Source organism: Brienomyrus brachyistius, unplaced genomic scaffold (genome assembly GCF_023856365.1).
Source record: "Brienomyrus brachyistius isolate T26 unplaced genomic scaffold, BBRACH_0.4 scaffold46, whole genome shotgun sequence".
NCBI lineage: Eukaryota > Metazoa > Chordata > Actinopteri > Osteoglossiformes > Mormyridae > Brienomyrus > Brienomyrus brachyistius.
The window spans coordinates 755,850-900,028 of NW_026042321.1; the positions used below are offsets into that span (position 1 = coordinate 755,850).

Genomic DNA, 144,179 nt, shown 5'->3' on the forward strand with positions numbered 1-144,179 from the left:
GGCCGACCGAGAGAGCCCGTGTGGGTGACGGGAGGCAGCCAGAGGGGCTGCAGGCGACCGGAAGGCCGGAGCCGGAGGGGACCCTGGAGCGGCCGAGGAGCCAGGGCGAGGGACCGACAAAGGGGCAGAGGAGGGAGACGAAGGGGACACCAGGGAAGGGGAGACGGGAGCAGGAGGGGACCCTGGTGGGGGCAAGGAGAAGGGGGGAGCCGCAACAGGCGGCGACGTCTGCCGACGCGCCTGAGCGGGAGGACCCGCAGGCGACCGGGGCGCCGCCGTCGGGGGACCCGCAGGCGACCACCAAGGACCCGGCGGAGGGAGCGAGGCAGGGCGATGAGGGTGAGGAGGGGGACCCGCAGGCGACCACCGACCCGGGGGCCAGGACCTGCAGGAGCCGACCAAGCCCCAGCACAGGCGAGGGAGGGCGAGCCAGGGGGCAGGGCGGGCGGGACCCCAGCCCTGCGTCTGTGTCCCCGCCCCTTCCGGGACACAGACATTACGACCCTTGGTTGGGGTCGAGTTCGCCGGGGTGAGGGCATAGGAGTCACAAGACAGGTCCCCGAGGGGTCCCATTCTAGCTCCTCTATCTCCAAAGAGGGAGGAGCAACGGTGGGGTCCTCTGGGACCTCCTCGGGGACGAAGGCTGACGGGATAGGAGGAGGGTCAGGGACAAGAACAAGTCCAGAAACACGGACCCCGGGGGGCCCAGTCCTTGGAGGCGGGGACACCTCAGGCATGGGTGCTGGAGCTGCTGCAGGTACAGGGAGCGCCTCGGGCGTGGGCGCGGGAGCTGTAGGAGATGGGAGGCTGACAGGATACCTGCATGGAGCTTGCAGGCGGGCAGAACGACTCGACAGAGGCAGTCCGAAGCACTGGCATGTGCTCCACCGCTGGAGTCGGTGGCCCCGGCAGTCGTGCAGGCAGCGGAGGTGGCTGCCCCGGCGCGTGAGATGTGGATCCAGATGACCGCTCCAGCACGGGAGCTGCAGGAGCTGGCGGCTGCACCGGTGCGCGTGTCGCCAGCAGAGGAAGCTGCACTGTTCTCTCCGGAAGTTGTGGGGACTGTTCCGGCAGCGCAGATTGCAGGGGGACGGGCGCCGCGAGTAGTGCAGGCGGCGGCGGTCGCCCTGAAGCGGGGTCCGCCGGCTTAGGCGGTGATCCTGGTACGGGACCCGCCAGCAAAGGCTATTGTTCCGGCGCAGGACCCGCGGGCAGAGGTGGCTGCTCCGGTTCTGGCTCCCGGGGTAGAGGCGGATGCTCCGGTGCGGGGTCCTCCGGCTTCCGGAGCTCGAGAAGCCTCTGTAAACCCTCGGCTAGGCTGACGAGGGCTGCCGGTTCCGAGGCGGGGTTAAAAGCCTCGATTTCTCAGGGGAGCAGGAACGAGAGGTGTTCCACCTCTGGGTCCCGAGGAGTCGGGAAACTGTCCATCACCCTCCAATATAACCCCTGGAGGGTAAAGAACTTATGCGCCAGCCGCTCTCTGTCTTCGGACAGAGGCGAGGATGGCGCCTTCGGGGCTTTTGCCTCTACAGGCAAGGCTGGCCAGTCTGGCATAGGAGGGACGATCCCTGCCCCCTTTGGGAAGCGGGGCACCCGCGGGATCGAGTCTCTAATTGTGCTTATACCTCCCCGATGACGCAGTCCTTCGGGGCGGTATCAGTGCCGATCAAGGGGTGGCTGCTGATCCTCGGCAAAATAATTAAAAGACAATGTCAAATAGACAGAGTAATATTTTTTATCTGTTTCTGAAAACCTTACAAAACACACCGCGAAAGCAAATATTATGCATTTAAGCTTAACACACGTCTATGAGTCTAAGAGTCACTCAGTCTGCAGCCTGCAACACCCATCTGAAAACAGCATTGATAACATTCATTCACAGCTACTTACAATGCACTTACACGGCACAAATTTTAATGAACAGGAATCTGACTTCATAAATCTGGGAAAATGGAAAAAATGTACATTACAATATTCATCTATTATATTTTAATGTCAGGTGAAAAGTGCATATATCCACTTTTTAGAATCGATGGAATATGCCCATTTTCCTCTGTCTGCTGATAAGGACTGATGGAGCTAATTGACCAATGGAAAGATATTTCATGAATCCATTTATTTTACTAATATTTATGTTTGTACTAGTTAACATTTGTATTCATGGTGGTTGTTTGAAGGGGTGGTTAGTACTGTTCCCTCACACCACTGGGACCAGGGTTCAAGCCTCCACTGTGGCTTCATGATTGGAGTTTGCATGTCCTCTCTGTGTTCTTGTGGTCTTTTCTCCGGGTACTCCAGTTTCCCCCCACAGTCCAAAAACATGCTGCGGCTAATTGGAGTTACTAAATTGCCCGTAGGTGTGCATGTGTGAGTGAATGGTGTGTGAGTGTGCCCTGCGATGGGCTGGCCCCCCATCCTGGGTTGTTCCCTGCCTCGTGCCCATTGCTTCCGGGATAGGCTCCGGACCCCCCGCGACCCAGTAGGATAAGCGGTTTGGAAAATGGATGGATGGATATATATATATATATATGAAATAAATTGGTAGGCGCATTTCTTAAAGGAGCGATAAAATGTGGAATGTCACTTGGTTCCAATACCTTAAATAAAGGATGAGTGAAGATTTTGGAAATGATTACTATGGTAACACCTAAATGAATCACTCTCCAAAAACAAAAAAGCAGGTATATCGCCGGTCATGTGCCAGATGCTGCCTGTACAGTGTTGCGTGAAATATTTAATAGCTATAATCAGAAGACATGCATTCTTTGTTAACAATTTTTTCAGTCATCACCACTGTGCAAGTCTGAAGTAAAACTAGTAGCAGCTGCATACTGTAATTACCAATATTGTAAGTCCAGTGCTTCCACCACAATGACGAGCAAGAAACATGCCTGCCCATTGTTAACCATGCAATACAAGTATTTAATTGTTGCTCTCTAGCTCTCCTTGACCTGTATCTCATCCATTCCACACAAAGAAAAACTACAGGCAACAGGATATTGGGCAAACCAGTTTTCTGCCTGCAGCGTGTCAGCATCTGAATGCCACTAGAAGGGCAGGCATCACATTTTCACAGATTTTCAGTTTCACACTGCTTTGTTTATGGGAGACACAAGTATTATCATGGCTGAGGACAGGGGAAACAGGATTCATTAATTTCTGCTTCCAAACCTGATGAGTTGCATGCCAATCACAATTCTGAGACATGGCTGGTGTCACATAATCAATTTGAAGCCATTCACAGCTTAAAACTACAAACTTTCCTGAATATTTTATTGCAATCACAATAATTCATGAATCAGCAATGGTCTGCTAAGATGTGAGACTCCTCACTGGGTTGAATTTAAAAAAAGTGCCAAATTTCTTCAGAATTTGAATATACTGTATAAGAGGGGTGAGCAGTCTTATCCACAAAGGGTTGGTGTGTATATAGCTTTTTGGGATAACCTTTAGGTCAGCTGTTCAGACCCAGGTGTGAGGACTCTTCAGCCAATCAGTCCTCTAATTAGTAATCTATTTAAGGGATTGCAGCAAAAACCTGCATATACAGCAGCCCTATCCGGATAAGATTGCCTACCTCTGATATATAAAAAATGATCAAGCAATTTTCTATGTAAGGAATAGAAGATTATTCATCTTTGAACAAGCTTGATTTTAGTGATATATATTCAAGCATGAGGTAGTAAACCTGTATAAAGTAGGAGATTTAGATCAGTGTTTGTCACTCTCAGACTCCCTGAGAGTCCATGTTTTTGCTCCCCCCAGCTCTACACCAGAGTGTGCAAAAATGTGGACTGCCTGGGGATCCCCAAGGAGTGGTTTAACAAACACTCATCTAGACCGTTATTATGAAGTAGATATACAGCTAGATTAGCAAAACAGAGTAGTACTATAGCTAGACTCTACTAGTCACCTCCCAGGCTGATGGTTGGTCAGATGACCACAGATCTGATCAAACGCAAGGAATGAAGTGCTGGATTGCTGAGTAACGTTGATCAAAAACAGTACTCACCGCAATTCCAGGATAATATGGCCAAACTGAGGATTTATTTCTCTCCTTTGTTAATTTTTCACAAAATCTTTCCTCCTGTTTGCTGGGCTCAGTCACTAGGCGCATTCGATTGTCTATTTAATCTAACAAGTAGCAGGGCTGTAAGAGATCAAAGACGGAGACCGATTTGGAAGTGAATATAAATGTTAATCGCATTATAAGAAAACAAGCAGGTTTAAATGGTATTTTTTTGATCCAGCACCTGATTCTTCTTATTAAAGAGGTTGTATGTGCACGTCATGGGGAGACCGGGCACTAAATTAAGATCGGAAAGTGTGGACCTGCATTTGTAATTAATGCTCAGTTTGAACAAAGCATTAAAGCATCAGGATAATTCACAAACATCAGTCTCGTAGTCTGTAAAATTGCCACACACAGACACATAGGTTTGTATGAAATGCTGTGGATGTATTTATACACACCCACACACACACAGGTTTGTAATTATATCTTTGTGGGGACTCTCCATTCATTTTTATGGGGAAAACTCTAATCCCAACATGATGACCTTAACGCCTACCCAGCCCTAACCTTACCCATAAGTAACCAAACTAAATATGAGATTTTTACTTTTTTCATTGCATTCATAGATCTTTGTGAGGACCTGAAAAATGGTTCCCCCAGCACAAACACACAGACACATACTGTACACACACGCACACACACAGAGACACAGACACACTATATGCACAAAATACTGTGACAAACCTCTCATGTACCAACCCATTGCCACAGGTGTATGAAATCAAGTACCTAGCCATGCAGTTAGGTTTACAAACATTTGTGAAAGAATGGGTCATTCTCTTCTGAAGAGCTCAGTGAATTGAAGTGTGGTACTGTTGTAGGATGCTACCTTTGCTATAAGTCAGTTTGTGAAATTTCTTCCCTACTAGCTACTCCACAGTCAACTAGAAGTGGTATTATTGCACAGTGAAAGTGTATAGGAACAATAGGAACAACAAAAACCAGCTAAAGCAACAGAACGGGGTCACCCAGTGCTAAAGTACATTGTGCGTAAAACTTGCCAACGCCTTAGTGAAGGGAAATCTCAATGCTGCAGCCTACCAAGACATTTTAGAAAATTTTATGCTTCCAACTTTATGGGGACAGTTTGGGGATGGCCCTTTTCTGTTCCAGCATGTATGTGCCCCAGTGCACAAAGCAAAGTCCATAAAGACATGATTGACTAGTTTCCTGAGGTGGCCTCCTGGGATGCTTTTCCAGCTGTCCTGAAGGAAGTCCCACAAATGCTAAGTTCTCATTGGATGTTTTTCCTTCACTTTTTGGTCAAACTCTTCAAAACCTATTTTTTAGGGTTTAGGTATGGTGGCCAGGTCATGTGATGCAACATTATCAAACTCACAGTTAGATTGTGGGTCTTGTTTGTTTACAGTTATTAATTGCTGACACACAGGAACAAAATGTGTCATCTGCATTTAACCCATATGTGACAGGTGGGCAGCACCTTACTCACTACACCTCAGCAGTACTCTGCTGGTCAGGGATTCAAACCAGCAACCTTTCAAACACAATCACACTTCCTTAATCATTAGGCCACTTCTGCTCCTGTTGCTGTATCACCCAGCTGTCAGTATGTTTGCCAGTAAGTATATATACCTCTAAGAATTTTTCACTGAACACTGGTAGTAGTTATTTGAGGCGTCAGTGTTCTCTTTAGTTAAAATGACTGGTGACACTTTACTTAAAGCACTCATGTATAGTGCATTATGGATACCTTCATAATGCATTATAATAGCTTATACTGACCATTATAATGCATTACGAAAGCATCTACAGTGCATTACAGGCGAGAGCTTCATAGAGCATTAATAATGTATAAGAAACATGGCTATAATGTATAAATGGTTAGAGCCATGTTTATAATACTTTATGAAAGCATTATGAAGGTGTCTATAACGCATCATGATGACTGCTTTAAGTAAAGTGTTACCCTTAATCATTTTGCTATCATACCTGGACTAGTAGATGCTAGGACCCAACACTATAATTAAAAATCAACCTAGGTGTGGTCGCAAAAATATGTGTAGCTACAAAATATGCAACTGTTTCAGTTTGTTTGTCCAGAACCGCAATCTCAGCCAAACAGAGTCTTTGGAATTATGTGGGATTGACGTTTGTGAGAAGGCAGGATACCTGTGGATTGGACATATTATATAGATGCATGAGGTTGTGCTGTCTCGACAGCATAAATTCTCCTGCACCACTCGGCACCAGATCAGCACAAAGTACACCTTCTGCTCCAGAAGAAGTCATATATCTACTGTGAACGAGCTGCAAAGTGTCAGATTTCTGCCAGCTCATTGTGATAATGTAGGTGGCTCAGCAAATACATATTAAAAGCAAAAAAAAAAAAAATCTCTTAAGATACTTTTTCATTGTAGTATCTTGTAAACAGTATACTGTCTAAATCCTACCATAAGGAGTGCAAATGTGTTGTTTATTACTGTAGTTAAATATACAGATTAACAGAATCAGAATCTTTATTGCCACATGCCCAAGACTGGTGGCAATTCATATTGGCAATAGACAGCTAACAATTAGGGTGAAACACAGATACAGAATAAGTGTAAAACACAACAGAGAGAAGTAAGTGCAAGGTGTGTGATACATACAGCATTTTTGCACATATTCAAGTGGTGCAAAAGAGAACATTGATACAGGCACAATATAGATTGGTTACTGTACATGCAATTATATATGTGCAAACAGATTATCAGGGGTCTGTGGCGATGTAAATGTAAACATTCAAGTGACATTGTTTTATATGATTACAAGCAGGAGGTACTGCTGAGAAGTATGATGGCACTGGGAAAGAAGCTCTTCTTGAAGCATGTTGTTTATGTGATGAATGATCTAAGTTGTCTACCTGAGGGAAGCAGCCGAATCAGATCCTACCATTATCCTGTCAACACATGTAGTGATGTGCGATCAAAGGAGAAGCCTTTGGTATTATATGGATTTCTGCGTGTATGGCTCCAGAAAATGTGATTAGATCCTTGTCTAAATCATAATAAAAATTAATGACAAAATCATTGACTTAACAAAATATACAACATTTCACATGACTATCATCATTAAACGAAGTTTTTAAACGTCCAAGGTCATTGATGGGGAAAGTATTCAGAACTCATGTTTACTTACTAGTGGAACCTCTTTTATTACCGATATACTCAATCAAATGCTTTCTTTAGCTAGCAGACCCATGCAGCTTTTAGGAAGCATTATTGCCCAGGACTCAATACAAAGTTTCAGGTCATGATTTTTTGGGATATTTTGCTGGAAAGGATTGCTTTAAATCAGCATTTCAGAGGTCAAAGACTCTGACTTGTTCATTTACTCCTATGTTATACATCACTCTGAGGTTGCATGACCCAACTTCTTTGGAGTTGTAGATCACAGACAGATGACCTAGCATTCTACTGTAGAATTTCCTGACACAACTTAGAATTCACTGGTACATTTATTATAAGGCTTATAAGCCATTTAGAATCCCACATGATTATAGTCCCCCTCCTGCTTCTCAAATGGGATGAGGTTTTGTTATGCAGTGTTTTGTTTCCTGCAGATATAATCCTGTGTACATTTACTAATGTTTCTTACTATTGCATTAACTGCCTCAAGAGTTTAAGTTCTCACACCTTCCTATTACTTCAGACGCTAAATGGACAAAAAAATTAGATATTTTGGATTTTATCTCTTGAACAGAAATGAAAATTATTTTCTTTTATGCTTTTAGATTTTTTTTTCTTATTTAAATACTTATACATCTTTTAATATCTGTAAATAGATTGACTTGTGCTGTAACATGTTACATAATGTATAGACGAATGCCAGTGAAAAGGAACCGCAATAATCTGGACCTCAATTGGAGATACTGTAACAGGCTGCTGAATCTAAGATAGAAAGCCTGGAGGAGCTGAGTGTGGACATGGCCATCATGAAGAGGTATGATCTCCTTGGATAGATACGGCATGCTGATATCAGGCAGCCATATGAACCCCTTGGTATGGCAGCGTGGGTGAGCCGCTTCAGATGTGACTGCAGGCAACCTGGCTGCTAAGCCGGGGATGGCCGTCTGTAGCTGTCACTGTCTTCTCAGCATGCAAACATCCCCACCTCGCTATGATCCATCAGCCAGTCCCAGCATGCAATTCACGGCCCAGTATGGTAACATCTTACATCTCCACACTTAAACAGAATAATGACGAAAAATCCCTTTTAATAAGTGTAAGTAAATAGACTTTCTGGCAAACATGGTTCATATATTAATGGAATTAATCTGACTTCACATCAACTGGTTCATTATTTATTGTGAAATACTTGTTTGGTATTTATGTATTTTCCCTCTTTTATCTGCTACATGTGGCTGGATTACCCTCTGGGTGCAGAGGGTAATCCAGCCATCAAATGTCCTGTGGGAGGTAACACATTTCTATATTATGACATTAATCAGAAAAGCACAGAAATCGCCCTAAAAAAGTAAACAGTTTCCATATGGCGCTTAATTGAATTATTTTCAAGTTCAAGAAATGTATAAAAAATAAATCTAGAAAGACATTTTGATGAGGTCAGTGTTTGTATATTCTGTTCACTCAGGTATTTCCCAAAATTCAGAAACCACCCTTCTGCCTGAATCCAGGTATATAGTATTTTTTTATGATTATGGCATTCACACTTCACACTACATGTCAGTATTTCCCCTTAAGCAATACTCAAAGTTATTTAATCCCCTTTAAGAGGATGTGTGTTGCATGCATTTTTCATAGCTGTCAAAAACACTAAACCGTGTGCAGAGAGATTTCTTTTTACACATGAGGGAAGTAGCTGAAAGCCAGTTATAGCCATTTACTGAAACTCCCAAATCCTGCCAATAAACTTGTAAGGGCTGAAGCAAGATGAGTTGACGTAAGATTTTATTTGTGAGCTACAGCTTCAAGGGTAGAGAATTGCAGCCCAATATACATGAGTTTCTGAATGTTTGAAATTGTTCATTTGTCCATAAACAATTGAATTACTTTCAAACTGCAGAAATGTATAAACAAATTTAATCTGATCACTAAGGCGGTCATAATATTTGGGTGCAGTGATTAAATATTGTAATGTTCATTTTGGCATGCCTTTCAGAACAACATGTCAGTAGTATTCCTTTTGCTTTTTGTATGAAGCAAAAGGAATCTGAGTTATGCTGGCTTCCCCCCCTCGGACGAACGTGAAGCCCCAGGGTGCCGGCTACTTCCACTCAGCTAGCTCCACTGTATTGTTAGCTGCAGCAGCTACACACCCCCCCCCCCCCCCCCCCCCCGCCCCCCCTGCCTCCTGGGCAGCCAACAGCTCCAGGGCTGCGCTTCACTTGAAACACAGCAGACAGCAGACAACCAGCAAAAACTGAGCGATTTTAGGGGCTCTCTGCTCATCTTCATGTCAGGATGAATATTACACTGAAAACGAGAATTGCAAGAACGACTAGTGTTCTGAAAGCTCAGTCTGGCTGAGGTGGCGGTGGAGACCCTCCCCTAAAGACGTAATTTCCCAGTTCTGGGGGCTGCTTTTTGTATTATAGCCTGCAGTCAGATCCAACTCCGAGCTCCTTCTCTTGTTTGGCTGGATGTGTCTGCAGCTGGAGCTGAATGGTGGCCGTTTGAGTTAATGGATGGAGCAAGGTTACCACCATACAAAAAATGTAATGCTGTCCAGAAAAAAAGCCATGCAAATAGCAGCATTTGTTTGACCAGAATAAGCAGTTGCAAGATGGATGGATGGATGGATGGATGGATGGATGGATGGATGGGTGGGTGGACAGACGGAAAATGGGAAAAGAGCATTCATACTTCTAAAATTAGTATTAGCTGAAGGGTCTGTGTGAATGGAAGAATTACATAAATAAATATAATATTCCTATTCGGATGCAATGCTCCTGAGTGCTCTTTGAAGGGAAAATAATCTGGTAAATGAGAAATATACTGCTTATTGCATGTCTGCAATTTACAAAGCTAAAAACAAAAACAAAACAACATCCCAACTAAAAATGTCTTCTGATTGCACTGAATGGGTCTCATTACGGCTCTTTTAAGGCTCAATAGATGAAATATTCCAGGCTGTAAATCCCATTTATGTATTTTTTAACTAAGTGAAATTTATAGTGTACAGGCAATATTTTATCATTCCAAATTGCAATATTCATCCATTTATGCATCCATCCATCCATCTATCCATTCATCTATCCATCCATCTTCCAACCACTTACTCATAGGAATATTCAAAAACGTCATGCTGCGATGAATGTAACTATTTATTTGTATGTCTGTTTGCTTGCTTGTTCTACTTACTGTAGATGCTGCAAATTTCACAGAGTATCTAGACGGCAAGTGCATTACGCACAAGTGCATAACAGGGAGTTATAATTGTAACCGGCCATAAGCAGATCATTCTTCTTCCTGTTCCCATAACAATGCAATTAGAGCAGCAGAAATGCTCAGCAGGGCACCATACATTTGGCAGCGCTTCCTGCTTAGTAAATTTACAGTCATGTGAGCATGACGAGATTAACCGCATGTCCCTGGAATCGCTGTGATCATGCACCCTAAGTTATGCCCATCACGTGGAAGCCTACGTCACATCTCACTATTTTTGGAGAATGGAAATCAGTTTTATCACACAAATACAAGTAAAAAAATAAACTGAGTAAATTCCACCATCTTCTAATATATACTGTATGGATTAATTTGCTATAACCACACTGGCAGTTCTGGCCTGAAGAATCACAGCAGTAGTATCTTTAATTCTAATGTTACTTAAAAGAAACTAGCAGCAAAGAAAGAAATTGCTACAAGTCACTTAGACAACAACAGTGCTTCAGACTGAGGGCCAGGACCTATGGTTAGTGATTAAATGTGATTTACTGATGTCATGCACTTGTAGTGCAGTCATACTTTACAGTCCTATTTAACCTGCTTAAGCAGGATGGTACGTAAGTCCGGGTCTAATAATCGGTAAACACTAAATCAGTCAGGATTTACGCATAAAGCACAGCAATACCAGCAGGTTCCTACACCCATCAGCCATAACATTAAAACCACTGACAGGTGAGATGAAAGACATTGATTTTCTTGTTGCAACGACCTCTGTCAAGGGTGCCATTATACTGTACGTATATTAGGCAAGTGAATAGACAGTTCAAGAAGTTGATATGTTGGAAGCAGGAGAAAATGGACAAGTGTATGGATCTACCTCAGCATTGAAGCTGTACACCCCTTCATAGCAACAGAATTAAGTGATCAGTGTGGACACACCACAGCACACAACAAAGAAATGTGTCCTCTGCATTTAACCCATATGTGACATAGCAGGGGGTAGCTAATTCAGCCCCACGGAGCAGAGCTTGGGGGTCGTACTTTGCTCAGGGTACCTCAGCGGTGGCTTTGAACCAGCAATCTTTGAATTACAAGTGTTCTTCCCAAACCATTAGGCCACCAATGCCTATCAGTATTCCCTGATGGCAGTGGCCTCCTTCAGCAGGATAATGCGCCCTTCCGCACTACAAAAATAGTTCAGGAATGGTTTGAGGAACATGAAAAAAATTTTTTAAGTTTTAACTTGGCCTCCAAATTCCCCAGATTGTAACCCAGTCAAGCATCTGTGGAATGTGCTGGACAAACAAGTCCGATCCATGGAGGCTCCACCTTGAACCTTACAGGACATAAAGGATCTGCTGTTAATATCTTGATGCCAGGTACCACAGGACACTTTCAGAGGTCTCTGGAGTCTCGAGGGGTCAGAGCTGTTTGAGTGGTACCGGGCAGCGCAGCAGATTGGACTGGTGCCAACCTTGTAAATAGTCCTTCATGATTGACATGCATTGTGATGTCTTGTGCTGTATTGTAATGTCATGAGCAGAGTGTAAAATAGCAGTTGATGTGCATAGTAGTGGCCTAATGGTTAGGGATGCAATTGAAAGATTGCTGATTCAAATCCCCAACCAGCCAGCTAGCACTGAGGTACACAGTACTGAAATTATTTAAATTTTTATTTAGCACTGAGGTACTGCTCCCCAGGTGCTGAATTGGCTGCTCCGTGCATGTCTTGATATCACATATGGGTTAAATGCAGAGGACGCATTTGCCGTGTGCTGTGGTGTGTCAACAATGACTAATCACTTCACTTCACTGTGTGTGTGTGTGTGTGTGTGTGCGTGTGTGTGTGTGTGTGTGTGTGTGTGTGCCCACGATACGTGTTATGAGTAAGCAGGGCGATGGGCACGATAGGTCGAGCAGGTGCCTTATCAGAGTGACAGGTACGGGCACACTACTGTAAATGCCTCCTTCAGGCTAACTCCTATTGCCTCTTGCCGTTTACTGTGCCCACCCATACCATGGCTGGTCGGCTTGCTACAATACATACATAAAGACCAGTTTTGCGCTTAGAAGCCGGTCATTTCAAACTAAAGACTGGTATATGATTTTAGCAACGGAGTACTTTAGAATGAAAAATGGTGGCTTGTGACGTATATAAACAAAAAATTTAGGAGTATGGATCCCCCAAGATGCAGTTTCACCCAAAGGAAATAGCACAGTATGCTTTGTTACTGTTAAACAATGTCCTTAAGTACAAACATGTGGTAAGTATGGAATAAGTGGGCTAATGCACTCCAAGCCATGCATTATAAGTTTTTATACACACTCATGTGGAAGCATTCATATTATATCATTATCAATAAAGAAATATTAGCCTATAACTACTTCATTCCTGTTTTGCAGCAGAAGTGTGAAATAAATAGTTGGAAAAGTGCAAATGGTAATTGGATTCATGAACTCCCCCAGTTTAAAAAAAGTTTGTAATTAACAGTAGAGCATTATGTTACATAATTAGAGAATTATGTAAACTAATTATGGTTTACGTTTTTCAAGTCATGGGATCGACAGATAAAAAGTGTTGTATTGCCTTATACTGTACATTTAATGTTAAGATATTCACAAGTGACAACAGTGAGAAAATGTGAAAAAAAGTATAAGCTGTACGGGGAAAGTATGTAATAAATAAAAATTTAAATAATGTCTTTGTTCATGGTATGCTGTTGATAGCAATCTTTTTGATATCTGTTGCATATATTTGAAATTTAATTTTCTTATCACTGTGTAGGATCATCATTTACAGGTCCTCTCCAGGTTTTTGAGAAATGCTGATTTTCTGGTTCGCCTGTGACAATGATCCATTAATGTGCTTCATGGAGAAAAATGACCTCTCCAAAACTGGATATCAGCGTCTCTCATCAGTGACTCTTACTGCAATTCAGAGAGCATGCACAATTAGCATGCTAATGTAGCCTGATGCTCTCATGTCAGCCATGTGATATTTTTCCCATCAGTTAAACTCATATGAGCTCTGAAACTGATACAAACAAGTAATTGCATAATGGTGTATATCAGTTATGTACATTCAGTTTTATTATGTCACACAATTACTAAAGCAAGCTTAGAATGTTTCAAGGGCTGCAGAGCATGTAATGCGTTGCTGCTCGATGGGGGCTGGAGGGTTGGGACTCCTAAGGAAGGGTGAAGTTGGGTTACAAGCCCATTCATTCATTACTTTTGTGCCTTTTCATGAACTGTATAAGATAAGGGGTGAACGGAAAGTCCTGCAGCAGATCCTCAAGTCAGATAAACAGATAACGGGCCTAGAATTGCCCAGCCTCAAGGATTTATAAAACAACAGAAATCTCTGTTGCTGCCCTCAAGATGGTCAGAAACCCAACTCACTCTGGATATAGTATGATCACTCTACATCTGATAAAAGATACAGAATGATATCTGCCCACCTAATGCGGCTCATCCACTGCTTCTTCTTCAGAGCCAAACTGAAGACTACCAGCCGTTGGTAGTTTCCGCTGACCACTGGTAGCACCGCTTACTCATTCTTCCATGTACCCAAGCAATACTCCAGGATCTGTTCAGCAGCTTTAATTTGCTGATAGTATTTTTTTGTTTTTTTGTGTAGTATTATTTTTGTCCTGTATTTGTATTGTGCACTTTGCATTATCCTGACATTTTTTCCATTTTACTTAGTAAGTACTTTTTTTGCATGCTCTTAATACATGTATACACTATATTTGTAATATTGGGACACCCCTCCAAATCATTGAATTCAGGTGTTTCCAATAACTTCAATAGACACAGGTGTATAAAATCAAGCACCTAGGCATACAGACTGCTTCTACAAACATTTGTGAAACAATGGGTCACTCTCAGGAGCTCAGTGAATTCAAGAGTGGTACTGTACAATGACAGGATGGCACCTATGCAATAAGTCCATTCGTGAAATTTCCTCACTACTAAGTATTCCATGGTCAACTGTTAGTAGTATAATAACAAAGTGAAAGCAATTGAGAACAACAGAAACTCAGCCACGAAGTGGTAGGCCACGTAAAATCAGAGAGCGAGGACAACATATGCTGAGGCACACAGTGTACAGAAGTCACCAACTGTCTGCAGAGTCAATAGCTACAGACCTCCAAATGTCCTGTGGCCTTCAGATTAGCTCAAGAACAGTGTGTAAAGAACTTCATGGAATGGGTTTCCATGGCCGAGCAGCTGCATCCAAAGCTTACATCACCAAGTGCAATGCAAAGCATCAAATGCAGTGGTGTAAAGCACACTGCCACTGGACTCTAGAGCAGTGGAGACATGTTCTCTGAAGTGACGAATCATGCGTCTCTGTCTGGAAATCCAATGGACAAGTCTGGGTTTGGAAGTTGCCAGAAGAATGGTACTTGCCTAACTGCATTGTGCCAAGTGTAAAGTTTGGTGGAGAGGGGATTATGGTGTGGGGTTGTTTTTCAGGGGTTGGGCTTGGCCCCTTATTTCCAGTGAAAGGAACTCTTAATTAATGATGCAGCATTTAAAGCCCTTTTGGACAATTTCATGCTCCCAATTTTGTGGGAACAGTTTGGGGAAGGCCCCTTCCTGTTCCAACATGACTGCACACCAGTACACAAAGCAAGGTTCATTAGGACATGGATGAGAGGAACTTCACTAGCCGGCACAGAGTCCTGACCTCAACCCCATAAACACACTCCTAAACCTTGTGGACACCCTTCCCAGAAGAGTTGAAGCTTCAACTGTACTACAAAGGGTGGGCCAACTCCATATTAAAGCCAATGTATTAAGAATGGTATGTCATTAAAGTTTATGTGTAAAAGCAGGTGTTCCAATACTTTTGGCAATATAGTCTGTATATATATCCATCCATCCATCCATCCATTTTCCAAACCGCTTATCCCATCGGGTCGCGGGGGGTCCGGAGCCTATCCCGGAATCAATGGGCACGAGGCAGGGAACAACCCAGGATGGGGGGCCAGCCCATCGCAGGGCGTCTGTATATATATCCATCCATCCATCCATTTTCCAAACCGCTTATCCTATTGGGTCGCGGGGGGTCCGGAGCCTATCCCGGAATCAATGGGCACGAGGCAGGGAACAACCCAGGATGGGGGGCCAGCCCATCGCAGGGCACACTCACACACCATTCACTCACACATGCACACCTATGGGCAATTCAGCAACTCCAATTAGCCTCAGCATGTTTTTGGACTGTGGGGGGAAACCGGTGTACCCGGAGGAAACCCCACGACGACACGGGGAGAACATGCAAACTCCACACACATGTAACCCAGGCGGAGACTCGAACCCGGGTCCCAGAGGTGGGAGGCAACAGTGCTAACCACTGCACCACCATGCCGCCCCCTGTATATATATATATATATATAAAAAAAAAAAAGGACCCACTCGCCCTCCTTGTGGGTGGTCTTTGTCCTTCAAGCTCGGGTCCTCTACCAGAGGCCTGGGAGCTTGAGGGTCCTGCGCAGTATCTTAGCTGTTCCTAGGATTGCGCTCTTCTGGACAGAGATCTCAGATGTCATTCCTGGAATCTGTTGGAGCCACTCTCCCAGTTTGGGCGTTACTGCCCCGAGTGTTCCAATTACCACTGGGACCACTGTTACCTTCACCTTCCACATCTTTTCTAGCTCTTCTCTCAGCCCTTGGTATTTCTCGAGCTTCTCATGTTCCTTCTTCCTGATGTTACCATCGCTTGGGATTGCTACGTCTATCACTATGGCCTTCTTCCTCTGCTTGTCCACCACTACTATGTCCGGTTGGTTAGCCATTACCAGTTTATCAGTCTGTATCTGGAAGTCCCACAGGATCTTAGCCTTATCATTCTCAGCCACCTTTGGAGGTGTCTCCCATCTTGACCCTGGGACTTCCAGCCCATACTCCCCGCAGATGTTCCTGTACACTATGCCAGCCACTTGGTTATGGCGTTCCATGTACGCCTTGCCTGCTAGCATCTTGCACCCTGCTGTTATGTGCTGGATCGTCTCGGGGGCATCTTTGCACAGCCTGCACCTGGGGTCCTGCCTGGTGTGGTAGACCCCAGCCTCTATTGATCTTGTACTTAGAGCTTGTTCCTGTGCTGCCATGATTAATGCCTCTGTGCTGTCTTTCAGTCCAGCTTTGTCCAGCCACTGGTAGGATTTTTCAATGTCAGCCACTTCCTCTATCTGCCGGTGGTACATGCCGTGCAGGGGTTTATCTTTCCATGATGGTTCCTGTTCTTGCTCCTCTTCCTTCTTGGGTTTCTGTTGCCTGAGGTATTCACTGAGCACGTCATCAGTCGGGGCCATCTTCCTGATGTAATCATGGATCTTCGATGTTTCATCCTGGATAGTGGCTTTGACGCTCACTAGTCCTCTGCCTCCTTCTTTCCGCTTAGTGTATAGTCTCAGTGTGCTGGATTTGGGGTGAAACCCGCCATGCATTGTGAGGAGCTTCCTTGTCTTGATGTCAGTGGCTTCCATCTCCTCCTTTGGCCAGCTTATAACGCCAGCGGGGTATCTGATGACTGGTAGGGCGTAGGTATTGATTGCCCGGATCTTGTTCCTCCCATTCAGCTGACTTCTCAGGACTTGCCTTACTCGTTGCAGGTATTTGGTTGTTGCTGCTTTCCTTGTGGCCTCTTCATGGTTCCCGTTTGCCTGCGGGATTCCAAGGTACTTGTAGCTATCCTCAATGTCTGCTATGTTGCCCTCTGGCAGTACGATCCCCTCGGTTCTGACTACTTTCCCCCTCTTTGTTACCATTCGACTACACTTATCCAGCCCGAATGACATTCCGATGTCATTGCTGTAGATCCAGTGGTAGATGCTGTAGATATATATATATATATATATATATATATATATATATATATATATATATATATATATACACACACACACACACAACACACACACATGCACATGTCTAGTATACCTATCCTTATGGGGCCTGCTCATTCACTTCTATGGGAAAAATGCTAACGCTAACTATGACAACCTTAACCCCCACCCTGCCCTAACCATAACCATAAGTAACCAAGCAAAATACAACAGTTTTTGCATTTTTGGGTTTTTCATAGCAGTCACTGATTTTTATAAAATAGAGTTTTCCCTTATGGAGACCAGGAAACCGGAGGTGTGTGCATACACACACACACACACACACACACTACCAGTCAAAGGTTTTTGCACACCAGAGGTTTTTAGCACTTTTCCACTGTTCCTGTTTAGAATGGGAAAGTTAAGTGAACAAGTTTCCTTTATAATATGGAAGGAGTTTGTAACAGTGCATGTCTGACATCCTATTAACTGGTAGTGTAGTGATGACTTAGTCAAATTCTAGGCTGTCCTTAACTTTAAATGCACTAGTTAACTGTTTCACCCGATGAAACAGAGCAGAATTTAATGCCCCTTGCAGAAAGCATGCCTCAAACTAGCTCTGCTGTTATAACTGCTAGAGGTTACTTTGGTGATTCAAAGATATGACATTCTCTTGCTAATAAAGGTACTGAAATGATGAACATACTGTAAATTTATTTGTCAGCAAAGAATTTCGAGTCTATTGTAAGTAAATGTTACATGCAAATGTAGAAAATCTCATTGTGTGCAAAAACGTTCGACTAGTAGTGTACATATACATATTACAGTATATATATATATATATATATATATATATATATATATATATATATATATATATATATATATCAAAAACTACATTTAATTATATATATATATATAATAACTGTAGTTTTTAATTTCATTCACTTTGTTTCTATTTCCTTTCACATACTTCAGATCGATGTGTATAGAAACTGCATTGTTCTTGATGAACCACACCTGCCCAATGACAATGAAAATCCTTGGCATTTGTCCCAGCATTTTTCTCTCGGCTTGTGAAGACGTGCACAGACATGATACCTCAGTCCTGTCCAAAGGCTGACATGCCTTTTAATCTCCCCACGTTTCCCTTGTTCTGACATTGAACTCCTCTCTATTTGCATACCTCCTCCCACCCCTGTCGCACGGTCCTGTTCACCCTCCCCACCAAAGGAAGTCTTTCATTAATACATTACTATTTAAAAGTAACAGGAAAGATATAACTCTTTAAAGGATTTACACTGCCACTAATAAGATACAGTGGTACATTAAGCAGAACCATAACATCAAGGTCTTCTGTCAGCGGGAATGTATCATGTTAAGATAGAATAAAAAAGCCGCAGGGTTATACTAGTTTGTGCAAAATGTTGGAATTACTGTCAATAGTCTCATCCACAGATGTTTCCTGTCAACCATGACAAATAAATCAATATAAGCTGCACTATAGCAACGCCATCAGAAAAAGGGCACAGCCTTGGTAAAGATTTGTTAGGTACAAACAACATTAATGGTGCAAAAATATTCTTCAGAGTCCAATTCGGTACCCAAAGTTACAATAAAAGGTAAATTTATCTGCAGCTAGGGTACAATTGGTAGACCCTTGAGGGTACAGCCCCAGTGACAAATAATTATACCCTCAAAGGTACAAATTGGTACTTTTTTCTGACAGTAAAGATACTACAAAGAAATACGGAAGCTGTTTTAAACCACAAGGGGAAACATTGTTTTGCTTCTCAAGTGAAATCAACACTGGAAAAACTTTCATTTCATTGATTAAGTGCATTTCCTGATTAGGTAGAAGAACTTGGAGGTTTTACAAGCAGCCATAAACCCACAGTTAAATCAAGTTCTAGTTGGAAAAATCAGCATCTGGGGGGGGGTAGGGAGGCGAGGGGGAGGGGGGGGCATGGACTCTGAGTCACCGAAGGCTTAATGAAAGTGAAATAAAAATCAAAACCCCCTAGCTAGAACTGTTTTTTAATAAGTTTCCGTTTGCAACTGGAAGTTAGAATCTATCTGGGTCTTTGCATCTGTCAGCCCAAAGTTCACATATAGATGATGTCGCAGATATATGAGTTTTTACATTGTGTCCCAATAGAGACACTATAAGCAAATAATGTTGGCCGATACACAAAAGGAACGTGAGAAAAAACTTGAAAATGCACATATAGAGCATGTCGGTGGAATATGCCGATCCAAGACACAGCACAGGGCTAGTTGGATAACAGCTAATTACCAGATTTCATTAGTGCTGCAAAATGATCAGGAACCGAAGCTGTCAAGCTGATGTACAGCATTCAAACAGACCCTCACTGAGGGCACTGTATGGGTATCTGAGTCGCCGTTCACTTTCAACCACATGCCATATAGGACTGTGTGAGTAAATCACAGCACCTCGGGAAAACTCAATAAAAATGACATAAGCAGAATATGAAAGATACTCCATGCACTCAAAAGCAGAACTTCGCTGTCTCATGATCTTTAAAAACATCACACATTGGGCACACCATCCCTGAGCGCAAAATATCTCCATCAACAAACTCCAGCTCTAATCAATGAGCCCATTTATTTACAAAGTGTCCTCAAATGCACCTATTTATATGTCATTACATATATTTATGGTTATTTATTCCTATGCCTGTCATAAATCTGAATAGAACATGGTCTATTTGTTATCTCTGCACAGCCAAAAGACAGGATTGTGCTGGTTTCTGTTGACAGCCAGCTGTCTTCTCAGTCTTTTTGGATCCTTAATAAGAAGCCGTGGAAAGAATTACAGTTGATTATCTTAGCCGTGCAGTCAGTGGAGGAGCTCCGCTCAACAGCTGACAAGCTGAACGGCGTTCGATGGCTGACAATATGCTGCGATTACACGCCTCTTGCAGAGAAGTGCCTCTCTTCATCAGCAGCCCTGACTGCATTGCAGATTAATGTCTGCGTGCAGCTGCATGCTAACCGGGTAACACTACCGTAAACTTCATGCTCCATCTAACAGATGTTCTGTCATGTGAGATAGAAAACTTCACCGCTTGCTAAAAGTAATTATAGGCAGAAGGAACTCTTTGGAAAAGCACATGAGATACCTTTGCAAGCGCTTGCTAATCATTACTTATCTCCGGATGGCTCAACCTAATATGAAAATAATCCTGTGGACTAAGCATAAGGTCACGTTAATTTATTCGATGCTGAAGTGCTGATACCGAATGATCTCCATGTTTCTCCACAATTAAAATACACCCTGATCTTCATCCCTGTCTTAATGGAGCTACAAGACAGAAAAGCTCTTGATAGGTGTAGCAACCTCCGTCTGAGGCACGTAATTTGCTTGCTTAAACAGATTACAATGGTCAGCTCATCACATCCTCCGTGGTTCATTTACTGCATTATCTCATCTAGAGCAAACTCTGCGAGAAATTCGACAGCGATTCATTGTTTTAACAGTGGGCCAGCCGGCGTCACGTTTAATTAATCTGCATTGTCATCTTAATGACCAGTATCATGAAAGGGAGGATGCCACAGATAAATCACCAGAGCAACGCCAGTGGGTGTGAAGGACAGGGGACCAGCAAAGGTGACATCAGAATACGGGCGTCACACGTCTGACTTTCATATCGATAATCTTTTTAGTCATTTAACGTTCATCATTAATAGCTATCAGTATAATAAATCCTGAACGATCATGAAGAAATACACAATAACAAAATCATTTTTAATAGATGTGCAGCTGGTGTTAAGAACATCACCAGCCTACATACTGCATGAAGTAACGCTGATATTGACATTTTATTGATACGTGTGAAATGTGTGTATACTGAACTTTGATATGACTAAAATGCCATAAACCATGCACGTCAGGGGGTGGGGGGTGTTCTGGGAGGTGGTCTGGGAGGTGCCTGAGAAGTTGCCCCTTTTGGCTGAACTATTAAAAGTACTTCCTTACATTTTTGTGATTCTAAGTTTTGATTGCCAGCAGCCACAATCTTAGCAATCCCCCCTCCCCCAGGGCTGATAATTTCCTGTCGAGCTCCTGCCCATCAGAAACTCTCTGCACGGCCCTGGGGCTAATTCCCCTGAGTCATTCAGACATAGCTACTATGGGTTTAATCTGGAGGGGGCTGGATCAATGCAGGTGTCCCTTAAATTAAATAAATAAAACCCCTTGCGATTAAGTCCAGTCATAGTTAATTTTTACATTAGGAGTGTATGAAAGGTCTCTTTCATTTACGGAATATAACAGAGGTTGTGTATGCAAATGTAGTACAGCCTTTACATATTTACATCCTGTTTAATGGAATTATTTGCCTGCTTATGTCCAGGATTCACACATCCATTCTATGTATAGGTCTGGAGTAAAAGCTCTGCTTCTTCAGTCTGTTTTTGAGCCAGAAAGCCTCACATTACATTCGATCAGCAATATTCACTCTTCCGCACTTTGTTTTGCATTTGATCTTCTAAGGTCTCCCTCCTTCTTGCATATGTATCTTCCAGCTTCAATATTTTTCATCATTCTAACAGAGTTAATTTAACCGGGGCTTTCATATATCATGCCTGGTTAAGTCTACACCGGTATAACTATCAGCACTGCACACGGCCCCTTTTTTGAGCTCTCATTACTCTACTTCCACCTAATCTGGGTTCCTTGCTTTTAGATCACCATCTGGATCCAGAGAGCTGGCCTGCAGCAGTGAGCAGTGAATCCATGTGTGGAATCATTAATTGTACTGATGCAATTGATTGCTTTGGCTTTCTGTCATAGTAAGATCACTGTACCCTGGGTTCTCTCCGCCATCATCAATATATTGTCTGACATCAGACAAAACATGGAGCGAGGCAGAGGATTATCCTGTACAGGATGCCAGTCCATCACGAGGGACACATACTATGAGCATTTTAGAGTTACCAGTTTATCTAAGAGCATGTCTTTGGACTGCAGGAGCAAACCAGCATTCCCAGAGGAATCTGGCACAACATGCGGAGATCATCCAAAGTCCACGCACAGAGAAATTAAACCCTCAGTACTGGAGGTGTTAGTTAACAGTGCTACTCAGAGAGTCACCACGGCCCCCAGAAGTACTACGCACTCACCTTCTTTGAAGATTTCAGGGAGGAATGTTTAGTTGTCCAAACCTTAGCAGAATTCTATGTTTTTTTCCCCCTTCAATTCTTTTTCGGAAATTGTCTTGGAGGAGATTGAAGGTGAAAATCAAGTAACACGCACATTCTTTCACTTTATCTCTACCGATTTCCCTAGTCGTTCCTTGGCTGAGTTTTATTTCTCTCATCAGTAAACAAGCCTGATGTCCTGCAACCAGCTGTAGCCCGTCTGCATCCAGACCCCCTATTCTAAGTGTGTGTCTGTGTGTTGTTTGCATGTGTGTGTCTGTCTGTGTGTACATTATCTATGTGGTGCTTGTATAGTATGTGTGTGTCTATGTGGTGTTTGTGTGGGTTATGTGATTAAAAACCTGTTATTTTGCCATTGTGGGGACATTTTTTCCCCATGATAGTACGTTGACTATCTCATAAAAACGGTGCATGTCGAGGTCTGGGATATATTAAACGTACATTCTGTACTTGTAGTCGCATGTTGAATGCAGCACTCCAGAAGTCTTGCCCTTTCGGAGATGCTCTGACCCAGTCGCCTGGCCGTAATGATCTGGTTCTTGTCAATGTCACTCAGATCTTTATCCCTGCCAATTTCTGCTGCACTGAACATGTCATCTAGGACTGCCCAATGTTACCTTGCCATCTAATATACTAACACCTTGACAAGTACCATTTTTACAAGATAGTCAATATAATTTAGTTATTCATAATTTTGGTGGGGGTATTAATATTTTTCTGGCTGATCATTGAGCAAATATATACTTGCTACTCAGATGAACAGCATCAAACATTTTCTTTGACTGCCTAAGACATTTGCACAGTACTGTATAAACACCTATCATTTACTGATATATTGAACATTCACCGGGGGCAGCATGGTGGTACAGTGGTTAGCACTGTTGCCTCACACCTCTGGGACCTGGGTTCTAGTCTCCACCTGGGTCACATGTGTGTGGAGTTTGCATGTTCTCCCCATGTCATTGTGGGGTTTCCTCCAGGTACTCCAGTTTCCCCCCACAGTCCAAAAACATGCTGAGGCTAATTGGAGTTACTAAATTGCCCTTAGGTGTGCATTTGTGAGTGAATGGTGTGTGAGTGTGCCCTGTGATGGGCTGGCCCCCCCATCCTGGGTTGTTCCCTGCCTCGTGCCCATTGCTTCCGGGATAGGCTCTGGACCCCCCCTCAACCCAGTAGGATAAGTGGTTTGGAAAATGGATGGATGGATGGATGAACATGCACCTGTATGGGATTTTAGTTCCTCACAGAGACCATGTAAATACCCAATTAGGAAGTTTAAATTAAAACACTATAATTAGGCAGATTTGGTTTAAATGTTTGGGGGGTTATTCTTGAAAGTGGTTTTAAAAGTGTGTGTGTGTGTGTGTGTGTGTGTGTGTGTGTGTGTGTGTATGTATGTATATGTGTGTTATTACAAACACACACATGTTTGTAGTTATATCTTTGTGGGGACTCTCTATTCATTTCTCTGGGGGAAATTCTAATCCCAACATGATGACCTTAACCTTTACCCAGCCCTAACCTTACCCATAAGTAAGCAAACAAAATAGTTCACCAACCCTTGAGGGGCCCGGAAGAATGGTAATATAATCACAATGTACTATAAACCTAATCCACACACACACACACACAGTCCTGTAATCATATCAATGATTATAGCACATTGGAGGTGCAATGCAGGTTTGTTATTTGTTACTTAATCACTGTTTAATGCATAGCTAGGCGCGGCCAGTTATATGCATGTTTAATTCTTCAGTTTTTATCAAAAATTTAATTATCCTAGGAAAAAAATAAAAATTTTTAATACAACCCAATCCAGAACTTAGGCAACTTTTTAAGTAATCTTGAGGCATTTCATCCATTGTTATGCTGTTCTCATGTTAGGGAGATGTATAATGTATTCATTGTACTGTCACAGTTCATTACAGGCATTTTTTTGGCTGCCAGGTGGCCAATGCATTGTTAAACTGTAAAAAGTTACTTAAAATTCAAATGACCGACAAAACACAATCTCCAAATGGCAGCCTCTGTTTCCATGGCTGTTCCCAGTCAGAGACTTCAGCAGCCGACTCCATCGGTGCGGATCAGTTAAATCCCCCATTCCAACAATCCCCAGAGGTGTGTTTGTGTGTGCAGTTCACAGTGTCTGGGGAAATCTGCCCTCTGACTGTTTCATTAAAGCCATTGTGTGCCCTGTCACAGGAGCTGTACCGGTGTCTGACTTACAGAGGGCTTTTCCACCATCACCTTTAATGAGAAATGGGAGATTTGTTAGCTCACAAAGCACACCGCAAAGTGCCCTCAGGTTCAAGACAGTTACAAAATAGTTTGCCAATTGTTTTTTGTCACACCAGAGATTAAAATATAGAGCTGTGATTCTGCTGCTTTCCACACTGTCCCTGAATGTTGTTGTTTACTGTTGCTGTAGTGTTTCCCAGAGTCACTCCAGATAACACTGTCTGAAAAACACCGTAAGTGTAAATCCAACATGCAAGCAATGCAGCAACAAATGACATGAAAATTATTTGCATTGCATAAAATGCATAAAATTGGCATTAACTGCTAATCGCCCCACTTTTGCATAATAAACCAAAATGAGCTTGAACTTGAAATTGAATTCACTGGCATGAGAATTTGCCTTTAAATGTATAAACCATGTATAAAATGCATAAAACCATGATGAGTCCTATAATTCACTGCAGTAGTAGCAGAATAAAAAGGCAAGTGCTAAGTCATTTTACTGAAAAATGTACTGTGTGTGTATATATATATATATATATATATATATAGACACGCACACTCACACACCCTGCTGAAAAAAATTAAAGGAACACTTTTTAATCAGAGTATAGCATCAAGTCAATTAAACTTCTGCGATATTGATCTGATAAATTAAATATCAGAGGGGGTTATTAATCAGTTTTAGCTGTTTTGGTGTTAATGAAATTAACAACAGGTGCACTAGGATCAATGAGACGACCCCCAAAACAGGAATGGTTTAATAGGTAGAGGCCACTGACATTTTTCCCTCCTCATCTTTCTGGAATGTTTTTTTCACTAGTTTTGCATTTGGCTACAGTCAGTGTCACTACTGGTAGCATGAGGCGATACCTGGACCCTACAGAGGTTGCACAGGTAGTCCAACTCCTCCAGGATGGTGCATCAATATGTGCTATTGCCAGAAGATTTGCTGTCTCTCCCAGCACAGTCTCAAGATTCCAGGAGACAGGCAGATACTCAAGGAGAGCTGGACAGGGTCGTAGAAGGTCCTTAACCCATCAGCAGGACCAGTATCTGCTCCTTTGTGCAAGGAGGAACAGGATGAACACTGCTAGAGCCCTACAGAATGAGCTCCAGCAGGCCACTGGTGTGAACGTCTCATTCAGACCAAACAATCAGAAACAGACTTCATGAGGTTGGCCTGAGGGCCTGACGTCCTCTAGTGGGCCCTGTGCTCACTACCCGGTACCGTGGTGCTCGACTGGTATTCGCCATAGAATACCAAACTTGGCAGGTCCATAACTGGCACTCTGTGCTTTTCACAGATGAGAGCAGGTTTATCCTGAGCACATGTGACAGACATGAAAAGGTCTGGAGAAGCCGTGGAGAATGTTATTCTGCCTGTAACATTGTTCTGCATGACCAGTTTGGCGGTGGGTCAGTGAGGGTCTGGCGAGGCATATTCATGGAGGGATGCACAGACCTCTACAGGCTAGGCAATGGCACCTTAACTTCCATTAGGTATCGGGATGAAATCCTTGGACCCATAGTCAGACCCTAAACTGGTGCAGTGGGTCCTCCTGGTGCATGACAATGCCTGACCTCATGTGGCAAGAGTATGTAGGCAGTTCCTGGAGGATGAAGGAATTGATACAATTGACTGCCCCCCACGCTCACCTGACCTAAGTCCAGTAGATCACCTCTGGGACATTATGTTTCGGTCCATCTGACGCTGCCAGGTCGCACCTCAGCCTGACGAGGAGCTCAGTGATGCCCTGGGCCAGATCTGGGTGGAGATCCCACAGGACACAATCCATTGTCTCATTAGGAGCATGTCCCGGCATTGTCAAGTAGGTTGATCATTTTCATTTCCATCAAACAATGGCCATCCTCGTTCCTAACACATTACCCAGTCCATATCAATATTGATATTCAGCATGATTTTTTTCTCCCATTGAGATTTGATGTGTTTTCAGCAGTGCAGAAAATAGTACAAATAAACCTTTATATGGATAAGTGTGTCTAAACTTTTGAGTGGCACTGTATGTTATGCAGATTATATATTAAGAAAGTGCAACAAAGGGATTTTTTCTGTATTTTGCAAAGCATGGTGCTGCCAGTCATAGTAACACATGCCAGTTGGTGACCATGGGCACATTCCGCAGTCTGACAATGTAAGAAAATAAAGTTTGTTTACAAAACAATAAACCTTTCATTAGTAGCATACATGTAAGATTCACCACAACCATGATTCCCCTTCACATTGCAACACTTACATTCATTTATTTGGCGGTCTCTTTTTGCATGGCAAAATAAAAGAAGGCAGAAAGTATATTATATTAGCAGTCATTAAACTGTTCTTACCATGTGCTAAAAATAGTTCAATTAATGGAAAGTTACACTGGAGATTCCAGATCCGATTGTGGGTCTCAATACCATTATTGATTTTTTTCTTTTTTTTTTTTTTTTTTGCTTTCTTCCAATGTATTAAATTGCTTTAGGGAAGAATGCATTACACACTTTTGCAAATAAATCCATAACGCAAAACTAGCACAGTTTTGTGTGGTCCAGCTAAATCAACGCACCATTTTTATCATATCCTGCAGTATATTACAGATGCATCTCCTGCGTCCATCTCTTTATTGATGTGCACTGCGTATTAATAGGTCAATTATCCAGTTATAATTCTACTTTATAATGATCATTGTCACTTCCAATTTAGATTAATGTTTGAAAAGAATTGTATGAACCTGAATGTGAATTTGAGGGAGGTCACTGACACTAGCTAGCTGGGTTTGTTGAACGCAAAGCAGTTGCTAAACTTACTAATGCAAAATATTACGCTGACAGACAGTTATAACTTTCTCAGGCCTGATCATTTGCCTTCCTGAAAGGATTCGGCGGTGTGTGCATACAGTACATTAAATCAGTCATTCTAAAGCAATACTTTTTCTGAAGGATTTTACATATGCTGTAATATAGAGCATACCTATGTGCATGTAGCTTTACACAAGCGCGTCAAATCAAGCCATACAGCACTATGGCAGTGCTAGCCTACTATTCAACAATGTACAGGTATTGCAAGTAACTACATTTAATGCGGCTGCACCCGTAGTGGAATCACTAAGGGCAAACGGATGAGTGCTTGCATTAAAACATTCATCTCTGTCCAGACAGGGTGATATTGTGCTGGCTAGCATGTTATTAAAATTTAAATCAGCTTTCATGGGGAGGCAAGGTAGTGGGTACTTTGAAATATGCATATTCGTACCTTGTGGAAAGTCTAAAAATAAAAACAGCAGCATTAAGATGGACAGACGCATGCTACGAGATGCACACATTGGCAGACTTGGGTTCCCATATGAACACTGAAATTGTCCCGGGATATAGCCAGCAAATGATTTAGGGGAAGCTTGTTTCCTTCAAAAGCAGCCCTCCAGGCTATTGTGTGCTTTAAAGCACATGGGATACATGATGAGGCAAATCCTTATAGGTAGCCACACATAGTCCCTCAGGGAACAGATGCATGTTGTCTGACATGGGTGGGTGACCTTATCACATGGTCCAGCTACCCCTGCTTTGACCGTCTGCTAGTCCCAAGCAGGGATTTCCTCCTTTGTGGTGCCAGTTACAATATGTATACTACAGATTCCATGTCTCGCATTGTCTAGCATAATATGTGAAAAGGGGCTCATCTGCCAAAATTATCTTCTTCTCACAGGTCATTCATTAACCATGGTTATGCAAAGTATACATTAAGTTTCTTATAAGAAACCCTAGAGGAGGACATTTCTGGTCCAGAAAGTAAAAATCCAAATCAAGATTTTGTTTCAACCAGCCAGCTGAGTTCTCTGTGACTGTGACTCTTTATGCTCAACTGGTTGGTTGAAACAAAATCATGGTTTGGATTTTTGCTTTCTGGGACTGAAATGTCCGCCTCTTTAATGACTCTATCAGATGGGAGTTGCCCGAGTAACTGCTGTGGGATTGTGTTTACGTGTCCTGCCACGGACTGGCATCCTTCCTCTGGTGTCCCCCTGCCTTGTGCCGTATGTCACACGGGCGGCCATCCAGATCTCCCTTGGCACCCCCCTGACCTTGTGTAGGATACGCAGTCAGGAGATGGATGGATGGGCGGATGCCTGTGTAACCTTCAAAATGCATACATTTGAAGAGTTTAGATGCAAAACCCTCTAAATACACCTGACCACTGTTAAAAGAACATTTTTTATTGGGCACCTATTTTTAAGTTCAGTCACTTAATTTGATAAGGCAATGATAAGGATATTAGTTAGTGATTTTTTTTTCAGAAATGTAACTTCAGCCAATTCAGTCCTTTTCAACAAATAATTTTTTCTTTTGTGTCAAAATCAGCTAAATCGACAGGTTCTTTTCTCGCAAAAACCTCTAAATCCACCTCGTCCACAAAGACATAGGAAAAAGTTGCAAAATCACTTAAGATGCAACTGGGAACACTGAAATTAATGACAGCATGCACAAGCAATTGGGTGGGGGGAGGTAGGTTCATTCATACTAATACCCATGTTCCATAATCATTTTCGGTTGGGACCTGTGATCGTGAGCTCATCCTACCCAATTTCTCTGCAGTCACTCTTCTGCCCAGTATGAATGAAGGCAAAGGGCCCAAATATATGATAAAAAGATTGAGAAAAAGATTCACACAGTAGGATATAGCTACAATGGCACAAAATGGCAGTACATTTATTTTAACAACAGAACAGACAATACACAAAAAATTCAACAAAACAAAATACATGACAGGAACCGATGTTTTATCTTTTAAAACCATATGCTTGATCGACACATCTCTTTGTCGTCTCTTCTCTTTAGCCTTCATTTGTTGCCACCTCCATTTGCATGGCATAACATCCATACTGTATGAGACAGAAGAATGGCATCTTGTTTGACTTTATTGCAGGTGTAATAGAGCTGTTGATTGATGTATGATAAGTCCATTTCCGTGAGAGCAACAGTAGCGCAGAAAAAATTTTCATGAATGCATGCTATACTTGCAATCAAGCCATTTCCACTGTATCGGTTTTCTTTCGCCTTATAACGGGCAGAGTTTTGAGGGTGATGATGTTTTCTTTATCCATTTGCTGTCATTAGGACAGGCTCATCCATGCCGTCGTATTCCATGTTCGATTTTAAAGTCACAAGAACACTGTTTACAAAAACCCGACTCCTCAGCGCAGCGAAAATACTTGAAGTCACGATTCGATCGTGCGTTCTGATTGGCTCTCGGAACATAGTGGATTTTGTTGCGAAAGGTTAGTGGTGGTTAAAGGAATCTGCCAACAAATAAATATTTAAGATGAGGCAGAGAGTGGTATCTCGCTCTTCTCTCCCACAGTCAGCAGCAGATGCAAGAGAAGATCAATGTGCTGGCAACCACATCATCACAGGTTGGACTCAACATCCACACGGAGAAGACCAAGATTCTGAAGACCAACTCCAACAGCAACAACCCAGTCACCGTGAATGGAAGTTCCCTGGAGGAGGTACAGTCCTTCACCTACCTGGGCAGCATCATCGACCAGCACGGTGGAACAGATACAGACGTCAAGGCAAGGATCGGCAAAGCAAGAGCCGCCTTCATCCAGCTCAAGAACATCTGGGCTTCCAGAGAACTGACCTTGACCACCAAGATCCGTCTGTTCAATTCCAACGTGAAGTCAGTATTGTTGTACGGGGCCGAAACCTGGAGGACAACCAAAACCAACATCCGAAGAATCCAGACGTTCATCAACACCTGTCTCAGAAAGATTCTCCACATCCGCTGGCCAGACACCATCAGTAACACCAACCTATGGGAAAAGACCTACCAACCTTCAGTAGAAGCAGAAATCTGGAAGAGAAGATGGGGATGGATAGGGCATACCCTCCGCAAACCACAAACCAACATGACCAGACAGGCTCTCAGATGGAACCCCCAAAGCAAGCGGAAGAGAGGCCGTCCAAGAAACACCTGGAGATGAGACCTCGAGGCAGAAATGACAAGGATGGGCTACACCTGGAGTCAACTAGAAAGAATGGCCCAGGACAGAAACCTCTGGAGATCTACCTTTGGCGGCCCATACCCCGGAAGGGGTGGAGGGCGAAAATGAAATGAAAGAGAGTGGTATTTAGCAAATCATTTGATTTACATATACTACGTGTGGAGAGCATTCATTCAACATTGTTTACGGAGGTGGCATTTAGCGGTTTTTGCATCTGAACTCTTCATTTGTAACTTTGAATGGCTCTGGGAAAATATTCCTCTGCCATTGATATCTGTAACCGTGTAGTATGTGATCTGAAACAATTGTAATATTTAGACCAAAGGTAAAGTAGAGGTATAAACAATGATAAACAGAAATCATAAACAGCACAATTTGCATTCAAATGCTATGCAATTCATGCATGGAATTGTTAAAAGTGGACCATTCTAAAAGCGGCCCATTCATCTAAACACAGGAATGAAACTATCAATTTTATATCTGTAGAAGAAAGTATTTTTCCTTTCGGCCTTTCTTGATCAGAACTATTCAAATATTCAAGAAATACAAAAGCAATACAAAGCAGAGCGCTTAGACTCTACATTCATGATCTATGACTTGTTTAGAAATGTGTTTTCCACATCCACGCTTCCCACTGCTTATCTAGTACAGGATCACAGGGCAAACTGGGGCCTACCTCTGGCGGCATAAGACATGGGGGTACAGGATGTCTCTGTAGAGGATGCTAGCCCATTGCAGGTTATACACCTACAAATACAATCTCATACTGAAACACATTCTGGTAGCGTGGCCAAGCGGTCTAATGCATTGGGTTTAGGTTCTGGTCTCTCTAGAGGTGTGGGTTTGAATCCCGCTGAAGTGCAAGTTTTCTTTAATTGCAGCTCATGGACAAATAAGATTATTTAAATTGAATTGAATTGAATTCAGAGACAGTAATGAACCTAACTGAGTCTTTAGCCTGTGAGAGGAAATCAACACAACATGGGAAGAACAAGCAAAGTCCACACACACGACAATGACTGGATTCAACCCCCCAATGCTGGAGGTATGAGGCAATAGTGCCGCCCACTGGGTCTCCTTGTCATTACATTGTATTGTGATGTCCATCCATCCATCCATCTTCTAACCACATATTCTGGTCAGGATAGTGGAGGGCCTGGATCCTTCCTCATCAGCACAGGGCACAAGGCTGGCGTGTACACTAGCTGAGGTGCCACACTGTACCATTAATCAAAATTGTTACTGATGTTATTTATACAAACAAGCAAAAAGAATAAATTATCCATCCAAACTATAATGCTTATTACAATTTTATTGCTTTGTTGCTTTACGGCAATGCGATAGATGTCCATGTCCTAGACTGGCATTCCCCTTTCCCATCTCCTTACACTGCAGTGGGCATATGAGTGCGTATGACTGACCACTAGTGCCATATAACATAGCAGTAGAGTGCCATGAGGGCAGGTCCTGCACAGTTGTTTATAACCCAGTAAGGGGAAGGCTGGTGTGAGACAGCAGGACGCAGAATAATAGAGCCAGGCAGGATTCAAGCAATCTTTCTTGTTACCATGGGAACCAATCAGCAGCCCAGTGACTGCCGATGCCTCGTATTATGAACCTCAGCTGAATAAGGTCAGATACATGACTTTATGGGCATGAGGGTAGAGAGTTTAGGCTCCCTTCTCTTGATCGTTTCAGGTTTTCACAATAAAGACATTTGTTTGCTGAAAGTATGCCATCCTATGGCACTGGAAACTTGCGTTCAAACAATATAGTTGAATATAATTTTTAAAAAGGCTTTAAATGCTACCATATTCGAATATTCAAGAAATTTATATTCTACAAAACCTGGGAATATTCTGGTACAGATTAAAATTGTAAAATTTAAATAGGCTTTACTAATATCATATGGTATTGATTTAAATTTTAAAATAAATCATTTTAATGTAAATTTTCCCTTTATTTTATCCAATAACACAATGGTGTCAGTGTGTTCATCACGCAAATGCCAGACTGTCAAAGTTCTCCCCTATAGCCACAGCAGATGAAGGCCAGCTGGAAAGCATTCATTTTAGAAAGTGTTTGGGGGTGATTAGAGAGAGTCTGTTGGCCTTTAGCCTTAGTGCTAACCTGAGAAAGCCGATGCGAGCCCTGAGGACACCTTCCCTAGCTGTTTGATGTTAGCCACTGCCCTCTAAGGCCTCAGTGAAAGCTACGCTTTGCCCTTCATCCGGTGAGGCCTTGACAAGCACACAGAATGTAAAAGGAGAGCTATTAGCATTTTATTACAGGATGTCAATAGGGGCAGGATAGGACAAAGCAATGTGCAACCGTCGTGCTAAACATAAAAAGGACCCGACCGTGAAGACACATTATACATCAAAATGCATGTGTTACAGAAGGGAAAAGCAGCTGTGAGGCAAATAAAATGCTTTAGGACGACAGACCTATCCTAAAAATGCCACACATATTTTAGTATATATAAAAAATATAAATTTCAGCATCTGGTTTTTCTGTTCTTTTCAAAAGACAATCCTGAAACATGACACTTGAATATATCCATCCATCCATCCATCCATCCATCCATCCATCCATCCATCCATCCATCCATCCATCCATCCATCCATCCATCCATTTTAAAAACCACTTATCCTACTGCGTCGCAGGGGGTGCGGAGCCTATCCTGGAAGCAATGGGCACGAGGCAGGGAACAACCCAGAATGGGGGGCCAGCCCATCGCAGGGCACACTCACACACCATTCACTCACGCATGCACACCTACGGGCATTTTAGCAACTCCAATGAGCCTCACCATGCTTTTGGACTGTGGTGGGAAACCGGAGAACCCAGAGGAAACCCCACGACGACATGCAAACTCCGCACACATGTGACCCAGGTGGAGACTCGAACCTGGGTCCCAGAGTTGTGTGTATATATATATATATATATATATATATATATGTATATGTATATGTTCTGTCTCCTCTCTGTCTGTTCTGTTTGTCTCCTAGCTGAAAGTACACAGCCATCATACAGTACAGTTCTGAAACGAGAAAGATTTTTTTCAAGAAATTAAAACGCCACACTTACAGTCCCATTTGAATAGTAATTTGACTTCTTCATCCAGGGAAATCCAAGCATGTATTTTTCTGTAATTTATCTGACAAGCCATCTGGAGCTGAGGCATTTGTCAGAAATTGTCGCGATAGAATTCAGCGTAGGTACTGACACCATTTTGGCACACAAAGGAAGAAGAAAATAATAAAAGAACATTTTTTCATCACGTTTTAACGATAATTCTTTTGGTGAAGAGTCATTCAATAATGATCAAACTTCGTTATTAATTTCTGGACACAGAATTAATCAATTAAATAAAAAATTATAAAAATATGTATACAATGCAGAAAGTGAAACTTCTGGAGATGTATAATCTTTGCATAGATTCTCGGCACATTTGGAGAGTCACAGCACAGTTAAGAAATCCTGGAGCCCCCTGACACCAGCTCAGCATAGGGCCCCTTCCCCAGTCAGCAACCCATTAACAGCAGCTCTGGACCCTGGAGAGGATACCAGTCCATTGTAGGTCGCATGCCAACAAACGCTATGGGTGATTCAGAGAAACCATGTAACTTAACGGCGTGTTGTATGTACCTGAAAGCGACACATGCAAACACAGCGCACAGAGAGCAGCGGGGTACAAACCCCAACTCAGCAGCTATGTTGCAAACCTGCTACCCATTGAGCTACCCTAATGTAATTCAGCTATTTATAACGGAAACCGGCATGATGATGTGGGTATTGCTTATTTTTATTCCTTTCAAAATGTTTATTTATGTAAAATTTTCATTATGCATTGGTTTGGTATCAAGGATGGTCGTCTCAGAAAGAATACATGCCTATAAAGGAGAATTTGCACGTAAATTGTGGTTCTGTGAATCAACAAGATGGTTTTCTGGCTCAAAACATTGCGGACAGGAACAGCCTCCACTCTGATGAAATGTGGTTTCGTCTGAGAATAGTAATTGGCAGAAAATTGTGTGTGGAATTCTGTTTTCCTGATCAAAGACCAGTAGCTGCTTTATTCTTTATCACCCGTCCTTACTTTCTGGTTGGTGCACAGTTCCCTCTGAAGAATTCAGAATAGGCTGCTTCCATCTCTAGGAAATGCATTGCGCTGTGAGACTTGTGTGAATATATCTGCATTACATTTCTGTTTCAAAAGGGAGTTTCATCAACAGAATGTGATGGGCGTCCCACTACTCAGCCCGGGGGCATCAAAAAACTACTGAAATCAGGCTTTTAATCCTAAACAGAATTTACATTTTGACCTAAACTAGAGTTTAATCATTAATTGATAAAAAAAGGGTCACCTGAAAGAACTAAAGGTGTCAAAGGGCAGGGCCGGCTCTACTTTTCCAAGGGCCGAAGGCAAAGCTTTACTTGGGAGGCTCCCCTTACCGAGAAAACCGATGATCATTTCACTTCCCAGAGCAACTGTCTATTCTTCCTATAGCTAAGGTCAGTCCTGACAGGAAGTGCTATCTCACACTAAACCTCAGCTCTTTGAAGAACGTAATCAATATAAATAACGTGGTTTAACATGTCAGGAAAAAACACATACATTTTTATTTATTTTTATAGCACACAATAGTTTTGACGTTCTTTTAAACAGTGACACAAAACTAAAGAGATGATTGGGTGAATGGATTTGTAGAGTTTGACACATTATAATATGCAGTTAACTAATTATGCATTACCTTGGCTAATACAAGGGACACAATTTTAATTTTAACTGAATGCTGGAGGAATTCAGAGAGTGAAGCTACTAGGCTATCATCTGCTGTAAGCTACATAAGACCACTGCTGTAGCTGCAAGAGGAAATATTTCAGTCACATAAGACACCAAACTGCCTGTTCATGTAGTCAGTGAGCCTCTTGTCACTTTGTAAAGGGGCAGAGACTTATTCTTATCTGTCAAGGTAGAAAAAACAAATGCTGGGAATATAAGAACTTGTTAGAGTAAAATGTCCTGTTTTATATGTTGACTGGATGAGGTTTATGATAGTACGGTACTGCGCCAGTAAGTGTACTCCCTGCTGCATTAAAGTTTCATACAAACAATATTTATTTGCACTCTACAGGGTAAAATTGTGTGGTTTAAGAGTCACGACTCAGCTGACAAACAGCCAGGAAGCACAGCTGGGTTGTGGGTTCGATGTCCACCCTTGGGTAAACTAGTGTCTCTAAATTGCCATGGGTGTGTAAATGCATGTGTTATACTTCTCTGATGTGGTAAAAGTCAACTACGCAAGTCTTATGACACAGGAATAATGTGTATGAAACATCGTGGTGTATCATTTGTCATTTGAACCACAACATTTCAAACACATTAGTCTAATACATTTTGCTGAAATAGGTTTAAATGTAATTTGTGGCGGGACTGGTATTGATCAGCTATTAATATTTATAATTAAGGTTTTTCTTAGTGGAGAATTCATACAACAGCTTGTGTCTGTCACATTTTGTTTCGTGCACTGAATTGATAAATGGTTTCATTGTGGCCGGCAGTATGACAGACACATGCGATTCATAAAGTAACAATTAGCTAAACACCCCACATATGTAACCAAATCTGCCCAGATACAGTGTTTGCATTTAAACTGACAATTACGAATAGGAAAAGGAAGACACCTGAGTGAAACACTTGGCATGAAGTATCGCAGAAAGCCAGAAAGAATGGAAACCTCTGTTGTTTAATCATCTATTTGACTGATTCTCTTATTCAGATGCATTTACATGGCTTCTGTTATAATATGCATTATAATATGCAGTTAACTAATTGTGCATTACCTTGGCTAATACAAGGGACACAATTTTAACTTTAACTGAATGCTGGAGGAATGTTTTTGGAGCAAAGAGTGAAGAAAAAGCGGCACTCATACACACAAGTGTGGAAATGCGATGGTCCCCATGATGTCAAAATAATAGGTTTTTATCACATTGTGGGGGACATTTGGTCCCTTATATAAACATAACCCACACACACAGAGACACACATACAAACACTAGAAAAGGGGATCCGGATGCAGACGGGCTACCGCTGGATGCAGGACATCAGGCATGTTTACTGATGAAAGAAATGAAACTCAGTCAAAGAAAAACTAGGGGAATGGGAGATAATGCACGTGTATGTGTGTGTGTGTGTGTGTGCGTGTATGTGTGGTGTTTGTATGTGTGTGTGCGCATGTGTGCATTGCACGCACACCATGCAATGGACTGGCATCCTGCTCAGGGTGCCCACTACCTCGTACGCTGTACTTCCTAAGGTAGGAAAAACAGGATCACTGCAACCCTGTACTGGAATAGTGGTTATGGATGGATGGATGGATGGATGGATGGATGGATGGATGGATGGATGGATGGATGGATGGATGGATGGATGGATAGCATTTTAATTATTGGATTTAATTTCAGTGAAAGATATTTATTTTTTTTAATGGGCAGTGGGAGATAAATGCCTATATCACACAATTGCCAAGAAGACTAAGGCACTAATTAGCAGAACCCCCATATATACAATATAAATAATTACACTCAGTACAGTAATACTGTGTTTAATGTTCAGCTGTTGAGCTCAGCATGAAACAAAAGTTAACTTGTTAATAGTTTTGAGGTTTTTTTCCGCACACATATACTTTTGAATAGATGATGTTCTGTTATAAATGGGGGGAAAAAACAGTCAACAGAAAGTCGTTTTGGTTGTATTTAAAATTTCTAAAGCTAACCACCTGCTGGACCACCTGCTTAGAAATCTGTGTGTAGAGCAGATAAGGTGGCATCTGGGCTCGTTTTGGCTTGACTTACTGTTTTAAAAGGATGTCACAGGTGTTCCCAATTTTGTTAACAAGGTATGAACTGCTGGCCGAAATGCCCATCCCTTACAGTGACACAAGTGAAGATATCAACATAAATTTACAGGGGGTGTTTTAAGTCACCCCAACGCTGTTTAACAATCATTTACAATCATTTATTCTTGACCTCACATCAGAGTTCTTGGCAGCCCAACTACCTTCCACGCACGTCCTGATTTTCCCAAGTTCGATGGGTCCCTTGGTCAACAAGGGAGGGGTTTGCATTTAACCAGTCACAGTCTTTCTTGCATTTTAGTTCTTTAAGCAATCACAATCTTCCATGTATTGTAATTCTTTGATCAATCACACCACCAGCTAGGTGGTTGGAAGCCTTGACTTTGAAAATGAGAAAAAAATGGACCAATGTGGTAATGACATACAATGAAGAATGTGACTGGTGAAAGAAGAGAAATACAAGCCCCTCCCTTGTTGACCCAGGGACACGTTGAACTCAGTATGCCCTACTTTACATCTTCTCTTATCATTCCTCGTCTTTGATGTTCTACTGCAGGATCAGCAACCCTTCCCTGACAGCAAGGCACAACTTCCCCAGCAGAATCCAAGTCAAAGACAATATGCTGGTGTTAATGTAGAGAAACCCCTCAAATTAACTCACTCTGCCTGCTACTTATTTTAGGAAATACCAAAATGACCAGGAAGACCGAAATAAAATTTAGTGACTAAAAATTTCTAAACCTACCTCCGCCTTTCTGTCACTGCTAGTGCTCTGTACTCAACTTTAGCAACTAAGCTGACCGCAAATAAGCCTGCTGAAGGTGATTTAACAGCACGCAATGAGATGATTAAGAGGTAAAGGTAATGACACTTTGCTATGGAGGCGTAAGCCCCCGTGAAAATAAATGACACAGAAATGGCCCTTTTGCTGTCTGGCAGCAGCACCGGACGTGGATGCTTGCCATTCAGGCTCCATTAGGCTCTGCTGTCTCTGCTCGTCAAGAGATTTTCAGCAAATCGCAGCACTCTAGAAACTGATTTCTCACAACCAGAATGGAAGTTCATTTTTTCTTGGCAAGGACTATATTCTGAAAAAACATCCATCTTCTGAAACAGCTGTAATATTGTTATATCTCGCAAGACGAACACAGCATTTATCACTGTGACTGATTATTCAGGAAAGCCCTCCTCAAACACACACACACATACTGTAGGCCTGTACTTATTGTGGGGACCATCCATTTATTTCTATGAGTAAAACCCTAATCTCAGCAATGGTGACCTTAACCCCTACTCAGACCTATCCTTATCCATAAGTAACCAAACAAAATATGTCTTTTAGCTATTTTACTTTTTTGATTGGCTTCACTGATGTTTTTATAAAATTGAGTTCTTTCTTGTGGGGAGTGAAAATATGTCAAAATAGCAGGTTTTTATCACATTATGAGGACCTTCTTGAACCTTTATGGCTTTCCAACATTAGTGTTAGCAGGAGAAGAAACAATTTAAGGATGCGCTTGTTGTTCATTCTATCAGAGAAGAAAAAAAACCCACAATGAATATTAAGATAAAGTTATTTCTTTAAACTGCAGCTCTTGGTGTGTCAATTTTTCCACTGTGTTCCATCCTGAGCTTGGAATCACTCCATTTACATAATGCATAATCACACTGGTTTCTGAGAGTAACAGATTTGCAGTAAAAAGCCTTCACTCTAAATAGTGTGTTCCTGCAAGAATGATAAATTGGTAATGGGGCCAACCAGACTGGGAACTAGCTGGGACGACATTCCAACAGTGTTCTGTGATTTTCAGAAAGTTTATGGAGCAATGAAAAAATAGAAGAGTTAGTCCAATATTAAATGCAAAGTTTAACTATAAAGATACATTTTCACTGTGACGAACCTGTTATGAGCAGATTGGTGGAACTCTTTTTACCTTCAGAGGTGAAGAATTATGTCAATCAGTTACCTCTAATGATGGGTAACTGACCAGGTCTAGCAGTGTTCATTTTGAAATGACATACCGTACCCCTGCTAGTTTGGAGGTTGCTGGTGGTCTGAGAATGATCACATGGTAAACATCATACCACCTACCATTCCATCCAATGGCAGCAAATTTCGGAGTCACTGCTACTTTCATGGGAGATCGTTCTACACTAGTGGCCAAAATTGTGGAAACACTTCCAAGTTTTAGAGATTGCAGAACTTGTGCTGTTGCTCCAGCTATTTGTAGCTATCGTCCATATTCATGTGCTAATTTTGAAAGCGTAATGGCAAAAATGCTAGGTGTTTACAGTTTTGGCCCCCAGCCCCGTGAGAATACCTTTGCCTAATGACAGCAACAGGGCTGTTAAAACCAACTGAAGTGAAAGTAAGAGGAAAAAGAAGCATCAATCATACCTAGCAAACATAAGACGCCTGCTAGACATATGAATAATATCTGCATTGCATCAGATGGTTCGGGACCATATCTGTATGCCTGCATGACTGGCAATTCAGGTTCAGTATCTTGGACATCATAGATATGCAGTTCAATATTTGAACATCTGGCTAGGAGATGATTTGGATATCTGTGGACGTGCAAGACACATGTATTACCCAATATTGGACGTTCAGAAAAGACGTCATCAAAACTTTCATTCTGGCTCCTCAGGCGATATCTTTTCAAACTTTATCTTTTCAATTATTTTGAACGTACAGTATACAGACAAAAGCATTGGGATACCTGACCATTACACCTATAGGAACTTTTATGACATCCCATCCTAAATCCATAGGCATCAATATGGAGTTGGTCCCCCCTTTGCTGTTATACCAGGCTTTAATTCATCCAGAAGAGCATTTATGAGTTCGGGCACTGATATTGCTGTCATGCCCAGCTCGTCCTCGTGTGTGCCACGCCCCCTCATTAACCGCATGTGCTGCCCCGATTATAATTACCTGTTTCCTGTTATTTCGGCTTGGCTTGTGTATTTCAGTCTGCATTCAAGTCTGTTTCCCCAGGTCTGTCATTGATGTTGTTTATCGTGCTGTACCCTGCCCTGTCATTTTGAGGAAAAAAACCCCTATTCCTGACTCCACGGCTTCGCTGCCTTCCTGCCCACCGGGCGATCGCAACAATTGGATGCGAAGGCTTGACTCACAATCTTTGTTATAGTTCATCCCAAAGGTGTTTTATGGGGTTGAGGTCAGGGCTCTGTGCGGGCCAGTCTTCCACAGCAAACTCACCCAACCATGTCTTAATGGATGTTGCTTTGTACACTGGGGCCCATACATGCTGGAACAGAAAAGGGCCATCCCCAAACTGTTGGAAGCATAGAATTGTCCAAAATGTCTTGGTATGCTGAAGCATTAACAGTTTCTTTCAGTGGAACTAACGGGCCATCCATTGAAAAACAATCCCATTCCATTCTCCCTCCAGCACCAAATTTTATATTTGGCACAGTGCAGTCAGACAAGGTTCTCCTGGCATCTACCAAACTCAGACTTGTCCATCAGACTGCCAGACAGAAAATTTCAAGATTTGTCACTCCAAAGAACACATTTCCACTGCTCCAGAGTCCAGTGTCAGCATGTTTTACACCACTCCATCCAAGACTTGGCATTGCGCTTTTAGTGACGTGAGGCTTGCATGTAGCTGCTTGGCCATGGAAGCCCATTCCATGTTTTTGTGCTAGAGGAAGTTTGGAACTCTGCTGTTATTAGATCAATAGAGTATCGGCAACTTTATGTACCATGTACCTCAGCACTGGGCGACCCCACTCTGTTACTTTATGTGCTCTGCCACTTTGTGGTTGTGTTTCTGTTGTTCATAAGTGCTCCCACTTGCAATAATAACACTTATTGTTGACCATGAAATATCTAGCAGGAAAGAAATTTGAAAGTGGCATCCTATGATAGTACCTTGCTTGCACTGAGCTCTTCAAAATGACACTTTCCATCACTAATATTTGTCAACACAACTGAATGGCTAGGTTGTTGATTTTATACACCAATGAGTCAGAAGGAAACACTTCAATTTTTAAGTGGCGTGTCTCAATATTTTTGTCCCTTTAGTGTATATTTGTTCAGTGGGTAGGCTTCAAAATGAGGGTCAGGCACTTCCTTTTTGGTTAACAATATTTTCATTTATTGGCTTCATTGAATTTCTTTTATATTAGGTCACCTCATATGTTACATATATCAGAAGCCAGTAAACGTGTCTTTGAAACTGAATATATCATAAAATTGTATTATTGCAAACAAAAAAGAAATACCTTTTTCTCATGTCATTGCTTTTGAACTACTCATCTCTTGCGCATTTCGAAATTCAGCCATCTGCGTGTCAGTTCAGTCATCTGTCGGTTTCTTTGCTCTGCCACTATATATGGGAAATGCACAAAATGTGTCCTGATTTTTGAGGATGTCTTTTAAGCAGTATTGCTTATTGATTTGAATAATAATGTCAAATCTAACCTAGGTTTGTGAAGCAAGTAAATTTACTAGAATAATTTCATACTATGTAATTTGTACTTAAAAGCAATAGAAATGAAGCCATCTAATCAATAAATATCTGACCCAAAATAAAATATCTGACCCAGCTGTTAAATAAATGTTAAGTTTGTTTTGAAAAGTCACAGATTGGCATTCATTTATTTTAGTCATGGTAGCAGAACAATCGGCAAGCATTTTGTCCGACATCTGTTATTATTACAGCGCACTACACAATTATTGGCACCCCTTATAAATATTTGTAAAAAGGGTTAGAAAAAATCCACCTTTTGATGAGGCAGCTTCATGTCACACTGAAAAATTGAGAAAAATTCAACCTTACTGATTAAAATAAATTTATTCCAAGAAAAAAAAATCCTTCATCAAGAAATAATTATCGTTACAAAAACACATGTGCCACGATTATTGGCAGCCCTGGAAATTATAGTGAACACAATGTAACCAAAGCATGTTTCCCCTGTAAATTGTACATCTTTGAGTTTAGTGGAGTGAATAGGAACCTTCAAGCTATAATCCATGACTTCCTGGTTAACAGGGATATGAACATTAGGTGACACAGAGCCCAAATTCCCGTAATCCATCAGCATGGGAAAGATAAGAGAACATGCAAACCAAATGAGGGAGAAGTGTGTTGAACTTCATAAACCTTGTTAGGGTACGTGGCATTATGGACTCCATGAAATACCAGACATTTTAAATCAAAAATTGGCTGCCTCTGCTGGGAAACAAAAACTGGGCCGTCATTGGATCTTCCAGCTAGACAGTGATCCTAAGCACATGTCCAAATCAACACAAAAATGGTTAGCTGACCGCAGAATCAAGCTTCTGCCATGGTCACCTCAGTCCCCTGACCTGAACCCCATTGAAACCTATGGGCTGAGCTGAAGAGGAGAGTGCACAAGAGAGGGCCTCGGACCCTGGATGATCTGGAGAGATTCTGTAAAGAGGAATGGTCTCAATTGCCCTGCTTGGTATTCTCCAACCTTATAAAATGTTATAGGAGAAGACCCAGTGCTGTTATACTGGCAAAGGGAGGTTGTACAAAGTATTAAAAGCAGTCCGTAATCGTGGCACATGTGTTTTTGTTAAAGATAATTATTTCTTGATGAAGGATTTTTTTTTCTTGGAATAAATTTATGTTAATGAAAGGTTGGATATTTCTCAATTTTTCAGCGTGACATAAAGCTGCATCACCAAAAGGTAGATTTTTTCTAACCCTTTTTTACAAATCTTTAGAAGGGGTGCCAATAATTGTGGAGGGCACTATAAGTATTACTGTACCCATTTATACCTACCTGTCTTACACTGCTGTTCAATACGAGGCGTGTGTGAAAATGAATGAACCTGAAGCCCTTACGGAGGCTTGGATGGAATGGGATGGGATGGGATAGCATGTCAGATCCATTCAACAAAAGATAAAACCACGGAATGGAAAAACGAAAGTTTCAGCAGGACAGAAAGATCTGGAACAGAGGAAAAACCCACCTTCAGCTGAAACAAAACCATGACATTACCTGATAATATATTTATAAATATAAATCAACCCTTTGAATTTCACCTCCTACATTCCCTGTTCAGGTGTTACATTTCTTAAAAGAAAGAAATAACCACCACAAAAGGTGATTTTTATTTGTTAAGGTAGTTAAGCTATAATGGTATAGATATATAGGAATTTATTAAAAAAAAAAAAGTTGTCAGTTGTATCCTTTTGTATTCAGGACCGAAAAGTCCATTCAAGGGCATAATTAACTTTGGCATTAGTTAAGGAGTGATATTAACATTCGGCGACCCGCCATCACCCTTTGTGCAGAGGATGCAGTATGCTAATGTCACTCATTTACATGTGTCGTCTGAAGTCCCTGGATGAAATGATCTAGAGAGACAGCAACCTCCCTTGTGTGAAGGAAAGGGACTGCAGTATGAAAGAATGAAGAGCAATCTAGTAATGAGGGTTGCTCACCATAGCAGGAGTTCCTGAACTTAACCTCATTTCAGGCGTATAATACAGTATCAGCCTTAAGAGAGAAGACGCTCAGCATCATTCGCCCCAATGTTGTCAAACAAAAATCCAACTCATACATTCCTGGCTCGAAATCATTCATGGAGATCTCTTTGAATATTATTACAGTAATGAAACAGAATCCAGAATGACAGTCACATCTTGCATGGTTGGTAATTTAGGTCATGCAGAGATGGGTAGTGCAGGTCCAGAAAGCAAAAGTCCAGACTAAGATTTTCTTACAACCAACTATTTGAGCATAAAGATTCAATGAAAAGTACTCAACTGGTTGGTTGAAACAAAATCTTGGTCTGGACTTTTGTTTTACCCATCTCTGCATGGAAACGAATACAGGTTTGTGTCCCTTACTGATATACCCATAGAAATAGCATAGAGCAACTTGAAGAGGGTGATTTGTGGCTCAGCAGGCAAAGCCTCTGTGCCTGTAACCAAAAGGTGACCCATTCAAGCCTGGTGTTGGTTGAGTAATCACGTGTCCATGGGCCCTTGAGCATGGCCCTTAACCTCCACAGGCCCCTTTGCTGTGAGCCCTAAGCATGCTGTCACCTGTATGGAGAACAAGATGGGGAAAAGTGAAAGGAGAATGTCCCCACAAGTGCTCCCACAAGACAAAGGAAAGCAACAGAACTTGAAACTTTGCTGTAAAATAAAACAAAGAAGGAAAATATGGAGAATTTATTTCCATTGTGTCAGTCAACACTTTTATGCCTTTATTTTATATTCAGTACTGTACTGTCACTGTAGTACTGCATTGCATTTGGTACAGTACTGTACTGTACCCCATAGAAAAACCCTCAACTGCATCATATGTAATAATAAGAATTGTGTGAGAGAATTTATTATTGCTATTATTATTACTATTATTATTATTATTATTATTATTACTATATGTGGTCATTAAGCAATGCAGACCTGTATTACATCTTACATACTTACACGTATTACAAAATGTTTAATTGCACATGCAGTCTTAACCTGGGATCTATCTATATCTATCTGTCTGTCTCAGTCAAACCTTTGCTTTTGGTGGAATTAAAGTCATTACAACATTTTACAACCTCTAAATCTACTTTCATCAATAATATTGATTTAAGTATGTTCACATGGTAGGAATTGTGCACAAAAATGTCTGCATGTGACTATGTTGCACAGGTTGAATTATTGTATACAAACAGGGTTTAGAAAATACATGCAAATCTAATGTTATTACCCACACAAGGCAGAGGTCAACACTGTCCTGGGAATTCGGGTTGTGTGCACTTGGAATTGGAGGGAGGTAACATCAGGACAGACAGACAGCTTCTAGCTGATCCATTATGTATCATTTTTGTTCAAAACCTTTGCCAGTCCACACTCCTCAGAAAAACACATAACAAAAATACGAAAACAAAAGCAAGCTGCAGACATTAGTTTTGCCTGAAAGGTAAAGAGAACAAGAAGTAACTGGTATATTCATTAACTGAAGTTTTATTACAATAATCTGGATTACTGATAAATCTATGTAAATTATGGAATCTAAGACACAAAAATTAGGTGTATTTTGGTTACATCCTATTTGATGATCTGCATCCAGGGGTGTGCACCATTTAGGACTGAACTGAGAATGGCCCTGAAATTTTGATGCGATTCATGAATTTGAATTAGGGTTTAAAACAGGATCCAGAATTTCCATTCGAATTTGAATTTCACAGTGTGTGCAGGCACCCATAAATACTTAAGTGCCTCTGTTGCTTCCTCATGCAATCACAGAGTACATAATCGATTATACATTGATTATTTTTGGCAGACATTTTTGTCCAAAGCAATGTATAAGTGAGGCAAGTAGAACATTACAAATATACGACTGTCAAATAGTCGAAGCTGGGATTCCAGTAATTCCGGCCAGTAATTATTATGGACCAGAGTCATAGTGCAGATAGAGAAAGGAAGGTACCGGTCCACTTATGGCTCCAGATAATTGGACTAAAGGGAACAGAACACACAAACAAAAACAAAAACCAAAAAAAACAGGAATAGGCAAGGGTACAGAACTTCCAACACATGGTAACATGATCAATGACAGACTAACAAACTGAGTGCGAGCAGGCACTTAAATACACAAGCAAAGGACAGGTGTAACTTGTAATCAACTCAATCAAAGGGAACACAATTAACTAAACACAGGTGAGGTGGATTATAATTAACAGGCAGTGAAAGGTCAATTAACAGATAGGGAGAAAAGGAGCAAACACTAAGGGAAACAAAACTAGGGCAACTGAATGAACAGGAAATAAGGACAATGAACTGTAACTGAAATACCTATACAAATATGAAACCAGGAGAACTAAAATAAAAAACATTTTTGAGATTGGCCTCTGGCCAGCCTTGAACCCACAACCCCAAAAGGGAAGCTAATAACAGTGGTGAAGCACTTAGCCAGGTAAGATGTACAGCGGCATAGGGAGGAAGCAAACACTAGAGAGACAAATGAGGTACAAGACAGGAAGCAACAGGATGGCCAGCAACACCTGCTGGCCAAACGGGAATAAGACACATAGGACAAGAGCAGACAGGCACCGATCCTGACAAGTAACAAGTGTAAGTAGAACAAGAACAACATAAAATCTTCTAGCCTAAGAAGACAATTCAACAATGAGAAGTGCAACATTAAGAACATTCAAGGAACATAGAGGGACATCAGACTAGTAGAGGAAATCCTGGAATAGCTGGGTCTAGAGGCATTTCTTGAACATGGAGAGGGAGTCTGATGTGGTATGGCACTTTGGATTACGAGCACGTTTCCGAATTATGCTCTCAATCCGAGGTTTTACTGTATAAGGGTTTAAATTTTGCTATTATCTTAAATTTGTTAAACTGTAGAACACTTGCCAGGATAGATGGCGTAATCAGATTTATACTTATTGAAAATTGTGCCTATGCTTCAACTGTGACCTACTGTATGAGTAACATAGGTAAAGTGCAAAGCTTGGCAAAAGAAGGATATCCTTGAGTTATATATCACCTTATGCATGGTAAATTGTGTGAGTTCACTATACAGAATGTCCTACAGCTATAAAACAATGAAGTTAAATGACAAGCAAAAAGATAAAAAAAAAAAGATGCCTTCATTGTTTTCCCAACTGCCTGTCCAGCACAGGATGACGATAAGTTTGGAGACTATCACCAGAAACACAAGGCAGGAAAAAACAAAAAAAATTTTAGAACTACAAGAAGAAATCAGAATACCTAGAGGAAGCCCATGCAAACAAGATAAGACGGTGTTTCTTAGCTGTCTGGAGTCAGCGATCTCGCCCAGAGGAACAAACAGAAATCTCACCAAACCGCTTTAAACACTTCAGGTGTTTTTGTCATAGAAACATTAAAAAAACACCCCCAGAAAAACTGAACAGTCTACATTTCAAATGTATATTGGAAGAAACTAAATATATTTTTAGAACTTTGTAAGGAGAATGAAAATAACAAGAGTCACTTGCTTGAGTGTCTGAGTCAGGAAGCTGTCCTGATCGCCCACCTGTTTGCAAACAGTGCTATTAATATGATAAGAATTGAGTTGTTATTGGGTGAAGAAAACAAGTGAAAACACTCAATTTGACTCACATAAACAAGAGCATGTCTGGTTCTGTTTACACTGGCCACTACAGCAAGTTGAAATGAGTTGATTACTAAAGATGCTCCAAGATGATCGCCCCCTGAAGGAGATGTCCAGAATTGTTTGTAATTTAGATAAATAGATAAATAGAAATATGAAACCGCCACACATCGACTGTCCTGGATATCTATGGCCTCTGTGCACCCCACTGAGTGCCTGTGCTTGAAATTTATTGAGGTATTTCTTATAAATACATGTGCAAAATAATGTTTCATGTTTACTTTACCATATGCAGTACTTAATTAACAGGAGTACCTTCAGTGTAATAGAAAATTATGCTCAAGAGCTATGGGTTACCTTCTCAATCGGTGAGACTGCTTCTGATGCCAAGAAGGAAGAAACTCTGCCGGATGGGATCCGCTGATGCTTTTACACCCAGAAAGAATACCAGAAGAAGTAGATGAATACAGAAGAATAGCTTCTAAAGTGTTTTTGTAATTTTTCATTTGCGCAACTCCTGAAGTTTGTTTTCTGGTATAAAACCTCATCTGGTAATCAAAAAAGAATAGAGTTGTTGGGTTACATTGTTATTCGCAGCATCAGCTAATTTACTTTATCTCTTCATAATTCCAAATATCGTAAAACGGAGATACTACAAGTAGTTAAATTGCACAGACAGTGGAACTACTAATATCCCTCTGCGGAAATTAACCATTGTAAGAGTAATTATAGAAAATACTCTACTTCTTAAGGACAAATGCATACTGTGTTGGTGCTGCTAAAATAGCACTATTTGTTACATGTATGTGTGTATATATCAATGCTATATGACATAGTAATTTTCACAGCCATATATTCAATTGCTCAGGAAAAAAATAACTGGCTTGAAATAAAAAAATCATGATTGTAAATGTGTTTTTAGCACCGTTGAACAGACCCCTCCAAAACTACACTATATTGCCAAAAGTATTGGGACACCTGCCTTTACACACACATGAACTTTAATGACATCCCATTATTAATACATAGGCTTTAATGTGGAGTCAGCTCACCCTTTGCAGCTATAACAGCTTCAACTCTTCTGGGAAGGCTATCCACAAGGTTTAGGAATGTGTTTCTGGGAATTTTTTGACCACTCTTCAAGAAGGGTATTTATGAAGCCAGGCACAGATGTTGGATGAGAAAGTCTGGCTCACAGTCTCCGCTCTAATTCATCCCAAAGGTGTTCTATTGGGTTGAGGTCAGGGCTCTGTGCAAGCCAGTCAAGTTCCTCCACACCAGACTCGCTTCTCCATGTCCTTATGGACCTTGATTTGTGCACTGGTGCACAGTCATGTTGGAATAGGAAGGGGCCATCCCCAAACTGCTCCCGTGAAGTTGAGAGCATGAAATTGTCCAAAATGGCTATGGATGTTGCAGCATTAAGAGTTCCTTTCACTGGAACTAAGGGGCAAGCCCAACCCCTGAAAAACAACCCCACACCATAATCACCCCTCCATCAAACTTTACAGTATACTTGGCACAATGCATTCAGGCAATTACTGTTCTCCTGGCAAGCACCAAACCCAGACTCGTCCATCGGACTACCAGACAGAAAAGCGTGATTCGTCACTTCAGAGAACACGTCTCCACTGCTCTAGAGTCCAATGGCATGCTTCACACCACTGTAAGGCTTGGATGCAGCTGCTCGGCCATGGAAACCCATTCCATGAAGTTCCCTATGCACTGTTCTTGAGGTAATCTGAAGGCCACATGAAGTTTGGAGGTCTGTAGCTATTGACTTTGCAGACAGTTGGCGACTTCTGCACACTGTGTGCCTTAGCATGCGTTGTTCCCGCTCTGTGATTTTACGTGGCCTACCACTATGTAGCTGAGTTGCTGTTGTTCCCATTTGCTTCCACTTTGTAAATATACCACTAACAGTTCACTGTGGAATATTTAGTAGCGAGGAAATTTCATGCATGGACTTATGCACAGGTGGCATCCTATCACGGTACTGCACTTGACTTCACTGAGCTCCAGAGAGTGACCCATTCTTTCACAAATGTTTATAGAAGCAGTCTGCATGCCTAGGTGCTTGATTTTATACACCTGTGGCTATGGAAGTGATTGGATCAGCTGAATTCAATGATTTGGAGGAGTGTCCAAATATTTTTGGCAGTATAGTGTATATTAGGAATCACAAAACTGTTCCTTCTGTACCGTGAACCATAGGTAACTGCAGAGCTCATTGCTGCATTTACTAACTCTGAGCATAGGCAATGCTAGGCTTCCCTCCCAGGGGGTGCAAAGTGAGAGATCCCAACCAGTCATACAGACCAGTGCCGTGCAGAAACAGGGCTAAGTACTCAGTGGGGGGTGTGGCAAAGTTACCATTTGGGATGGAAAAATCAGCATGATGACCTCAAAATGGGAGGTACTTTCAATCGTTAGGGCTAAAGTATCACACATGCACATTGATATGACTAACATAAGCCATACAGTATAATTAAATTTTATTGAACTTAGTGTGTTAAAGTACCACTTTTATGTGATGAATAGAGGGTGCATGGCCTGCACCCTCAGTAAAATCACTGATGAAAATGACTGTTTTGCTTAGTTTTGTGTTTTATGCAAACCATAGTTCATTCATAAACTCTTTATATGGGTAGCCTTATTGTAAAGTGGCACCCATCCTCTTTATCGAAATCAGAGTCACAGAAAGTCTGCATCCTACTGCGTGAAGCACAGTCACCACCTCACCTCGACTGCGTATGTTTGGGCTGTGAGAGGAAGCTGGGCTACCCAGAGGAGAGCCGCACAGACACAAGGCAAATAAGAAAACTCCAAACACGGAGCTGAGGCAAAACTACAGCCCTTGAAGGCATGAGGCCAAGGACCTACCCACTGATACACCGTGCTGTCATTTCAGCATTTTTAGTTACTTGGTGTCTGGCATGACTGTCAGACATGCATTACCGGGGACATGCATCAGTAGGTCAGCACAATTTGACTAGAAAACAGTGAGATGACTGCCATTGAGAAATAATATACAGCCGCACCTCAGTGTCCACAGGAACTGGGGCCAGGAGCCCTCGCCGAAACCAGAATCTGTAGATGCTCAAGTCTCTCATATAATAGCATGGTATTTGCATATAACCCTGGCACATCCTCCCACATACTTTAAATAAACTGTAGGTTACTTATAATATCTAATACAATGTTAATGCTATGTAAGTAGTGGTTGTACTGTATTGTTTAGGAATTAAGGACAAGAAAAAAAATCTGTCCAGGTTCAGTACAAACACTATCATCGTGTGGATTCAGCTTAGTGCTTCAGCTTAGAACTTTATGGAATTTTTTTAAAAATATTTTCAGTCTGCGGTTGGTTGACTCCACAGATGCGGAAGCGGTGGAAATGGAGGGCTGACGGTATCTACAAAAGCAGTGGCTGCCTTCCGTTTCAGTGCAAGGGGAGTTTTAAGTTTCCGTGTTAAGCTGATTTTAAGTTTTCGTGTATTTAAAAAATCATACTGTCCAGATTGTTTCTATGACAGATACAAAATTGTAGAATATTACACAAAGGTAAGCAGCCGTTCATAATGAAGTCGCTGCACAGTTTATTTCAATTACTTTAAAAAGTTCTGAGAGGAAGGGTATTTTCTTGTCCTTTGCCTGCCTGAAAGCAAACTTGTAGAGGATAGAGGATTGAATTTGCAGCAATACACATCAACCTGTGTGTTAATTACTACTGGAAGAGGATATTGCATGATTATATATATGCAGGGTGATGGATGCTGATCTGAGAATGATGAAATGATACATTCATCTTTTCTTCACTCTCCCCCATTCAGTGACCAAGGCTGGAGTTTTGATTTTCATGAATTAGCTGGTTTATTTTTTAGAGGCATTAAAGAGAAGACAGCTTCTAATTTAAACAAACAGAATGACACTTTCATCTGAACATTTCAACCAGGCAATCACTGGCAACACCATAATCGCCGTGTAACTGAACCCTCCGGCGTCAGAGATGCAGATGCAGAGCAAAGCAAAATCAAAGCCCAGAGCCAGAAGATGTGGTCAGAAGTATGAGCCGTAAGCCAATAGGATGCTCCTCGAGGTGCAGGTCTGCTTCATACCTCCTGCTGTCTAGTGATTGGAAGTTCGATTCAATCCTATCAAACTGTTTGTTTAAATTAACTCAATGTTCGATTCAAAGAATCAGTTGGGGGGGGGGGGGTTCTGTTTGACATATAGTGCTTATATCTAAATATAAATTAAACAATAACCACACTATTGTCGCTGCTGTGTAGCTGTTTTATAAATTGTGCATCTAAAATGCATCTTGATGCACAAAACTGCCATAATGAGATTCTATGGCTGTCTCACTAGTTTTAAATGGAGAAAAACTATACCTTGCGTATTTTAAGTTTGCTGTATTTATTTGCATTTCTAGTTTCCTGTTATGTTACTATAAGAATACTGCTGTTCTTCAATTACTGTTAAATTACTTTAACTCAAACAGTATGTTTACTAAAACCTTGTTTTAATAAAAATATTGTTAGTTAATCTTGAAGTCTTATGAATTTATAACATTCATAATACACTTTATGTCTAATTTTACTGAAATACAATCTCATATGCAGACATTAGCTTGTAAAATATAAACAAACAATGAGCCTCTAAAAGCCAGTAAAGGTATCTTAAGAAATCTACAAACATTATGTCTGAAAATACTTTAGATACAATACCAAAGCCACAACCATATATATTGTATCTTTCATTCATTAACATGCAGAATATGTAACCTTTAGGCTTTAGTTTATATTGTATCGACCTAAATTCTAGTAAACGCTGTTCGCAAGGACTCTTGGGATTAGAATATTTACTAACCAGTTATTTTAACTCGTAACGCTCAAACAAACTTTCAGCATGATCAGAAACAGTCATTTGGTGAGTTTTGGTACTGAAGGGAGTCTAACTCGTCTTATGAGTCTCCCAAGTTTTGATGAGTAAGTGCTAAAGCTGAACATGCTGCACTCGGCAACTTACTGACTGCCAAACTACTCAGAGAGTCAGTAAACAAATTATCCAGTATGGATACTTAAATAAAGTGGGGAGTCAGTGAGACACAGCTGATGTGCCAGACCGACTGTGATCCTGAATGTACATCAAGTGCCAACAAACCAGGCAACTGCATACTACTCTGCAGCACCTGGCATAGCACTGTAAAGCACATCTGCTCTTAAGTCATGTTTATAAAATGTGATACGAATGTTACAGCATGCAAGACAGAGTTATGATTGTTCTTTTGTAATCTGAAATAAGATACGAAAACAAAATGAACTATATAAACTAAAGAAGCTAAATGAAAACTATAAATATTGCTTCCAGAACTAACTGAAATAAAAATTTAAAAATGTCAAGTACTTGACATAATTGCTATATATAAATACAATATATCTAAAGTAATGATATGTTTATCTCTGGTCCTAGTGGGATGCACTACAACCCAACATTTTGCAGAAGCTAGCAAGGTCCTACACCTTTCCATTTATCAACAAAAATAAAATTACTAAAACTTAAACTGAAAGTAAAATATATACAAACTAAATAGATATACACATTTAAAATAAAAAACTAAAGGCAAACAGGATTTCAAATGAAAACTGAAAATATATTTTAAAAACATCAAAAACTTTATTTAGAAAATCATATTTATAATAACACTGACACAAGGAGAAAGACGGCATGTGACATTGCAATTAGAAACACACCTGTATGTGATTCTTAGTTTGCAGCTGTCTGGGAGTCTTTATGATGTCATTAAGAGGAATCATATAAAATAAATGCCGGTATTTATGGACTTGCTTAACTTTTCCTCAAATCAGATAGCTACACCTCTTTCCAGTCTGATCAGAGAGGGTAGAAAAACGAGTTTATATACAATCTTTGGTCCAGTCTCTTTTCAGACTTCCTGCTACTTTTCCCCTGGCTAATAAACAATCAAAGCATGCTGAATGGACCAGGTGCATAGTTTCAAATTGAGTGGTGTGTGCAGCCCCCCCCCCGCCCAGTGCAGTCTCCGAGGCCGGCTCCTGTGACGAAAATTACATCACCACAGTCGCGCGCGTGGTGTCACATCCACGTGCGTGAAGTATGAACGTAAAGCAGGCACATCTGCAGACACAGGACAGCGAGAACACAGATAGAGAGGTATCAAGGTCTGCAGGCACACAGTAGGAAACAAAACAGGCAAACAAAAGATGTCATCAAAATGGAGACAATTCCTCGCACAGCTGGTACCCGAGTCACAAAGCTGGATTTTTGGGTTAGCAAGATAGTTTGGGGCTAAATATGGGTCAGCAAAGGAAAAGTCCAGAAGATAAAGTGCCGTAAATACAACAAGTAATCTAGCTAACTAATATACCTTGGGGGGACATGGCTGGGGGGTTCAAACTCATCATATTACTGCATGGCCTGATAACCAAAAAATCTTGCTGGATGACACAGGTTCCTGGTCAAACTAGTTATATAGACTAGTAATCGGAGAGATGTGCAACTATCAGTACTGAGGGGAGAGAGACCAGAAAAGGGGACACGGTGCAGGGGGCAATTCTGAATTGAGGCATACAGCTGTGCTGAGAAATTGTATGCTAAAAATTGTATGTTAAATATCAGGAATTTGGGGATTCTCTGCTTCTCTCAGGACTATAATATTTTGGAAGGATTTTGGAAAGGATTGTAGTGGAAAGTCAGGAATCCATGGATTTCGTGAGGAAAAATGACAGAAACCTGTTACTTTACACGAATCTTACAGAAAACCTAGAACTTTCCTAACAGAAATCTGTCAACATACTTCAAGGTTGAAATCTCAGAAGCGTGAGAGTTAAGAATTTTCGTAACTAAGATGTTGTGGAATGGAGTGTAAAATATTTCCTTAAAGTACCTTCAGAGTGGAAGAGCAGGGATTAGGAGCTTTTTCATGGTTTAGAATGAAGGCTTAACTTCTAGAAGCAGACAGAAAATCTGCTACAGACTGACAAGAAAACTCAATTTATTGCCTTTTTCCTTCTTATTCAACTTATTGGCCAACTTTTATGTGTTTTTCAGCTGAAGGAAATGAAATGAAAACCTCTTAAAAACAATAATATTTCAGTTTTGTTTGGTCAATTGTTCCCAGGTTTGTGATATTATAAAACAATGTCTGTTAACACAGGTGTGCATTTTGGAAGCTTGGAAGGGAATCACAATTGCTTTCATCTGTGAACAACAAGGAAAAGCCTAATTCAAGCAGTTAAATAGACAAATATTTCTATGCAAATTATTCACATGACATACTGTAGCATGCCATTCAAAAGAAGAAGTGGAGGACGTTAATCACTATTTTTTGGGCTGCAATGAGCTTTGGAATTATCAAGCAAAGTCAAGTTAAGTAAAGCTTTATGGTCCTCTGAACCATGTACATACGTTATGTGCACCATTTGAGAAGAATGCAGGAATACATGTCAAATAGGAAATAAGTAATCAACAAAGAATATGTTCACTACAAGAAACCTGTAAGCACATCAATTTAATTTTATGCCTTTTCTTGAAGAGTGAAAATGTTGGTACATGACTCACATCAGACACCAAATTGTATATTGTGCTTGTCATTCGTGTGTCGCCAATTACTTCTTGTGTCACCAGTTACTTCCTCTGTCACCAGAGAGGTCCCAGTCGCAAGTTACTTTCTGTGTCATCAGAGAGGTCCCAGTCTCTAGTTACATCCTGTGGTGCCAGTTACTACCTGTGTCACCAGAGAGGTCCCAGTCGCAAGTTACTTTCTGTGTCATCAGAGAGGTCCCAGTCTCTAGTTACATCCTGTGGTGCCAGTTACTACCTGTGTCACCAGAGAGGTCCCAGTCGCAAGTTACTTTCTGTGTCATCAGAGAGGTCCCAGTCTCTAGTTACATCCTGTGGTGCCAGTTACTACCTGTGTCACCAGAGAGGTCCCAGTCTCTAGTTACATCCTGTGGTGCCAGTTACTACCTGTGTCACCAGAGAGGTCCCAGTCGCCAGTTACTACAGTACCTGTGTCGCCAGAGAGATATCAGTCTCGACACATTCTGAGCAATGGCACTTTCTTAGGGTTCAGTCTTTGCACGCCAGTGTTATTTGTCTCGTATTAATGGTCGTGGTGTCAGTTTTGTAATCTGTTTGTTTGGTTTTTATCTCTTGGTGTCATTTCACAACTGTGTTGTCCTCCGGCTCCAGCAACCATCTGCATTACAGCCTTCTTCTGTCAACACTGTTCTGGAACCTTCCACCTGGTCAGCAACCCCCCAGTGCAAGTGGTTACCTGTTTTCTGCTGTGCCCTGTCCTACGGCCTCAGGGATTGTTAGAAATAGCACTTGTTTTAGAAAAATCCCTTAGTACAGTCATGGCAGTTTTATGTGTTTGTTTGTCTTACAGGTTGTCAATGTGACTCATTCTTTTTTTAGATCATTTTAATACCCATTTCAATATAAAAATACAAATAAAAAAAGTACATATATATATAACTGGAGATAAAATATTATATAATATGTATTTATAAGGCAGACATGACCCAATGTACAATTATGGTAATTTGCCCAGGTCCTGAGGCAGCAGAAGATACCCAGATCACCACACCAGCAACATAACACTTGTTTTTATTTTCCCTAGATGTAACAGGGCCAAACAACATCCACCTTTGATTCATTATTACATAGAGTCTTCAGACATACCCATGTGCTTTCAGACAAAACCGAATTGGAGGTTTTATGCTTTTTTTAAGTGAACAGTGGTTTCCATTTCGCTATTCTCTAATGCATCCCAGAATGAGGTATGAAATCCAGTGCAAGAGAATAATAAATATAAGGTATTTTGAAAAATATAGTTATTGATGTATTTAGCATTTTAGTTTAAATAAATAACAAAAGAAACCCTGAAACTGTCCACGTTTTAAAGATATTAGCATTCCTGAAAGAATCCATCCTTCAAAATATACATTAATGCCCAATATTGTTGCTAAAATGAGATTTTTAAAATTAAGTTAATTTAGTTGATAGCCATGCTTTCTCCACTCTGGTGGTAAAACAGAAGCAGAAACAGAAAGATTGTTATTTTCCTAACACATAAAACTTTATCTTCCCCATACTTCAATGTTGCACTGCAGCATTTTGCCGCTTGCAAGGGTGATATGCAAATGAGCAGCACTCACACTCATGACAAGTCGCATTTGTCCAGACTTATGGTTTTGGGTTTAAGAGAAAAATTAAAGTACCTCATCAATTCACGGCTTGGAGTCTTGGAGGCTCATCCATTTAAATGAAGCCGGGGGGTGGCCGACATAGACAGACCTCAAGGTGATTTCACAGCTCCCTGGTCTGTGAGTGCCCAGTTTGGTGACTTTATGGGATTAGTGTGCCTCACAAGCCAGAGCTGGATGTCAGCTAAGCACCGGCTAGCAGTCCTGCCTTCCCGCATGACATATCTCACTCTCACTCTGCGGCTTCCTGGGAATCTGAGGCCTCCCGCAGAACTATCCTCGGGCAGCTGATTTTAATTCCCTGCTTCTGACTTTGGCAATTAGTCACACAGGAAGCCTCTGACCAGCTGAAGAAATCCAGCTCTCTTTATTTAAGGTTTAAAGGTGTTTGTTATTTCTATTATTTCTTCTCTGGTAGATGTCTGAAAATGAAAGGTTACATACAAATAGACTTTGGTTATATTCATACACAGGCATGTTGCAAAAAGAGGCAGCATGAATGAGTTTAAAAACTACGTAGAAACTGATATTTGATATTAAAAGTTGCTGGTTGACACGAATTCCAATTAGCATGAAAAGATGTGTTTTTAAACCAAAGGAGTAGGAGATTAAGCTGAATCTGTGTCTTCTTGGGGCATTGAAGATGGTCCACAATGCGGCTTACAAGATCAAAGGGGAACTTTATTGTGAACTGAACTCAAAATAACCAGAAACAAATGGGGCCACAAAGGGTCTAAACAAAGGCACGGAAGTAATACAAGAAGCAACATGCAGACCAAGAACAAGCCTTTCAGCAGGGATCAACACAAACACACTCAGGTAACATGCAACACAGACAATAGTCAATAAGGGAACTGAGAACAGGCAAGTACTTTATACTTAAGTAACAAGGTAAAAAGGAGGGATATGTGTGGGTCATTTACGAATACTCAGACACCAGGGATCAGGAGCTACAGGGAACACCGGAAATACATGGAATACAGGGCATGGATACAGACTGGGTACAGGCAGGGTTAACCAGGAAAAGCAAGGAGAAATACTAAAGCACATAAACACAGGTAACATAATTAACATGGGGTTTACAAAAGGGAAAATGTTTGCCCATTGGCCAAACAGGGGAACAGTGGAGAGATCAGGACACGGCAACTCCGATTCGGTGTGGTAGTTTCTCAATAATAGGCAAGTGTCAAAATAATGGTATTCTGGCTTAAAAATAGGACATGGATAAAGCAATTTTGTTTTGTTAAAAATAACTAATGGAGTTCACATCTGAAGAGTGTTGGAAAGGGGATCTGGGCAAATTGGTCAGTTTGCATAATTCAGAGTACATTACATGTTCAATCGGCACAATGTGTTATACTGCAACTAAATGATATTCTTTTTGCATAAAAATATTGACAGGGCTCAATTGTCTGTCAGTACATTATCTATCTATCTATCTATCTATCTATCTATCTATCTATCTATCTATCTATCTATCTATCTATCTATCACTTTCATAGTCAGGTATTTCATGGCAATCTTTAAAAATATTTTCAAATGATCTTCATATTTTCTTTACATGAACACACTAGAATAATGCACTATGAATTTTTATAATGTAGATTTTAAGAATTACTTTTACAGACCAATTTTACGCTAAATTTAACATCAAAAATCCTTCACTTTTAGTGGCAAATTAATGCTTCAAATAAAAAATAATTTGCAGCCTTGGATTAGATATATGTCACATTAAATATAACAAACTAGTCTGTAAAATTCCAGTAAAGATATATATGCCATATATTACAGCCATTATTGGTCGGATTATTGTGCACCATCAAATAACAACAAATGAGAAACCATTTCACGGCTGGCAGGCAGTTGTAACAGAAGATGTCTCAGATACTTCCTAGCTTACTTTTTCAGATATATGCAAACCTTAAACTTGTGATGCACACTTTGAGAATCCATACTAGGGTGATGTGTAAAAAGTTAGATAACTGACTTCAAATCCCTGAATCTGGTAAGAAACTGGATCAATGTTTGATAGCATAGTGAGCAAATATAAGCAGGTAAGAGGTAGAGTGGGTGTTTCAAAGAGTCTGGCTGCAGAACACTGAGCGACCTCTACTGTGGAGATAGGAATCACATGACCTCCACATCTGACCTGGATATGACACTACTGAAGCGAATTCAGTAGGCTGAGCATATGGATAGATAGCACCAGCGGCTGATTAATAAACTGGTTTGCCTAGGCTGCAGTCTTGGGGCCCAGAGTATATTTGTTTGTGAGTTGGTGATTGGTTAAAACTGAATGGGGAAACCAATTCTAAATTTCTTTTTTTTTTTGGTGTTCTTTATACTATTGTCTATTTTCTGGTATGCATAGTCTGTTTCCTGTGTAAAATGGATATTATGAGCCTAATCAACGAGTTTTCTACCAGGAAAGCAAGGAGGAAGACATTCTTATAGTAAGAAGTTCTGTATTCTTTTGGAATTTGCCCTCTCTGTACAGAGGTTTATGGAGGTTTATCTGTGGTTTATGCAGTGTATGATAAATGTGGCCTGGGTGCACATTGTGTTGACACACGCCGGATCAGAATGTCATGTTTATGGTTACTGCTATTGTAATGCCTTTATTCAGTGAGGTCTCTGTTACGCTCTTTCTGTTTCCTTCATATGACTGATGTGAAAGTGTAAGCTTGCCGCTTTGTTGTTCTTCTGATGTGATTCTCTTTATTAAAAGTATTTTACAGTTACTAATATGTATTAGCCTCACATCTCTGGGACCTGGGACAAAGTTAAAAATGTAACTTTACAAATGAGTTTTACTTAGAGAGTTTGTTTGCAAAGACAGAAACATAATATTGACTCGGGAGAAGATGAGTTTTCTTACACTATAATTTGTGTAAGATGTACAGCTGTGGGGGCGGCAGGGTGGTGCAGTGGTTAGTACTGTTGCTTCACACCTCTGGGACCCGGTTTCGAGTCTCCGCCTGGGTCACATGTGTGTGGAGTTTGCATGTTCTCCCCATGTCGTTGTGGGGTTTCCTCTGGGTACTCCGGTTTCCCCCCACAGTCCAAAAACATGCTGAGGCTAATTGGAGTTGCTAAATTGCCCATAGGAGTGCATGTGTGAGTGAATGGTGTGTGAGTGTGCCTTGCGATGGGCTGGCCCCCCATCCTAGGTTGGTCCCTGCCTCATGACCATTGCTTCCGGTATAGGCTCCGGACCCCCCGCGACCCAGTAGGATAAGTGGTTTGGAAAATGGATGGATGGCTAATATTTATTACTTTTAAAGGTAATTTATTTTGTCATTCTGGGAAGTAGGGGCAGTAGACAGGTCTACAGAAATTACGACCTAGACACCCATGAACACGTTAATCTACCACTGGATGGCATCTTATTTCCATTAAAATTCTGAAGACGACTCTTTCTCATAATATCATAAGCTAGATAAAAGTGAGAATTTCACACCAAAACAGCTATTAAAAATAGTGTATTAGCATCCATCCTCATACATTTAAAATGATTATTAATGACTATCACCAGAAAAGAAAATGTGTATTTTAAAAGAGATTATTTAAGTAATTTCCCAATGTTACACTGACATCATATCCAGCGCTGTTGTGGAAATCATGTGATTTCCGGCCCCACAGTGGAAATCCTCCTAGTGGATGTGGCCCAGTGTTCTGCAGCCAGATCGTCTTGGTATTTTCTGGTAAAGAACAGGTGTTTGGCATAATTAGCCGAGGCTGTCACTGATTAGCTTTGCTGAACAAATCTGAGAGCCTTCAATCAAGTGAAAGAGGCTTCTTATTTAAAGGAAATGATTGTTTGGTATGGGTAAGGTGCTAATTAGTTCTACATGGTATTACTTTAAGTGAAATTTCTGCAAGTAACACTTGCAATATTTATAAAACAAAAGCAGCTGGTGAAATTACCTGAAACAAAATATATCCAAAAAGAAATGGTTATTATATACCAGTAGAGTGTGTCAAATACGTTGACAGTCTTGCCTAGGGTTTCGTCAACACACACAAAACAGTGCCAACAAATCATTATAGTGCATACATACAATATATCATGCAGCTGTGTGTTAATAGATTATGTATTTTTTTTTATATGTTTATTACAAAATAAAACTTCTGGGTCCTATCTGTCATGCCCAGCTCGTACGATCCTCGTGTGTGCCACGCCCCCCTGATTATCCACGTGTGCTTCCCTAATTGTGCCCAGCAGTTCCTAGTTATTTTGACTTGTCTGTTCTATATCAGTCCACGTCTTGCCCTGGTTTTTGTCCGTCATTGATGTTTGTCAGTTATGTGATGTTAGTCGATGTCAGTGCTGTTATTCCGTCCTGCCCTTCCCGTAGCCGTCTTCCCCCTTAATAAATCCCCGTTTGCCCCGACTTTTTGCCTCCCTGCTTCGTCCTTCCCTGCCTCCTTCCTGCCAGCCTGCCCGTCCGCAACCATGCACCCTGACACTATCGTAGAAACTTTGAATAAATTATCTCCATATTTATCTTGTTTTTTCAAACCTGGCACTATGAGGAAAAAGACTTGTACCACTAATGTGGTAAACATCTACAAGCATGAACCTATCATAAGAACATAAGAACTATACAAACGAGAGGAGGCCATTCGGCCCATCAAGCTCGCTTGGGGAGAACTAAACTAATAGCTCAGAGTCGTTAAAATCTTATCTAGCTCTGATTTAAAGGAACCCAAGGATTCAGCTTGCACTACATTATCAGGAAGACTATTCCATACTCTGACTACGCGCTGTGTAAAGAAGTGCTTCCTTAAATCCAGTTTGAAATGTTCTCCCGCTAATTTCCACCTATGGCCACGAGTTCGTCTATTTGAACTAATGCTGAAGTAACTATTTGGTTGAACAGCATCCAAACCTGTTAGAATCTTATATACTTGGATCATGTCCCCCCTCAGTCTCCTTTGCTTGAGACTGAACAGATTTAGCTCAAGTAACCGTTCCTCGTATGACATTCCTCTAAGACCAGGAATCATTTTTGTGGCCCTACGCTGCACCTTTTCTAAGGCCACAATGTCCTTTTTAAGATATGGTGACCAAACCTGCACACAATATTCTAGGTGAGGTCTCACCAAGGAATTGTATAATCTTAGCATTACCTCCCTTGACTTGTACTCCACACACCTGGAGATATACCCCAACATCCTATTGGGCTTTTTTATTGCTTCCCCACACTGGTGAGAATGGGACATGGAAGCATCAACATACACACCAAGGTCTTTTTCATGATCAGCTACCTTTATTTCAGTGGGACCCATAAAATACCTGTACTTTATATTTCTGCTCCCTACATGGAGTACATGGAGTATCATGTTATGTAATAGAACTTATCATGTTATGTAATGTTAATATGCAACTCACCAAATGGTGTTTGCCACAACTAAGAAGGGGGAGGAGTGGTTCTCAATGAAAAATGCATCTGATCCACTAGGTCATGCTTCATTTCATGTGTTTCAGGTGGTGAGCATCTATTACCAATGTTCCACATTTATCCTTATCATATCGATATACCTGGTACAATATTTAATGCATTATAGACTAATACTGTCACTAATAAGGATGTTCTTAATGTTTGGATGTGTTGTGCTCCCCTTAGCATAACGTACAATTTTTAACATTTTTGGATATCTTTCATGATGTAGTCCAGAAATTATGAAATTTAGAGAAATCAGAAGTGACAGTTTCTGTTGTGACCAGTGTGGCATTTTCGTGGATCTTGGCTGGTATGTTTCTACCTGGGGAGGGCTGTACTGTATGTTAGCCATCAACAGTAATGTCATCATCAAGCAACAATGTACTTGGCTGGGGTATTACTCCGACCACCTCATCGGTATCCTCTTGCCAATAGAAACAACATTACATACTAAACTTGGCCGTGCTTCTGATAGTCTTGAGAAGGTGCTAAAGGAGCAGAATGTCTCTTCCAGAATGTCTTTGCATATCAAATATTATCTTTTCAGGGAAAAAAGACTTTGCAAGATACAACTCCACTGTTTTGCAGGGGATAACGCTGTAAGAGTCACTACTACTAAGTTAGAGGAAACAGTGTTTAGAATATCTCTGGATTATGTAATGTCTTGTTTATGTGTGTCTCAGCAGGTATGGATGCTGTGCCTGTAATCACAAGGTCACTAGTTCTATCAGTACGATTTTGCTTGAGCAAAGCCCTTAAGCCCCAGCTGGTGGCCCCTAAACATTGTTTTGGATAAACAAAACCGCTAAATGGGACAGTGATACTATATTAATCTTTATGGGGAAAGTTTCTTTTCGCTTTGCCCCATCTTAATCTCCATGAGACGCATGTGGAGGTGTGAGCAAGCTTTGGGGGGAAGGGGGTGGGTCACTAGAGTGCAGCACCTCTAGAGCTGGGGGTTAAGGGCCTTGCTCAAGGGTCCATAGACTGTTCAGTTAAGGTCAAGGTTACAGGCCCAGAAGCTTAGCCTACTAAGCCACACACTGCCCCCTAAATAACTTAAACATAGTTACACTTTCGTTTCAACGAGCAGGTTAAGAAAATGGATGGATGGATGGATGGATGGATACACTTCAGTTTGAACTGGAATGTGTATCATTCCTCTGTGCATTTTGTAATGAGTTTAAATCCCCCGCCCACAGTCAGTGTGTGGCCCTGTACAGTATGTAACAAGTTCTTCAGATACTATCACTGGCTTTCAGCTAGATAACAATAAGATACAATATCAATGTCAGGGTCTGCACCCATCTGTCGGAGTCTTTCATGTCGGGGATACAAACATGAATATGACTAAAATTTTCAGCCAATAAGGGCAAAGTTGTGTCATCATGGAGGCGATTCCAGTTTGTGCAGCCGGCTGAGAGGTGCTGCACGATCTGTTTTAAGTCGTCTTGCTCTTGCAAGGTTTTTGTAGCATGTGACATGTGACACGTGGTGACATTTTGCGGCACCGGGTGAAGTTGGACAAAGAAATCTAACCCTGATGCATTGCGTCAGGACCAGAATGCATTTCTTTAAGCCAGCGCTGTAAGTGGCTTCATGAAGTCGAACGCACCTAATGTTTTCAGTTCTGTTAATAAACACCGTTCATCCAGTGAGCTGCCAGTGAAAGAATTTAGCGGCATCACCTGTGTTGTGCCTTTACCCTGAGGGAGTGTGTTAAAAGCTGCTGTGGTTGGGTTACTTGTTGGCTTATTTGATGAAAGGGCACTATCATTGTCACTGTCAACGGGGGAAGCCAGCCACTCGCTGTGCATTTAAAACATGGCACAAGAGGTCGCCTGTGACTCTATTAATGCGGGCTGCCTCTGTGGGCATTTGAAAGTCCTCTAATGAATGTGACATTTAGACCCCTCAGCAGGAAATGGAGAATGCTGAGCAGTCATTATCAGTGCTAAGGGCTTAACTATTTTTCACAAAGAAAGTCCCTGTGGGTCCCCAAATATTTTTAATTTAAGGAGAGAATTGATGGTCAGTATTCCATGAACTGAGTCAAAAGATATCCTCACACCAAGCATTACAGCGACTTTAGCTGTGGATGTTATGCATAATATTAAATGTAACATGTTGTACAGACCTGTATGTTTTGATTAATATCTTGATAATGGGACACAGTTACAGAAAATCTGACTTTAGTATCCTGGACCTGAACACAATGGATGGTCACAGATAGCCAGCAGGCCAGCTTTCAGCCTCACTGTGCTCTACTTTCCAGTTCGTGTGCCTCCGGGTGCTGGTAGTATAGGGACCACTAACTGTGAGGTATCTCTGAGTTACAATGCGTATCGCTAATAACAGGGTTGAGCGACTCAAGTTCAGATGATTAGTTATGAGGAACAAAGACTCAAAGAACAAAGAACTAGACCAGAAACCAGGTAACAAATCAAAGGTATGACTAGGAACGATCAAACCAGTCTCAATCACAGAGCCAAACCGATAAACAAACTTGAACAAAACTGAACAATGTGACATTAACTAGACCAGAGATCAGCAACCTTTTTATAGCAAAGAGCCATTTTCTCCTAAATGTCTGACCCAAGATTTACAAAGAGCCACAATGGGTAAAGAAAGGGGATTGAGATACGATTTTTTTATATGATATGTGTATATATGCATTTATTACAAAAATAAAAGTTTAACTACTTACAAAAATTATTATATAAAAAAACTACTTTGGGGGGAGCAGAGGCTTCTCAGGTTTAAATCACTCGAACGTGTAACAGTGCAAGGGCGACTAACAGTACAACACTGATTAGTTCTGTAGCGATAGTCTTCACCCTCATCCCTCCTTTCGTTTGGCTCTGTAGTCGTCTGCTCTTCGCTCACCGCTTCAGTACTGTAACTGTGCTGACCGAGCAGTGCAAAATGTACTCGCCACTCTGAACTCAGCTGGCTATAATATATAAATCGGAGAAAATATAATCATTTTTACAAGGACCTGGTAAGACGTGGTGACGATTTACTACAAAAAGTATGAAAGAATTAGGAATCCCAATAAACGCTGAAGCGTACATCCAATCTTAGGTGCTTAAGAAACCACTGAAAACATACCATTTAACCAGAGAGGTAATCTCATTTTAGCAAATGACTTTGAGGAAGATAAATTACGCATTTAAGACGTAACAGAAGCGTGCGATGGACTGCCTCATTCACATATAGCTAAAGAAATATCTGAATGAAAAATAATATTAACCCATAAATAAATTATTTATTTTTAAGAAAGCATTATTATAATATGCTAAGACATGAAAATTTGAATTCGCCTATCATTATGAGAAGAGACGCAGCCACAAGTTGCTGTCCCCTGAACTAGACAGAACTGAAATAGAGTAACTGTACATTATACAAAAGTAGGTGATTATGCTTTGAACTCATGTGGAGGTGGATGTGGTCATGAAAACAACCACACACACTTATGGCAGGTAGCTAGCAAGCTTTGGTATGTCTATGAGTTTTTTGGAACTCTTGCTATGGGTTTCATTTTTCTTTAATGACACTGAGAAAATGTCCAAAACAACATGGCTGCCCCCAGTCTCTCCTCCCTCTCTACATGTTCACGTCTACAGTATGTGTCCCATATTTGGCAGACGTCAAATGTCCAAAACAACATACAAGTGATGGCATATAAAAACCTAAAAAGGCTTCTACGCTGAAGGAAATAAATAAAATGACCAAGTTGTCATAAAGGGTGGATCTGGGATTTAAAAACGCCTTGACATGCGATAATAGGGCTCAGCTTCTTCTTTGTACACCTTCACAGCCTTTCTGTGGTGCTCACATTGCGTGAGTATTGAGTTATGGGCAAGCAGACTCTTAATTACTCCGATGAATGCTGGGTGATGAGTAAACGGCCAGGAGGCTCTTTCACCTTTCAGTACCGATTCCATCATCTGACTGCCGCTGATCTCACCCATCGTCACATGTGATTGTCATTGTCCCCTACTCCTGATGGCAGATGGTGCCCTGATGTCCTGTGTCCAGGCACAGGGCTGTCCCCTAATGTTAGCCTCACAGCTGATGACACTGTTGGCCTTCCAGGGTGAGATATGCAGATATTACAGGCCTACAGCAGCTACCCATGACACGAATATAGAAAAGGAAATAAAATGTGTACTTTATTGTAACTGACACATGCATGATGGGAAAAATTATAAATGGGGTGAAAAACAGACAGAACAGTGGAGTCTGGCCTCATTGTCATTCCGTGCACACTTTGATGTCTGTGGGGGCTTCTCAGGACGTTCGGCAGTCTCTGTCCATATTAGACAAGGCAAACAGAAGACAAAGTGGAAGGAAATGGATGTGATGATACAATGCTGCCTGTTTTATTCAAAGTTTCATTTCCTCATTCCCAAACAAAGAAGATAGATGACAGTTTGTCTCTCTCGAGGAATTGAAATGTTTCCTTCAGAAATAGCTGGAGGTGGGGGTATCAAGGTCCAACATTTACTGCAAATTGTACATTTCGACCTTGATGTCTATGGAGATGAACTCTTCTCGAGTAGTTTCATACCTGTTTGCAAAGCCCTCAAAATAGCTTTTGACACAGATAATCCACATATTTTCTCCATTACTAAAACGTTTTAATACTGGTAGAATAGGTGCTGTGTCATCTCTCATGACGGCTTTTAATGTATTTTTTTTTAGCTTTATCCCATATGATATTTTTCCAGCTCTGGACAAGAGTTGAGCAGTTGTGTACAATTCAGCAAAATGTACAATTCGATAGGGTGTTTTTAATACACTGGTGGCTACAAACTTAGAGGTTGTTTTAACTGCTGAAGCTCTTTTGGAGAGGGTGGTGCCAGGATGAAATGGTCCTGCCCCCCAAAAAACACTTTTAAGACTTACTGCATAGAAGAGGAGGAGAACTTAAAATCCTGCTCAGGCACATTTCTGATGAATGTCCAGGTCTGCTTACATAGTGATAAAAAGGATAACAGGCGTATAGACTTTTTCGTATAATGTTAGAGCCAATTAAGCCGCTGAAGGTCGATGGAATGCTTATCAGCAGTATCTCCAACAGCACAATCGACTGCGTTTCTTCATTTCCACACTGAAAATGCGAAGCTGCCTCCTGCCTTGCATTTATATTCAGATTCAAGTGAGAAATTCTTCCCTGAATGCATTTAAAACATTCAGTATTCTGCCTTTTTTGCAATAATACAAAGTCAGGCCTGCTCAGGCTGTTTTTCGCCAAGCATTTTTGCAAGCGATTAACATGAACATCTTGCATCCATTTATGTTTCCCTGCAATGTGATGTCAAAAGTCGTAAATGGCTGTAGTGTGTGCATTCAAGCGGCCTGTCGAATCATGTTGCTCCGGGACAGCTACCAATCTCTGTGTTTCAGACTTCATCAAAAATAGTAATGCAAATGGAATTCCAGCGATGGCATTTTGAGGCACACTGAAAGGAACGCCACCTTGCTGAGACAATGGTATCCCTGAAGAGAATAATAAGAACTTAATTAAAGGCTCTTAGTGATCATGCACGCCGCCCTGCTGATTATAATTGAATTTTCTCTTAAATCGACATGTGCCATAATGAACAGACTGCAAGGGGATGCTCGTTTTTTCTGAAACGTGCCTTAAGATACAACTTACACAACACAAATTTAATTTGTATGAATATATTCTGTATTGAGTAGCAGGAGAATGTAGTCAGAAGGACTGTAGCCTCATATCTCCAGGGCTGAGGCTTTGAATCTCACCCCCACAGTGTGTGAAGCTCCCCTCTTCTGCCCATGTTGTACAGATTTTCCCCTACGGTCCAAAGACATGCAATTAGGCAAATTGGAGTCTTTGAAAGTCACCCATAGCATGTGTATAGGCTACCTTCCTGCCTCCTGATACGGGCTACAAGCTTCCTATGGACTGACATTAGATAAGAGGTCGGTAATGGATGGATTTTACTTTACAGCTGTACATCCATCCATCCATCCATCCATCCACTTTCCAAACCGCTTATCCTACTGGGTCGTGGGGGTCTGGAGCCTATCCCGGAAGCAATGGGCACGAGGCAGGGAACAACCCAGGATGGGGGGCCAACCCATCGCAGGGCACAATCACACACCATTCACACTCACATGCACACCTACGGGCAATTTAGCAAGTCCAATTAGCCTCAGCATGTTTTTGGACTGCAGGGGGAAACCGGAGAACCCAGAGGAAACTCCATGACAACATGGGGAGAACATGCAAACTCCACACACATATAACCCAGCCGGAGACTCGAAACCGGGTCCCAGAGGTGTGAGGCAACAGTGCTAACCACTGCACCACCCTGCTGCCCCCACAGCTGTACATCTTGCACAAATTATGGTGTAAGAAAACTCATCTTCTCCCGAGTCAATATTATGTTTCTGTCTTTGCAAAAAACTCTCTAAGTAAAACTCATTTGTAAAGTTACATTTTTAACTTTGTATTTTAGCCTAACACAAAAGAAAAGATACAGTTATGGATGTTCTCTCTTGCATAACAATAAGAAAGAATGATTTGTAAGGACATTTTTGTTCAAATTGTATTCTAAAGAAATGTCCCCTCGCTTAGCACAAACCCTGTTAAAACACAAAATAGTGACAGTAGGCACTGAAGATGTGTTTTTTTCTATGGTTATTGATTCCTCTCCTCTGTCGTCTTCTGGTGTTGTAGAAATGTAGAAATGGAATGTCAAAGCTTCTTGTTGAATTCCCTGGGGTGCCTGTGTTCTGAAAGGCACTATATAAAAATTTATTTAAATTGATTGAAGTAGCATTTTAGTAATAATGTCTCATCACAATCGCAGGCCAAGTACACAATTTGTGGTGTGTAGGATTTGCTCAAATTTCCTCTTTAACAAGACTACTGCTGCATTGCAGTCTGAGAGAGAGATACTGTCTGGGTCAGAGTGAGTGACAACATGCAAGATTGCCATCTGCTCCACACCAGGTCTCTATGTACAGACGCAGTAGGACAGTCAAGCCATGTGCTCATATTGCTTTGTCTTCTAGTGGACCTCTGGTGAACTGGAACCCAGTCTCTCCGGGGAGCCATAACTGCAACTCTATAGAGAAAATTCAGGAAAGAAGAGAATGCGGTGGTGTGTTTCTGTAGCTTAGGGCTCTATGCCCATGCTCAGAAGGGTATTGGTGCAGTCAAAGTGATGTCATCACTGGGTCCTTGAAGAAGGCCCTTAACTTCACTTGCTCCTGGGACTGGCTAACTCATACGTCATTTTGGATAAAACTGCCTGTTAAGTGAATAAAGCTAAATGAAAGGGAAGGGGGAGGTTATGACTTTCATTTTAATGATCTGTACTCTAGATGTTGAATGTTCAGCATCTTTATTTTAGCAAGCATGCAATAAAGACAACAGTGTTTGTATATCAAGTTAAAGGTCCCAAGGTTTTAAACAAAGCTCAACAGCACATTCAACACTGAGCATGCGGCGCATCTGAATAACCAAGCCACTTCCAAAAATAAGATAATTGGCACTGTTTTCCTTATGCAACTGAAATTAAATGTATGTATAAGAAAAAAAACAGTTACAAAACCCAGTAATATCCTATCTTTGACACCATCGACCTGAATATACTTGTCATGGTGCAGCATGGCACAGGTGGAGAAAAAAGTTTACAATCCACTCCAAAGCTCCAAGACAAAGGGATTTATTGGGGAAACAACACACTGGATAAAAAACAAAACAAAAGGACCATGTGGGATCAACAGCAAATAGGGGAAACAAGAGCAACTGCAGAAATTTTGGTGCCACTTTACAATAAGGCTACCCATATAAAGAGTTTATGAATGGTTTATAATCTGGTCATTAATTAGGTTGTAACACTTTGTAAATTAATAATAGATCATTTTAAACAAGTTTAAACAGTTTTCTTTTTATTAATGAGTTACTACCAAAAGGGAACCTTATTGTAAAGTGGTACCAAAATATAAAAAAGGTATAACAAGGGGAAAAGAGCAACACAGGGAGCAGAAGTAGAAAAACCCAAAAGAGGGCAGCAGCAGCAACAACTCAGAGTAACTTGAACACATTCTAACATATCGACCCACTGGAGAAATGAACCAAGGCAGGAACTTAAATTCACACAGAAAAACTCATAATCAATTAATCAATCAAGGGAGGTGCAGGAACAACCAGGAAACAGGTCAAAGCGGTAACACTAAATGAACACAAAACTAAGGAACAGCAAACACCAGAGAGACCAGAATTTACAGAAATAAAACATACTGTAGCAAATGGAGCAAACTGTAAAATAGGAAAAGGCGCCAATGATGAACAGATGAGACGAGGTTCAAACCTACAACTGGAAGTGACAACCTCTGAGCCGCATGCTGAACCCAGCGAGCTATGCAGCAGACTAGAAAAAAAGACAACACACGAGGGCTGAGGTCTAAAAGCGAGAGAGGGGGAAAACAGAATGACCAGCAGCACACGCTGGCCAAAAACAGGACATGGAGGGCAGAGTCGGACAGGCGCACATCCTGACAATACTATGCTAAGTACCGGACACAATGTCAATAAAAGATAGGAAGAAAAAGGGATTTATTTTGGGCTGCATGCATTATCCAGTCATCGGGCTTGCTTTTAAAAATAGCTCAGTACTTCATTGAAAACTTGAAAAATGCTTCAAAGAATACTGGACATGAATCCCAGCAGTTTTAAACAGAACTTTTCTTCTGTGTATTGACTGACTGATTCACTGAGCACACTGAGGGGTCTGTGCACTGTCTAGCGTTCTTACAAGTCTTACACGGTTACAAGTGTTTAACCTGCATGGTAACTATGGTCATTTCTACCTTTACTGTATATGCACACCTATGCCAGAAAAGTTGATGTAACACAATCATGGAAAGGACAGCTTTGTTTGGCTACTGGCTAATGGAAACCTTTAAACTATGGTGTGTGTCTATTGAGTAGGTTACTTAAATTATTAATATATTAAAACCCACCTTCACTCTATCTCAGATATGATGAGGAAAGTGTTCATAGAATTCCATGTAATAATAAATTAGTTTCTGCAGAGGAGAGAATATGAATATAGGATTACCACATTACTTACTAAAGATTCAATACCCACTAAGCTGAGTTTAGGAAGGATGTTTACTCCTCAGTCTAGGATTTAACCTGCAAACTGTAACTCAGGAACTGACAGGAGAGGGGCTGTGCTCACCAAAGAATCAGATTGAACCTTCCTCAGTATTTTATTCAATTAGCCATTCATAACACCCTAACAGCTTATGATGTACAGAAGACTTCCCTGCAGGACTGTTCTTTTCATCTATCTTCATCTGCTTCATCAAAAAATGCCTTCACTAGCCTCTAATCCCATCTCTCCCCCACACACAAATGCAAACATGCACACATGCTCAGAGAAATAACCACATTTTGTGCCAGATATGAGTTCAGACCCCAGCCTTATAGAAATCTGTAAAAATATGAAAGTTTTTATTTTTGGTCACAGACTCTGTTCAGACACTCATAAGCAGCATCATTTCTCAAATATTGTCTTTTAACAAAAAAGAATTTAATCATTTTTCCCATTGTTTATGTCACGATGTGTCTGTGTCACTCCTGTTCTCTGTTGACCATTCCATTTCCTCCCCTCTTGTTCCATATCACTGACACCAGTTCCTTGTCTGATCCTCATTACCCTTATATACATACTGTAGGTTCCTGCCTGTGTATTGTTCTCTAGTTCAGTCATTGTTAGTACTGTACATGTTAGTGTAGCTCCCTGGTGTTACTTGCCGGTGTTGCTCCCCGGTGTTGCTCCCTGCTTGTATGTAGTTAATTATATTGTTTTCTGTTACTGTTCACCCAACATTTCCCTGTTCCTAGGTCAGTGCTGGACCCTCCTGAGTTATCCTCGCTCCCTCCTATTTTGACTCCTTTTATTTACTCCCTGTTATATATTTTTCTTTTCTGCGACAAAGTCCCCTTTAGTTACTCTATGCTGCATTTGGATCGTCAGTCCTTCCCCGTCTTCAATCATAGCAGTCTAACATGTTGATTTCACCATATTTCCTGATTTTTCATCTGTTTCTCCTGTCTGCTCCGCAAAAATGATAGTACTGTATTAAAAATAGTATATCTTTGCCCATCTTCTCAAAATTACAAGGGAGGTTCTATGAAGTACCAATCACTTGAAGTACAATTTAAAAAGAAATTATAATTGTATTTTCATTTTATGTGTTTATCTCAAGTGGCCTATATTAGCTATTCTATGAAGCCATTGGGGGTTATGGACCTAACAGTGAGATGACACTGCTGGTCACAGGACTCAAACCCACTACCTGCTGATCACTATCACAGCAGCCTAACCTGCCAAGCCACACACCATCTATGTAAGAAGTGTATTTTATTTCTAAATGTAGCAGATTCAACTAGGCTGAACTGAAAATGATACAATTGGCCTTCCAAACCTGTTGATTAATTCCACATTTGCATGCATTACAAATGAATTTATGATTCCTGTTTTAAGATGATGTGAGGGGGATATACAGTAGGGCTCTCGAAGGAACAAACAGGCACACTTAGGTTCGCTTCTAAAAACCTTTTATTTCAAGCAATACAAAATAACCTTGCCTTAAAATCAATACCAAACCACTGGATCAAAGACAATGCAAAATATTCCCGTATCACAAGTGATATCTAATAATTATAGTTATATACATATGTCATTAGCAAGAATTAAACTGAAAATATAACAGATTATAGGTATATATATAAAAAGTGACAATGAAACATGCATACATAGAAAGTGTAAATTGATATTATAGTTATTGTGATAATTGATTGAATGAACACATTGACACTGCAAAGCTATTCACACTCGGACGTGCCATCATCACCTACCCTCACTCTTAGACTGGGGGGCCCTTTTCAGTCCTGGCAGGAGACCAACACGTAAGTCCCGAGAAAGTGCCGGGTGATGCGCGCTCTATCCCACGGCTGAGCTCTAACCAACTCTGAGATCTCCCCCTTCCTTTATACAAAATTTTGGGCATTACATGTGGGCAGGGGACGAACTGGCCAGGCTCACTCTCCCCTCCCCCACCAGGCAATGCATTTTCAAATTTCCAATTTTGTCCGAACAATGCCGCCTGCAGTTTCAATAGGAAAGTTTCTATAATCAATGTCCCCCCTCCTCCTAAGGATGGGGGTAAGAGTTCTGCACACACTGACTGACTAGGTGCAGTTCCCAAAATAATTAAACAAGTATCCTTGAGCAGTGCTTTCCCTCCCCATGAAGATAAGGCAGGTGTCTCATACACTGACCAGTGGCGTACAAAACATATTGAGCAACACCTTTCCCTGTTGTCAGCAAGCCCCTCTAAACCCGGGGAAACATGGTAAGCGTCCTTGAATAGGGTAAACATCCCAGAACGAGAATTCTTTGATATAAGATAAGGATACTCTGAAACCAATCATTTGTGAAAAACAAGTTATATAAGTGATCAGAGAGGAAAGAAACATTGCTTATACGGTTTTATCCTTAATAGAATAATATTATAGGTGAATCATGGACGATGAATTTGATCAGTTCACACACGATCAGAATCAATCAATACCTCAATCACCTCATATGTATGACAGTAACAGTAGGACAATGATTAATTCTAGGCAATGTAGTCATCCACAAGTTCGTCCTAATACAATTCTCCTGGTCATTTTTGACAATGATGGTGGCCAAATGACTGTTGTCAGGCTTCTGGAGGCAGGACACTGAGAGAAAGTCAATGTAAATGATTAGATCACTAGATCCTCTGATACATGGTACCTAATCAACACATGGAATGTTTCTTAATGTTACAATTTGTGTGACTAGAATTAAATTCCATCATGAAATACTAATAAAGCCAGTGATGAAAAAAAATCCACTATGAACATGAATGAAAACAAAAATGAACTTTTTTCAGATTAAATTAATGTCCTTTAAGGTCTGCTCACATGGACTCCATTCCAAAAACCAGTTAAAATCAACAATTTAGTCACTGATGTCTAATTAATGTGCAAATCAATATGAGACATTTCTATGTAGCCTATTGATATTCAACTTTTTAAGCATTTTTATTTTTTATACCAAACTGCTTTTTAAGCATTTTATCAGCCAGAACCCATATCAGTTCAGTCTCGCTGCTATCTGTGTCCTGCAAAGGAGACATGTCAATTGGTGTTCCAGAAGCTTCCCTAGACAGCAAAAGACTCCCTGGGTAACTGAAACTATGTGACCTGCATTTTATTGAAATACTTGGAGGGAATCTGAGCCATACCACAGCTGAGTTAGGCCAGAGATAAAAGCCCCCTCGACTTCATCAAACTGTCATTTTATTTGTGAGTTTTTATTCTTCTTTGCGGTGTGGTTGCTGTATTGTGGTGTGGTTGCAATATATCTGGTTGCCTCCATAGGGATTGAATCTGTGAACTATAAAAAGTGTAAACGATTCATCACAAATTCAAACATGTGATTGAATCAGACTGACTTCTGCATAAATATGTAGTTTTTTCATTGCAACTTTGTCATGTTGAAATTTGGATAATGCAGTCTAATATAATTGTCAAATTATTACAAGGATTTAGAACTGGACAGAAAAAAAATATCCAGTTCGAAGCCTTTGATGCTTATTTTTGTAGATTTTCTTGTTCTGCTCCAGAAATGGTTAAACAATAGTTTGGGTGTTACAGTCATATTCATATTCATAGGAAAGTCAATGGGTGTATAGGTGTGTTAAAAAATAAACGGTGAAGAGCATTATAATTGTACACCAATTTTTCATTTATTCTGTATATGAAGTAATTTTTATGAGGACATTTGTGTGTGTGTGTGTGTGTGTGTCTGTCTGCATATATCAGGGGTGTAACGATATGCCCAGCCCACGAGACGAGACACGATATTGGGTTCACGAGAATGATACAATATTTTAACAAGGAAAACTTCAAAGAGGAATATGCAGTAAAGAATAGAAGAAATATGTAGCACCATAAAACATTTCAGATGTGGCACAGGAAGTAGTGCTACGGTTAGCAACTGACAGTTTGCTGGTTCGAGCCTTGGTTCCTCCTGACCCCATCAAAGTGTCCTTGAGCAAGAAACTGAACCCCAAATTGCTCCCGGTGTGCAGGTTGGCGCCTTGCATGGCAGCCTCCACCACCGGTGTATGAATGAGTGTATGGATGGGTGAATGTGAGGCATAAAAATGTAAAGCGCTTTGAGTACTCGTATGAGTAGAAAAGCGCTATATAAATGCAGCCCATTTATCAAACTCAAATGACAGGCTCAAATTTGACAACTCAATTGAACATAAAATAGAATATAAATAAAATAATATAGGGGGTGGCATGGTGGTGCAGTGGTAAGCACTGTTGCCTCTGGGACCCGGGTTCAAGTCTCCACCTGAGTTACATGTGTGCGGAGTTTGCATGTTCTCCCCATGTCGTCGTGGGGTTTCCTCAGGTTACTCCGGTTTCCCCCCCCACAAACCAAAAACATGCTGAGGCTAATTGGAGTTGCTAAATTGCCCCTAGGTGTGCATGTGTGAGTGAATGGTGTGTGAGTGTGCCCTGCGATGAGCTGGCCCCCCATCCTGGGTTGTTCCCTGCCTCGTGCCCATTGCTTCCGGGATAGGCTCCGGACCCCCACGACCCAGTAGATTAAGCGGTTTGGAAAATGGATGGATGGATAAAATAATATAAATAACAAACATAAAACATTTTTTTATGTTTTCTTCACCGGTGCAGTGGATTTAAGTAAAGAGCTATGATGGTGTTGAAAATGGCTTTGCATAGTAGCAGCATTAGCTGCTGTGTACGGCATTATTTTCCTACAATGATTACAGATGGTTTGTGTTTTCTCTATCACCCTATGACTGTTTATATTTCCGCAGAGTAGACAAAACACTGCCATGTAAAAGATTTTAAAGTGTCTGGAGCATCTACTATGGTAATTTTGTCAGAAGTTGACATGCTTACATCAGCTGATATGCAGCGCCTTCGCGAGACCATTTTTCACTCCGACGAGAGATCTCGTGAGAGTCCTTAACCAGGGTCTCCATGTCTTTATCTATGCCTGCCCACCACACCAGATCCCGGCAGTGCTGTTTAAGCTTCACTATGCCCAGGTGGCCCTCATGTGCCATGGTCAGCACACGCGGACGTAGGGTATCTGGGACCACCATGCAGGCTAGCAGATCCTCTCGCACTTCCTTCGGCCATCCCTGTCGAATGTAGGTGCAGAGCTGGGAGAGAACTGAGTCCTGTTCTGAAGATGCTTTTAGCTCCTGTAGGGTGACAGTGGCCTGGAGTGGAATGTGTAGCATGTGCATGATCTCACTCTCGACATGGTTCATGCTAGTGGGTAGGGCCAGGGCAGGAACTGATCGAGATAGGAGGTCCCCAACGATATTATCTCAGCCTGGTATAAACTGCATGGTGTAGTTATACTGGCGTAAATGATCATACCAATCTCAGGGGCTTGTGGCCAGTGCCCGCAGAGGACAGCAGAGTAGTCAGGGCCTGGTGGTCTGTCCTCAATGTGAAGTCGCGACCATACAGGTAAAGGTGCCATCTCTCGCATGCCCAGATGCAGGCAAGTGCCTCGCGCTCCCCAACTGAATACCGTTGCTCAGTTTCATTGAGGGCCCAAGAGGCAAATGCAAAAGGTCTCTCAATGCCATCCTGCACCTGTGATAGTACAGCCCAATGGCAGTGGCTGAGGCATCACAGGTGACCACAGTGGGGCTGGATATGTGAAAGTGTGATAGCACCGGAGGCGAGGTAAGTTGTGCTTTGAGAGTCTAAGCAAAATGACTTTAATCAACAACTGGAAACACCCTCTCTCTCCAGATCAAACTCGGCGCTCACCCCGCACCACGATCAGGCATCACCTAACAATCACAGATCAGTTTGTCCCGAACGGACATAACACAGCATACTGATGTCCAGGACTTGACCAGCCATCTGTCATACCAGGCGTTTTCCTGGTGGGCCAGTGGGACCACCACTCCCCCTCTCCCCCATTCCCGGTTGACAAATTTGGATGGTAAACTTGTGGGTGGGGACAGCATGGTGGTGCAGTGGTTAGCACTGTTGCCTCACATGTCTGGGACCCGGGTTCAAGTCTCCCTCTGGGTCACATGTGTGTGGAGTTTGCATGTTCTCCCCATGTCGCCGTGGGATTTCCTCCGGGTACCCTGGTTTCCCCCCACAGTCCAAAAACATGCTGAGGCTAATTGGAGTTGCTAAATTGCCCGTAGGTGTGCATGTGTGAGTGAATGGTATGTGAGTGTGCCCTGCGATGGGCTGGCCCCCCATCCTGGGTTGTTCCCTGCCTCGTGCCCATTGCTTCCGGGATAAGCTCCGGACCCCCCACGACCCAGTAGGATAAGCGGTTTGGAAAATGGATGGATGGATGGAACTTGTGGGTATGTATGTATGGTGGGCCTGTCTGCATGAAAAGTCAAGGGCAGATTTTTTATCTCAGTCCTGCCCTGTGGATGTTTTTCAATATCGGGGCCTCAAGACTTCTGGAAGCTTAGTGCGAATGCATTTGTGAAGATCACACATACGTCATACTGAAACGGTTTACACCAGGGGTCACCAACCTTTTTGAAACTGAGAGCTACTTCACGGGTACTGAGCCATACGAAGGGCTACCAGTTTGAAACGCCCTCCTAAACTTATGTAAACTTCATGTATTATAAACATGTTTTAAATGTTTTATTTTAGATATTGTCATTTTCAAATCTATATAAATTCAAATGTGATTAAAGAAGAATAGCAACAGGATAAAATTAAATTTTAGACACTGCTCCCTTGTTGTGCTTGTTGTGCTATTTTTATAACAGGTTTGTGGGCGACTCATGTGGTCCTTGGGAGCATCCTGGAGCCTACTGGCACCATGTTGGTGACCCTTGGTTTAGACTTAGATTGTATTGGTCTCCTTTGACAAAAAATAATATGGAAATGGACGGAATTTACTAACACAGCAACCGGATGTCAGGATCATGTCCATCATGTCCCCGTTCAGCCAGAAGATGTCGCTGACCATCCAGTTTTTTTTTTTTTTGATCATGAGTGTTCTGATAATTGGTGAGTTATTCACGCCTGTCTCTTGTCTTGGTATATGAGTTTGCATAGTTTTGGTAATTCCTGTTTGGCTCTCTTGCTTTGGTTTCAACCCCCTTAAGGTCCCTTTTAATTCCTGGCTCAGATCTGTTCAGTTTTTAATAAATTCCCTTTTGTTACCACGTCACCATGTGGATCGTTCCTTATCATGTCTGTTCACGACATTGGACCATCTAAAATAGTAACAAGGGCCTAAAATCAAACCAAAGAAAACATCCAGTGATCTGTATCTCTTATTGCACCTGATGTCATTGTGTATCTCTCATCAATAAGAAAAACACTAAGAGAAAACTGGCATTTGTGCAACGGTTTCCAGGAGCTTCTGTGGTCTTAAAGGAACCAAACCGTCTGCAGATCTTTGCGACTCTGCTCTCTGCATAGATGAGTCAAAAATGGCCTTTCTGGTTACAAACAAAAATGTAATCTTGGAGTTTACGGATAATCCAACTCTGTCCAGCACAAAGATAAACCGTACCCCTTGGCTTAAGTATGTGGACATATCATTATCTGGGGATGGCTCACACGTTGCCCTCTGAAGCATACCGGATAAACCTACAAATATCAGACAAATTGGGTTGTTCCAATAAGACAATGATCTGAAACATTCAGGCAAATCTACCAAAGAATAACTCAGGAGAAAGAAATTATACATTTTGAACTGAAGTGAAAGTCCTGACCTAAGTCTGTCCAAGGTTTGAAGTGAGAAATTCATGCCAGACAGCACTGAAATTTGCCAAAGCTGAATGAGTGATAATCCCTCAAAGTAGATGCCAGAGAATTCTCAGTGGCTCAAAGAGATTTCACTTCAAGTCATATAATTGATTGAGGGGATTCGCATACTATCATGCAGAGACATTTTATTTATCGTTACAGGAAAATTCAGTCTTTAATTAAATCTTTCTTAAGTAGTCATGTTTATAGGTTATTTTCCTATAATGTATGAAAACTATATAAAGCCCAGGATTCAGTAGTATACAATTTTTTTATGTAAAATCATTGTGTCTTAGCATTATTATGCTTCTACAGAGCATCACGGATCCTAATTCATTTATGAGCACCAAAGAAGCCATGCCCTGAAATTCACCATTGACCTTTAATTAAATGTTACATTAATGAAGGTCACAGTGAGAAATCCTTTTAAGAAGCAAAGCACAAGACCAGCCTTAAATGAAGCCTTTTAACCTTTAAATATTATAGCAGGTCAATATAATCAATACATGATAAATAATGTCAGGTAATGAAAAAGATTGTTCTCAGCAGGTGTTAGTAACAGCAAATAATTTTAATGTTAAGGACGTGGTTAAAAGAATTCAATGGAAAGTACCGAAGGAGCATTCAAGTGCTTAAACAGGGTGCGTCATCAATGTAGCATATTTAAATCATTCTTAATAGTTCCCAACTGTGTATTAACAAAAGACTCTGTGACTACACATCAGCATAGTAGTAATGTCTTAACAGAGGTGATTGTCGAAGCAAGTGGAGGATGCTGAGTGTTAATTGGCTTTGAGATATCATCATCCATACTCTTCTAACATGTGGACCTGATTCCTTTTTCTCTCCCCTGCCACAATTTCCCATCAGATACCAAGGCTCTGCACTCCACTTCTCCTACCTTGCCATTATGAGTGAATGCCATTGATTAGTTTTTGAGACCATATACCTTATCCCGATCTCCAGTGCAGAAATCGCTCCCTTATTTCCCTCCCTTATCCTCGCCTCTGATTTATTTTTACTCTTCTACTCCTCCGCAGCCATTTCATATGCCTCCCTTTTCCAGCACACTCTATCTCAATTTTCTTTAGCAATTTTTATCTCCGCTGCTACAAATTCAGAGATTTTCTATTTATGATTACATCTGATGTTGTCCCTTACAGAGTATACCTTTGGCCATGTAGACAGTGGGTCTGAATGACACACCTGAATTCAATGATTAAGACGGTTGTCCAAATACTTCTGTCCATATACTGTAGTGTAGTTTTAAATATTTTCTTTGACTGCCTAAGACTTTTGCACAGTACTGTATATCTTGTCATTTATATAAAAAGCCACTTAAATGCCAGTTAAACTAATTGCTAACTTATGGAACTCAGACATGGAACTCAGCCACCCATTCAGCTTTCACAGTGAGGGAAACTGCTGTTGAGAGGCAGGAAAACAGGTTTTTCTTTCTCTTTGTTTATTTGGTCTTAGCAAAGCCACAGGTCATTTAAAAACTGACAAAAAATATGTAGCTGAGTCTGTAGTGTTATTTTGTAACCAAGTTAATGGTTATGGGACTGGCCCACCTGATTTTCTGTTGATGCACTAATGCTATGATTTCTATTAGGTTATCACAGTACATCCTTCAACAATAGTTGTAATATTTTATTAATGTTTCCAAAAATGATAATCTGCTAAAAATAATGCCAGACAGAGACAAGCTGATTGAATATACTATAATTCAATATACTCAGAAAACATAATTCTCAACCTCTAGCATAAAATACAAATCAAGTTTACCAAATTTTATCTGGAAATGTAACATTTTTTACTTATTTTAACACTTCATTTTTAACATTTTAACATGTTTATTGTGCATTATGAATGATCTCTATCTGTCATCTATAGTGGGTCTATAGGTTTGGAGGATGGAGTTGTTGTGCAGGTAAAAGCAAAAGAATAACATTAACATCAATAACATTAGTTATTTAAATTAATAACAATTATGTTATTAAAAAATCTGTAATTTCCGATGAAGCCACATTTTAAGTCAGCCCTGAATTATACCCATGCAGCTGCTCTCTTAGGCAGACTGAAAATTGTCAGGCATTTGGTTGTCTAGCATACAGAAGTACCAACCCAGGCCAAATATTATGATGCTGCTGTGAGCACTCTATAATTTCTCATGTAATTTTACCATGTAAATAATATTACCTTTCTGGATAATGTCATGTTACTAGTATCTGCACTGATATCTGGGTCTGTTTTAACATTTTATGAATATTTCTTCCTCGGCTTATTCCTTAGCAATAGAATTTGATAGTAGTCAAATGGACTTCCCTAGTTTGAAAACTTAATTTGGAAAACATTGTTTTGTCTCCCCAGAGCTGCCTTTGTATGAATGTATTACAGGGGTATCACCTGAATAAGCCTAATGCAGATTGTGTATAAGTGAGACATAAAATGTTTGTTGATAATTATTTGGCTCTGAGATTCTGACTCACTAAATCCAATTTTAAGGATAATATTGCTCTGGAAAGATTTTCATGGTAAAATCCTTGAAGCAGATGTCAATCATTATTAGCCTTCAATTTTCACATTTTTAGTAGGATTGGATTTTTTGTGCTGAGTATCTCTGATATGTAATATTTGGTCATGTTGTTATGAAACCTTGAAATGAAACACTGATAAGAAAATGCTAATTTTTCATATCTTAAGGGACTATAAATAAAATACATTTTTTTCATAAATCCCCCAGCCAACTAAATTCTTCTCTTCAGCCTGGTCTTCATGTCACTACCTGACAAATCAAAGGTACCTAAAACTGAAAAATAAGGATAGAATCCCAAGCACAATAAAAATGTACTGTAAAACCACTGTACTGTAAAGCCACTGTACTGTAAAGCCATTGGTGGTAGAAAATAAATTATTTCACTCCAAGCCCCTAGTTCATAGGGATTTATGTTGCTACTCAGAGAGACTGATGGGTCTTAACGAATAGCTATTACAAAGTGATCTTTGCAAAAAAAGTAAATACAAACCGTACAAGAAATGTTAACTAGCAAAGAATACTGACACTCTGTTACGCTACCAGCGCAGAGTTGATCGGGGACCAAAAGCTGAAAAGAAAAATGCTTATTTTTCTTCCTTTATATTAGTTTTTTTAATAAATGAAGATTACCAATTAAACATTTACACAGTGTTGTAAAATTTTACAAAATTCAGGGACAAACAGTTAAACAGTTAGAATGCATACAGTATGATTTCATCTTTGAAATTTATGATTCATGTTGGTCATATCATTAAATGAATTATTTATTGTCAAAAAATTGCAGAACTGGGATGGTGTTTGCATTTTTTATTGCTTATATTAGAACTGACACTTAGCTAATGTGCTATGATTAACATCATATTAATTGCTCAATTCTTGCCATTCACAGCTCAGTCAAGGCTAAGTAATTAAGTGTGCAGTAGGACAAAAAGGACAGTATATTAAGTGGTTTGTGAGGACTGGGAAACATTGGCCTATATGTCTGGCTACTGCCCACACCATACCACACAAATGGGAAACACTGGCCTATTCGTCTGGCTACTGCCCACGCTGTACCACACAACTTGGAAACACTGGCTTATACGTCTGGCTACTGCCCACACCAAACCACACAACTGGGAAACACTGGCCTATACGCTTGGCTACGCCATACCACACAACTGGGAAACACTGGCCAATATGTCTGCCTACTGCCCACGCTATACTACACAACTGGGAAACACTGGCCTATATGTCTGCCTACTGCCCACGCCATGCTACACAACTGGGAAACACTGGCCTATATGTCTGCCTACTGTTCGCGCCATACTACACAACTGGGAAACACTGGCCTATTCATCTGGCTACTGCCCATGCCATACCACACAATTTGGAAACACTGGCTTATACGTCTGGCTACTGCCCACACCAAACCACACAACTGGGAAACACTGGCCTATACATCTGGCTACTGCACACGGGGTACCACACAACTGGGAAACACTGGCCTATACATCTGGCTACTGCACACAGGGTACCACACAACTGGGAAAAACTGGCCTATACATCTGGCTACTGCACACGGGGTACCACACAACTGGGAAACACTGGCCTATACATCTGGCTACTGCACACCGGGTACCACACAACTGGGAAACACTAGCCTATACATCTGGCTACTGCACACGGGGTACCACACAACTTGGAAACACTGGCTTATACATCTGGCTACTGCACACGGGGAACCACACAACTGGGAAACACTGGCCTATTCGTCTGGCTACTGCCCACACCAAACCACACAACTGGGAAACACTGGCCTATTCGTCTGGCTACTGCCCATGCCATACCACACAACTGGGAAACACTGGCCTATACATCTGGCTACTGCACACGGGGTACCACACAACTGGGAAACACTGGCCTATTCGTCTGGCTACTGCCCACACCAAACCACACAACTGGGAAACACTGGCCTATTCGTCTGGCTACTGCCCATGCCGTACCACACAACTGGGAAACACTGGCCTATTCGTCTGGCTACTGCCCATGCCATACCACACAACTGGGAAACACTGGCCTATACATCTGACTACTGCCCACGCCAAACCACACAACTGGGAAACACTGGCTAACATGTCTGGCTACTGTCCACGCCATACTATACAACTGGGAAACAACTTCTCAATTGGCCTGTGGCAATGTGCTACTTAGCTTATTATCGGTTATTTTGTTCAGCAAAGTTAACACAATAATCAAACAGTATTCGTATTATTTCTACTGCTTTGACTTGGGATGTGGCGTAGTCTAAGCATGATTGTAACATTATACTTGAAGTTGTCATCTATAATGGTTGGTATAAAAATTAATAAAGCATATCAGTATCTTCTATTGACAGTTATAAGGCATTATTGTTACGACCTGCTCATACGATCCTCCTATGTACCACGCCCCCTCGTTAACCTCGTGTGATATCCCGACGTAACCAGCTGTTTCTTGTTGCTTCATTCAGTCTTGTGTATTTAAATCCATGTCAGAGTTTGTATCCCCAGTTCCATCATTGAAGTCTTTACCATGTGCCTGCCTGTTTGCCCAAATAAATCCCCTGATCATTGGACTTCGGTCTGCCTGACCTTGTTTCCACGTCCCCTGCTCTGCTCGCTTGCCTACACACGGACGTGACAGAATGACGGAACTCCCAAAGAAGACACCTGTGAGGAGAAAGCACCTGACCTCTCAGAAGAGGAGTACCTCATCCTGACTAGGCAGAAAATAAATAATTTTCTCCTATTATCCTCCAGGAGGATCCAGCGGCTCGCGGATTAGCGGACCGAAGCTGGGATATCCTGGAGGGGATGTCCTTCCCCGGTGACGCGCACCAAGCAAGCGAGGTCCGCCAAAACTTCCAGAAGCTGCAAGAGAGTGCAATGGAGGTAATGATGCAGCAGGTGAACTTTGACAGCGGGCTACCCTATGGCCCGCTGTCCAATGCACCCGAGTGTACTGAAAGCCAGGGGAGGAGAAAGGCAGCGTCACCGTAAACAGGAGGACCCACCGGGGATCTTCCTAAGGGCTACTAAGCTCTCTACTGCTACTCCTTCCAGGTGTCGCAAGGCACCCCTATCGATCCTGGATCCATCAGTGTTCTGCCTAGACCTCGCCACCACCGCACACACTACGCATCACACAAGCAGGTGCTCGAACGCCTGCATCGCCACCGCTTCCTTTGCAGCGCCGGCAGCTCGCCCCTTTATAGGGTAGTGTTTGGGTCTTAAAGGGGCCAGGTCTGTTGGGGATGTAATTCCGAGACCGACTGCCCAGGCGCAAACCCCTCCTCCACCTCTTCCTAACCCATCTGTTCCTGACCTGCCTGTTCCTGACCTGCCGGTTCCGGATGTTCCGGACCTGGTCCCAAAGGTGTCCGAAACTGTTCTTCACCCTCCATGGTCTTTTCTGGAGGGTGATGGATGACTCGACGGTGCAGAACATCCAGCTGTGCACACAGCTTCAAGGTGAGTTTGCAGCGTTCAGGCTGACCTCATCACCACTCAAGCAGGACAGAATAGCCGAGACCCCGAGGTAGCTGCTCCGGTTGAGGACGGAGGAGACCCCCTCATGAGGTGAGGTGGCACCTCCTGCTGATCCTGAGCCAGCGGTTCCTACACCACCGCTTGAGGTCTCTGCTATGCCACCGGTCAATGTTTCGCCCTCCACTGTACCTGATTCACCACTGTCTTATGTTCCTAACTTGCCTGAGCTTGATGTTCCTGGCCTGCCTGATGTTCCTGGCCTACCCAACCTGCCTGACATCCTGGAGGTTCCAGAGCTGGTGGTCTCTGCACCTCCACCCACAGAGGCTCCCGCTTCATCCAAATCCCCTGCAGCATGCCCTCTGGTTCCTGCAGCACTGCCGCCCTGCGGGGCTCCAGTCCCGACGGCTGATGCACTGGTCCCGGCTGCTGCACCGCTGCTCTCGGGGCCCCTGATGCACCACCGCCCTCGGAGGCTCCAATCCCGGCTGCTGCATCGCCCCCCTCGGAGACTCCAGTCCTGGCGGCTGATACACCACCTACAGAGGCTTCACCTGACGTGCCCCTGGCCCCAGCTCCACCCGCTCCTGACGCTCCGGCCCTGCCCGCATGCCAGACGTCCCGACCCCGGCACCGCCCACACCGGATGTCCCAGCCCCAGCTCCACTCATGCCTGAGGATCCTGCTCCGGCAGTTGATGTTCCAGCTCCAACCATCCCTGCTCTGCCCAAAGCGACTCCTGCTCTGCCTGTCCTGGTTCCTGTCCCAACTCCCGCACCACCAGTCCCTGTCCCTGAGAAGGTCCCAGACTGTCAGAACACTGCTCCTTCACTCTTAGGAGAGGAGGAGCTCGAATGGGATCCCGTCAGGGATTTCCCTGATGGCCCCAATGGATCCTGCGGGTTCCCGTTCGATGACTCATCGGCCACCTTCGGCTCTGCCTCCAACGCCTCATTGGTCGCGTGCGTGGCCCCCCACTCCAGCTCATCAGTGGATGGGGCCTTTGCCTTCTGCGTCTGTGTCGTCACCTGTTGCAGTTTCCCCTCCCTCCTTGCCTTTGCCGGGGTCCCCTTTGCCTTCCTCTTCACCTGCCCTGGTGCCCCCTCCAACTTCCTCCTTGCCTCCTCCGCCTGTCCCTCCGCCTGCTTCCTCACCCCCTCCGAGGTCCCCTCCTACTGCAGCCCGCAGTTGCCTGCTGCCCCTGCAGCTGCCGCCTTCCTCCTGCTGAGGTTCCCTCGGGCTCCCCGTTGTCCCCTGTCCTTTCCCTTCTGGCCTCCTGTGTCTGCTCCTCATCCTTCTGTGTCTCCAGTGTACACTCCTGGCCCCTTCGTTCCTCCCATTGGTGTTCCTCCTGTGTCTCCCTTTTTGGTGACCCTGTGACTGTGGGCCTTGCCTGTGGTTTGTCAATTGTTGTCTACTTTGCTTCCATTGTGTCTCTTCTTTGTGTCCGTCTTGTTCCCGGTGCCCCATTGACGTTTTTCTCTTGTTTTCCAGGTCCTATAAGAATAGAATGTCTGGTCAGACTGCTCACTGAAAGCCTCAAGTCCCTTAACTCTTGTGGACATACTGTATCTGGGGTCACTGTTCTCAGAGTATGCCACTTTTCATCCACAACATTTTACTAACAATTGTATTTTAACTTAGCTTAAAATGATTGCTTTATGTTCATTTATTTAGTTTGCTAACGTCCCAAACACAGTAAGGTGTCTATTTTTCAGTGCTGCATTTGTAAACAGCAAGCAAACATGCTTTTTCCCATTATTTCATCTCCCTGAATCAGGATTACTTGCAATATAACTGAAATAAAGTCAAAACATCAGATGGAAAAAGTTCAGTTTGTGTAGAAACTGTTCCTAGTGTTCAGAGAAGAGGTGCACAGTAAACATTTACACTTGTTTTGCGGCTTGATTTTTAAATATACTGCATCGCATAGCACTAGGAGATTGGGTAAGTATAACCCGGCCCCCTTCCCATCATTCCATGTGGTAACCGCCCACCTGATAAGTGTCCAGCCATGAGGTGACTGTGAGGTGTGAAAGATGTGGGGGCCTCAGCCTGTGACTGAATCAGCAGAGGAAAGGGTGGAGGTGTACTTCTGTTTATACATATTTCTACACACACACACACACACACACACACACACACACACACACACACACACACACACACGTACACACACGTACGTACGTAATAAGACTGCACCCACATCATATCTCTATCTCCATCTGTTTCCTTACCTTACTCACTTCATTCCTGCTACCATAATGCCTATGTACATAATGCCTAATACACATCTGCTATGTGCTACAGTACAGATATGCTGAGTCTCTTATAACCTGAGGCATGTAATACTGTTTCATGTAAGTTTCCATAGAAGACCTGAACACACAGGTGCTCATTTTTTGAAAACCAAGGGAAATTATGTTAGAAAAGATAGCTGCTTATTAGTAAATAAAGAGTCACAAAACTTCCTGTGTGGTTACATGAAAATAACACCTATGTGAGGCCTCTGGACTTGTATGTATTATGCAGTTCTATTGTCGAAGGTAAACTAAACATAAACCCTTATCATCCAGTATTCTGATTAAAAATAAATTTGCTTTGATAATGACATATACTGTTACATTTTTCCGTAATGCTGCTGCAGTAAAGTATCCACAAAACGTTTTTGTTCCTTATTTTCCAGTGGGCCTGTCCCATTGGAGATCAATGCTATGGCTGCGTTTCCTTTCAATAAAAACGAAGACCCAAAGGGTAGCAAAGTGACAAGCACTATCGCCTCAGGCCTTCAGGACCAGGGGCTTGAATCTTTCCTCTGCTCTTTGGGTACAAATTCACCTCTTATTGAATGGACCTGATCCAGGTTCATCAGTTTCCTCCTACAGTCCAAAGACATGCTAACTATAGTCTTCAAATTGCGCCTGCAGTGTATATGTGTGTGTGTGTGCGTGTGTGTGTGTGTGTGTGTGTGTGTGTGTGTGTTTGTGTATGTGTCCTGAGAAGGACTGGCATCCTACCCAAGGATGCAACTAAAGAAAAGAAATGTGCTGCCTGTTTTTTTGAAAAAGGTTGTGTGCTGAAACATAATAAACAACAGCATAGCTAATATAAAATATAACCTGTATTAAAAACCAGCCAGATTTAGACCTGATATGGCAAATTTATTTCCACAAAATTCTGAGAAAGGGCAAGACTACCTATAGCCTCTTCACTCTGTGCTTCTCTTCAAAAAAATATCACAGGAGCAAAGTCCCCGGCATGAGTGGCCACTTTAAGTGTAGCATTTGAAATTCAAATACACTCTGCAATCCAGTAATGAGAGCCTCTATCATCGGGTAGCGCATTAGCATTTAATCCAGGGACAGTGATTGCACATGTATTTTTAATCGTATCAATTTGCCTTGCCTTATTTCAAATAAGCCTCTGCAGGGCTTTGCCTGAAAGGGCCATAAACCATGCCGTGTATTTAAATAGTCTCCAATCATGTAAAGTAAATATTCTGAATAATTGCTTGTATATTATCATTTAGACCTGTGCTTAATTGGGATTTCCCCCCTCCCCACTGAGTTCAAATTTTGCATTAATTATGAAACGGTCTAGCTTCAGTCTGTCCCCAGTGGATATACATGCATAAAGTAATCACTGTTTATCTTGCTTTTACCCATCTGCAAGTTTTGGGTGTGTGTCTGATTATGTTCAATATGGAGAAGACATGATAAAGCCATGATGTATTGTATGTGTAACATCATCTAGAGTATTTTTTGGTTGCTGAACTTAAATAGTGTTTAGTTTCATTCCAATTGCAACTTGAGAGTCCTTCCCCTGAGTGTGTGCTCTATGATTAAGAGATCTTCTTTGTCATTCTCTGACAATACCAGCACGAGATTGTGTTTGTGGCAATCTGCAGACACAGTAAAGACAATAAAAACACAACAAATGAATACAATAATAACAGGCAGAGCACAGTGAGAATGCAACATTCAACATAAAAAATAGATAAGGTGCAAGAGAGAAAGCATGAAAATGTATCGCAATGCTGAGGATCTTAATACCAGGGTAGTGCAGTAATAAATATAAGCAGGAATGAATAAATAATTTGATACACTTGAGCAATAAAATAGAATGGGTTTATTATCATTGTACAGGTAGAAACAATGAAATTTCAATATTTGTTTGTCTTATCTTGTTTTCCTGTGAAACACACATATAAACATACAGACAGTCAATGGGTTACGGACATCTGACTTACGGAAAACCCATAATTACGAATGTACCGCCATAAATCCTATTATACTACAAACTTGAGTTAAATAGAATGGTTTGTAATAACGAACGCACACAATGCTTTGTGATGATCATGAACACATTGTGCAGCTTCAGTGGTACGTCGGCCTGAGGTACAGTGCAGGACTGTATGTAATTACTTTTATTATTACTGAATCATTATTATTATGATGTACTGTATTATGTTTAAGATGTTTTAGCGCATATGGAAGTGTTTCTTAAGTGTTTATATGCATAAAATGGTTAAATATACATTATATGTTACAGTAAGAGAAACATTTGACTCACTGATGTTAAATAAGAACCACCTGTAAATTCAATAAGAAGACAAACTAAGGGAAGCGACCTCATTTGTAACCTGGTGACTGCCTGTATACGGTTGAGAATGAAGCTTGAGCTGAAAGCAGAAGGTCAGTCGTTTATGAAGCACCTCTGGAGAAGATAGGGTTAAGGGTGTCTCTCAAGAGCCTCACAGCGATATGATTATTCTTAGTTACAGGATTTGAACCAAAGAGCTTCCAGATACAAGCACAAACTCCTACCCTGCAGATTCATACACCACCCCTGTGTATTAGACAGAAAAGATGTGATATCCTGCACCATGTAAATTAAATATTAATTATGGCTGCGGCATTTTTGGCAGGCTTAGAGTCAAGGCATGAGATGGCTCTAGGGAAGAAAAAAAAACGTTCCTGAATCTGGTCTGAGCCTGGTCTTTCAGAGTTTCGTTTGCCAGGGGGTAGGGGGATGAATGCGTAGAAAGGCAGGGTGGGCTGAGCCTTTTAAGATGCGTAGGGCCCGCAGAAGGCAACGGGTTTTGTAAATTCTGTCAAAGTCTGGGAACTGTGAACCTGTGATTTTTCTTGGCAGTTCTGTATAGGCATCTGAGTAATTTCCTGTCTTCTGTGGTGCTGCTGGCATACCGTCCTGATATGCAGTACTGTAGGTGTGTTTGTTTTCCAGCAGTGCGGCAGTACAAGTTCACCAGCAGTTCTTGGGGGAAGCTGTGCCCCCGTCAGATTCCTTAAAAACTAGAGCTGTTGTTTTCCTTTTTCACTAGTGAGATGGTGTTAAGGGACCATGAAACTTCCTTGGTTGTGTGGACCCCGAGGAACTGAAAACTAGCAAAATTCTCCAGCACTTCCTCGTTGTTTTGTGTCCTGCAGTTCACACATGCTATTATGCAGTTTTCCAAGTGCCACTTTAGCTTTATCTTGTGGCAGAACATAAACTGGGATCAGCATAACTTCTGTACATTCTCTCGGCAGATGGAACAGCCTACATTTCAGCATGATAAACTCCAGGATGGGAGAACAGTATCTTTCACATAAACTTCTCATTTTTACTAGAGGATACATTTTGTTACAACTTTAAAGTAGATGTCAGATTAAGCTCAAAACAAGCCTAAATGCAGCTGGAAGAGGGACAAAAATGGGCTTTATTCAAACTTGGAAGATGAGGAACTGGAAAAATAGCACATCACAAGGTGCCTAAATGGAGGGCAGGGAAGTACAGCGAGGCAGGAGTGGGGCACACAGGTACATAGAGAACACAGCAGGAAGTGAAACCGAAACAGACATTAGACATACCAAACATCCACAACACCAACAACAATGACCAAGCTGGGGAAGAGGGGGAGGGCAACTTAATATACACATGGTGCACAATCACCAAACTAGAAACAGGTGCAGATGGTTGACACATTAGGTTGATGATAATTAGGTGATTAAGGGCTGGCCAGCGACATCCGCTGGCCAAACGGAGACATAAAGGGAGAGGCAGGAATAGATCCTGACACTTGTCAAGTACATTTTATGTTCTCCAGACGCAGAGAGTCAAGCACACACTACTAAGATGCCTGCAGGGACCTGCTGCTGAACAACAGCTTTTCTATTCATAGATCCAGCCGCAACATCCTGTTTTCTATTCTTGGCATAAATGATGCTTGGAGTCCCCAGGTCTTACTTGGGCAGACTCCGAATTGGTGGGTGGTCATTTTCCTGGCAGTCCTCACAGAATCCAAACTGCACCTCTGGCTTCTTACTTTTCTGTCGGTGGAGGTAGTGTCTATAGTAAAAGTTTGAGGTACACACAACACTCGGTGACTGTGCGATTTACAGGCAAGGGAACTTGACAGACTGCCAATAGGATTTCGCGTAGATCTACAAAGACCATATGCCAGTAGTTGGTTTTAGCCGGCCAAAGATGGTCTTAGATGGTCATGACCTAGCTGTTCTTTTGGTGAGTCACCAGCTAATCATCCTGGTGTGGGCAGCCTATCAAGCTAGTCATCCTGGCACACCCAGTTAAGCCAGCTAGAATGACCATCACAAGCTGGTAAGACTAGCTAAACCACCAAACTATCCATCCATTTTCCAAACCGCTTATCCTACTGGGTTGCGGGGGGTCCGGAGCCTATCCCGGAAGCAATGGGCATGAGGCAGGGAACAACCCAGGACGGGGGGCCAGCCCATGGCAGGGCATAACCACCAAACCATCATGCAAAAACATAGCTTAAGCTCATCAAACTGTTTATTTTTCTTCAGCAGGGGCAGCTCTATATACCATGCGAAGTGGGGGATGACGCTCAGATGGACTTTTCTGGATGTGCTTTTAATTAGGAAATTGCTTAGTGAAGAAACGATGAAAGAGTACATGACTGGTGCTTCCACTTCTGAGCAAAATATCTACCTTGAATTGCTACAATTTATATTTAAATTGATTTATATTCACTGGTCTGTAAAATGGACCTATGGATGCGAAGCATCCTTCAGTGTGTCATTTATCGCACACATCATAACATACTTGAAAGGGTTAAATGTAAACCCTGGAGAGTCATGCCGTTAAATTTGACAGTGAGTGACTCCACGCATCCTCACCTGCTGTAAAGTTTCAGATAAAAATGAATTATTTAGGAGCACCACTGAGGTGGATGTACATTTGGAGATTTTTAGTGTATAAATACCGTATATTAACCAGCATTGGTTAGAGGGCACAAGCACTTTGTAAATGAATGTTACACTTAATCACAGCAACACAAGTCTCTAGACATGATGATTAGCATAAAAAGCTTTTTTCACAGTGTATGTTTAATCCAGCTATTCTTATTTTGTACTTGTTAGAAAAATAAGCCCTTTGTTACTGAAACGTAAAGTACTTCCAAAGCACATTAAAAGAATTTAAAAACATGCTGTTTCACATATTTCGGAATAAACTGTCAATCCTTTTTCACAATACAATATATCTCTGGTTATAAAGTTAGCAGTGTTAAAGCACATTCACGCATAACACATGCATGTCACATATGACAGAGGGATATTATTTGCCTAAATTATCAAAACCTTTTATTCATTTAGTCTTTTTCAGTTTTCACCAGCTAAAACTGGTTTTTGTAGGTATTTTTAAGGCATTTCTGCTGAGAGTGAAAGTATTGTCTTTATTGACTGGAGGTCTGTCTGCTCTGAGATATAAGAAGACATTACATAAGAGAAATATTTTAAGTAATTATGAGGTATGTCTACAGTACAATATCAAGTGAAGGGAAGTTGTCTTATCCAACCACAACCTTACGCCCTAATACTTCCCTTATTAACCTGGACTCTGTGGACCTTGGTTCTGGCTACAGCATTTCCTTGGTCTCACCAACATATACCTCAATGCTTCATTCGTCCCCTGACCTTTGTTTACTCTTAGTGACCCATGCATCTTACGCTACATCAGCATCTGATTAGTTTCCTGCTGGTATTGCAGTGAATGATGGATTGGCTTTCTTGTACAATATGCTTGTAGGTTACAGTTAGGGTCAAACATGCTGTTAGATGAATTAGGTGTCAGAGTTTGTGCCTTGTGATGGATTGGCATCCCAAATAGTATGTCTTCTGCCTTGTGCTCTGTGCTTTCCCAAGATTTAAAACTTGAAAATCCGTATGGGATTTTTGATTATTGACAATGGCTAATCCAAGCAACTAAGATGCTCGTCTACAAAGTCAACATCTATTTTCTGAAGGCAGTTATTAACGTTCATATAAATGTATTTTTTTTAAGTACACAACGTATTACAGCATCTTTTCAGAGAGTCTGCTGCAATGCCACTCAACCCATGACTGTCAACAGCAGGCAAAGGGCCTTTACCGTGGCACCTGAGATTGTTAGTCTGCCTTCCCAGGGTGATGCCAATGCTCCCTGCCAGTTTGTCACTTTTCTGGATCTTCACTGTGGACTTTTCAGTCGCCATGGAAGTTCTTCACTCTTCTATCTCATTGTGTTACTGCTTCTTCTAATCACACCAGTAGTAACTAAGCATCATAGCTTCCTTCCTAATGAAAAGTTTCAGTTTAAAACTTGTGCTAGACCAGAATGCTACAGCTAGCACGTTGTAGGACAGTAGTTCTGCATCTCTCCCTAATCTTCCCCTCATCAAGGATAAGCCTTCCTGGCAGCCAAAAGGGGGTGTGCACTCCCTGGCAGCGAATATGCCCCTTCCTGCTCCAGTGGTAAGATCCCCCAGTGTGAAACGCTTCTAACAAGTTTTATCATGCAGAATTTTTCATTTTTCGGCACATGGGATGAAACTGAATGCATAATAGTGACTGAATGTTTTATGTACCATAATCAAGGTAAATCCTAAGATTTATTTAGTCTTACAAAAAATGCTTGCTTGTCAGTGCTCTGGTGTGTTTTCTGTAGAGAAAGTCACTGTGTTTTCACTGTGTTCTCTTCCTGTGTGGTGTTTTGTTTAGAAACGTTGCCCTGTCTACTGTTTGAATGACACATTGATTTAAAAGGAAATGCACTATTCTGCCCCTTTAACTTTTATCCTAGAAATTCCAGTTTTATCAGCTTTGTATTGGAGAAAACAAGTTAAAGGGGATGTTTAAAGGTGAAAGAAGTACCTTTCTCACTGGTGTGTGCACTGGATGGTGAAACCCAGCACTACGTTTTCAGAATGGATCGGCGTAATGTTAGCCTTCCTCTCATTCATCCACTCGGGCAGGTCATTCACACTGGTGCCCCAGGCCAGTCGGTTTTCCCATTGAAATACCTCGCCTTTGCTTTTCACCCAAGTACCATGCTTCGGCTCAGGTGCCCGCGCGGCCTGGAACCGCAGGACAAATGGGTTTTGACTATCACGCAGCTTGACAGCTTGCTGTTTCCCTGGCTTGACCTTTGTCATGAATGTCCAGCTCATTAATGTGGGGGGGGGGCACATTTCACAATCCAAGCTGACACGACGCCAGCAGTAATGTCTGCCATGTGTGAACCAGCCTTGCAAAGTGCTCTTTTTGCGTTCTCACATTTCACGTTTCACTTTTAGCACTACACAAGTCCCGAGGGAAGCAAGACACGAAGCAGGCCTCACTGTTACCCCTTGCTGGAATTAAAAGGCAGAGACGGTAACCCCCAAAGAGTCAGTCCTATAGTATATAGTACATAGTACAGTACTATACTGCTTCATCTCACACTGTGGCACAAGTAAGATCCAAATGAGATGTCGTACACTGAGAGAGATATTTTTAACAAAGGGATAACTCTGCTGTACCGTTGGTTAGCAGTTTAAAATGCCTTTAACATTGTGAATGCAGCCTTCAGTCTGCCACCCTACACAGGGCAGCACGGAGAACTGACTCATTGATGGACTTTGGCTTTGACCTTGACCACAGCTTACACCTTGCTTTTAGCAAGCAAGACCACTCTTTATTTTCTCAACAATGTTAGCATGCCTAGGAGGGCGGGGTTGGGCAGCCAGCTGACCTTGGACCCCCAGAGGTTTCCCCTTACTTGGGGCTTTTTTGTTCCTCTCCTCCATTGTAATCTGGCTTTCTTACTTTCATTTCTTTGTCTTTACTTTTCTGGTTTTGTATTATTCTGTATAAATGATGTAGTAGATGGGCTGGCTCCCCATCCTGGGTTGTTCCCTGCCTTGTGCCCATTGCCTCCGGGATAGGCTCCGGACCCCCCGCGACCCAGTAGGATAAGCGGTTTGGAAAATGGATGGATGGATGGAAATGATGTAGTAATGTGCTACAACACACTCATGTAAAGTGGCATGAGGAGACCCTGTCGTAAAAGGCGCAATATAAAGATAAATTGAGTTGAACATAGCTGTGTCTGTGTGAATTTTTTGTTTGTTGCTTGTTTGTGCTTTTTTGCGACTTGGTACATATACTGGCGGTGCACCCTTTGTGCCTCATGTTTGAGGCTAAACAGTTTAATCCGCATCCACATCTGTTCTTATGGACAAACTGAACAGCCTCCAGAGAGATCTATAAATACCAACAGGAAGACTGACCACCTGTTAAACTCCCACATGCCCAGACTATATTTTCTCAATTCTTTAATCCTGTTTTATAGAACAGCAGTTTGTGCGGTTATAACCATGACTGGAGATCTGAGACATATCCGGCAGGCATAAAGCAAGGAGAAGTAGATGGTTTCTCTGGGAGCCAAAGTGCTGTTGGACCAGACTCCGCATTGTGGGAGCATGCTGACCAGCATGGCCTGTTCCTGGTTCTGAGCCTCGCTTGAGCCCACTGAATGCCTGCGGACTTGGGCCATCTGGTCAGATTGATGATATGGGTGCTCAAGCTTTGCTTCACAAACAATCCCTCCCTCTTTCACACACACTGGTTTCTATCTCTGTATTCTAGGAATAAACAAAAGCAGCTTGGAAGTCTGTTGTTTAATGTCCATTTTTTCAGTATCCCTTCATCCTTGACCAATGCAGTACATCTGGGAACTGATTTAAGATCAGTACTTAATGTTAACAGTTTATTCTGGCGAGCAATTTATCACAACACGGTTATTGTATGGCCATTATTCTGCTAATTAGCCATTAACATTGTTAGATGTGGTAATATTTAATTTTAAACACAAACAAAACAAACTTGTGTTTGGAAGGTGTTGCTGCTATGAAGTTTAAGTTTAAGTTAAAGCTCACAGGTAAGCTTACATCCCTACCAGTAAATGCCAGTTTCAAATCCAACTTTATTTTTTTTCTAATACTCAAAGATAAGGCAATATAGTACAATTTATACATGTACAAAGAATATACTCAGGGTTAACTGGAAGTACATCAAAAAGAAAAAAAAACTTTAAAATATGAGATACAAACCATTATCCAAAAATAATACGAAAATAAAACTTTACTAAGTCCTACACTGATACTCCCAATCAGCTGCTTAAGCCCCCAAGCAGTTCTCTGTAGACAAATTTTTCCTTACTCTGTCCATCCAGCGTCTAATGACAGATAGTCCAATAAAACAGTCTAGGACACCCCAAACACTTTGTTCACAAGCCAGTCCCTCTAAGCAGGGTTTGGGAGCATTAAGGTGCCACAATGCACTAGTGATTCCTCCTCACTGCACACAGCTGTTCCAACACTTTGGATTTATTTAGCAGGCATAGTGCTGGTTCGCTCTTTCTCTTATCACGGGTTAGACGTCACAATTCATCCAATGAGGAGAGAGACAGGGGAATATGGACCACAAAGAAAACCACAGAGCAATTAAACAAAAATCCATTTTTGATCAGTACAGCATTATGTCATCGAAACGAAAGAAGCACAACATACAAAACAAAACCATATTCCCCATGACTTTTGTTCCATTAACATTATATTTAAATACATGATCATCTCTTGGTGGACGTCTGTGTTAATTCTGCTTATGCTGTGTGGTAAAGTCTCTGTCTACCCTGATTCAGCCTGACCCACAAGCCTCAGCTTGAAGCTGCAGCCTGCAGGTACACACAAAGGCAGAGAGCGCCATCTAGTGTTTAACCAATGTATGTAAAGGCTTAAATACTGTAAGGTTATAGTCTGTATAGTCTTTAAGATGTGCAGTGGGCAAGGAACCATGGAAAATGCGGACGCACACAAATTCCTCCTGGAGGGGTGAGGTATATTTAAGGGCACAGCAGAGAAGCAACAGTTGCCATGGTAACTGATTCAGGGGCAATGTGGTTCTTTCCCTAATTGGTCGGGTGCGACTCCTTTAGTGCTGGGGCTGTAGTGCCACCTTCTGATTGGCTCAATTAGCCGCACCAGCTGTGCCGTGTTACCATTCCTCACAGGTGGTTTCTGGGACGGTCATGAAGAAGCCGTTGTTGCCGTCCGCCTGCATGGTGCAGATTGATGCCCGATCGCTCACATAGGATTCCTGGCTGGTCATCATGGCTCAGTAGTTTAATTTAGATTTGAAACATGGAATCGTAATTCCTAAGTCCTAAGCTGAAGTCTAATGCATCATCCTCCATGATGGCTGCAGAGGAGCTCAATCAGTGGCACTGTTACCTCACACCTTTGCCAGGAAGGCATATCCCTGATGAGGTAAAGATTAGGGAGAGATGCAAAGCTACCGTCCTACAACATGCTACAGTAGCTGTAGCATTTCTCTGGTGTCTGTGAGCACAGTTTGTATGTTCTGTTCATATTCTGTTGGTATTCTCAGGTTAACCTCACACTTAGGCTAGCTGGTGTCTCTGAGTTTCCCAAAGTGTGTGAGAATGTTTGCATGTACAGTATGTGCCCTGTGATGGATTTAAATAATTCATTTAAATAATTTCAACAATACCAATCATTTCTGGCGATAAAGATACAGAAATAATAAAAACTAAGAATATATGATAAAGCAAGTGTACCAACATGGCAATTTCTTGCCTAGAAGGATGAGCTCTGGAAAAAATCAAGTCAAGTGAAGTTGGCTTTGTTGTCACGCCAACTAAATTCAGTACACAGCATACGGTGATGTGAAATAACGTTCCCCAGGCTGGAATGCTACATATATACATAAAGTACAGAGACAGAAAGGACAAAAATGGTCTTTTCCTCATGAAAGGTGACAAGAAGCTGAACATTTTAACAGAATCTAACTAAACATTTTAACACATAAAAGTCTTACCGTAGCCTGCATCAAGTTCAGTTGTATGAAGTGCAAGTGGATTCATTCCCTTTGGGACAAACCACTAGTTTGCAGCATTCAGTACAATACAGTCAGCAATTATTTTGTTTTTGTTTAGCAGACACTTTTATCCAAAGCAATGTACAATCAAGAAAGTCTCTTGGAAATGGCCTTGCTTAAGGGCACAATGGTGAAACTACTCTGCTGACCTGGGGATTCAAACATGCAACCTTCCGATCACAAACGCAGGACCCTAAAACAATGAACCACGCACCGCCCTCATACTACTCAGGTTTTAAAAGAGGGAGGACTAGCATAAAATAAGTTTCTTGAAGATAAACTAGGATCTCAGTGTGTGCAGGATTAAATACTACAACAAATAAGTGATTCATTCCTATGTCCACTTTTCCCTCACATCATAAGGGTGGTCAAAGGGGGACTAAGAGCCCATCACAAGTGTCACAAGGCTAGTGCTGTGGATTAACGGAATATGTGTAATAGTAATAAACATTTTTAGAATACAAAATATGATGAACTGTATTTATTTAGGGTTAGAGTTTAAACAGGTGCTAGTCAGAACACAGTTAAAATAAATTTCTTAATATGATTACTTTTTAAAGTCTGCATTATTTGCTCTGATATTTAAAAGGCATCAATAATTTCTCATAAGCCCCTGATCTACAACAGAACCCAAAGGCATATCTGCACCGTAGCTGGAGATGCATGCAGCATAGCTCACATGTCCACACTCGGCATGAGAGGATGGCGTTGTCACAGCAGGTAGGAATGCATCTCTCTCCTGAAGGTCCAAGGATCATTTCACATTAATACAGGACAAAGGATACTGCAGTACTATTCTCTGCTTGACAGGAAACTAACCTCCTTTCCATCTCTAAATATTCAACTTCTAACTTGAACAAACACCTGCAGGTATGTATTCTATTTGTTTGGATAAAGCTGAGCACTTGTTGGTCAAATTGTATGGAAAGTCGTTTGATATGAAAAGACATTTAAGCATTTATTCGATATCCTTGATATCAGATGTCAGTTGTGTTCAGTCTCTGTCAGCACTAGCTGGACATTTTGTCATACTAGTTGAATAAAAACTCTTATTAGTCTCTTGATTTCTGCAACTAGTTAACTAATGACCTAAAATTTTCTGGACTAGTTAACTGGTGAGAGCCCAAATGTATACTAGTTAATTAGTGAAGGCTAAAATACACACTATATAACTATTTAAAGCCTATTTTGACCTTATTAGTTAACTATCCATCCATCCATCCATTATCTGAGATCGGGTCGCGGGGGCAGCAGTCTCAGAAGGGAAACCCAAACTGCCCTTTCCCCGGCCACTTCATCCAGCTCCTCCGGGGGAGTCCCGGGGTGTTCCCAGGCCAGCTGAGAGACATAGTCCCTCCAGCGTGTCCTGGGTCTTCCCTGGGGCCTCCCCCCAATGGGACATGCCCGGAACACCTCACCAGGGAGACGTCCAGGAGGCATCCTAAGCAGATGCCCGAGCCACCTCATCTGGCTCCTCTCGATGTGGAGGAACAGTGGCTCTACTCTGAGTCCCTCCCGAATGACTGAGCTCCTCACCCTATCTCTAAGGGAGAGCCCAGCCACCCTGTGGAGAAAACTCATTTCGGCAGCTTGCACTCGCGATCTCGCTCTTTCGGTCACTACCCACAGCTCGTGAATATAGGTGAGGGAAGGAACATAGATCGACTGATAAACTTGCCTTTTGGCTCAGCTCTTTCTTCACCATGACAGACCGATGCAGTGCCCGCATCACTGCTGACGCCGCACCGATCTACCTGTCGATCTCACGTTCCATCATTCCCTCACTCGAAATAAATATATAAGCAATAATTTATTTGCTATCATAAACTTAATCATTTATTAAGTTTATGATATTGAATGAAATGCGTGGCTATGCCCCAGTCAGTGAAAGTGTATTCCCTACCCTTAGACCCCAGAGGGTTTAGGATGTTCAGGTGTGAACTGGGCAGTGCAAAGGATGTGCACTAGCAAAGGATGTATTTCCACGGATTCATGCTCCAATGATCTGTAGCAGTGTCTGGGCTCCATTGGAAGTCCTTGTAGTGTTTGTTAGAGCGATCCATGGGGGATCAACATGCTTGTTATGACGGACATGTTTACCAGATTTACGGTAGCTGTGCCAACCCAAAACCAGACCGCTCACACAACAGCGAGAGCACTAGTGAAGCATTGGTTTATAAACAATGATCAGTACTGTGCTATGTTTTGCTGAGGTATTATAACCCTGAGATGTTTTCCTTTTTGAGTTAAACTTGGTTTTTCTGTTATTGCTGATGACAGGACAAATTGCAGTGATATGCTAAAAGGGTATGTTTGAGTTATTTAAGTTCTTTTGAGTTATTGTGGCCTAATTCAGCCTTATGGTCTGAAGTATTTTCTTTTACACCGTGAATTTTATAGCCCCTGTTTAAGGTTGAAGGACAACGGAAAGACAAGTGACATTTCCGTTTACAATAAATCATTTATTTATTTATTTTGTGTTTAGGTGATTTATACGTTTGAACGTCATGTAACTATCTAGGGGTAGGGGCATCCCACCTGATGTGCTGGGTCTTGGGAGCGCAGGGCTGTCGGCAGGTTATATTCCGAAGTACAGGGGTCTGGTCTGGTTAAGTCATTTGCCAGTCAGGGACATTATTGGAGAAAAAGATGTATTACTGTTACCATCCCTGTCATTACGTGTTGTCACATCTCATGGATATTTCTTGAAAAGTCAATTAATGTCTTTCAAAAAATTGTTAGATGCTCTGGAGGTGTCTTGTCTTTCCATTATGATATTAATAAAACATTTTCTTTTGAAGGTACCTCTCAGTCATCAGCTTTGTCATCAACATTGAGACATTGTTTATGATGATTCCTTACCTACTCTAAGTTCAGCGTTATATCTGCACATACAACTTCAGTCAGGATCACATGGAGCTTCTGTTCAATTCTGTCAGGGCATCAGGTAGGAATTTCACATTTATTGTTAGTCTTCTTCTTCAACTGCCACCTTACTGTGATGGAGGACTTTGAATGCCCATATGTTGTAGGGGGAAATTTGCCCCTGGTAGGGGTCTTCCAAAGCAAATTGGTCCTATGTGAAATGCCAGATGAAGAGTGCTTCGCCAAGTTGGTCAGGCAACGTGGCAGCACAAGATGGGATTGTGGCCATGTCTGAGATGTACTGTAGAGCTGCAGAGATGTACTCTGACCTAGCAGCATAGGAAGAGCTTCCATCCCCATTTCTGCAGTTTTATGTTACCATAGTTGAAGGAACAGTTAAAGTGGTCAGAGCAGCAGAGCGTGTAATTCGGCGCCTCATAGGAAAGTTACGTATCATTATTATTACTACTACTACTTAATAGGCTTTGCTAAGCAGGTAAATTCATGTGGGCTTGTTCTTTTCATATTAAGACACATTAATATGAACTAGCTTTAAGAGTAGTGGAATGTTACACTTTTTTTCTTCCTCCGTTATGTGGCGCCCCCTGGATGAATGGCGCCCTTAGCATTTGCCTATATTGCCTATGCCACGGGCCGACCCTGACTTTAGCCAAAGAGTGTCTCTTCTCATTTTGAGTCTATTTTAAGAAAAAAATATATATACTTGCTTTTTCAAGAAACTTCAAAGAAACAGTTTTTTGTTTGATTCCTGTCTTTTTTTTGCTGGTTCTCTGCAGCAGAAAAATTAAGGTAATTTCTAGACTGTAATATGGACAATTTCATAAATTTTTCTGGTTGTTTGTTTTCAGCAAAACATTAATGTAATTTCTACCCTCCAATAAAGACCATTCTTTGAGAAAAAATAACTTTGTCAAAGAGTTTTTATTGACATGTAAAATGTATGATGTACAGTGGTAAGTGAATGTAATCTCAACATATTGGTTAATGACATATATATGTTTGCGTCATTTTTTTTTGATAAGACACTTTATTATGAATTTATTCTTCAGTAAACTAAGTATGCTTAATAAAAGTTTGCCAATTTCCAGTTATGGTACATATAATAATTGATGGTTTGTTGATTAATGATAATTTCATGACTTTATTTGATGGGGAACATCATTATTAACTAACTGATGAAGTAGGTATGTAATACAAATGAAATGTGTGTAACTGAGAATATAGCAATCCAGATCATGGGTATGTCAATACGAAGCCAAAATTGCCTTTTTTTGTGTTGGTGGCTGTTGTGGATAGTTGAATATAGTTCGACGTAAAGCAGACATTTCTATATGGAACTGCTCTGAGGCTGTTTCTTTGTTTTTGCACCTTTCCCTGTAGCTGATGTGGAACTGTTAAGGGTTGAGTACCAAGTATATTCCTGTACTAACACATCAAAGTTGCACTGGCTTAAGGTATGATATCTGCAGAAAATCCATCCATCCATTTTCCAAACCGCTTATCCTTCTGGGTCATGGGGGGTCTGGAGCCTATCCTGAAAGCTACCGGCATGAGGCAGGGAACATCCAAGGACAGGGGGCCAGCCCATCGCAGGGCACACTCACACACCATTCACTCGCACATGCACTTCTACGGGCAATTTAGTAACTCCATTTAGCCTCAGCATGTCTTTGGACTGTGGGGGGAAACCCACGACGACATGGGGAGAACATGTCTGCAGAAAATCTCCCTGGAAATGTTTATCACCAATTTAGGGCAGCATAACTGACCCTAACGGCAGTTACACCCCTTCTCTGTCTGTTAGTTTTTAATTTAGGGCACTGTCTTATTATTTCATTTAGGTTTACATTCATTCGTTTTACATGTGCAGCATTTAACAGACGCTTTTATCCAAAATAATTTCTATTTCCTAACTACAGGGGACAGTCTCCCTGGAGCCACTTGGGTTTAATGGTCTTGCTCAGGGACCCAATGGTGGTAGCACTGGTTTTAAACGCATCACCTCTTGGTCCAGTTGCAAGTATCGTACCACTAGGCTGCCACCACCATCTTTAGGTAAAACAACAGAGCAATAGACAATATTCTATTAATTACTAATTAATTAGGTCAGAAGTGTGTTAGTAGGTAAGAAAGACATTTAGTAATGCTTAATCTTGTATGACTTAATTGGGTGTTAAGGTGCATGCTTCAGGATTTCCTGATGTGTACATTGTTAATAAATGCATTAACTCATGGTTACTTTGGCATTAGTTAATTTATTAATATATGCTTATTTGTTAACCCGTATTGTAAAGCGTTACCGAGATTTCTTGAGTAAAACGTTTGACTGCATTCATGCAAGTAACTACAGGCCCAGCTAAAGGTGTTGCTCTTTCTAACAAGTGCTCTTATCCGGTAAGTAAATGGTTTTAATTTTTTACTGTTAACTTTTAGCGTAACTATCATTGGGCAACCACATCATCGTGACTGTAGAAATACTTGGAGTTAATCCGTTTATCTCTCTGGAGATGACAAAGAACTTTACCTATTAGGTATGTTTTTTATTCTCTCTGTTTAGAAGACTTCTGGGGATTTGTAAAATACCCTTACAGTCGATGGATTAAAAAAAATGTATGTAAGTAATTTTCCGTTCATTTTAGAGATTGACTAATCTAACAGTTGTAAATAAGCAGCATAAAATGAAGCTGGTTAAGAGGTAAAGTTAACTCTCATAATATGTTAACAAAGTTAACTTCCTTCCCAACTTTCCAAAAGGAGCCAAAAAGATAGAATGAGGCTACTCTAGAACAGATGAGACTGCAGATCATACAAGTTGAAACCAGTTATTAATAGAAAGATTCATGCGGGCAACCTTTGCTCTTTGTTGACAAGAAGTTAAGGGAGACTGTTTGAATAGCTGGCCGGATCTAGAAATGGAATCACAGGTAACAACTGCTTTTCTTAGTCTGCCCTTCCTCAAACATTTTTGTTAGACATTCAAGTCTCAGTTTATTGTGTGAAAAAATTTCAGTTTATTGAAAAAAGTCTTAGTAAAACATTAAAACCAAAGAACATGGCTTACAAAGTTTTTAATTGAAACACGCGTCAACTATATGCTCGTGGTCGTTTTTGAAGGATTAAGCAGGCCCACGGTAACAGTGACCGTTTCCAATCACTCCCGATGTGCTTCTCCAAACACAGCAAAGGGGAATGTTTTCAAAATAAGGCAGGGATCAAAAAACAGAGGTGTGGTCAGTCACTATAGTACATCAGCACACCTTAGTGAATCTTCAATTGGCGGTTTGGAGATACAGCGAAATATTACTCTGGCAGGACAGTGGCAGACCTTGTGGCATCAGACCCAGCAATAATCACAGAACACCATGGAAGAAGATACAACAGAAAGTGGCGAAGGCACACCGGAAAGTGCAGAGGAAGATAGTTCAGAAAATGATGTCCAGGAGTAGTCGTATATTTCCAAAAATGGACAAATTCACTGGAACCCAACGGGACCAACATGGCTGTGGAATTTTATCGACTGTCAACGTAGTTTTCCCTAAATCAATTAAAAAAAACTAAAATTAGAATGACAAATTTGGAAGGTAGTAGGAAATTTGGAAGTGATTGGACAGATATGGATGAAAATTAATTCGATACATTTCTTGGGCTACTTATCTTTCTGGGGTATATAAATCGAAAGGGGAAGCAGCTGCCAGCCTGTGGGACACCGAGAACGGGCGGCCGATCTTCAGAGCCACAATATCCCTGCGGAGATTCAACACCTTGACGTCTGCCCTGCGGTACTGACTACTACTGATAAGCTGTCAGCAGTTGGAGACATCTGAGACCTGTGGGAGGACAGGCTTGCAGCACTGTACAACCCAGGAGAAAAGATCACGGTCGATGAAAGGCTGATTCATTTCAGGGGTAAGTCACATATTTTATTTACTGTTACTTTAGTCATAAATTGTTAAAACATGCAGGTTTTGTTGCAAAAAAAACAGTTTTCTAGAAAAATAAGTGTATCTATTAGGTCAGACTGGTTGCATTTTGTTCATCGGATGTATAAATGATGCATTTTTCATAATCCATATCCTGCGATTACCATGTAGAAGTACACGTGGAAGGTGCAGTAAGCCGGAGAAGTGCGACAAGCCACACGAGCTGTCCTAGAAATGACAGAAGATCTGCAGAGTCACAGCATTACGGTAGACAACTTTTTTACTTCCTTTGACCTGGGACAACTGCTGTTGGAAAAAAAAATTGACGATGCTGGGCACGATTAGAAAACATAAACCTTAGATGGCCTCTGTAACTCTGGATTGTAAAAGCAGGCAAACCCATTGTGTTTACACACACAACCACAGTCATGTCCTACATGGCAAAAAAAAATGTCAATCTTCTGAGCACCATCCACAGAAGTGCCCAGGTGAGTGACCGTAAGGAAAAAATCCCTCCTGAAGGCCACCCCCAGAAACTGGAAAATTAAGGTTCTTTTTAGAGGAGTTAGGGAAAGCCCTGCAGTGGGGTATGACTTGCGTCAAATGCAGGAATAATGTCTCTAAAGATCATTTTGTTGCTTTCTGCTATGCATGCAAACCTTGAATATTTGTAGGTATGTCTGCTTAAAAAACTGTATGTATGTTTAGGGTCGCGTATATTTAGAGGACAATGTTATTCAGGTTTTTTTTTTTATTTATGATTATTAATTTATTTTTCTTCCTTTTTTTTGGATGTTAAATGTTTGCTTGTTTAGTATATTTCATTATTTCATTACCTTTAGTTCTATTTCTTCACAGTACTGTTTTCTGTTATATGTAAATAAATGTTAATTTCCTGTCCCTTTCCGACTACGTATAATTGGGAGTGCACCCTGACATAGATAAGAAATGTATTACAACTTTACAAAAACATGTCATTTAGATTTTTTCCAGTTTTTTTGTAAACTTGGATCTCATTTGCACACGTGTACCACTTTTGGTCATGATCATTGCAGTTTTAGTGTTTTTTTTGTTTTGTTTTTTTTTAACAAGCGCAGTGCCCAAAATGCTGGGAAAATCCATTCAAGTGAATGAGGGTCGACCCATTAATGTAATGAGTGCGACTATTTTTTGGCGGCTGGATAAAACATGCCATTTTGAATTTTTCTTTTTTAATTACAAACTTCGATCTCATCTGCACACCCGTGCATGATTTTTCTCATGAAAAAATACAAGTTAGGGCATGAACTGGGTATGTTAAATATACAGATGGCAATCTACTTTCTGCTATGCTTTCAAACCTTGAATATTTGTATCTATATAATAGAGCTATCAGATGATCAAGAAAAAGTTTTGCAGGCATGTAACAATGGCATTTTAAAATGAAACCAACACCCAAATCTTTGATTAATGCGCGATTTAATAAAACACAATTAACTGACTGTTAGTACTGCTTTTTTGCCACAATCATAGGGAAACAATTCTAAATAGTTGGCCGTTATGCACTATGGGTAAACTCAGGAAAAGTAAAAATAGATAGATAGATAGATAGATAGATAGATAGATAGATAGATAGATAGATAGATAGATAGATAGATAGATAGATAGATAGATTTCAATCGAATCAGACAATGCTTACATAAATTATTTTTTTCGTTTTCAACCCGCTTGCAATGTAAGTGTTGTGGTTGTACTTGGTTCTTGCCTGATCCTAATGTCTTGGCTTCCATATCTATCTTACCATCCTTAGTGTAACGTTCCCGTGTTACTCCTTCAATCATTGCTTTCCAATTATTGTTGATTGGTGTGCGGTACATTTAAGGTGTAACATAGAAGAACTTTCTATCAGACCGCTTTCTGTAATTTTTATTCTCTGTCGCCGCGAATCCTCGGTCTGCTCGATGCTTCAATACAGTACAATATTGTATATATAATATACCTTATTGTAGTTTCACCGTTGCAAAGATCTAAACCGAACCATGGATCTAAACCGAACCATGGATAACACACCTACATATTGAAATCTATTGCAATCTTGAAAAAATTGTCAAATAGTTACTTGAGTTTGTTAATGATGACGGGAGATGTATACTGTGACCTGATTCTGCATGGTGCTAAGTTTGCAAACAAAACAAAAAGAAGTCTTGATGAATGTGAGTATATTTTAAGTACCTTTGAAATGAGGAAAACGTGAGACTGCAGGATGGTCATTACGGAGATAAGAGATGCATTCAAGGACAAAATTCCTGAGCATGTCCAGTATTGCACATTTTACATTTTAGTTCTCTGCAACACAGCAAGTGACCAATGATATTACCACCACAGCTAATCAGCCCTCTGCAACACAGCAGGTGTGACACCCAGGACTATTTGATTATAAAAAGGCACCCCCCCCCCCAACAACTTTTCATTACTTGTGTTTTGGTTATTTTACCTGTGTGGCACTCCCTCACATTTACTTGCATTATTTAACAGAAACATCTAGTGCTATACCAATTTAAGTCAGAAGATGGCAGTAGTGGCACATGAGAGACAGAGACTGACTTCTCGAGCCTTAGAAGCAGCTCAGTTTGAGCATTAGTTGTGTATAGCAGTCAGCATAGTGTAGCCATTACTCATGAAAGCTATTCTTTTCTGTGATTACAGGTGAGTTAAGTGCACAAGCATTAGATAGGTAACATTATAAGGAGTCTTTGTAAGTTTGAGACGATGTTTTATTGGCCTAGATTACATTTTGAGATTATTAGTTACGTTGGAAGTAACTGTTGCTGCCGCTAGCCTTAATGCTAACTACCGTGAGCGTTCCTGTTGAAAGATGTTAGGCAATTTGATGGTTGCTGTTTATGTTAGGTGTCTTATTGCATGGTCCAACAGATACCAATTTATTGACGCACTTGTCCATTGGGAAAAAAAAGAAGTATAAGATTGGAGATGTATACTTGTAACTACATAAGCCAGGCCTATGGTTTTTTCATATATATTTGTTTTTGTACAACGTATGTGACAAAGACTGACCACTCGAGCCTTAGAAACAGCTCAGTTCTAGCGTAGCTGTGTACAGCAGTCAGCACAGTATAGCCATTACTCATGAAAAATGTTCTTTTCTGTGACTACAGAATAAAGTCAACCTTTTACAAGCCAGCCAATGCTTCTGTCTTTATGTGTGTAACATAATCTTGCCGAGCCAGCCAGGAGCTACAAAAATAAGCATCCTGAGACAATTACCTACCTGTGAGCCGAACCTAGACGTGATACAAGAACCAACAAGGAGCAAGTACTGGACGACGCCATGATGAAGATGGTGGAAATCACAACTGTTGAAATAGAAGATAGTGAAGATCCCCAGGTGTTCCAGCAGTTTATTAGCGAACTCCAGTCAGTTGTCCAGATGCTTGAAGCATATGAACCAGTTGAATCCGAATCACAAAGATCAGAAGATGTTGCCTTGGAAAAACTCAAGCAGGAATATGAGCAACTTCAGCAGGCGCAGGCAGAAGAATGTCGCATCCTGGAGGAGAAGATTTGAGCTTTGAGGGTAAAGCAGCATGGCGGTAACCAGTGAATGAGAGGTGAATCCACCTGCCCAAAGGCCAAGCCTTTAACAAAAAGTCACCTGATGTTAGAATCCTCCTAAGACAGTGGAACAAACTACATGTGTGACTCTACAGACGAGTCAAGGGTAGAGGTCACTTCCTACTTCCAAAAGAACACCTTAGTACTGCCTTTAGAGAGCTGCATGAACAGATGGGACACCTGGGGGTAGAAAGAACCTTGGGACTGATTAGGGACAGATTTTTCTGGCCAAGAATGCAAAAAGATGTAGAGCATTTTGTGATGCATGCCTGTGAGTGCAAAAAACGAAAATGACCCCATAGAACTCACAGAGCTCCACTAACCTCTATTACCACAATGTACCCCTTTGAACTGGTGTCAATAAACTTGCATTTAGAGACATGCAGACACGGATACGAATACATCCTGGTGGTAATGGACCATTTCACGCGCTTCGCCGAAGCATTATGCAACAAAGAACAAGTCGGCTAAGACAGTGGTGGACAAAATCTTTAACCACTTTGCTTTAAAGTGTGGCTTTCCTATGAGAATCCACCACGACATGGTCCGAGAATTTGAATTCCAACTGTTACCCAGCTCCAGAAAGTCTGTGGTCTCCATGGCTCCCACACAATGCCGTATCATGCACAGGGGAACGGGCAGGTGGAACGTTTCAGCCGGACCCTGTTCTCTATGCTGAGAACCCTCACAGACAGTGAAAAAGTGGACTGGAAAGAATTGCTGGCAAAAGTAGTGCACGCCTACAATTGCACTAGAGTGAAGCCACTGGGTTCTCGCCATATTACCTGCTTTTCGGCCGCACCAGGCTCCCAGTGGACGTCCTGTTCGACCTGCCCATCTAAGAACAACAAGTCAGCTGTGAGGTGTATGTGCAAAAGTGGCAATCACAAATGAGAGAGGCCTACCAGACTACGTCAAAAACAGCACAGAAAGAATCTTTGAGGGGAAAACACTGCTATGACCAAAAGACACATGGTGTTCAGCTATATCCAGGCAACAGAGTCCTCCTTCGCAACTTCAAAGAGAGAGGGAGGGTGGTAAGCTCCGTTTATATTGGGAAGATGCTGTGTATGTCATAGTTGCCCAGAAAAGTCCTGACATGCCTGTTTATGAAATAAAGTCAGAACAAGGGGGTAAAAGCCGCACAGTACATCGATGTACAGCTCTTCCCATGTGACAGCCTACCTGTGGAAAGACGGAACAACAAACAGCAAAACAAACAGAAGAAGATATGAGCTAAAGTACAGAGACAAAGAGAAGCATTACAAGATAACACAGACACCGGTAGTGATGAGGAAGGTGCTCTTGTCTGGAGATCTCCTCGCCTACAGATCTGTGAGGACATTCGCAGAGTAGCAGCTGAAGCAACCCCAAGCGGAAGACACTCATCACCTCAACAGCCGGGCCACTGCAGCTGAAGATGATGGTCCGCTGGCAGCAGAGACTGAAGCAGACCAGGAGCAGCTCAGCGATCATTCTTCAGATGAAGATGCACCCCAGCAGGGAGACAGAGACTCTCATGTTGAGCCGTGGTCAGCATCTTCGTCCCACATCCACCCACAGACAGAGCGGCGGCGGCCCCAGATCCTCTCTTATGAACAGCTCGGACACCCGACCATGAGACCAGAGGGTATGGACTGCATCGAGGTGAGTGCCCCACCCTCATGCTCACAGAGCCTCTGGAGACCGTGGACATCCAACACCATGCAGGTGGTTAATTGAAGACTGAGAGGGTGACACCAACCCTATGCGACTGTGACGAGAAATGCCAATTATTCAGAATATGCTGAAGTGCAATTCATAGAGACTAAGTGGAGTGTATTACATATGTCAACAGTGCCTACATGTGAATAATGTAGTGTTATGGTAACAGATTCTTTTAGGATGATGTGAGGGGGATATAGGGCTCTCGAAGGAACAAACAGGCACACTTAGATTCGCTTCTAAAAACTATTTATTACAAGCAATACAAAATAACCTTGCATTAAAATTGATACCAAGACATTGGATCAAAGGCAATGCAAAATAATCCCATATCACAAGTGATATCTAATAATTATAGATATATACATATATCATTAAGAAGAATAAAACAAGCTAATACAAGAGATTATAGGTATATATAAAAAGTGATAAGAAATACATGCATACATGGAAAGTGCAAATTGATAGTATGGTTATTGTGATAATTGATTGAATCAACACATTGACACTGCAAAGCTATTCACACTCAGGCGTGCCATTATTACCCACCTTCACTGGGGGGCCCTTTACAGTTCTGGCAGGAGACCAACCCGTAAGTCCCGAGAAAGTGCCACGCGATGCACGTTCTATCCCTCAGCTGACCTCTAACCAAAACTGAGATCTCCCCTTTCCTTTATACTAAATGTTGGGCATTACATGTGGGCAGGAGACGAGCTGCCCCCCGCCCCCAGGCAATGCGTTCTCAAATTTCCAATGTTGTCCGAACAATGCCGCCTGCAGTTTCAATTGGAAAGTTTCTGTAATCAGTGTACCCCTCCTGCTAAGGATGGGGGTAAGCGTTCTACACACACTGACTAGGTGCAATTCCCAAAATAATTAAACAAGTATCCTTGAGCAGTGCTTTCCCTTCCCATGAAGATAAGACAGGTGTCTCAAGGGATACTGTTTTGCATAATAAGAGTGGAAGATATTTTAAAGGAAACAAGACAGAAAGGGGAAAAAAAGATGAAGCATTATTTTTATTTTCTTAAGCAGGGGAGGGTGTGCCACCCAGGACTATTTGATTATTAAAAGGCACCCCCCCAAAAAAAACTTTTCATTTAATTACTTGTGTTTTGGTTGATTTGCTGTGTGGCACTCCCTCACATTTACTTGTATTATTTAACAGTAACAGGCGTCATGGTGGTGCAGTGGTTAGCACTGTTGCCCAGGACCCGGGTTCGAGTCTCTGCCTGGATCACATGTGTGTGGAGTTTGCATGTTCTCCCCATGTCATCGTAGGGTTTCCTCCGGGTACTCCGGTTTCCCCCCACAGTCCAAAAACATACTGAGGCTAATTGAAGTTACTAAATTGCCCGTAGGAATGCATGTGTGAGTGAATGGTGTGTGATTGTGCCCTGCGATGGGCTGGCCCCCCATCCTGGGTTGTTCCCTGCCTTGTGCCCATAGCTTCTGGGATAGGCTCTGACCCCTGTGACCCAGATGGATAAGTGGTTCGGTAAATGGATGGATTTAACAGTAACATCTGGTGCTATACCAGAAGATGGCAGTAGTGGCGCATGAGAGACAGAGACTGACTTCTCAAGCCTTAGAAGCAGCTCAGTTTGAGCGTTAGCTGTGTACCACAGTCAGCACAGTGTAGCCATTACTCATGAAAGCTCTTATTTTCTGTGACAGAATAAAGTCAACCTGTTACAAGCCAGCCAATGCTTCTGTCTTTACATGTGTAACACAAGCATCCAATGTCTTGACTTAGATAATGTTGCCATCATGAACCTGATTCCATGAACTAGCAATGAAGACTATGCTGCTTACATTTCCATTATGGGTTCCATCTCAGACCATTCTTCTCATGGTGAGGAATTTAATTAAGACAGGCTATAATGGCCAGTCTTTAGAGTCATGTATAAGTGACTACTTAATACGGGTGCACAAAGTATCTAATCGAATCGAATCGCGATTCTTTCTATGCCGATTCGAAATCGATTCATACATTCCAAAAAAATTTATTCATATTTTTTAACTAACGTAATGGCACTAGTTTACTTTTTCCCTGACATGAGTTCAGCCCCCCGTCCTATAGATGGTGTAATGTTGAAATCTGCCCAGATAGACCTCCTTCACGTGAGCATGAAGGACATGTAGTCAGTATGCGTAATGTATGAACTGTGTGCAAGCGATGGAAAAGTGATTCAACCTGACCCATTTTCATTTAAAGCAAGTGTTTGGGCACATTTCGGCTTTTACAATTTAGATGGGAAAATGGAGTGCGATAAGATGTATGTGATATGCAGGCCCTGCAAAGCGAAGGTAAAGTATTTTGAAAACACTACAGACATGCAGACTCACATGAAACGCCATCACCCAGAGATTACGCAGATGAAAATAAAAAAACATTCAAGCCAACTAACACACTGTGCATCAATGTTCTAGACTTTCAGGTAACTCTGAACGGGTGAATAAAATAAGTATTTTTGGAATTTTATTTCCAAAGATCTGCGCCCTTACAGCCTCATTGATAACGATGGCTTTCGATTCATGATGAGCACAGTTGAGCCTAGGTATAATATACCATCCCCCCGTTTTTTTGCAGAGATAGCGGTACCTCAGCTATGCTGTACAATAAAACAAATTTTAAAGTCACGGAAGACTTGAACACAGCAAAGTGTCTTTAACATGTGACAAGAGCCATCGAGTCTTATGTTTACTGCTCACTATATTACTGACAAGAGGCAGCTTGAGTCATGTGTTTTACAAACTAGAGTAATGAATGAAAGCCACACAGGAGCGCATCTAAATGAGACGTCTTAGACTGTCACACAGGAATGACAGCTCACAACCAATGACATGGTAATAGTTACTGATAACGCTGCTCATATGTTGGGCAACTTCAAGAACGTTAAATGTTTTCAACATACCATCTACAAAGATGTAGGCCACGTTCACTGCTCCCCCTTGCGTTCGAACTCCGCCCCGGGGAAGGGCCCCTATGGATCAGTAACCCCACAAACCGGCCGCAGAGGAAGGAATAGCAGAGAACATTGAAGGGTTAATCTCGGTCGGGGTGTTGGAACCCTCCTGCTCTGCCTGGAATACGCCCATTCTCCCAGTAGAAAAGGCAGGTACAGGTAAATATCGAATTGCCCATGATCTGCGCTCCATTAACAACCTCCTGCTGACCCCCACCTTCCCAGTCCCGAGCCCCTATGTGGCCCTCACCAATCTGGCTCCAGAACAAAAGTGGTTCACTGAATGGCAGATCGATGGGCAGGGGAAATCCTTGCCATCCTTGTATTGACTTAGCCAATGCTTTCTTTTCCCTGCCTCTGGCTGATCACTGCCATAACATCTTCTCATTCGCCAACAGGGGGTGCCAGTGGAGGTACACTCATCTCCCTCAGGGCTTTGCACTGTCTTCGGGGATTTTCAACCAGGTTCATAAACAGGCCCTGGAAGGGTGCCCCTTACCAGATGGGGTCACATTGGTCCAGTACGTAGACGACCTCCTCATTGCCACACCCTCCCCTGAGTCGGCTCTGGAGGCCACGCGGGTGGTACTATGCCATCTGGCATGGAAGGGGTTCAAGGTCAGCAGGGAGAAACTACAGGTTACCCGCACGGTCATTTCATTTCTTGGGAGGGTGCTCTCTGGGACAGGGACAGGGCTTTCCCCTGCCCATCGATCTGCCATCCTGCATCACCCCAAACCAGCGATAGTCAAGGACATGCCGTTGTTCCTGGGGCTCACAGGGTACAGCCGCACATACATCCCATGACATCCCTCCGGCAACAGAGACTCAGTAAAATATTGGAAGGACCTCATTTGACATTCGTACACGAGGGGATAAACATGGCGGATCAATGGGGAATGGGGGAGCCTCACGAATGTGAATATAGAGTACTCAGAGAAGAGAAAGTAAGACCAGATCTGGAGGCAGAGAAAATAGAGGGAACGGAGGACTGGTTCACTGATGGATGCTGCTTCAGGCATGAGGCAAGGGGTCTGCAGGCAGGATATGCAGTAATGGCAAAGCAGGACGATGACTTTGTGACCCTGAACTAGAAGAACCGCAATCTGCCCAATGGGTTGAGGTGGTAGCTGTGATTGAAGCCCTTAAATTAGGGAAAGGCAAGGATGTAGGGGCAGTTCATGTGGAATTGAGCCAGTGGTTGAGAGCAGGATTCCTAAGGGCAGGAAACAAGCCCATTAAGCACAAGGCCGAGATGAGGGAACTAGTGGAGGCACTACAGCTGGCCAGGACAGTGGCGGTGGTCAAATGCAAAGGCCATGAGGGATCAGGGACCGTGGTGGCAAGAGGAAACCAGGCCGCAGACGAGGAGGCCAAAAGGGTTGCAGGCTATCAAATGGTGAGGATTTGCGCACAGTAGAGATCGCAATTGGACTCAGACATTCCTTCGGCATGGGGTACCATCCCCAATCCCAGGGTAGGGTGGAGCTAATGAACCAGACAGTCAAACAAAAATTGGCAAAAATCTGTGCACAGACCAAAATAAATTGGGTTGACGCGTTACCCCTCGCCTTTATGTCCATCAGATGCTCCATAAATTGGGGAACGGAGTTCACCCCCTTTGAGCTCCAGACAGGAAGGCAATTCCCTGCCCCCCACAGGGAACTGAAGTGGGGGCCAGAACAAAAGGGGGATGGAAATGCCAAAGCATATTATGATGGATTGCAAGTTCTCGTTTCCGATTTCTCGCCCAGGTCCAAGAGGGGCAGTAACCAGCAGGCACCGACAAGCCTCACACGGCGGAGTGGGTCCTCCTGAGAGTCATCAAGAGGAAGTGGTCAGAGCCCCGGTAGACCGGCCCCATCCAAGTCACCGAGAGGACTTCCCACCCAGTGGGGCTGAAAGGGACAGGAGACACGTGGTTCCACTGGATCCAGTGCGCCACGACACAGGAGCCAGGCAGATCCGTAGCTGAGATCCAGGAGGAGCTCGCCAGGAGAGCACAGAGTTTTGGTTTGGAGGAACCAGAATGAACTCAGGTCTCTACAAAGGGGCAGAATAATCCCCTGACCTGAAAGGATTGGCAGGGGATTGACAGTCTACCCCTGTCCGGCAGAAGAAGCAGAAGCCCTCATCCGACATCAGACCACCGAGACCAGGATGGAGACGACTAAGATAAAAAGGGGGACTTTGGAGGGAGTTATAATACATGTGATGATTTGTTTGTGTACGATGATGCTTTGTTTATGATTCCACTTGGCGAAGAAGACTTCCACCATAAATAGTGATCTCCTGGCGGAGATCAAAAGGGGGAATTGTGGAGAGCGATATCTGCAGGGGAACAAGGACATATAGGGAGGCTCTGTGCGCACCAAAGTTAATCAATTGACGCAGGCTGCGGTGATGGTCGCTAGGCAAATGATATAGGGTTGACGCAATAACTTGGAACATACAGAACTACATGATGCACCAGATAAGCCGATATTGCCAGAAAGTGGAAAAGTACAGACAGGGGCAGGGGCTGCTTGTAGAACGGGTATAAGACAAACACTGAACAACAAGGAAGTCGAACTCTATGGGGGGTACGCCGCGAGAACCACTGCCTTAGATTAAGATGCTTTGGGGAAACAAGGCCCTGCACAATGTTTTGGAGCACTTTTTGACCATTCTTTCTTACAGCACTGCATCAGCTCAGCCATAATCTCAAGATGACAAAACTGCTCCCTTGATTTCATTCAACAGCATCTGTGTTGGGGTAAGATCTGGTCCAAAAGGTGACTTTGCTTTATTTGATGTCATTCTGTATTATACTTTTCCTGTTGTTAGTACCCTTTATCATTTTGTCTTCACTTACTTCTGAATACCTGGCTTCTCTTTATATTAATAAAACCATTTTTGTTATTTAAAATTTAAAAATAAAAGACCTGCGTATCATCTTTGTCTGACGGGTGGAGAGTGCGAGGTAGGAAATATAAATACAATATCTTTACCCTGGTAATTTAAATGTTTCTATTGTTATAGGAAGCATGACATTAACAATTACCAAAAAAGGGAAGACTCAGGGATCCCAGACCTAAGAGACAAGGGAAATGTACTGATCAATTTGCTGGCTGGCACCGAATATCTGAATCGGTGTAGGCACTACCGATCCCAGTATTGTCTTATTGAAAAAAATATCAGTTGATGAATGGGAGACATTGTCCAAATCCTTATTGGCTAAGGTGGCCTCTCATCATGCGTCTTGCTGAAGTCCGTTTCCAGTACCTTACTTTTATCATTTCTAAAATCAGGAGTTTTATCCTTATCGTTGTCGGATAATCATCTTAGAGCAACATTTACTGCAAAAGGAATTGACTGCACCCTTGTTTGAACTTAAATTAAGTTAATTTCTTTAACCAGTTTTTAGTTTGTCATCAAAATGTAGAAGATAATGAATGTAGTCTACTGGGTGGAGGTGTTCTGTGAGCAAGAAGGGTTACCCAGTGCCTGGAGTTTACTATCTATAGAGGCAGAAAATGGTGTTTCATCAAATACGATACACCAGACTTCATCATTGTTAAGAGCTCAGTCTAAGTCTGCACCGCAGTCTTTTATAAGAAGCATTGTGAAAGTGTTTTCTCTCCTTGGAGGAGACGCTGCACCAGTGCATCAAAGCAGACAACCCTCCAGTTTATGATTCCTGCAGCCCAGCTACAGAGGTTGAGAAGGGTAGGCCTACTGCATCAACTGTAGATAAGTAAGGAAGGTAAGGAAATGTGTAAAAAGGCTTGTGCTCACCCTACATTATCGTTTTCAGACTTGGGAATTGAGGCAGATGGTGAGGAGATACTACTCAAACAGTGGGTAAGAGACAGAGGAGGATCATGAGTCATTTCCTTTACAGGATGTCAAATATAAGGATCAAAGTACTGGGTTTAATTTAAAGGAGTCATTTAATTATGTTCAGGGTAAATTGGAGTTATTGTGGTTCAGGTAATACAGGTGTGACACCTTATGTCAGGTCTGTTCACCACAGACCTTGAAGAAACCAGATGGTCCCCTGTCACATGAAGTCAAGAGCAACCTTACGCATGCTTTTTACAACATTTTCTCTGAGCTGCTGTTGTGGGATATAAATATTCCCAGCCTGATGGAAATAGAAATAGAAAATTCACTGAAAAAGTAACAGTAATAAGTTGACATGCAATGATAAGGGCACTGAATATGAAAATGAAATGTCATTTAAATGTTTACCTTGTGTTTATCTCCACCTTTTCTGTGTGGGGTGGGCCGTAACAAGTCAGCAATAGCATCTTCAATTGCAAAGGCTGTGACCTTCGGATTGTGCCTCTAATGGGCTCCTGAAGTAGAACACAAACTTTTAAATATATGAAGGACTAAATTGCCTCTCTTATTATAATAAGGGTTTTACATGTTTAAATAAAGTATGCAAGTTTTACATATTTTATTTTTAACACTAAAGGTTGCTTCACAAAGAATAAAACAACAATAAAATTAATTACAAATATAACTGCAGGCAGTGATGGATAGGATCCAAAGCTTAGGATGATCGTACTGGTAGGACAATCGGTAGAGGAGTTAACATCGGAGAACTGGAGGACTATCACCGGCAGCCAGGGTAGTAGAAAGTCAGACAGAACTACATAGTCCCATAACAGGATAGAGATTGAGTGTAGGTCTAATGGGACAGTAGATGTAGAACAGAATGTAGATCCCTTTGGTGGAGTGTCTGAGCCCAGCTGAATGTCTGGTTTGGGTAGGATGGTCTGAATAGTTGGTAGAAACAGGCACCTTCCTACCTGACGTGGTAAGTTTAGATCTTAGAAGTTAGTTTGTACTGGGTGTGTGTGAATATAGGCTGTTACATATTAACAGTACCGAGTCGGAGAACTGCTGCATATACAGTACTGTGCAAAAGTCTTAGACACTCAAAAGAAATGTTTAAAGCTATGTATCTAGGTAGTAAGTGCACATTTTCTTGGAACAAAAAAACAATTTAACATAAGAACATATGAAAATTACAAGTAACACAATAAAAAATACAGCAGTAAAAATGTCTTCTGCTCTCCAAAAAGGTACTGATATCTACTTGGATAGCTAGATGAACACCACTTCAGTTCCCAAACCTCTCCTCAGTGGCACCCGAACCATTCCATGTATTTATTAAATTTCACCACCAGCTCACTTATTTAATTAACTGAATTAGTTTTAAAAGTCAATGAGATATTGAATAGATATATGAGGTGGGCTAGTGGTTAGGTCAAAAAATACATGGGTGTATTGTATGGTTGCTAGAAATAATAGGGTTATTTTAGCAGAGATTTTGCAATGGCTAAGCTGACATAAGAACTATACAAACGAGAGGAGGCCATTCGGCCCATCAAGCTCGCTTGGGGAGAACTAAACTAATAGCTCAGAGTCGTTAAAATCTTATCTAGCTCTGATTTAAAGGAACCCAAGGATTCAGCTTGCACTACATTATCAGGAAGGGTATTCCATACTCTGACTACACGCTGTGTAAAGAAGTGCTTCCTTAAATCCAGCTTGAAGTGTTCTCCCGCTAATTTCCACCTATGGCCACGAGTTCGTGTATTTAAACTAATGCTGAAGTAACTATTTGCTTGAACAGCATCCATACCTGTTAGAATCTTATATACCTGGATCATGTCCCCCCTCAGTCTCCTTTGCTTGAGACTGAACAGATTTAGCTCAAGTAACCGTTCCTCGTATGACATTCCTCTAAGACCAGGAATCATTTTTGTGGCCCTACGCTGCACCTTTTCTAAGGCCACAATGTCCTTTTTAAGATATGGTGACCAAACCTGCACACAATATTCTAGGTGAGGTCTCACCAAGGAATTGTATAATCTTAGCATTACCTCCCTTGACTTAAACTCCACACACCTGGAGATATACCCCAACATCCTATTGGCCTTTTTTATTGCTTCCCCACACTGGCGAGAATGGGACATGGAAGCATCAACATACACACCAAGGTCTTTCTCATGATCAGCTACCTTTATTTCAGTGACACCCATGAAATACCTGTACTTTATATTTCTGCTCCCTGGATGGAGTACCTTACATTTATCGATGTTAAATTTCATGTGCCAGGTATCGGCCCAGTCACTAATTAAATCAAGATCCCGCTGTAGCTGCTGAGCCACTAATTCAGTATCTGCTACACCACCCACCTTGGTGTCATCTGCAAATTTCACCAGTTTACTGTATATATTGGTATCCATATCATTTATGTAAATTAGGAACAATAGTGGTCCTAAAATCGAACCCTGCGGTACCCCACTATGAACGCAAGCCCACTTTGACATTGTGCCTCTTATAACTACTCGCTGTTTCCTATCTGTTAACCAGTTATCAATCCAGGTCGCTACGGTACCTAAAATACCTGTCGCTTTGAGTTTAAGTAGGAGCCTCTTGTGGGGGACAACATCAAAAGCCTTTTGGAAATCTAAGTAGATGACATCATAGGCCTTCTTATCATCAACTTCCTGAGTAGCTTCCTCAAAAAACTCCAACAGATTTGTTAAACAGGATCTACCTCTCCTAAATCCATGCTGGCTATCCCGCAAAATGTTATTAGAGTCCAGGTAATCTACCATTTTCTCTTTGATTATAGCCTCCATAACTTTACCAGTTATACAAGTTAGACTGATTGGCCTATAGTTAGACAAATTACTTCTATCCCCTTTTTTAAAAATAGGCGTTATGAAGGCGTGCTTCCAATCAGAAGGTACCACACCTTCAGATAAGGATTTTTGAAACAGTAAAGTTAAGGGTCGGCAAATAATATCCCTCATCTCTTTTAACACTATAGGTAAGATGCCATCAGGACCCTGTGATTTATTTATTTTGAGCTTAGCCAGGCTCTGCAAAACATCCGCCTCAGTCACATATACACTAGCCATAGACAATGCTGGATAGGTAATAACTGGTAAATTACTAAGGTCCTCAACAGTGAATACCCGTGCAAAACTATCATTGAACTCATTTACTATATCAATGTCGTTTACTATTATAAGACCCTTACTATCCTGCAGATTAGTAATTTCAGGTTTTAGAGCTCTTTTAGAGTTAAAATACTGGAAGAAACTTTTAACGTCATCCTTAGCTTCCAATGCAACCATCCTTTCGACATTTCTTTTAGCTCGTCTAATATCATTTTTTAACTCAGTCTGTAGACTTAGATATTCCTGCTTAATTCTGTCATCGTCAGTTATTTTCCATTGCTGGAACAAAGCCCTTTTCTTCCTTACTTTATGCTTTATTTCCCTAGTAAACCACCTAGGTTGCAATTTCCTAGATTTATTCTTGCTGGAAACAGGTATGAAGTCCTCTTGCACTTGCAATAATGTGCTTTTAAAAAATTCCCAGGCCTCTTCAACAGTTTTGTTATTTAACTCCATCCAGTTCACAGTTTCTAGTTTTAGTCTCATACACTTAAAGTCAGCCTTCCTAACATTATATATTTTTGATTTGGACTTAGCTCTTCGAACACTAAACTTAACCTCAAATTTGACCATGTTATGATCGCTACTGTCAAGTGGTTCTAAAACGTCTAATTTACCAATCCTGTCCTGGTTATTAGAGAGAACAAGATCAAGAATGGCATCTCCCCTGGTAGGGGTGTTAACAAACTGAGTAAAAAAACAATCCTGTACTAATTCCACCATCTCCAGTTCATTTTCTGAAGAGCCAGTGACAATGTCCCACTGCATTCCTGGTAGATTAAAATCACCCATAACTACCACATCATTTTTATTGCTCATAGTCCTAATATCACTGTATAACAATCTGCTTTCCTCAGCAGCTATATTAGGTGTTCTGTAACAAACACCGACAATTAGGCTATTTGAGTTTTTAGCATCTAATTTTACCCATATTGCTTCCGTAGTTTTATTTATATCAGTAAGTTCCCTTGCCTGCAAGTTTTCCTTTACATATACTGCAACACCACCTCCCTTTTTTCCTATACGATCCTTACGGAACAACATGTAACCATCCATATTATATTCTTGTCCATCCTTTTCACTCAACCATGTTTCAGTTACTCCTATAATATCATAAGAGTCCGATGAAATAAAAGCCTCTAAATCATGAATTTTATTCCTAATACTTCTGGCGTTTAAATACAGACAACAAAGGGTAGGCCTATTACGGTGCCCACTTACAATATGATTATTTGGGGCTTTCCGTTTCCCCCCACTGACATAGTTAACTAACCTCCCTGCCCCCCCAGTGCCTAGTTTAAACATTTCTCAACTACTCTACACATACGCCTCCCCAATACACTGGTTCCCCTCTGGTTCAGGTGCAACCCATCCGGCTTGAACAGGTCCCACCTGTTCCAGAAGGTCCTCCAATGCCCCATAAACCTAAACCCCTCTTTCCTACACCATCCTTTTAGCCACGCATTTAATTTCCTTATCTCAGCTAACTTAGCCTGACTTGCACGTGGCACGGGGAGTATTTCGGAGAATACCACCGTGGACATTCTGCTTCTAAGCTTATTGGCAACTTCTATAAATTTATCCTGCAGAACAGCCCTTCTACCCTTGCCTATGTCGTTGGTGCCAACATGCACCACGACAACTGGATCCACCCCAGCTGGGGCCAAAAGCTTATCCACACGATCTGGAAGGTCTCCTACCTGGGCACCAGGCAGGCAAGACACCGTACGGGACCCTCTATCACGCGTGCACACATAACTGTCTACTCCCCTAATAATGGAATCCCCCACTACCACAACCTCCCTCTTCCTGGGGGGAGGGGGCTCCTCAGTGCCCAAGGGCCCACCTGCCTCCCCAGTCCGTTCCGGCTCTAAAGCTGGAAGAACCTGAAACCTGTTCGACACAGTCACCTCAGGTGATGCCGCCTCTGCAACGTGTGTACGCCCCTTCCTGCGTCTACGACCTACGGTCACCCAGCTCTCTCGACCTCTCTGCTCTTCATTCTCCCCCCTCCCGGCTAGTGGCGTACACACCTTCTCCCTAAAAGGCGTATTAACTTGCTCCTCTAACTCACTGTTGCATTGGATGAGAGCCAGTTGCTCCTCAAGGCCGCGAACCTTGACCATGAGCGAGTCCACTAGCTTACATCGCTCGCAGATGAAGTCCGACTGGACACTAACGTCCAGAAGGGCAAACATGTTGCAAACGCAACACTGAGCCGGCCCCATAATTAACTAACTCACTATGACCCCGTACTCCCAGCCCAGTAAATTTATATAGCGTATTTAACTTTAAAGATTAATTCGCGTACCGTTAAATGCAATAAAGTGCCGAGTACACTAAAATAAGTTACTTGGGTTGAAACGGAACTTAATTATTATTTTTATTTAAAATTTTAAATCCGATAAATTTACTACTACTTACCAAAAGAACTTCTGCCTGAACCAAGTATGAACTAAAAACAAAACGAAATCGAAGTTGCTCTTGGGAGGTCGAAAAACCACAAAAACCCCCTCACAGCAGGCTACTGCCGGAGCGGGGAAAAAAGTGGAAAATGTCCTCCCGGCCCCGACTGGCGACCGGGCAAAGCTCAGGAGCAACTGTCCTTTTCTGGCGCTGAGTAACGTTACCGACGTTAGATAGTTTTTTAGATAGGTTTTCATCATCATCATCATCATCATGAATGGAGCACTGACTCCACATGCTGGGCAATTTATTAAAACTTCAAAAAAACCTGCATTGTGCAGTAGCTGGGTTATAAATTAACTGATAATAGTCAAATGGCAGGAAAATGACAGGAAATTAAAAGCATGGAGTCAGATGAAGGGAAAGATGAGTCTGAAGTTATGAAAAATGATGTTTCAGCCAACTCAGTTAAGGTGGGTCTTAGACATTCACGAAAGTATGTACAAATACCGGGGAGTGTACTTGGACAAAAAACTAAACTGGAAGGGCCAGAGCCGTCTCTATTTTCTGAGACTGCTAAGGTCCTTCAACATCTGCTGGATGATGCTGTGGATGTTCTATGAGTCTGTGGTGGTCAGTGCCATCATGTACGCTGTTGTCTGCTGGGGCAGCAGCCTGAGGGTCATGGACATTAACACACTCAAGATCATTAAGAAGGTCAGCCAAGTTGTGGGAGTAGAACTGGACTCTTTCAATAAGGTGTTGGAGAGGAGAACATTGTCCAAAATAAGGACAATACTGGACTTTCCTTCACATCCGCTCCAATATATTCTGAGCAGCCACAGCAGCTTGTTCAGCAACAGTTTAAAACTTCCACACTGCACAACTGAGACACAGGAAATCATTCCTGCCGGTAGCAATAAATCCGCTTAACTCATCTGATTACTCAAACCACAAAGCACAATCACCTTAAATAACTATGTATAGGGTGTATACATTTGGTGTAATAACCCAGGTACTATGCAAATTATGTTTAATATATGCCAATGTTAATTATAATTGCTGCTATACGTTTTATTTTTACTGGTTACTTTAATTACTTAGAACTATAGAACAATCTAAATCTCTTCCATCATCTGTACATAACTTTCCTGAATCTTATTTTCATCAGGAGTTTGTTTTTGTAAGAGAATTTCCCCACGGGGATTAATAAAGTAATTCTGATCTGAATTATGATGAGCACTAAACTTAAAACCGGTTCACTTGTAACCGCTGCAACCACATCTTTAAAATTAGCTGGGTAGGTACAGACACGGGACGGAGGTATAAAGAGGGATTATGCTTTATTAATAAAGTTACAGCCTTCGACACATTCCCAAAGGTAAAAGGACGATTACTCCCCCGGAGTAAGTCAATAGTAGCTTCCCCGTAGTATTGCCCCACAGTCACAGCTCTCAATACACTCCGCGGCCCCCTACGGACAGCACAAAACGTCCCTACAGATTTATTGCAAAACCGCCCTGCACTTACCTCGCAGTCACCAGCGGCCGACCTACTGTAGTATCAGTATCATACAGTAACTTGTCTGTAGTGCGAGTTGTTTCGGTCGCAAGTCAGCATACAATTTCTACAACACGCGCACATTCCACGCGCAAAGGCGAGTCAGTGACTATAGTGCCTTTTGAAAAGCCAAGACCCGAGAACGTTAAAAGCTGACCACAACTTAGAAAACCTAAACACGTTTTTTTAGAAGATGCTCCACAAGAATAGCCAAACTGTGCTCAGTATATAAGTGTACACCAAAAGGATCCACTTGCAAGTGCTGGATATATCCAGGGCAAAAACAGTAACCTGTGTCTGCCTCTTTGATTATCTGCTGAGTTAGTATCAGCTCCAGGACCATGTCATCATGGAGTCTTGTGCTCCTGTTTATCTCAGCTGATACTGCTTTATAGATGTCTTTGGATAAGGCTTGGCTGAGGTTACCTGCAATTAATTCTAATGATGGTGTTTTGTCCAAGTTTTTTATAAAAAGTGTTACTCAGTCCACTAACGATGGATTTTGCAATTTTTTTTCTTTTTTATATTGCTAGCTGGCCTTGATCTTGTTTCTCCCTGAAGATGTTGAATTTTTCCAATTCGAGAAACATGAATTACCACAGCTTTGCAGTTCTTTCTTGGTTTTTTTGGAATTTTGAAAATGTATGTTGCTTTACATGTTGTAAATGTACACACTGCTTTCATTTTTAAAAAGGGAGACGACTTTTTCCTACTGAATGATGGTTTTAAATGCTGGTATTTAAATGAAAGTGCAACAAGGGTTATATTTTCGAAACCTGCTGTACATTACATGGGTCCAAGTCTTCTGGAGTTTGTAAGACCCTAATTCTGGTTTTATCATACCCCATACATTCTAATTTAAATTTAGAATTTTTTTGGCCCAGGTTGAGTCGATCTGTACTTTTTTTCCTTTGGTCAAGACTTTGGTCAAAGTTTTTGTTTTGTCATCATTGTCAATTTCCCCTAGCTTAGCTACAGATGCACGATTGAATTCACTTATTTTTTTAGATATATTTGCAAATGTGTTTTTCTTACCCAGGACCTCATCCACATCTATATTTCTGTCTTCAATGACATCTTCTTGTACTGCCGTTTGGATGAAAGCACCATTGTCCACATTTTCCATGTTTCCGTGTTATGAGATATTTGATATACAGTTTGGTCAGCATTGCTGCTCACGCTCCAAACAGGTCTTCTGTTTTGGTGCCATACAACATCCAGACACTTTTTAAATCTGTCTTACTCAACACCAACTATATCTAATGATAACTCTCCCCATACACTGGAATACCATGCTGTGACTCGGTTTATTATATCCACGTTTAAAAATGCAGTAATCAGTCGCTGTGTACCTCTTTCAGCAATTTGCATCCTTTTATTGCACGCCACATATTCACACTTTGCAAATATAGCACAATTTCTATATGGCCAGAAGAAGATGTTGTTCTGGAAAATAGATGGGCATGAAAATTTCCTAAAAGGATGTGAAAGATGACAGAGGGCCAGAGGAACTCATTGAACTTGGTTTGATGTTGATTGGCTTAAAAATGAAGGAAGCATTACAATTTATCCAACAGCAATATTGATAGACGGTTATAGGACACATGCTGTACAAGTGGTGTTATGGTGATTGGCATTGCACTTTCAAGATGGTCCCTAAGTTTTCCGGCAGTTTCGTGTCAGCCGAAGGATATTCCTGTCTTGCTTTGTATTTTTAATTCATATTGCTGGAGAATGTGGAGCTAACTAAAAGTGTGAAATATTCTCCTCGTTTAACTTCACATGTGGAGCCTAATCTGAAAAGAATTACCGTCATGATCCCGAAAATATTGCAGTTTAGATGTGAGTAAATGTAGAGAATATTGAACCTAAAACCAACTTCACCGAGGTTCGAAACCGTGGTAATAAACTGGTCAAGCATTAATTGTACACAGCTGTGACGAAGCGTTTTTGTGGGGGGAAATGTTATGTTTGTTGTTCTTGCAAAGCATGTAAAATATATAAATACTACAAATGTGATACAATAGCACAAAAGTCATCAGTTTTATTGAGGTACAAGACATTGACGGAGAGAGGGACCTGTTTTCACGCTTGTCGTTTGCCTGCCGTGAACACGGCCTGGCAAGACTAATGCTTTGCATTTCGCTGCTGGCTTTCCAAGAGGTAAGATCGTATTTACGTGTAGTGCTCTAATGAGTCATTTTTTTTTAGTTGTTGAAGGTTTCGTGTTTTCTGGTTTTAGATGGTTAGTTTCGGATAATTTTTTGTGCAATTTGCAGTTCGATGTTAGAGGTATAATGGAAATAGTGGCTGAGGTGCTTAAGCGGCTACCACTGGGAAGCATGTTGTTCAGTCGCCATTTTTTAGTACAAATTTATTTGGTTTGCGACCGATACTAAACACCTTTTAATTTGTAGTCGTTTTTAGAGGGGCTGTTTTTAGTTTATCTCAAGTCTCTGCCATAGCGAGGCTAATCCTGTGCATTTTACTGCTGTCCATCGAGGGGGTGAGATGGTTTATATGGTTAATGTAGGCATTTGGACATTTTTTTCCAAGGTGCTTTAATGTAATTTTTAATATGTCTACTAGATAGAGCCCGAGCTTGCAAACAAAATGACACCTCATTTGTCAAAATCCATGCAGCCAGTCCAGAGAAATTCAAATTTAACAACCCTATTTAACACCCCTTTGTTTTAACCCTTTCATGCATGGTGGTCACTACAGTGTACAGCTATTCAACAGCCATTTTATTGGAAATGCAATGGTCTCAATGGTATAACTGCATATCAGCCACTACAGTGGACACTGTTGCATCACTCTATAGGCTTCCACCCACTGGCCAGTACTTGTAACTACATCTAAAATTTCTTTCAACCAAGATGGCCGACTGACAGGCAGAAAAGTTGAACACAGCAGGAATATCTTGCCAATCCTTCTATTCTAGAAGACCCTTGTAGGGAAAAAAAATGACAACATAAAGTAACGTCTGAAAAACAATATTCTTTTATTTTTCAGGTTTTGATTTCGTTTAAGGAGTAAATTGTGATTAACCATGTGTCCACTAAATTGGACACAATGCATTACCAGCTATATTTCAGCTACAAGTCATACTATTGCTGTAACTTTGTTGTTTTTAAATTATTTTGTTTCTAGTAAGTTTGTAGTGAAAATCAAATGTATCTTGAGGCATTAACTGTGAAAAAATTTGTGCATATTAGTTCTGTTATTTGAGTGACATTTACCATCTTTGTCATTGTATTTTGTAGAGAAGGAGTGCAGTACAGAATAGGGAAGCTTATAGGAGAGTGGAGGAAATTCCTTCAGAGTCCAGTGATGATTTGAGTGGCAGTGATGATGATGAATGGCTGCCAGAGAAACATGGTTTAGCAAATGCTAGTGATAGTGACCGCGGCATGGTGGTGCAGTGGTTAGCACTGCTGCCTCACACCTCTGCGGCCCGGGTTCGAGTCTCTGCCTGGGTCACATGTGTGTGGAGTTTGCATGTTCTCCCCATGTCATCGTGGGGTTTCCTCCGGGTACTCCGGTTTCCCCCCACAGTCCAAAAACATGCTGAGGCTAATTGGAGTTGCTAAATTGCCCATAGGTGTGCATGTGTGAGTGTGCTCTGCGATGGGCTGGCCCCCCATCCTGGGTTGTTCCCTGCCTCGTGCCCATTGCTTCCGGGATAGACTCCAGACCCCCCCAAGACCCAGTAGGATAAGCGGTTTGGAAAATGGATGGATGGATAGTGATAGTGACAGTGGAGCTGAGGGAAATAAGGACGTTGAAGGAACTGAGGATCATGAAGGAGTTCAGGTTGCTGAAGATGCTGAGGGAGCTGCACAGTGGAGAGTGAAAGTGTGGGTGAGAGGAGGGACCTCAGGAAACATGTACAGTTTTAAGTGCACGAGGGTTCAACTGGGCATGGTCGGGACAGTGGATTGGGAATGGCTGCAGAGGTAGTCATGCGCCTCTGTGATGACATAAAGCAGAAGAATGATAAGGTGTTTTTGACAACTGCTTTTGTACCATTCCACTCATTCAGTCACTGCACCAACAAGTCATTTTTAGCACTGGCACATGCAGAGTTAACAGGCTCCAAGGAGCACAGGTGAAACTGAAGAGCGAGAAGAAACTTAAAGAAGAGGGAAGAGGGGCTTGCTCTGTTGTCACCAATACTGAAAACATCCCCGTCACACGTTGGTTAGACAGTTCAGTGATTCACATGGCATCTTCCTGCGCTGGCCAATCCCCACCAGATGTGGCCAAGAGATGGAGCAAGAAAGAAAGGAGTATTTGGAGACACATAGACAATCTACTTTTCTTGTTGTTAGAAATGAATTATGAGAGTTTAGGCTACTGTTATGCCGATCAAGGACGGGGAGCAGGGATCCAGACGTGCGTGCAGCCCAAGCCTTTATTGGGTACCCGAGAGCTGAGGTACAAGTAGGGCTAAGCAAACAGGAGGGTCGGTGATGGAGAACGAGGGTCTGAAGCCGGGAGGTCTGTCCAACGAAGAGGCACACGACACGAGAACACAGGGGCTGGGGCACGAGAGGAGCCGAACTCGGCGGGGAAGGCGGTTCAGGTGCGGGAACGGGTCTGGGGAGAGGAAAGGAATAGGGAGCGGTAAGTACACAAGGCAGACGAGAAAGGGAGGAAGCAAAGGGAACACGGAGGACACGAGATTGTTCAGTAAGGCACATGGGTATGGCTCAATACTTCGCGTGGACTCGCTGGTGATCCGTGCTTAAAACTGCCCCGTCATTAGTCTCATGCGAAACACCCGGTCAGTCCCGCCCACGGGCGGGGACTAGGTGGAGTCGTCGGCGGGCACCATCGGTCGGGGTGTGACAGTGCCCCCACCTTGACGGCCACCTCCTGGAGGCTGGAGGCGCTTGCGAGTTCGGCCACGGGGCCGAGGAGCTGGCTTAGAAGGAAACCGGGCATGGAAAGTGGCTTTGACCGATGGGTCGATCGGAGAGCTGGCGACGACCCAACTGTGGTCCTCAAGAGCGCCCCCTGTCCATTCCACCCGGTACTGCAGTTGTCCGCAGTGGCGACGGGAGTCTAGGATGGCTCGGATCCGACGGGTAGACGTCTCGCCCGGATCAATACCCGTCGCCTCCGTGCTGGTCCCCGAGTCGGGCCGTAGGGGACAACGTTTGACTGGCTTCAGAAGGGAAACGTGGAAAGTCGGGCATATCCGATATATCCGGGGCAATTGAAGTCTTACGGCCACGGGACCCACTCGGCATAGAATGCAAAAGGGACCAATATAGCGGTCGGTGAGCTTATGGCATCCTGGAATGCGTAGATTCTTGGTCGACAACCAAACCATCTGTCCTGCCCTGTACGTGGGTCCTGCTCGTCGATGGCGGTCCGCCTGTTTCCTCTGTCTCTCAACCTGACCACGGAGAGATAGCTGTACCTGTTGCCAAGCCACTCGGCTACGTTGATACCACTCCTCTACTCGGGGTTCCGTTCCCTTAGGTGAGTTCCATGGGAAAAGGGGGGGCTGGTACCCAAGGACGCACTGGAAGGGAGTCACATTTGTGGAGGAACTCACCCGCGCGTTGATGGCATATTCGGCCCAGATTAGATGCGACGTCCACCCGGCGGGTTCTCTATGGCACAGTGTTCGGAGCGCTTTGGCTACCTCTTGGTTGGTGCGTTCTGCGAGCCCGTTGGTTTGGGGATGATAGGCAGAGGACAGATTAAGGTTGATACGGAGCTTTAGGCAAATCTCCTTAAACACTTATGCACTAAACTGGGGTCCGCGATCGGAAACGTTCTCCTCTGGAAGACCGTAGTAGCGAAACAGGGTCTCGATGACTATCTCGGCTAGACTGCTTGCACAAAGAAGTTTGGGCAGAGCAACCAGGCGGCATATCTTGGAAAATCGATCAACGATGGTTAGTATGATGGTTTTACCTCGTGATCGTGGCAGGTCCGTGATAAAGTCCATAGTGACGTGGGACCAAGGTCGAGATGGAATCGGAAGTGGTTGTAGACATCCCGCTGGAGCCTGGTGCCTTCACTTGGGCGCATTCTGGACAGGAATCTACGTATTCCTTCGTCTCCTTCCTCCAATTTGGCCACCAGTAACGACGGGACACTAACCACTGTGTCGTGTTCACCCCCGGATGTCCATTACCTTGATGCCTTGAGGTCCCACACAGAATGTCGCCCATGTAGCTAAGACTGACCCATCCTGACCTTTGGAAAACTAGGTCAAGGTCAAAGGTCACCACCAACTTTGAAATCTGAATATAAGAAAGTATTATTTCAACAGTTGAGATTCATTGTGCATTGTAAACTCGATTCAAATGCATTATGGCACATTTATCCCATTAATAAATGATGGCCTGATTGAATAATCAGGCCATATTGAATAAATTAACAATTTTTTCTTTGTCACTAAAATATGGCAAGTGGCATATCAAAATGCTCGTCTTAACCCCAACATAGCGAAACTGCAAAGGAAAACAATCCTTAACCTAGTTTGTTTAAACTTTTGAGAAAGTAAGGTCCCCAACAAGGAAGTCAGTCAGTGCTTCTGAAATTTTAGATGAGTCCTCTTCCATTTCCTCAGGCAACCAGTAGGCTATCCTCAGCTTGGCAGGCTTCTTCTTTGAAATCTTAAGTTCCAGGATCTTCCCACAGTATGGCACATCCCCTTCATCCCCCATGTCCCAAACATGGTAGATGTATTTTCCCACCAAACTCTCTGGATCTTTTAGCATCTGCACCACAGACTGACATTTGGACTTATTCACATCATCTGACTTATCAAAAAAGGTTAACAAATCTGATTTAAAATCTTCTTGTATGTTGGCCATAGCAGCCTCAATTTTAAGGGCCTGCCATTTTGGTTTGCCGGCTGAACATGGGTCAGAATAGGGGCATGAAAACACACCTTATACTCTTCCGTATGAATTAAAACTTCATCAAACACTAGATTAAAACATATTCTAATATCCTATTTACCTTTCGATTCATCCTAAGGGTTGGATCATAGTTTTAGAAGGGCTTGAACTTGAACCAAAATTTCGGACGTGTCAAAAATCGACAAAGACGCAACTGAAGTGAAAAATTCAAGAACAAGGTTGAAGAGGGGGATTTCCCCTACATCATATCAAGGAATCACTGGGACTTACCTCCTCCAAGCCAATCAAAACCCGCTTTCTGAGATCGAGCTCCATGGCCCCTGCGATCCTCGCGCACAGGTGACTGTGGAGAAAATGGCTGCCGCTGAGCATCGGCGCTGAGCACCTTTGAACGTGTTTGTTTATAGCTTGTTGTTCTTTTTATATAGTTTTAGTTTGTGGTACTGTACGGTTTTGTAACATTTTGCAACTTTTCTGAAAATTTTCTGGTAGTTTTTAGAGCGGCGGTTAGTTTCTCCCACTGGAAAGAGTAGTGATGAACTGGTCAAGCAATAATTGTACACAGCCGTGACGAGGCGTTTTTGTGGCGGAGATGTTATGTTTGTTGTTCTTGCAAAGCAGGTAAAATGTGTTGTGGTTTTTCCTCCCCCCACCAATCAGGCGTCAAGTGCCGCTTGTCTAGATCTTCAGATTCAGTCTTTATTGCAACAATGAAGTTACAACTAAGGCCGGACACTTACAAGTGTGTCTAATACTGTTTTACACCAATTTTTATATATTTTCTTATTGTATAACAATATCTCATAACTTAAGCATCATCATTCCCTCAACTATTCACTATCGTTGTTTTCGCCTTTGATCCACACCCCTAGATGATAAGTTTGTCAATCATCTCTTTTACTATTTGGTGCCTCGGCTGAACATAATGGTAGTGTGACCATCTCTACTTGGTTTTTTTCAATACCCAGCCGTGAACCTTTGGTGGAAGGGTGAATCCCTTCATTCAGTAGCAAACCTTGGCAGCTTCTGCTTGTTGCACATTGTCTTGCTAGAGGGTTAATATTTTTGTCCTTCAACATAGTGATAAGCTGCAGCACTAATAAAATACATATTCATACATCAAAAGCTAACTGTCACGACCGTGTGTTACGGGTAGCGACGTTCGGGCAGGAAACAGGCACGGTAGACCAGGTAAGGGGAACAAAGGGGATTTAGGGAGCATCGGACAGGAATTAACATTGAACTACAAGGACCTACAGTGAACTACAATGACAGACAAGGGAGACAGGCAAGACTAGGACTTAAATAAGACAAGGAGTAAAGTAATCGGCACAGCTGGAGACGATCAGGGAGGCACACGTGGGTAATCGGGGGCGTGGCACACACGAGGAGCGGACGAGTTGGGCATCACAGAACCCCCCCCTAAAGGCGCGCTTCACCGGGCGCACCTAGGAAGGGGCGAAGGACGGGACGAGGGAAAACCTGGACCTGGAACAGAAGAACAAAAGATTCAACGCTGGACAGGAAACAAGACCGAAGCACAAAACAGAGCTATGGAGAAGACGTAGGATAAGATCTGACAGAGGATAGGGAAGGCAAAAAGACAGATCAGGAAGGGAGGAACGGAAGGAACAAAAGGACTAGAAGTGCATGGAGGGAACACCGGGGGACAAGGAGCAGAAAAGGGTGGAACGAAAGGACGAGGAGCGAAGGGCAAGAAGGAGGGGGAATAAAGGGGAGACCGAGGGAGCCCCAGTGGGCAATGGGAGGCAGCCGGAGGAGCTGCAGGTGGCCGGGAGGCTGGAGGGGACCTCGGAGGGGCCAAGGAGGGAGCACCAGGGAAGGGGACGTGGGAGCTGGAGGGGACCTCGGCGAGGGCAAGGAGAGGGGGGGAGCCGCAGTAGGCGGCGACATCCTCCAACGCGCAGTAGGCGGGGCCCAGCAGGTGACCGAGGAGCCGCCGTTGGGGAGCCCGCAGGCGGCCGACCAAGCACCGGAGTAGGGATCGAGGCGGGGCGACGAGGCCGTCGAGGGGGACCTGCAGGCAAAAGCCGACCCGGAGGGCCAGGACCCACAGGCGCCAACCGAGCCCTAGCGCAGGCGAGGGAGGGCAAGCCAGGGGGCAGGGAGGGCGAGCCAGGGGGCAGGGCGGGCGGGACCCCAGCCCTGTGTCTGTGCCCTCTCCCCTTATGGGACACAGACACAAGGACCCTTGGCCCGGGGTCGGGCTTGTCGGGGTGAGGGTGAAGGGGGTACAAGAAGGATCCCCGAGGGGTCCCATTCAAGCTTCTCCACCTCCGAAGAGGGAGGAGCGACGATGGAGTCCCCTGGGACCTCCTCGGGAACTGGGGCAGAAAGGACTGGAGAAGGGTCAGGAATGGGAGTGGGGCCAGGAACATGGGCCCCAGGGGCCACAGTCATAGGAGGCGGAGGGAGCGCCTCGGGCGAGGGCGCGGGAGCTGCAGGCAGAGGGAGCGCCTCGGGCGTGGGCGCGGGAGCCGAAGGAAACGCAGGCAGAGGGGGCGCCTGCTCGGGAGCTGCAGGCAACGTAGACAGAGGGGGCGGCTGCACTTGCTGTGCAGGTACAGCAGGCAGCGGGGGCGGCTGTACTTGCTGCCCGGGATGCGCAGTCAGTAGCAGCAGCGGTTGCTCCGGCATGGGGTACGCAGGTGGTAGCGGCTGCTGCTCCGGCGCGGAGTACGCCGGCAGAGGTGGTCGTTCGCCCGTGGGAGCCCCCTTCTCAAGGCGCGCGTCTCCGAGCGCGTCAGAGAGGGAAGTCGGCTGTACGGGCAGCGACTCAGGAACAGGGTCCGGCGGTAAAGGCATCTGCTCCGGACGCTCAGGTAGCAGCGGTTGCTGCTCGAAGTGCGTCGGCGGCAGCAGAGGTAGCAGCTCGGACGCCGCAGGCGGCTCGGAGGGCGCTGGTTCCGCAGCTGGGGTTCTCCGAAGCCGGATCAGCCTCCTGATGCTATCTCCCAATCCCTCCAGGTTGCTTTCCGGAAAGGCGGGAGTGATTGAGACAAAGTCCTGCTGCAACTGCGCAGAGAGCAGTTCTGCCTCGGGGACGACTGAAGTGGTCGGTTCCTCCATCATCCTCCAGTACAGTCCCTGGAGGGTGAAGAACTTGGAGGCGAAGGCTACGGTGGCGGCCGGTAGAGGTGCAGGGAGCTGGGGCAGCTGTGCAGGCTGTCTCGCGGCTTGGGGGGTTCCCCTAACCGGAGAAGCTGCTCCGGAAGGCAGCTTAGCCGAGCTGGGGACCGTCGGGGTGATTGGGAAGTTCTCCCGATCCTCCTCCGGTGAAGAAGTCGGGATGAGGGCGCATGCCCCCAGGGCGATCGTTGGGGCGATCGTCGACTCCTTTCCTCCCCTCCTCCGGTTCATGGCAGTGGCGGAAGAATAAGCTCCGGCTCTCGGTACGGGAGGAAGAAGGGTTCCTCCTCCTCGTCTTCGCTCAACGGCCAGAACATGGATACCGGGTAGCCTCCTCGCTGGATCGGTCCCTGGGTTGGGGTCAGGACGGGTACCTCGTCATCTGAAGGGGGCCAAATCCTAGAGAGCGCGCAGGCTCCCAGACGGATCGGCTCCTTTGGGATCCTCTCTCGCCTTTGCTTCCTGTTCTTCTTTGTTAGGTCCATCATTCTGTCACAACCGTTTGTTACGGATAGCGACGTTCGGGCAGGAAACATGCACGGTAGACCAGGTAAGGGGAACAAAGGGGATTTATTTACGTAACGGGGTCTAGGGAGCATCGGCACACGTGGGTAATCGGGGGGCGTGGCACATACGAGGAGCGGACGAGTCGGGCATCACACTAACAAAATAGCAAACAGATACAGAAACTTCTAAGCCAACACAAGATGCTAATTCATACTTGTTTTTCATTACATTGTGCACAGCAGTAATTAGTCTGCATTCTCTAAAGATTACAAGGTCACTCTCTACATGGTTCACATCAGTTTCTTAAGAGTTCTAATGATTACATTCTCTATGCATTATGAAGTACTAAATAATATTCCATATGTTGTTGTCGCCATTTTTAGTACAAATTTATTTGGTTTGAGACCGATACTAAACACATTAGTTACCTTTTAGTATTTTTAGTAGTTTTTAGAGGGGCTGTTATTACTTTATCTCGAACTGGAAAAAGAGCTGTGTGGTAATTAGCACCAGGAGTTGAAAACTAGGGCTGTTCCACGAAGCTAGCTAACCTCAAAAGCCAGGCTTATTTAGACAATCCTGGCTTAATTTTTCCAAATTCGATTCCAAAAACGGGGCTAACCTGAAGCTCTGCTTAGTTACTATGTCAACATATGCTCTTGGACAAGCCTGCTCCGTGGCAGGTTAGCTGTGAAACTTGATGAATATGATTGGACAAGCCATGTGATGTCACACAGCACGACATTCTGCGGGGCTGGGATTATTCTGCTGCTGTTCTCTCCCTCTCTCAAACACATCGACCCTCCAATATAAAATTATTATTTTTCATAATTGCATGCAGGCGATTCCAATTACTCAAAGTATAAAATGACATGGAGTGCATTGAAGACTTTTACATGAATAACCATGGTGTGCCCTCTTATTCATAATCCAGTTTATGAGGGAGCGCGGGTGATTCCTAGAGCTTTCAGGCAACAGGCACCACAAATACTTCTGCCCAGGATAGATCCGTTGCATTTTCCAGATGATTATTTATACGAGTGCTATAGATTTAGTAGACTCAGTATTACATATTTGTGTCAGTTATTGGAACCATACATTTCTAAGAACACACATTGCTCTAAAGCCCTTACAGTTGCATAGTCTATGTGTATTGCTTTGTCTTATTTTGCCAGTGGTTCATTTCTGTACAGTGTGGGGGATGCTGAACATTTAAGCAAAACTACAGTGTGCCGTGAAATCAGGAAGATTTATGTTGCATTGAAGTCCTTTTTAAATATATTCATTACCTTTCCTGGTCACCGAGGCATTCTTGGCATTAAGGAAACGTTCTTTGGAGTTAATGGTGCTGAATCTTTAAACATCTAGTCATTTACAACACATAAGTCATTACCTGATCAGTAACTGAATTTAATTTGTCAGGCTTTCCTAACATCATTGGAGCCATTGACTGTACACACATGAGGATAAAGGCTCCAGCAGGTCCAACAGAGCCTGATTACATAAACCGCAAATCATATCACAGTATTAATGTACAGGTAAGTACTGATAATACCTCACATTTATATATAAAAGGTGAAAGTGTAGTCATCCAACAATATTAATGTATGTCATTACCATTTCCTAAAATGTTTCAGACGGTATGCACTGCTGAACCTCTCATTTCAAACGTGGCAAAATGGCCAGGGTCGGTACATGATGCCAGAATTTTTCATGAGTCTTCACTGGCTCAGAGCCTCAGACAAGGCAAGTCAACTAAAATTCACAAATACACTATAGTTTATTATACTACAGTCTAATTTGTCTACGTTCATTCTATTATAGGAATTTTTCCTGGTGTGCTGCTTGGTGACAGAGGGTACCCATGTCTACCCTTTCTTCTCACACCATATACAGATCTTGCAACACAAGCAGAAAGACATTTCAACCATGCCCATTCTAAGACAAGGGCACGCATTGAAATGAGATTTGGACAGTTAAAATCCAGGTTTAACTGCCTGCAGCATCTCAGAGTTACACCAGACAGAGCGTGTGACATTGTAGTAGCCTGTGCAGTTTTACATAATGTGGCAATACTGCAGCAAGAGCGTATGCCAATAATAATGCAGGATGAGCAATGGGAAGAGGGCATAGCAGTGGAAGACCACATAGATGGTAGAGCTGTGAGAGATATTCATTCATTCTTATTAATTACATTAAACAGTTTATTACCTTACTTAATACGGGCAGTGCTGGTGAGGGCTGAGAGCGTTGCCCACCTGGTTCTTCGGACTCCTGTACACAACAAATACTGCATGGGTTTATAAGGAAGAGACAAATGTTATTCGCTGCAAAATAGTTTAAAGTTCATACGGCTAGCATTTCTGAGCAAACAGAAACCGTTTCCTCATCCTCCTGTGTCATGGATGGCCCAGCGATCTGCAAAAAGGGAACATTTTTTGTTATATTTACCATGACCACAATGCAATAAAATTCAGCTTTTATTTGTCACATACAAAGTATGACATGGAGTGGTAAGCTTATTGCTGTACAATGCCTGACCATAAGTATTAACAGTACAACTAAAAAGTAAAACGATTTCCATTTGAAGCGGGACTTAATTAAGTTAAGTTAATTCTGTAAGTTAACTTAAGTGAACAAAAACCACAATACATGATAGAATTAGCAGCAGATGAAGGCATTGGACTGATAAACCATCCATCCATCCATTTTCCAAACCGCTTACCCTACTGGGTCGCGGGGGGTCCGGAGCCTATCCCGGAAGCAATTGGGCACGAGGGACTGATAAACATTAACTATAAAACTCAGTTATTGCAGTGTATATATAATTAAATATACTCACAGCAGATTCTGACTGGTTCAGGATCCAAGAGGGTCAAAACACCATCCACTACTGTAATGCATTAGAATGTTTAAGACATTTAACAGAAAGCAAGGCAGAGAGGGGAAACAGACTAAAGACCTACCTTTAACATAAGATTGCACATGACTGGAAGGAACAATGTCTGAGGATGTTCATCCCTCAATCCCCTCAATAATAGGTCGTGCACAGTTCACTTCGGGTGGGCCCCTGACTGCGGGAGGTGGGCCCCCAGGCTGCTGGAGGTGGGACCCCACCGGTTACAGCAGCCGCAGCTCTCTTTTTGGTGGTTAAATTATACAATGCAAAGTGGGTTTTAAATGAATTCTTTTAAAATGTAGTTCTAATTAGATTTACTTTTTACCATTCCGAAGAATATTTTTGTATTTAATCTTCACTTGCTGCCAGGACCTTTTTGTTCCACTCATGTTGCTCCTGAAACCAAGCATTATTAATATTTACAATTATGTATCACTTTTTGTCTAAGATGGACCCATACAATTAACATGCTGTCTTGTTTATAAATATGTTTAAAATAGCATTAAAGTACCTTACAACTGGTAACAAAATACATATGTAAAAGGAAATATTATTGTAACTATAAGGCTTGAAACTGTTCTCATTTATCCATCCATCCATCCATCCATCCATCCATCCATCCATTATCTTCTGCTTATCCGGGGTCAGGTCGCGGGGGCAGCAGTCTCAGCAGGGAAGCCCAGACTTCCCTCTCCCCGGCCACTTCATCTAGCTCCTCTGGGGGGATCCCGAGGCGTTCCCAGGCCAGCCGGGAGACATAGTCTCTCCAGCGTGTCCTGGGTCTTCCCCGGGGTCTCCTCCCAGTGGGACATGCCCGGAACACCTCCCCAGGGAGGCGTCCTGGAGGCATCCAAATCAGATGCCCGAGCCACCTCATCTGGCTCCTCTCGATGCGGAGGAGCAGCAGCTCTACTCTGAGTCCCTCCCGAATGACTGAACTCCTCACCCTATCTCTAAGGGAGAGCCCAGCCACCCTGTGGAGGAAACTCATTTCGGCCACTTGCACCCGCGATCTCATTCTTTCGGTCACTACCCATAGCTCATGACCATAGGTGAGGGTAGGAACATAGATCGACTGGTAAATCGAGAGCTTCGCCTTTTGGCTCAGCTCTCGCTTCACCATGACAGACCGATGTAGCGCCCACATGACTGCTGACGCCGCACCGATCCGCCTGTTGACTTCCCGTTCCATTGTTCCCCCACTCGTGAACAAGATCCCGAGATACTTAAACTCCTCCACTTGGGGGAGGACCCCATCCCCAACCCGGAGTGAACATTCTCCCCTTTTCCGGCTGAGAACCATGGTCTCGGATTTGGAGGTGCTGATTCTCATCCCAGCCGCTTCACACTCGGCTGCGAACTGCCCCAGTGAGAGCTGAAGGTCACAGTCCGATGAGGCCAACAGAACCACATCATCCGCAAAAAGCAGAGACCTAATCCTGAGGTCACCGAACCGGACACCCTCAACGTCCTGGCTGCGCCTAGAAATTCTGTCCATTAAAGCTATGAACAGAATCGGTGACAAAGGGCAGCCCTGACGGAGTCCAACCCTCACCGGAAACAAGTCCGACTTATTGCCGCCCATGCGGACCAGGTTCTGGCACCGGTCATACAGGGACCGAACCGCCCTTAAAAGGGGGCCCAGAACCCCATACTTCCGGAGCACTCCCCACAGGACTCCCCGAGGGACACGGTCGAATGCCCTCTCCAAGTCCACAAAACACATGTAGACTGGTTGGGCAAACTCCCATGAACCCTCCAAAACCCTGCTGAGAGTATAGAGCTGGTCCACTGTTCCACGGCCAGGGCGAAAACCACACGGCTCCTCCTGAATCCGAGGTTCGACAATCCGGCGGACCCTCCTCTCCAGGACCCCCGAATAGACCTTACCAGGGAGGCTGAGGAGTGTGATCCCCCTATAGTTGGAGCACACCCTCCGGTCCCCTTTCTTAAAGAGGGGGACCACCACCCCGGTCTGCCAGTCCAGAGGCACTGCCCCCGATGTCCACGCGATGCCGCAGATGCGTGTCAGCCAGGACAGCCCCACAGCATCCAGAGCCTTGAGGAACTCCGGGCGAGCTTTTTGACCACCTCAGTGACCTCCGCCCCAGAAATAGGCGAGTCCACCCCCAAGTCCCCACACTCTGCTTCCATATCGGAAGGCGTGTCGGTGGGATTGAGGAGGTCTTCGAAGTATTCCTTCCACCGACCCAAGACGTCCCGAGTTGAGATCAGCAGCGCACCATCCCCACTATAAACAGTGTTGATGCTGCACCGCTTTCCCGCCCTGAGCCGCCGGATGGTGGACCAGAATCTCCTCGAAGCCGTCCGGAAGTCGTTCTCCATAGCCTCGCCAAACTCCTCCCACGCCCGAGTTTTTGCCTCAGCAACCGGCAAAGCCGCATCCCGCTTGGCCTGCCAGTAGCTGTCAGCTGCATCTGGAGTCCCACAGGCCAAAAAGGGCCGATTGAGGCAGCTTGACGGCATCCCCTACCACCGCTGTCCACCAGCGGGTTCGGGGATTGCCGCTGCGACAGGCACCGACCACCTTACGGCTGCAGCTCCGGTCAGCCGCCTCCACAATGGAGGCACGGAACATGGCCCATTCGGACTCAATGTCCCCCGCCTCCTCCGGGATATGGGAGAAGTTCTGCCGGAGGTAGGAGTTGAAACTCTCCCTGACAGGGGGTTCTGCCAGACGTTCCCAGCAGACCCTCACTATACGCTTGGGCCTGCCAGTCCTGGCCGGCTTCCTCCCCCACCAGCGGAGCCAACCCACCACCAGGTAGTGATCAGTTGACAGCTCCGCCCCTCTCTTCACCCGAGTGTCCAAGACATGCGGCCGCAAGTCCGACGACACGACTACAAAGTCGATCATCGAACTGCGGCCTAGGGTGTCCTGGCGCCAAGTGCACATATGGACACCCTTATGCCTGAACATGGTGTTCATTATGGACAATCCGTGAGGAGCACAGAAGTCCAACAACAAAACACCGCTCGGGTTCAGATCGGGGGGGCCGTTCCTCCCAATCACGCCCCTCCAGGTCTCACTGTCGTTGCCCACGTGAGCATTGAAGTCCCCCAGCAGAACAAGAGAGTCCCCAGGAGGAGCGCTCTCCAGCACCCCTTCCAAGGACTCCAAGAAGGGTGGGTATTCTGAACTGCCGTTTGGCGCATAAGCGCAAACAAAAGTCAGAACCCGTCCCCCCACCCAAAGGCGAAGGGAGGCTACCCTCTCGTCTACTGCGGTAAACCCCAATGTACAGGCACCCAGCCTGGGGGCAATAAGTATGCCCACGCCCGCTCGGCGCCTCTCCCCGCGGGCAACTCCAGAGTGGAAAAGGGTCCAACCCCCCTCAAGGAGACTCAAGGACTCAAGGAGTTCCAGAGCCCAAGCCGTGCGTCGAGGTGAGTCCGACTATATCTAGTCGGAACTTCACAACCTTGCGCACCAGCTCAGGCTCCTTCCCTATCAGAGAGGTGATATTCCATGTCCCTAGAGCTAGCTTCTGTAGCCGGGGATCCGCCAAGGTCCCTGCCTTTGGCCGCCGCCCAGATAACATTGCACCTGTTCTCATTTAGTTGTTAAATATTTTTACATCCTTAACACAAAGGTTACTTAAATCATGTTCTTACGCATTTAACCTGTCAGCTATTTTCTGCCATGCAGCCTCATGAGATTTTATGATGCAGCTCGTGTTCCCCTTTCTGGTTATTATATCTTTGTAGTCCTCGTAGGCTTGCAGTAATAATTCTTGCTCCACCTGGGAAAAAACTCAGCTCTTTCCTTCCATTCTTACTTATCCAGCATTGATTAACAAGGCTGACTTTTATATCGCGTGGACGCGCATGATCCTTGTACACCCTTGTCAAGCTTGGCTTGAATGAGCGGAAATTAAATACACTTGAATTTTGTTCGTGGAACTCAATGACCCTGAAGTGAACTGTTAGGCTAACTCAAGCGAGGCTATTACAAATAATCCTCGATTTTATAGGCTCGCTTCGTGGAACAACCCCCAGGTGTGTTAAATGAGGGGAAACCCAAAAATATGCAGGGTTTTGGTGTTCTGACAAAACGTCCTACTTTATCAAAACATCCTACTGTAGCATAAATTTACAGTCATGTTTATCAATCCATGCTACCTTATCAGAATATACTACCATACGTGGTTTATGCCTCCATCGTACATATTTATAGGTAGGACCTTCTGATGGCCAAATTACCCTATGAAAACATGCTTCCTACTTGTATTTACAGTACATAGGTAGAACTTTCTGATGGCCAAATTACCATATCAGAACATGGTTCCTGCTGCGGTCAGCTTCAGCATCTAACATAGAACAAACAATGCAGTCCTTAACAATGTTTGTTCTAACATAGAACAAACAATGCAATCCATGGATTGCATGGATTGTCCCCAGTATTCCCTAAAACACATTGATGGCCATTTGCTGTTATTCAAACATTATTCCTTGAATAATTTTAAAAAAAGATAGTGTTTGGAAAGATACATCATGGCAAATTACTTTCCTGAATTTTTATATTTAGATTTTGAGAAGTCTTTTCACAAAGTGTTTGAAAAGTACTAATTGTAAAAGTATACAAAAATGTTATAGAACATACAATAAATAAAATATTTGGATATTTCAAAATAACTGGGCAAACCAGACACCTGTCAATGAAAAAAGAATCACATTTGTATAATATATACATTACTATTTTCTACTGAAATGTTACTGATATTTACCTAAATTCACTGCAGTGGTTGCACAGCAGCCAAAGGTTTTCCAACTTTTTGGCACTGGTCACAAGCCAGGACCTTAAAGATATTATATGTTATTTATAGAGTCTACATACATCTCCAGCATCCTTAGACTACATAATGACATATATTCTATAACAAAAATCAATCTAGCTTCAGTGTTTATCACTGCATGTCATCCTGAAATCTGGGTCAGGTCTTCAGGATAATTACTTGACCGTATTTTTTTTTTTATAGTTTACATACTTTATGGCTGTTAAAATAATAGCTCATGTTATATTTGTTTTAAAAATGAAAACTTTAAAAATACATACCCAATTTGCAATGTCAACCGACATGCCATACCAGTAAAATCTGGAACACACTGCAATTTGCGTTTTGAGTTCACCAGTGTGTCCACCAATAGGTCTTGAATGAAAATAGCCCCATGGCTGCTTCTTTTGTTTTGATCACTTTCCTGTTTCCCAACAAGTGCTCTCTACATTTCAGAAATAATTCAGATTAATTATAACATTTATCTAACCAATAACCACATATTGTTAGTATTTACAATAAACTACTGACCCTTCAGCCTGAATTTTCAGGCATATCTCCTAACGTTTTGCCTTTGGGACTTTGGGATGGGTAGGACCCATCAGAAAGAAATGTAAGCAAAGCAGTTCCTCGTATTTGTTCTCCATAACTAAAGAGAAAATCAGACATTTTCACAACAGCTTCAGGATCCATTATATAAGAAGCAATGCACATACCGTAAATAAAAATGCCAACGTTAAGGTTCTAAACATTGTTTAATTTCTATCACTCAATTAGCAAGTATGTAGTGCAATATTACTTTCTTTGAGATAACAAATAAGTGTGGTTTCCACTACCTGCATGAGGACTAAACTTAATTTACAAGGTTTACATATGTATTCCAGTTTACAGGAGTTTAGAAGTAGTAAATCAAGACTTCAAAGATGACTTCAATTGAGACTCCAAATTGGATTATTTTTGCACAAAAAACAAAGCGCATGTTCACTTGAAAAGTTAACAAATAGACAACAGCTTAAGGAAAATAAGTATCAACTTTAATAAAGAAGTAAAACATACAATACTAACTTTTTTTCCACACACACAAGATCAGAAAAGGGTAAAATAATAGGCGTGTACTCTTACCACGAAAACATCGTCGTACGCATGTGCAGTAACAACGGGAAGGACAGCTTGATAGGTAGGATATTTTGTCAGAACACCGGCCCTTCAGGACTGTAAAACACCTCTGGTCTAACGAGTTGTCTTTGTGTTTCATTGTTGATGGTTTCGTTTCTTGTGGGTTTTAGATGGTATACTCTGTGTTTCCGATATCTCTTTCAGTTCGCTGTTAGATTGACATAGGCAGTAGTCGCTGAGGCGCGGACGTATCGATGTTAGTCTGC

General features: G+C 42.4%; 1 long non-coding RNA gene and 1 pseudogene across 1 annotated transcript; one reads left to right on the plus strand and one right to left on the minus strand.

Annotated features, from left to right (window-relative positions):
* Positions 1 to 43,538: 43,538 nt before the first annotated feature.
* Positions 43,539 to 73,440, minus strand: LOC125723201 (uncharacterized). The gene is made up of 5 exons (XR_007386806.1): positions 73,263 to 73,440; positions 48,007 to 48,075; positions 47,658 to 47,749; positions 45,275 to 45,413; positions 43,539 to 44,606 (listed from the first exon to the last, which is right to left on the minus strand). It is a non-coding gene; the product is annotated as an uncharacterized LOC125723201 (long non-coding RNA).
* A 62,568-nt stretch (positions 73,441 to 136,008) lies between these two features.
* Positions 136,009 to 144,179, plus strand: part of LOC125723217 (putative nuclease HARBI1) — a 10,542-nt pseudogene continuing 2,371 nt past the window's right edge.